The 134,369-nt window shown below is 39.3% G+C and overlaps 7 protein-coding genes across 10 annotated transcripts in view; 3 read left to right on the forward strand and 4 right to left on the reverse strand.

Annotated features, from left to right (window-relative positions):
- The first annotated feature begins 1,285 nt into the window (after positions 1 to 1,285).
- mark4 (microtubule affinity regulating kinase 4) lies at positions 1,286 to 60,995 on the forward strand. Of its 2 annotated transcripts, XM_036561302.1 has the most exons (18): positions 1,286 to 2,335; positions 18,037 to 18,234; positions 19,881 to 19,934; positions 34,964 to 35,012; positions 35,949 to 36,014; positions 38,762 to 38,832; positions 39,043 to 39,099; positions 40,290 to 40,526; positions 40,994 to 41,113; positions 42,052 to 42,151; positions 42,431 to 42,540; positions 42,635 to 42,818; positions 44,133 to 44,344; positions 45,497 to 45,600; positions 50,179 to 50,454; positions 51,908 to 51,990; positions 54,748 to 54,784; positions 57,065 to 60,995. In XM_036561302.1, exons 1-18 carry the CDS (start codon positions 2,285 to 2,287, stop codon positions 57,396 to 57,398), a joined length of 2,343 nt encoding a protein of 780 aa, XP_036417195.1. In that variant the 5' UTR covers positions 1,286 to 2,284; the 3' UTR covers positions 57,399 to 60,995. The 2 variants fall into 2 exon arrangements, with proteins under 2 accessions (XP_036417195.1, XP_036417192.1); XM_036561299.1 differs by lacking the exon at positions 51,908 to 51,990 and having other exon boundaries at positions 54,740 to 54,784.
- ckmb (creatine kinase, muscle b) lies at positions 60,811 to 64,369 on the reverse strand. The gene is made up of 7 exons (XM_036561311.1): positions 64,241 to 64,369; positions 62,875 to 63,084; positions 62,514 to 62,668; positions 62,291 to 62,423; positions 61,816 to 62,111; positions 61,436 to 61,625; positions 60,811 to 61,322 (listed from the first exon to the last, which is right to left on the reverse strand). The coding sequence occupies exons 2-7, from the start codon at positions 63,062 to 63,064 to the stop codon at positions 61,144 to 61,146; spliced, it is 1,143 nt and encodes a 380-aa protein (XP_036417204.1). The 5' UTR covers positions 63,065 to 63,084; positions 64,241 to 64,369; the 3' UTR covers positions 60,811 to 61,143.
- Positions 64,370 to 76,756: 12,387 nt separating this feature from the next.
- Positions 76,757 to 91,292, forward strand: klc3 (kinesin light chain 3). Of its 3 annotated transcripts, none has more exons than XM_036561329.1 (13): positions 76,757 to 77,032; positions 83,389 to 83,618; positions 84,419 to 84,649; positions 85,085 to 85,160; positions 86,191 to 86,416; positions 86,523 to 86,610; positions 86,712 to 86,813; positions 88,170 to 88,343; positions 88,492 to 88,591; positions 89,745 to 89,794; positions 89,874 to 90,004; positions 90,199 to 90,265; positions 91,159 to 91,292. In XM_036561329.1, exons 2-13 carry the CDS (start codon positions 83,409 to 83,411, stop codon positions 91,243 to 91,245), a joined length of 1,542 nt encoding a protein of 513 aa, XP_036417222.1. In that variant the 5' UTR covers positions 76,757 to 77,032; positions 83,389 to 83,408; the 3' UTR covers positions 91,246 to 91,292. The 3 variants fall into 3 exon arrangements, 2 of the variants coding, with proteins under 2 accessions (XP_036417222.1, XP_036417213.1); XM_036561320.1 differs by having other exon boundaries at positions 76,757 to 76,985; XR_005006471.1 differs by lacking the exons at positions 90,199 to 90,265; positions 91,159 to 91,292 and having other exon boundaries at positions 76,757 to 76,985; positions 89,712 to 89,794; positions 89,874 to 89,947.
- Positions 91,293 to 92,386: 1,094 nt separating this feature from the next.
- ercc2 (excision repair cross-complementation group 2) lies at positions 92,387 to 100,169 on the reverse strand. The gene is made up of 23 exons (XM_036561344.1): positions 99,984 to 100,169; positions 99,735 to 99,834; positions 99,051 to 99,128; positions 98,875 to 98,937; positions 98,684 to 98,797; positions 98,410 to 98,526; positions 98,094 to 98,210; positions 97,822 to 97,945; positions 97,621 to 97,717; positions 97,150 to 97,283; positions 96,864 to 97,032; positions 95,723 to 95,841; positions 95,542 to 95,611; positions 95,317 to 95,386; positions 94,763 to 94,864; positions 94,609 to 94,672; positions 94,370 to 94,491; positions 94,168 to 94,260; positions 93,674 to 93,746; positions 93,289 to 93,359; positions 93,029 to 93,172; positions 92,788 to 92,931; positions 92,387 to 92,613 (listed from the first exon to the last, which is right to left on the reverse strand). Exons 1-23 carry the CDS (start codon positions 99,986 to 99,988, stop codon positions 92,521 to 92,523), a joined length of 2,283 nt encoding a protein of 760 aa, XP_036417237.1. The 5' UTR covers positions 99,989 to 100,169; the 3' UTR covers positions 92,387 to 92,520.
- Positions 100,170 to 101,806: 1,637 nt separating this feature from the next.
- Positions 101,807 to 107,134, reverse strand: zgc:154093 (uncharacterized protein LOC777623 homolog). The gene is made up of 2 exons (XM_036561352.1): positions 106,935 to 107,134; positions 101,807 to 104,279 (listed from the first exon to the last, which is right to left on the reverse strand). The coding sequence occupies exon 2, from the start codon at positions 103,821 to 103,823 to the stop codon at positions 102,843 to 102,845; it is 981 nt and encodes a 326-aa protein (XP_036417245.1). The 5' UTR covers positions 103,824 to 104,279; positions 106,935 to 107,134; the 3' UTR covers positions 101,807 to 102,842.
- A 9,511-nt stretch (positions 107,135 to 116,645) lies between these two features.
- Positions 116,646 to 130,519, reverse strand: zc3h4 (zinc finger CCCH-type containing 4). The gene is made up of 14 exons (XM_036561357.1): positions 130,207 to 130,519; positions 126,148 to 126,379; positions 125,932 to 126,039; positions 125,560 to 125,803; positions 125,323 to 125,468; positions 125,095 to 125,191; positions 124,845 to 124,981; positions 124,359 to 124,469; positions 124,063 to 124,174; positions 123,772 to 123,881; positions 123,238 to 123,671; positions 122,809 to 123,104; positions 122,386 to 122,625; positions 116,646 to 119,503 (listed from the first exon to the last, which is right to left on the reverse strand). Exons 1-14 carry the CDS (start codon positions 130,284 to 130,286, stop codon positions 117,906 to 117,908), a joined length of 3,945 nt encoding a protein of 1,314 aa, XP_036417250.1. The 5' UTR covers positions 130,287 to 130,519; the 3' UTR covers positions 116,646 to 117,905.
- A 2,568-nt stretch (positions 130,520 to 133,087) lies between these two features.
- The window catches only part of sae1 (SUMO1 activating enzyme subunit 1), a 14,856-nt gene continuing 13,574 nt past the window's right edge, over positions 133,088 to 134,369 (forward strand). The window contains exon 1 of the mRNA XM_036561361.1: positions 133,088 to 133,318. Coding sequence (XP_036417254.1) covers positions 133,218 to 133,318 — 101 coding nt within the window. The 5' untranslated portion in view covers positions 133,088 to 133,217. The remainder of the gene's footprint in view (positions 133,319 to 134,369) is intronic.

Here is a 134,369-nt window from a genome sequence, read left to right on the forward strand (position 1 = left end):
GTGCTAAAGTTTTGGACTTTTAAAATCCATTTGTGGTGGAGAAGCACATGCGGGCCATCATATAGCAAATTATTATCCATTTACCATTGGGTTTACCATTGTTTTACCATTGTTTTACCATTGTCAACATAACATATAAAAACTCAAGTGTCGATGGTTTTGGATTAGTAAATAAAATGACTGTATTAATGTTGTAGGCATGGCAGGCCCTAGTTCCTATCACCACTACTGTAAAGAAATAAGAGTCAGTACATTTCTCTGAACTACTTCACATCAAAATACTCTGAATGACTTTGTTAACATCTCAATGATTGAATTATGTTGAAATTTGGAAAAATCTGTGGAATTCCTCTTTGTTGTCCTTTGTAGTCCTTGTCTGAGCCAGTAAACACTAATTCATACTCTAATATGCACTCTAATGTCTCTAATGTGGTGTACATAGTCTTTTAGAAAATGTTACTAAAATGTTTATATGTTTAGCATAGTACTAATGTCAAATGTGAGTAGAGCGAAGATGAAAATGGATGAAAAAAGTCTTCCTCTGGCCTTGCCTAAATCATACACAAGGCACAAAATGACTTGTTCTAGGGTTCAAAATGGTCTTGTTCAGTTGCAAGCATGCAGTTCAAGAACACTGTCCTCAAGATATTGTGTTAATCATAAGTAGTTTAACACATTCACCAATATCCTTCCCATACACTCTTACCAAAAGAAAATAAGTTAACACATCCTCTACAGAGAACAAAGTTAAATAAGGCATGAAGGCAATAAAACTGCTGCCAGTTTTAGTGCATAGTTTCTTTTTATTTGCTGAGTTTAACATATTGGGAAAAATATTAAATGTGCCATAATGTGTAGACTTAATATACAAACCACATTTTATGTTTTATTTTATTCCAATATGTAAATTCAGCAAATAAATAGTAATTGTACATAAACATAAAATGTCCATGAAGCGTGTTCCTCATAGAGAATGTTTACTTCTATTTATTACTTGGAAAATCAACAAACAACTCATTTGACCAGGGGCGCCCAAACTTTGCCACACAACAGTATCCCTCAGTTAGCTTCTGTTTAACCTCAGTTCCTATGCCCGATGGAGGCAGAAGCGCATGCGCACAAAAATCTGTTTTAAAAAAGTACGGAAGTGGAAAATAACTCGCTTTAGCTGCTGTCCCTGAACATGTGGCGCCTACTTGTGCTCAGAGCAGGCTCGCGCTGAATGAATGAATGGGGGGATTGTCTCTTTAAGGGAGAGGGAGGGGGAGGGCTCGAGGGCGGCCCCGCCCATCAATCTCTCCCTGACGGCCTTCCTTGATGCTCGTGTCACACGCTGCTCTCAGGGATGAAGGTTTTGGGAGAGCGGCTGAATTCAGTACTGTGAGAGGGGATGTTCGGACGGGCGTCTCTTCGACCTTGTAATTTTATATATATATATTTTTTTCTTTTTCTCTTTTTTTTTAATCCGCTTCGGCAGTAAGGGTGGGACACATCCGTTTGTGTTTTTGTAGTTCACACATTGTGGGCCAGCTGCTGCCGCTGCTTCTGGGGGCTTTTATTTATTTATTAATTTATTTTCCTGGAAATGTGCGCAGATGAGTCTTTGAAGGAGACTCTGTTAGCGAGGGAGTGGTTCGTTTCGGCCGAGAGACACCTATCAGCTGGAAGAAGAGAAGGGGCTCCTTGAAAAGGAGGCACATTAGCCCATTCGACTCCTCTTCTTTGTGTTTGTTTTGTTTTTCTCGTCTCGTCTGGTCTGACTCGAAGGTAGAAGAGGAAGAAAGAGTGGGCTGGTGGTGGGAAGACGTGCTGATACACATTCAGCCTGTGGACAGAATAATGGAAACACTGGACGGGACTTTTTATCGCCCGTCAACAGACAGAATGAGCTGTTGTTCCAGCCAGATTACCGCAAACACGAGCGCCGTGTAGACACAGACTTCAGCGCTGGACACCGTCTCCTCTTCCTCTCGTCAGCACAGGGCGGTGACACAACACAACACTGTAACTGGAAATGCGGATTGTTTGAGTTTATCACCCTTTTACGGCTTCTAGCAGGAGAAAATCACCCAGGCTAGCCTGTAGTCTGTCTGTCTGTCTGTCTGTCTGAGTGAGGGAGTGAGGGCAGTGGCTGCCTCGAGCCAGAGCTGAACAGGGGGTGTGAGACTGTGAGATGCAGGGGGGCAAATGACGGTAGATTTGCCTCCTCACTGGTACATTTTGTACATATATAAATAGAAGGAATACTTGGGAGTCGTCGTTGGGAGTGAAGAGCTCAGGGACAATGTCTTCTCGTGCAGCACTACAGCCTGGGAACGACAGAAATTCAGACCATGTAAGTAAAGTCTTCACAGCTCCACAGTTTCCACTCGCGAAAAGCGATCCGTCACTTTCAGGCAGGGAGTCGCATTACCGGTAAGTGTGGGCTTAGAGCAGACTGACCGGAGAGGCTGCGGAAGGCCAGACAGCTCCGGCCAGCACACTGTGAGAAGATGTCTGTTTAAACAGATGTGATGTAGTGTAGTTACAATGCAAGTTATGAACTCTCTCACACTGACCACAGTCCGTCCTGGAAGAGAAGAGCAGAAAGCGTTAAAATGAACAGCACGCTCCGTCCCGGCCTTCAAAATACGGGTGCACCGATACACATATTTACAGGCTCGGTGCGGTGGTCGATTCTTAGGTCAATACTCGCTTCGATTTTCGATATTTAATGTGCTGAAAATGTATTGATTCTGCTTAGCTTTGGTTGTATATTAAACAGACTAGACTGGCTCAAAAATGGTTATTTTTACTTCAAAACAAAGATTGTAAAGTAAGCGTGTTGTCAGGGCTGCCCTAAAAGAAGTCCCATCACCCTCCCCAGTAATGTTCTTTTGTATGCAGGAAGAGAAAAGCTGCTTATTTATTTATTTATTCATTTATTTATTTAACATCTTTGAACTGCCCTTTTCTACAAACATTATTGACTAATTAAAACCTACTTGTTCGGTGTGCCCCAGCTGGGTTGGGGGTCCTAAGCGTGTGTTTATACCACTTGTAGGTGCGACGTCTGTGCATTTTGTTTGTGTGAAATAGTGGCCTTATAAAACAGTGCAAATGAGCTATAAAGAATACGACACCTGAACTACCTCATATAAAACCTTCTGTATCGTATCTTTTTTTAAACCAACCCCACAGCCGAAATATCAGCATCAACTTGCCACAAATCACTATAAAATGTGCTAAATATTGACAGTAAGCATTAATTCCAGCATTAATTCCAGCAAAGTTAATTCTTTTGATTTTTTTCATCTTTTCTAATTTCCTTGAAAAAACGTCAAATGAGAGACAAAGGAACTGTTTGGTATATTGGCAGTACAGTTTTAAATTTCAATACACTGTTGCAAAACTGTCCGGCATAACGTTACAAAGCTCAGGCCTCCTGCAGAAAGCAGTCCCTTTTTGTGCTCTGTCTGAAAACGCTGGCATGATTCAGCAGCCAGCTAATGTCTATTGAAATGGTGTATTGAAAATAGGGAATTGCTATCACAAAGGGGTAAGCTAACTGGTATAAAGGCATGATATACATCAATTAGTTCTGTTAGAAAGTCCGTACTCATGTTGCTTCCCTACCTTTTATAGTGTCCCCTTTTATACCCTTAGTTTTTTCAGATAAATGCGTCTTGTAGGGTAAGCTGGAATCTTCTTGCAGTTATATATGGGGAGAAAAAAGAACATGCATTCAGCTAATGACTTTAGCATTTAGCATAACCTTTATTGGGCTGTTTGTCACTGTGCATAATTCTAACTGCTGTCATCAGCCTGTGCTGAGTCGGCCTGTGTCATCTTTAGTTATAATTTTACCCTCGACATTTATTTTGCAGTGCATTAAATCACAATTTTACATACATGTTCAGATACATATCTGTTATAATCGACCCAGTATTTAGTATGTAGGTGTAGTGATTGGACTCAGGGTTGGGCCGTCTCCCCTTTCCATCCTCTTGCATTAATGTCATTGGGTCACCTTGTATGTCTGCCACCAATATTTTAATTTCATCCATATTTGAGATTTATACACCAAGTTGCCATGGATGTACGAAATGTGCCCAAGCTCACAAAAACGTATTGTGCATTGGTCACAAACTGTTTAGATTTATATTCAGCTGCAGCTGATTATTTAAAATAGGTTCTAAAACCATATTACTTTTTTTATTGCTTATTAATGTCTAGGCAGTCTGTTCACAGTATAACATGATATTCCTATTCCTATTCCGGGTCCAGTTGTCTGCCTTAAACAGGTTTTTCCCAGGAGAAGGGTACATATTTGCACCTTTTCGTAACCCAATGTTTTGAAACAGAAAAATAAAATACAAAGGTTGGAGTCAAGACGAGGTGGAGTCAGTGCAACTTAAAAATATAATTACAATGGAATACGGTACAATTATGTTTCCTAACTAAAGGTACTGATGACATACCCTTGAGGGTACCACCCCAGTAACAGTTTTGTACCTTTTCTTCAAGAGTGTAGGACTTGTACCTTTTTACCTGTATTAGTTTCATTCACATTTAGATGTTTATTTCATGCCCACTCACTGATTCTTCTTAGTACAGAGTTGCTGATCATTTGCGTCCAGATTGTAATACATTTGGTAAAATAAGCTTAACTGTTAGCATGTGGACGTTGACCTCACGCCTCATTATTAACCAGTCATCTTCAGCCTTATTATGTGCAAGAGCTGGTCTTAGGAATGTAACTTCTTAAGACAAATTGGAACAGTGAGGCGCAGTGTAGTGCTCCGAATTAATTACATATATTCATTTAGCAGACACTTTTTATCCAGAGCAACTTAGAAAATGAGTGGAAGCCATACCAATACAAAGTACCCAGCGAATCTGCAAGGATTGTTCACCTATCAAGAGGCCTGTCATGGCTAAAAAAACAGCTCATTACCTTATTGCAGTCATGCGAATTAGCTAATGACTTGAATGCATTAAAGCAGACAAAATACTAACAAAATACTAAAATACTCCCTGCGGGCCAGGAGTTTGACACTTTTACTTTTTAAACACCTGGAGCTGCAGTATTAAGTGTGAGGGAGCAGCATTTAGTTAACTATCGTAACCAATTTATTATGATCTCTTAATGCTTTGTAAACATACAATTCTCCTCCCTCTGCCTCCACCCTAATGACATACTGCCACAGCTCCCAGTGGTTATAACAGCATGTGTAATTAAGATGAGGCAAGAGACTAGATCTAAATAAAAATCCCTCTTATTGCATTGGGATTTGTGTTGCAGAAAGAGGTCGGGCGCAGACGTCAGCCATTCATACTTTAATCATATGCTTAGGATGCTTGGAAACGTGCTTCAAGAAAGAATGAGGAAAACAATTAACAGGCAGCAACATCACGCACATTCTTACATAGCGAACTTGCATGCCACAGTATTTTGCAACTGTGGGTTCAGAGTTGACTTTGGAGTTCAGAGAGTGTTTCCCCCCAGGACTTTACTATTGTAACTTATGAATCTGGTCTGTTTGCTTGTATGTACCAGCAAGAATAATAACAACTTTTAACAACAAATTTTTGTGCAATGTCTGCTCACAAAATAAGATATGATGGAAAAATAATCTCACATAGGTTCACATGGGACACAGAACTAACCAACACAAGTGCTTTTAAAAACTATTATTCTGTTTTGGGATGTGCTGATAATGATTTTTTTTTGAGTTCTTTACAGCAAAACTGGCTGATGGATGAGTTTTACTGAACATTTTTTTAATCCAAAGCTCACATTGTGTGGTATAAATGAACACATAAAGCACGGACCAAACCAGCGTTTTAAAGTCATAAATGAAACATCAGTTGTCTACTTAAATAATGTCAGTCAAGAGACTGAGACGATAAGTAAGAGACGATTGGCTGTTTTGCACAATGACTCATGCATTATGATACCACAACATTTGGACTTGGACTGTTTTGTTGCATTTTTGAACTTAGTTAGTAGTCAGATTCCACATGTATACTCCAGAAAGACCTACAGCAAGACCCCTAACTGTATATTCTGTCAAAAGAAAACAATTATTGTTAATACTGCATTTTAAATCATAACTTTTCACACATTGTGCTGTTTTGTCTAATATTTGTTCTAATTTTTGTGAGACACGTTCATTAATACCTCCAGTAAAATAGCTTGTAATAGGAACCAAGGCTAAGTAGGCCTTTTAAAATAATATTTCTCAGTTTGTTTTGTTTTTTTGGAGTGCTATTGGTGTTTATGGCAAGGGTTTAAAATTCAGTGGAAAAGTAACTACAACATTTGACAATGATGACATTTAAAAAAACAGTTCAATTAAGTCATATACTTAGGTTGTTGCCGATGAATTTTGAGTATTATGACTATTTTATAAATTCAGCAATAATGAGTGTTTTAACACATTTGCTTTAATCTTTGAAGCCAGTATTATGGCTATATTAGCTTCAGATACTTGTGGTCATGAGAGCCTAAGTGCTCAACTGCAGTGGAAATTCATGACCTATTGCAACGTATCACTACCCTTAACATTCTAACAATGGCGAAGCAGTAAAATAGCCCTAGTCCAGTTAGAAGATTATATGTGTTCTGTTCTTTATCAGTCTGTACCATAAAATTGGCCAGGATTGAAATTGTCAGATTTTTGCTCGAAATGTCGTAGTACAATTATGCATGAGTCATTGTGCTGAATAGCTAGTCGGCTCTTTCTTTCAGTGTAGCACTTTATTTGATTCATGTTATGTAAGTAGGCAACTGATTTTTCATTTTCATTCACAAATTTTAAAATGCTGGTTTGGCCTGTGTTTCCTGTGTTCATTTAGCTCACACAGTGTAAGCTTTAGGTATGAAAAAAGACAGTAAAAATGTAAAGAAATTGGAATTGACCATAAAGAAGATCCTTATCGTTGCATCCCTGCAGGTAATAATAGTTAATGGGCCCTTATGTAATGGAAAACTGAATTCTCCTCTTTCTTGAACTAAAGGAGTTTAATTTAGTGTGCAAAAACTGTTAAAGTATCAAAAGTACCACTCTGTCCCCAATCCATACAGTCCATATACGGAAACTAAGCTGCAACACCTTGGTGTTTTGAATTCACTGTTTCTGTCATGGAAACAAGCAAATGTGTGTATATTCGTCTAGTTAGCCTACAGCAGTTTAGCCCCACCCATTCACACTGAAGTTATAAGGAGTGCTTCACCATAGACTGTTTTTAGAATGAGGCACAAAACAGGGCATCAGTACCGTAACCTAGCCTGTTTAATTCAAATGGATAAATAACGGTTGGAAAATTGTCATGCAAAAATGAATTAGGACAGTGTTTGATACACAAACCCATACAAATGTTATAATAGGACCTCAAAGAAAAATCTAATAAAAGACCTATCTAGTATACTGTCCCTTTAATAGGATTTGGTAAAAGCACTTGTGCTATTTGGTTCTATGTCCCATGTAAGTCTATAAGATCATTTTTGCACCATATCTTACGTTGGAGCACACAATTCACAAAAAAAAACACCAGGTCCTTTAAAAACACTCTGAAAACAGGAGAAATGTTTACTTTTCCTGTAATGGTGTTAGAGTATTGCCAAGAGAGTCTGAAACTAACACATCAGGGCCAGCAGAGCTCAGTGGAAGTAACTAGAGGCAGAGACATAGAAACTGATAGCACATAGCAAACACACTAGGAAGTGCATCAAGGGAGAGAAAGCAATCTGACAAATTATGCAAACATCCTTGTCTGACCACTAAGTAAGAGCTAAGTGTCAAAACAGAGAAGCCTGGGTGAATCTGCACAGGGCTTGTAGGTCAGAAGATGATCGAGTTATCTCTCTTGTGCAAATAGCCTATGACTTGTCTATAGTGAACAACCCAATAAAGCAGTCTAGACCTTTTGCCTTTATGTGGGCCATTTGTGTTGGTGGACACGAACTTATCTATTGAAATGAAACAGGTTTCGCTTGGTCAAGCTGGCAGCCATTTTGTGCTGGGCTTCACCAGCTAACTTAAAAACAAACTCTCTCTCTGTCTGCTTTGTGTCCGTTTTCATTTTTGATGTTTACAGAAGCTCAGTCGTCTGGGTTCTTTTGTTGATCAGCCGGTAAGAGTAGTAGGAAATTTAAAGAGAAGTTTGCAAGAAATTGTGTAATACTGCTTCATGTTACTTCACACTGTGGCATTGTTGCATAGGAAGCAGCTAACAGAAGCATTCTGGACATTTTTCTTTTTTGCCAAAGGTGCAGTTCCCACATTATAGCTGACTGCGTCCTTTGAGGGCAGTTTAGCAAGCTGGAAGTCTGAACGTTTTGAACTGTAAATACTAGGAAAGCAATGATGATGATTTTTTTTATGGCCAATTGAGATTCTGATTTCTTTACAGCCAAATTGGCCAAATTGAAGTAGCTGGCGATGGTGCGCTTGTCAACACTTTCACACCGACAGTAAGCCTGTTGTTAGCCCATATATATAATGTCCCCTCAAAAAACATCAGTTAAGCATGTAGATGTGTGTGGAGAACACACTACATGCAGGAAAAACAAACATTACCTGTGTCAAGAGAAAAAACTGTTCTGCTAGATAACAATAGTGCTTTGCAAGCTAGCTTGCTTTGCTTGTATCAGTTGTGCTCCGGATGTTAAAGGAGCAAAGGCTAGAGGAATTTGAGGGTGTACATCATTTTTTATACTAAGTCCAGTTTAAGAAAAAAAGATGTGATTATCTTCTTGGAGAAAAAAGGTGCCTGGAGCTTAATTTATAGAAAATTGCAATTGCAATATTGATCAGAAGAATCACAGTTAGCTATTTTGCAGGGGATTTCCAGCACCGAAAGTTTAACAAGTTGTTTCCAGATGTGTATTCTCATTACGAGGTCATGTCTGGCCCCATGAGGCTGTGCAGATGGGCCAAAATCAAAATGATAAATTGGCAGATTGCCAGTCACAATTTTGATTCTGCGTCCATAGTAAATATATATGCTATGGGAGGCCATTTTGTGCTGTTTTTCCCACCTGTTTGAACATTAAGAGAACATTATGATTGCAACATTGCAAATGACTTGCATTTTTCTTTCTCATAGTTCATTTCACTTTCAAAAACTCACTTGTCATGATCTACTGTGTATAACCTTAGAATGGAGTAACACATAAAAGAGAGGTAAAGCAACCTGAATAACAAGTGATGCCTGTATAAAAATTCTGAGTCATAATCACATATATGTGTGTGCGTGTGTGTGTGTAGAGAAGGGTCTTTTGTGTGTGATTTATCTTCACTTATTGAACCAGAAACAAGGAATCTGATCCTCCGGCTATTTAAAAAAAAATGGACATTTTATGTCCAGTACCCAACTGGCAGAAAAACACTAAGACACCATTTTTCCTCAGGGTTCCTCAGGAAAAGCCAGACAACCAGCCATTAGCTGCATACCTCAGCTAATCTAACACAGAGGTCAGACAGGCTGGGAAAGCACAGGCCCACTGGCTTGTTTCTTAGAAACCCCTGAAACCGTTAGAGCAATTTCTATTCTGTAAATAAGAAAGGCAGAAGGTGCTGATCTGTTGTGAACATGAGGACAAAAGTGCATTATTACTATCATATCAAAAGCATGCAACTCCATTTATTTATTTGTTCACACCATTTGACAACAGCTGTTGGCGGAATGAATCAACCAGTAGAAATGCTCCAGAATTACTTGGTTTAAAGTCTAGTTTCATTAGCACACATTTAAGTAAAGAATGTTTTTTTCATTCTCCTGTAAAGTTGCAGTTATGGAGAAACAAGGTTTTGTTATGACAGCTGCATTATGCAGAGCAGTGCATAAGCCTTTGGACAATGACCGTTTTTGGTGTATTGGCTCTTATTCTGTCCTCCAGCTTATTGTGTTTAATTTGGGTATTTGCATCAGTGTTGCATGAACCATATAGGAATCACAGTCCTATTTCAGGTGCTTCCAGACTACACTTTAATTGATTTATTGTAGGGATGGGCGATATGGCAAAAATATAACCTCACAATGCTTTGCAAAACATTATCATGATGCACAATATACGTCGCAATATTTAGTTTTTCCGAGGTTTGATAAGTTGGAACAGACAAAAAAGAGCCAGCAGTGCCACATTTATTGAAACACGATTAAAAACTATGAATACAATGATATTCATTCAATGTTTCACATACTGCACTGCACTTCAGTTAAACAGGTTTATTTATGCTTGCTTTGCAATGAAACATGCAATTTATGCAGTCAGCCAGTGTTTTTTAAGTACTGACGATATCCATGATATGTTCAGAAAGGCATGCTGTGATGCATTGTGATGTAATTTGTCACAATAATGATAAATATCCTCACTTTGCCCACCACTGATTATTGCCCAAATGATTATTAGTAACAGTGTAAAATATGTCACAATTGTCACAAAACAGGTAGTTTGCCGTATTCCTGTGATAGTTGCTGTATTAGTTGATATTTGTAAGCTTGATAAATGGGCTTTATTTGACACCAAACATTAGAACTCCTTCGTCCAACACAGAAGAAACATCTGCATGTTATCTAACCAAAGAAATTAAGAGTATCTAGTATTGTAACAGCGTTATGTGGTGCTTTTGGTTGTCCTGGGTTTGCATCATGATTTTGTTTGCCATGCTGATTGCGACGATTGACAGCTGATGCTGGTGGCGTCCCTTTGTGTATTGGGAGAGGAGAGGGGGATGGGCACTGTGCATTTACCAGATGGGTCTCAGCTTGAGCTTTTTGTTTGGCCCTCTCATCTGATGCCAAGGTGAGACTTCTCAAGCTGCCTGAGCGCTCTCTGTCACTGGCTGTTTGTCTGTCAGAGCCCTGTATTGCTTACCGCGGCTGCTGGGCCACGTTACCAAAGGAAAAGTCATGTGTGCCGTTTAGACTGGGGCATTATAGCCATAAAGCATGAGTCAGTACAGAAGCAAAGGCTTAGCAGGCTTTATGGGTCATCTGTTAAACAGAGGGAGATTGCAGCTTTGCACAAATGGAGAAACGTTCCCACCCTGAGAAAGACTTTAAATTATTCACGCCAAAATGAAACCGTGAGCTTGCTTTAAACAAGGTCCATCCTCTCAAGTGAATGACTGAAAGCACAGGGCAGGAAAATGTAGCATTAAATTGTCATGTCTAAATTTGGATCCAGTGTAGCTTTTCAAGGATCTCTTTCATGTGACCTTACATTACAGAGACGTTCCTGACTTATTGTCACTTATTGAGAGACTCAGGTTTTATATATGCATTGTTTAAAGACTAGTAGAAATGGATTACTACACCTAATTTATTAACAAAATCATGTTACAGTAATGTATATTAAACTTAAGAACTTTTTTTTTTCTCATTCTTCTTTAAAGTTACTGTTTTTGAGATGAAAGGTTTAAGATAAGGCAGTGGCAATATGCAGTGCAGTCCAAATATTTAGACTTTTTGGTTCTGCATTCTAGCAGACATTAACATTAGGTTATTCAAATTGCACTCTGGCCAAAATGAAGCCTGTAACATCTGTTGAAAACCTACTTGCCCACGTCCTACAGTGATGTCACAGTATTCTCTAAAGCAGCATATTCTGGTGTAAAGACATGGAAAACCCCCTTCTAATGAAACTTTTCAAAAACGAAAGTAGCTTTGGGGCAGATACTTGAGGACAAGCTGTTTTGAAATGTTTGCTTGTTATCTGCTGGCTGGTTAACACAGAAGAAAGCCAGATAGCCAACATTACTACGAGGAGGCCGAATATCATGTCTGCATTTATCAGTGGCAGTCAGGATTTCTTTATTGCTGCGGGGTGTGATTCTCAATGGTTGTATGATGTATTTGCATAATGCTTGCTGAGTATTATAGTGATGAACAAAAACATAAAAAGGATACAAAATCACGAATTTTGTCAAAGCAGTGATGCTGAGGGAGGTGATACTGTACTGCAGAACATTCCCTGGCATGACAATTATATATATATACATATGTACATGACATACATAAATGCTAGTTTTAGGCTGGTATGCCCCATAACGTGAGGGGATTTACATCAGTACTGATGGAAGTTGTGTTACAACAGCGATGTTATGACATCCTACAGCATGGCTGCTGTGAGCAATCAGGTTTGGTTGTTGTTGAGTCATCACTTTCAGGGAAATGGAGTTAGATGAGGTTAAAATGAGGAACTTGCTTGTGTTGGGTGTAACACTGTTTTGGAAAACAGTACATAGAGCTGACAGAGTGGAGGGAGAGCAGATGACTGATGTGGTGGAGCAGCCGGATGTGTGTGACTGAGCGAACAGACCCTGACCCGTCCCCTCAGCTGTACTCCTGTCCTACTCCAGGCAGGATGCTGCCCAAAGGGAAGGTCTATTGTCCAGAGTCAGGGCGGGGCTCCACAACCAGTGGACTTCAGTGAAGTGTTCAAAACAAAGTTAAACTTCAAGTCTAGAGAAGTTGCTTTCAGCCAATTTGAACTACTCTGGTTCCTCATTTGTACTGTGAAAAAAAACGTGATGCAGTTAAGACATCGAGTGTTCAACAGAAAGATGGTGAAAGGGGAATTCCACTGATTTTTCAAAAATTTGACAGTCATAAACAAAGTTTGATATGAAATGATTCATTGCAGAGAAAATGACTCACTTAATTTCTGTGGTGACAGGAACAAGGAGTCTCAATGTCTACAACACAAACATAGCCATTTTATTTACTTTCCAGTGAGCATACTCATGTCTTGTGAGTTTTTATATGTAATGGTAATAAAGGTAAAATGATGGTAAATCTGAAAAAAAAGTTTTCTTTGGGGTCTATTTTACTAACTTTCCCTTGCATGTGCATCTCTGCCACAAATGTGTTTTTAAAAAACATAAATTTTAGGCCAAAAGCTTATCTCTGCATGATCATAAAACAGTGTGTTACACATCAGGCGGCATATGCACAACCATTTCATGTAATAACATTCTGTGAGAGAGCTTTTAGAGGCATTAAACACTTCAGGTGTCTGGTTCCCATCACCACCACTGTGAACAATTCTGACTCTGTAAGTTTCTTTAGAACAAAGCATTTCACATCAAACCACTCTGAAAGACTTTGTGTACATCTTAACAATGTAATTACGCAGAAGTTTTGAAAAATCAGTGGAACTGCCCTTTAAGATTGAAAATAACAATGGCAATAGCATGGAGAGTCAACAGAGTACTACCATGGCATTCTGTGAAGTTTAATCAAAGTTAACAATGTATTAATATGGTAGAGGCTTCCACTGAGGCGCACAAAGTGACTTTATAAGGGAGTTAACGTCATCTGTTTCTGCTCCACCTAGCGCGCCTTTTGTTCCCACACAATCAGCTTACATCGTTTCCATTTAAAGCTGTGTATCCTCTCATTCGTAGACAGTTTTATGCCAGGGTGAGCTTTACGGACCAACTGAAAAGTGGCTGCCGGTTGTTTTTCTGGTTGTTCCTGCCTTCTTTGTAGATAGCACAATTCCTAGACTCTCCAAATGTAACAGAGATTGGAGTCTCTGGTGGACAGTTGACCTATTCATGCTCCACCCACAAATGCTTTCTTTCATTGTTACTGTTTGGACAAGCTTTATAGAACATTGTCAAAAATGCCATTCCTACTAATGAGAAACTGCAGTGCACTGCTGTGAACAACTGCATAAATTATTCACATTAGATCACAATAGTGTGCTCGTTTAGAGTTGCTACATAACATGGAGTTTTCAGTAGTTAGTTCATGCTACGTGACCAAGAGCTGCACTATGTTACTGTAGCTAGTCGAAACTAGGCGGACTGGAAATGACAGCAAAATAAAATTTGCCATCATGCTAATTAGCTCAATTACACAACGACAAACTTCACACAACCTAAAACATCAGTGTGATCTTTCGAACACATGCAAAATAAATGTCTTTTGAAATTGATAACAGACTAGTTGTGTGCCACAAATTCTCTGTTTGAACTGGATATTTTTTTCCAATGTTCTGTAAAGCTTTTCCAACTTTGCAGTAGTAACTATAAAGGAATGCATTTGTGGGAGGAGCCTGGATGGATCAATTGAAATGCATCATCTTGGCATCCTCTTGTTATTAGCAAGGTGTGACTTTGGGTGTGGAGAGATCTCCTCCCCCCGTCCTAAATTGCCTTTCTCTAAACCCGTCATGCCTGCAGTGAATGTCTACCCCCCACATCCATCTCCCCACCCCCACTCTCCCGAATAAATTGGTGTGGCAATCAGAGAGGGAGGCAGTGGGAGAATCAATGTGCTCTCCTTGAAAGGGAAAATATAAAAGGGGGGCAGTGGAAAGGACAGCCACAGACTGTAGTGCTGACTAGAAATGAGAAAAAGATAGCAGCATGAAATAAATGATGTGGTATAGTCAGAATATGTGTGTGTGTGTGTGTGTGTATATATGTGTGTGTGTGTGTGTGTGTGTGTGTGTGTGTTTGTGAAAGGTTGTGAAGGGCGATAGGACCTGACTAAGCATTTTTGTCTGTACTGTCACATGGAGGTCAGAGCTGGGCTCTAGATAATCGCCAGCCCAGGGGGACGGGAGGTCCAGCAGAGAGTGACGGAGCAGACAGGACATAGGAAAAGTTAAAGGGATAGTTTGGCAAGTTACATTTGAATGATTTCCCCTTATCGCACATGTGGTCAGTGTGAAGTTTGTGTCTTTAGATTTGCACTAGAGCTAGTGTAGCTAATAGTGTAGCTAATAAGAATTGCATTCTTAAATCATCATATGCATCAGACCAGATAGAGATGTCAAGTAATCTTAAACAGACCAGCTGATATGGTTTCTGACCTTGTATGAAAAGTAGAGCTGGGTGGTCTGGCAAAAATGCAGTATCTTGATGCTTCAAGATGTTTTCATGAAACACAATATATTGCAATATTTATTTTTCTGACATCTGATAAGTTGTAACAGACAAAATAGTGAAAAATACTGTCAAAAACTATGAATACAATGAGTTATATTTAACATTTCAAATACTACGCTGCAGTAAATCCAAATAAACAGAAGTATTTACACTATTTCTAATTAAACTTGCAGTTGGGAAGTGTTTGTAAATGCTAACTACATCCCCAATATCAGAAAAGCTTATTTGGTCTATTGGGTATTGAGTATTTTGGTAATGAAGTAATTTGGTTGGTGCATAAAAGTATTGCGTTTGAATACCCAGCCCTAGTAGTAGCCATTTGAATCTTGAATCCTGAGTGTTGGCCATAGTTTTGTTCATTTTTATAGATAACAGTGCCAGAAACCATATAAGCAAAGAACTGCTTGATACAGTTAAGCCAGTCTGATGATCTTATACATTGTTCACTAGTGGTCATAAGCTTACATTACTAGTGCCAGTGTAAAACTAAAGCAGCAAACGTCAGACACGAACATGTCTTGGCTGCCCAGTTATATTTGGAGTAATGGGGAAATTGTGCAAATTAGATTTTAAAGCCATTTTTACAATGCTCAGTTTTCAGTATGATGATAATGGTGTGCTCTCTGGGTATACAGGAGTCATGCTGGAGATCAATAGTATTAGTGAAAAGTGTGCTGCTTCGTTTTACTGCTGTGTTTCTGAAACAGTACAGTAAGCCTGAAAACACTTTATTTGAAGGCTACCTTCACAGGGACTGCATAACACATGCAAAGCTTTCAATAACATATTTATAAAACAGTACTTGAGAACTGATAGAAAAGCTTGTCTGTAATCGCAAGATAAAATGAGAATGAATGTATTGTATTGACATAAGGAGCCAGACATCTGTTCAGTTTAGAACACTGTTATGAAGCATCATGCAAAAATAGAACTAATGAAGCGAAGACCTTATATCGGTTCTGTATAGTTCTACTTGAGTTATAGAACAGAAGCGTCATAATTATTAAGGAGACGAATGTGACTGCAGACATAATCCGCTAACTGTTTTTCTTGTCTGCAGCCTCCTTAAGAGAAATAGGTCATCAGAATATGGCTTTTGATGCTGAACTATGTTCAAAAACGTTTGTACTTTTTATGCAGACAGGGATCTTCTGCTTTTACTAAAGTACTAAAAGATATTTCTATTTTCACTCAAGTACAGGATTTTTGTATGTATCTGTATATTCATACATGAGGGAAAATATATATGAAAATCGTGGCTACAGTTTAAGGCCATCAAAATCTTTCATAGAACTGTTATGTGGTGCTCTTAACTGGGCCTCTGTCGAATAGGTTCCATTACGTGGAAATGTTCTTCATAACAGTGTTACAAATGGAACAAATGTCCATTACTTTACTTTAAGACCCTTTATGTCAATAAAATTTCAATGACTACATAAAATATCTTATGTCATCTTGCACACTTCATTTAGCTAACTCTACATCTAAAAGGAATGAGCTACATAATGACAGAATCACGTAGAGCACTGGGCTAAACCAGGGAGATGCACTGAGGAGGAAAGAATGCTGTGGCGTCACTTAGCGTCACAGTGCGAAGGCTGTATAATGGCATAGCACATTCCAGAATAGATTAAATCTTAGATGCACAAGAGCTGCTGAGGTCCTCCAGTGCACCTTCTGTCCTGCCTTTCAAAACCTGGAAGAAAATGGAGATCAGGCATGTCAGTAGTGTGTAGTGTAAAGAGATCAGCTTGTCTTTCCAAGGCTCTAGAACTGTAACACCTGTGCACTAAAGTCTTAGCAGCCATAGCATTGTCTGTAATCCAATCAAAGAGTGTTTTCCAACAATTTACGCCCTGCTCAGCTGTGTGCAGTGCTAATCAATTAATCCAGAAAGCAAATCCTTCTTTAAATGTTGTCCTTGACGACTTCAGAAGCCGTGACATCCGGTCACTTTAATGTATGCCACATGACAGATGTATGAACATGTGCTGCTCATGCCACTTAATGTCTTTGTGATCAAGTGAGCATCGAGGGGTGGGTGATATGCCAAAAATACTACATCATGATACTTGAAGACATTTTCACAATGCATGATACAAATTAAAATATTTAGATTTTCTGTGCTTTGCCAATGGTAATGCTACATTTAAGCAAAGGCTAGACAGACTATGACTAAAGTGATTTTTTTTTAAGTATTATATATGCAAAAATGGAGTAAGCAGGAGGTAAAATATGAACGTAAGATAATGATATACTGGGCTGGTATCAAATTGGCTACTTGTTAATAGGTAGTTTAATGTCATTATTATGCAGTAGTGGTTGTTGTTTTCAAGCATTCTAAGACAACCTCTGCTCCCTCATTAGTATTGTGCTGTAGGGGGGAACTATTTCATTTACTAAATATCGGTAAAAATGCATGAATCAGTAAATTAATTCGGACACTTTTTCATCATCAACCTGTTACATGAACAAACCAACATTATTTCTTGAACGAGGCTGAAATTGGCTTTGTGTTTGTAGCTGTAGACATGTTTTGAAAAGTGCAGGATCCAAAAACCGGAGGAAAAAAAAAGAGCACAACTTGATTTTGTTAGTCTTTGACTGCAGTAATCTACTGCACTTGCTATTCAGTGGTTTTGAAATATGATGAGCAGCAGACAGGTTTTTGTTTTTAGCTGTGTAGAGCTGAATTTTTTTCACAGTGTTTCACCAGAAAGTCGAGAGAAGTCTTATAAGTTCCGGTTTTCAGTGGCTCAGTTACCACTGTTAATGTTGCCTAACGTTCCTCTGTCTATTGTGTCATAACAGGAGACTTACAATGCAATTTGTTATATGTTCGCTAAAATAGTCATCCACAGTGTTTACTAGAAATTACAAGAGGGAGATGGTAGTGCCCTCAAAAATCACTCTGGAATTTCATTTTATCGTTCGGACAGTAAATAACCAGCATTCATAATAGTGCCCTAAAACACAAATACAGGCCCATTTCAGTCACAGCCAAATTTTTTCATATGTTCACTGTTCTAGAAGTACTGATGGTGCATGTAATTACAATAATAAAAACATATCTTCATATTACCTCTAGATCAGGAGTAGTTTTGTAATGGGCCATGTTCTCAAGCTGTTTGTGTTCCCACCCCAGCATGCCTCGCTCTCTGCCAGTCGCTCAGAGAAGGGCTCAGCCTGGTCAAACCGCTCTCTGGGAGCTCGCTGCCGGAATTCCATCGCCTCCTGCTCAGATGAGCATCCCCACATCGGCAACTACCGGCTGCTCAAGACCATTGGCAAGGGCAACTTCGCCAAGGTCAAGCTGGCGCGCCACATCCTGACTGGCAGAGAGGTAAGAATTGCAGACTCTAGCACTTTGTTTTCTTTGTTCATTGTTCACTGGTTCGACACACTGACACAGATTCGTAGCAGGAGTGTCCAAATTCTTTCTTGAAGGGACTGATTTTCTTGCTCAAAAGAATAGTTTGGCAAAAACGGAATTTACACATTTATTCCCTGAGGTTTGCTTCTTTAGCTTTGTGCTAATGTAGCTAACATAATGCAGCTAATGCAGATGACAAATAATGGAAGTTATAATGCACAAATACTATATGCAAATGCAGGTCATCACATACTCAAGTGGTTAAGTAATCTCAGCTAAATTTGTTTATTTGGTCTCTGACACTGAATCACATTTTTCAAGATCTAGTTTGTCCATATAAAATGGACAAACTACATCTTGAAGCCTGAATTTAGCCTCCACTCCATTCTAATAGATAACATTTTTTACAGACATTTTTGTAGATGAAAATTAGGTTTTCTCTTGCTGAAGTTTCTGCATTTTTCAGATGTAAACAAAGTCATTCAGAGTGGTTTGATATGAAATGGTTAAAAGAAACCTACCGACCCTAGATTTTTTTTTTTTTTTTACAGTGGTAGTGATAGGAACCAGGGGTCACATTGTCTACACCACAGATAAATCTGTTTTATTATTTTTTTTATCCAAAATGACCAGTGATCCTACACTTGTCTTTTGAGTTTTTGCGATACTGTTCAAAAGTCGTACGCACCTAAGCACATTGTTTATCTCAGCAGCGAGTTTGTTTTTGCTTGGAAAAACATCATATATCATCAGAATACGTACAACTAAACATAAATACATTAAAAAATGGCAGAAGTTTATTTTTTGAAAAAAGTAGTTGATAAATTGTGAGCTAGTTTGAAGAACAAAGTTTGGTTCTAGATGTCACGTGGGCACCCCCAGCCATCACATGTATTTGTTAAATTCCATCACCAGCACACATGAAATAACATACTGACTTGATTAGCCAAGGAGAGGTTTGAAAAGGGTTAAACAAAGCCACTGACATATAAAATCACAGTGCATTAAACTAATATTAATTGTGATATTAGTGTTTTTCTGAGCAAATACATGTTTATTGCCCTGATAAATAGCTTTTTAAATCTATTGTTCACAATCTGATATGTATTTTTAACTGTTTTGCCTTGCAATGCCTTGCATGTAATGCCTTTCCACACTAATGGATTAAAATGACATTTTAAGTCGAAACCTTGTCTCAGAACCATCATCAAAAAATGCTTTAGGTGTCAGGCAACAAATTAGTGACTATTTTATGCAACACCTTTCAGTAAGAGACCTTAAATGTTTCTGGTTCCTGTCACCAACCTGGGGCCCTTTAAACTGTGTATTGTAGTGACTCTAGACTGAATAAGAACATCACTGACCTATAGGAATGGTATTATCTGTCTTTTGAAGTGGGGCAGACGAGGCTTACCTAAGAAATCTATAAAGATTCTAACCTACTTTTTCTAAAACTTTGACCAGGAAAAATCAAGCCATCAACTATATGGGGTGTGTTTAGTTACTGCAGCTTTTACAGCAAAGTGAAATGTGACCTTTTTATATGCAAGGTATATGTAAATACAGAGCATCAGGCCCTTTAAACCACTTACGACCTATGCTTATATATTTTTCAGGTTGCAATAAAGATTATTGATAAAACCCAACTGAACCCAACCAGCCTACAAAAGGTAAGACCCAGATTCTTATTGAAGCTCCTCTGAAGTTTTTCTTTTCTTTTGCTTATTTTAAAGTATGACTTACAGCTCGCAAAGAAACTCGTACCATACTTTTAAAGCAGCAGTGAACTATAAGACTCCTATAGGATAAGAACGTAAAGAATGTAAAATATACTGCTGTTCATGTTGCAATAGGCTTTCATGTTGAATCACAAGGTCTGGATCAGAAGCTTGTTTTTTTTTTTGAGACATTAGGTCGACACTGCCTGTAAAAACATGAACTTTGACCTAGTGTTGTGACTGGAAGCCCCTTGATTTTGATACAATGAGCTGATACAGTAGCTTTGATGACTGTTTTGAGACAGTGTTTTGTGATGCAGTGCTGTTTTATCCAGAGCTGTCAGAGTGCCGCATAGTTTGCATTGTTAATCATTCCAGTTTGCATGAAATCTGGATAACTCCAGTCCATTGTTGTGATCAATTTTACTGAAGCTAAATGGGGTAAATGTTAAACCCTGGGTAAATGTCAATACAGATAAAATGAGCGGTTTGATTAAAGACAGGCACATACGCTTTGTATGCGTTTATCTTCTTAGTTTAAGCTGCAGTAAACCCTAAGTATATTCCACTCCTGCACAATATTGACTGAATTTGTATAATAGGCATGTAGCTTACGCTGACAGGTTTCTATAGAGGGTTGGCGCAGGTGCAGCTTAGGGATTTAAATACACATTAGGATCTCTGCCTTGGCTGAATAACAGTTACAGAATACATGCATTTATGCAGTGTTAAATATTCCTCTGTACAGAACAGAAAGCTCTCATCACTGACTGCTAATGTCTGTCGCTGTTCCAGCCATTCAGCTAGCAACCGTTTCTTCCAGTGCATTAACCTGGGACATTTGTTCATGTTTGACTCCTTTAAACAAGTGTTTTCATTTGATCTGCATAACTGCAGTCTGACACTACAGCGTGGGCTGTGTGTACTATGATCAGGTCCTTGTGTGAGGGTGTGCGTGTGACTTTCACACGTCTGATGTGAGAATTGCTGTTAGTGGCACTAATCACTCATACGCTGTTCTGTTGCCAAGGGAGCATTTCTAACCTTGACTTTGCTGAGCCTGTTCTCATGACTAAGTGCATATTGCAATAAGGGATGTCTAATATAGGCCTGTCACAGTTATTACATAATCATGTGATTGCAATTATTTTTCACAGTTCTTGTCAGTTAACAGTAGTTAGCATATGTTTTCATAATCACATTTCATGTCCCAACAAATGGAATATCATTTCAAAGTCAGCTTGAGGCAAATGAAAACAGAAAACACATTGATCATGCAACAACAGGTTCTAGCTTCTGATTGCTGCTGTAACATGTTTAGAGGGTAACAGGAACAGTCATGACAGTTACAGACCTAGTCTAATATATGGACAGAAAAGAAGGCCACGATTAGTTACAATCGTATGCAATTTCTATAGAAATTTGCAGAAAATTAAAAGTGTACTTACTGTACAGGATGAGTACTTACTTTAATAAAAAAAATAAACAGAACATGTAATTTGACCAAAGGTGCCCAAACTTTTGCATATGACTTCATAGTCCTGTAGGACAACAGGCTGTAAATATTGTGGAGAAAGTCCCATTGCAGTATTTCATATTTTTGCAATAATTATTGAATTAGTGAATGATAATTCATCCAAAAATTGAATGGTGATATTTGAGTGAGACATTTGCCTATTTAAACTATTCTGAAATAGAGCTCATTATCATGCCAGCAATGGAAATGGCACATTTAAAAGGAAGTTTAGGTAGTGTAGTATTGTAGTCAGGGATGCATCATATAGACAAAACACAGTGCAGTTATCCTATATACAGCGATTCTATTATTTATGACAAAATTATTTATTTTTGTAAATGACTTGATTAGGGCTACACAAAGTTCTGTTGATTCTGCAAATCATTCAGTACTTTAAACACGTGCAACACGTTCTATTTATGATTAAGATGATTATATAATGCTATATAGACTATATTTGATTTGGAGCTCAGTTCAAGTGGTTGGTGTCCATTTTGTTGATTTTGCTAGATGGGATTTTTGGTATTAAGTTTTAGTTGTTTTCTTTCTGTTTTGTTTTGTCTCATTTATTTACATAATACATGATAAATAAGTTTATGAAGCAATTTATTCATACATGTATTTATGCATTTATAATTACTATGTTTATTGATCTCTGAGCTGCTATCACACACTTTAGCTTTTCAGAGAATTTTTTTGTTATTTTTCATGAGGGCATCCACTTCTAAACCGCAGATCTTGCCATAATTACACGATACAGACACAGCTATACTGGACCTGTTTGTGCATTCGGCATACATGTCTCTACCGTTTTTCTCTCTCTTCTTGCTCGCTCGTTGGCTGTTGCCTGAATCACTTGTCGAGTTACATCGCTGACTACCTCATACTACAGGCCCCCTATCACTCCAGAGCTTGTTCGCTTCAGAATGTGAAAATTTGTAGGAAGGGGCAAATCGGGGGTAAAATCAGGCTAAAAATTGTGTAGTGTGAGTCCAGCTTAAACTGAAAATGATTGTTCTCATTTAATCAAGAATCATGCAGCCTTAGCAGAGCGGATTATTGAGGGTGAGAGCTGTCATGTAAAAGTACTTTCAGGAACGTGTTTTATGAATTTAATGAGAGGGAGTGTTGGACTCGTATCCCCTTTATGCCGGCAACAGAGACCTGAAGGCCTTTCACACCAGTGGGAAATTCATTAGAGACTATTCTTCTCTTTTGGCCATTACAGTGACCTTGTGTGTGTTTTCTATATTGCTTGGGTGTTTGAGCCTAAACATGCATTTTTGAATGATCCAATTTTAAGAAATACTCTTTTGTTTTGGGTATGTTCAGCTGGCTGCTGGGACTTGTTTTTGCCCCAGGAAACGGGGGAGGGGTGAACTGGATGACGCAAGGCTGCACACCCGCCTATACAGACAGGAACTGTAACACTTTTCATCTCTTTGACTTGAATGGGCATGCACTCTTTTGTCTTACTTTATGTACAGTCTTTTACCTAACCTTGATTCATCCAACGCTGCAGTAACATCTATGATGGGTCAAGATTCTCACAGCGCACAATAAAACATTCAGTGATAGGCTAAAGAATAATTTGCATATTGGAGCCTTCTGTGGTATTACAGTTGCAAAGGCCAAAGATGTATATTGTGCAGCCGTGGCTGAAAAATATAAATGCTATTGTTATATCATATAGGATTAGTTTAGTAATGAATAGTACAGTATAGGTCCATAGTCTGTGTCTCATTATCAGTACCTTGTATTGATTAAAACAGGCATATTAAAAGTGATGAGATGGAGTTTAGTGTGTGGCTGTGGCTGGTGCAGGGTGGGGCTGAGATGGGGGGGTTGCGGTGAGCTCTGCAGAGGTGGAGTTCAGTGTTGCAGTGTTGCTGGCCGTTGTCTCGTCTCGTCAGCACTATCTCCCCTGAGCAGAACACACCAGGTGACACCTTCTGGCCTGCTGCTCCACTCTCTGTCTTCCTGCAGCTGATCACTCCTCCTGCTCTCTGCTCTCTACCTCACCACACTCATCTTTTCTTTCCTTTTTCTTCTTTTCTTTCTCTCTCATCATGAATTCTGATCCCTGTGTCCGTTGAGCGCTCTCTCTTTTCCTCTCGCTTTCTCAGTCTGGAAAGTTTGTTGCTGTCATAGAAGGTATTCGATGGCTGAACACAGGGTGATTATTATTAAAACCGCTCTATCGAACCACATCTGAAACACAAACCAACATTGATAGTGATGTCTGTACTGACTAGGGCCCAACTGATATAAAACATTTGTGACCAATACAGATTTTAAGGATCTAAAAATTCTAAAGATGCACCATGATATGAAAATCATATTTTGGTATCTGCATATATTTGCTATTGGCCAAACGCTAAGATTTGACCACTATTTTATAGCAGTATTTGATGATGTATGTTAAGATTCTGGGCTACTGTGCTACAATATCTGCATTTTAAGATTAAACATTCAAAATTGATTTATTGTCAGATTTATTCAGAATGCAGGGCTACAATGAAATTCTTGTACTACAGCCGCATGCTCCTACATACAAAAATATAAATATAAACAGAAGTACACAGCGGGCAATAGAGGAGGGTGGTTTTGCACATACACAAATGATTTTGCACATGCTAGACAAGTACACCAGACAAAAAAAAGACATGATAACAAACAGTACAGGTCGATGGCAGTTTGATTACAGTTGTAATCAAGATGGCAGTAATAACATTGAACTGAGAATATACAGTGTAGAAAGGTGCAGTACTATGTGCATAATAATGCAAGCTAAGAGAGTAATACAGTGTATTGCTGAAATATATATGATTCACCAGAATGTGGTGTAAAATATACATGAAATGCGATACATACAATTTCCTAGCTAGACTATGCCACAAAATATACTAGTGAGGTGAAAAAAGGTGCAAGATGCAATATATACAATGTAAAAGGGAGAAAGAGTCAGTATTGGCTGTTAAGAGCTCTGATGGCCTGGGGGAAGAAGCCGTTGCTGAGGTGGCTGGTGCTTGCTATGATGTTTTGGACGCATTTGCAAGAGGCATCTGGATGTGTAAATGTCCTGAAGCAGTTATGACCGTTCTTTTTAGGAGTCTGAGATCCTGAGCAGTCAGGATGTCAAGCCACAGTGTGATGCAACCAATCAGAACGCTCAATGGTGCAGCGCTAAAAGCAGTAGTTGAATTCATTTTTTTTTGTTTTATTTCTCTGTAATCGCAATTTCTACTTTTTGAGACATTTATATATTCGATTTTTCTATTGACACCTACTAACACTAATCACTTACACATGGCTTTTATAAAACGTCTTTACTCCAGAAGGGCATTAATCCATAATATATTTGATGTGTGCAGTGATATATGTGTATATGCTTTTAAAGCTGAAACTGTCCATTCTATAATTATCGATTTAGAGCTTATGAAGAGATGATAAAACACAGCTGTGTGTCGAGACAGAAGATAACAAAGAAGTTTGTAGAGAAGAAACAACAGTTTATTCTGTGTTTTGTCTATTTAGATGTCTTTGGTCTGTATTACGGTTATACTTCAAAAGAAGCGACCTCAGGGGATCTTGGTTCATCTATTTGGTGCGCACTAGAGTTTGCATGACAGCATTCTCGCTTGTAATTTACTGCACAAAAAAAAAATCAATTGCAAGGCTTAATTTTGATCAAGCCAAACCTTCCCTTACTGACCGATATGAGTGTCAGTTGCCATTGTAATCTTCATATTTGAGCCATTTCCTTATATTACAGCAGAATGTTAATTATATTACAAAACAAACCACTTGTTACTAGTGTTATATCAGCTTTTTTTGCCAGTACTAATAAATCCGTAACCTGATTTTATCGCACTGACAGCAAACTCCTGCGCACTCACCTCCGGCCCTGCGACCTAGAGCTGTTTAGCTAATGACTTATTCTAAACAACGCGTCTAACTCTACTGTGATCTACAGCCATGATTGTGCACTAATGTAAAATAAATAAATTAGGTAAAGGAACTAAGTAGGCACTTTGCTTTCAAGATTTATGCTTGAGCCATCCCTTACCCACGTGGTCGTGGCATTAGACAAAGCTCATCGTTGTCAATTAGTCGAGACTATGACAGCCCCACTGTAACTGGCCGGGCAGCAGCGCTTGGTGTAATCTTAGTGGTAGTATTATTCTGACACGACCACAGGGCTGGATGTGGGCCAGCAGCCTCATTCTGTCCCGTCTCTCTCTCCTTAGACCCTCACTTTAATCCCATTTAGGTGTGGAGGAGCCAAGCGCAATCAGCTGACTGTGGACTTTCCCAGCCGTTCTGCAAGGCTCTGGGAGACAACACTATTACACACAGGGCAGGCAGGGGGTGATGCTGGTTTTGATGGGCCCCATCATAAGAGCTCTGCTTTAATAAAGAGGAGTCTTTGCTAGGCCGCCAGGGTGAGGAGCGATAGGGGGGTAGGGTATCCCTCATTCAAGTTCCTGCAGCCAGGAGCAGTGTTCCAGACAGACGAACAATGGGGGCAGCCGGACCCGGGAGGGGGTGGGGAGAGACCTCCAAGGGGCCGTGACATAAGAACCGAATCCTGAGAAAGAAAGCTACAAAGATAGCCGCGTTCACATGATTTTCCTGTTCAGGTTCATGTGAGCTCTACTTTCTCATGATGAAAATAATGTTACTGACTTACTGGAAGTCATAAATACATCAAGCTTGTTTTGTCGTACAGCAATAACAAAATGCTGTGCCTTTTAAATGGGGAAAAACTGTCTTTAGGGTCAAATTTAAGCAAACAAGAAAAATGTGATTAATTGTAGTTAACTACACAATATAGTGCGATTTTATTATTTTATTGGACAGCCCTATTTATTCATTTATTCTCTGTCTGTATGTCTGTCTAAATAAAAAATATACTGACTGACATTATGATGGTAAAATGTGAGGGGGTTGGATTTATAACTATAACTATTGCTTGAACTATTGACTATTACTTGCAAAATAAAGCTTACACTTATTGCTGGCATATGTGGGTCATGCTACAGATTCATCGTAAGGATTTATTTCAGACCAGCTGGAAAATGTACATCATTTGCTACAGAAAGCCTAGTGATTTCTTTGAATGCAGCTGTTTCTCAGAATCTGGCTTGCTGTGTTTTGTTTGTTTGTTTGTTTTTTGTTTTGTTTTTTCCCCCTGTTTTTATGAGGTGAATCAAAACTTACGCATGCAAGAATATTTGGTGCTATAAAAGATTGTTGAGACAGATCATAATGCTTGACTAGATAGTTCAGACTGTGCACTAATTAGATTACATTGTTGCTGTTATAATAAAACCCTGGGCATCTGAAATGGTTACTTTATAAGTATGATTTTGTTTTTTAAATTAATTTTAGTGTATGTTGATGTGAAAGCATTTTTGAGTAATTGTGGATCATTTCTATTGGTCCATTTACTGTTTTTTTAATTGTGTGTGGGGGGTTTATGGCAATATCATGTTTGTTTTAGACTTTTGTGTAAGTAGTGGTTTATGAAAGAAGAACTATACTAGTAATATTCATTTATTTTGGTTTAATAAGTATCTAAAAAAGCACTATTTATAGCTCTACAGCACTGTAACCTCTGACTTCAATCAGAAGATGCTGTTGTGGCTGTGAGAGCGATCATTTCAGGTGCCAGTTGCTGTGTTGCCTTTCCTCCATGCAAAATACACCTCACCATTTGCCTACCTTAGGAATAGCGGGAGACAGTGGAGAAGGTGGAAAATGCAGGGTGGAGTTTTCATGTTCGGTGTCTCTGATAGGCTGGAGTCGTACTGATGCAGTCAGGCTTTAGTGCAGCACTGTAGATGATACATTTTCTCATTAATGAGGGGATCCCCTTCTGCATCACCCTCCTGAGCTTATAAACCATGACGTGTAGGGTTTTATGTCTGTAAGTTAATATGTAGTCATTACTTTAGCATGGAAATGTATCATAGTGCATGACACACATTCTTTCCATGCATGTCTGATACTGGGGGCTTATGTGTAGGCATACATGCCCATAAATGTCTCGATGGCCCTTGGTTGGGTCATCAAGGTGTTAAAATGCATTAGTTCATCACAACCCAGGTTCTCAATTTGATAGTTTCAATTTTAGAATGTCAGTCAGTGATAATTGGTTATAACATAATACTGTATATAACATAATATGTATGTATTTGATCAGTGTGCATGTATTTCTTTGGCCCAAATAATTTTGAGTCATGATCATGGAATCCACTGTTTGTTTTGATGATTAATTGACTCAAAAAGCATTTTTAACAAGGCCAAACAATAAAAATTAACTTAACAATTACAAACCATGCAGAGCCTTTTAATGATTCCAGATTAGGTGTTCGTTTTGGCAAGAAAACATACAAATGAGCTCAGTTTGGTACTGTAAGAGGGATTAGGAGGAGAGTTTTTAAAATGTGCATTATCATAATGCAGTTTGCCCACTAATCACTGCTGATTCATTGAGAAGGTGTACTTTTATTTTTTTGATCAAGTTCAATCAACTAATCGAGTTTAATCTAGTAATCAGCCCTAAATGTTTCCTAAAGAGTCATTGTTGAATCATTTTAAGATTGACAATTCAGACTGGACATCCAGCAGTGGCGCTGGATTAAGTGGTGGGAGGCATGAGAGGGGGTGTCAAGACAAAAGCACAGCCTCGTGCTGGACGAATACGTGTGTCCAGCGCCACCTGCGTGGACCCCCTCCGCCGACAATAGCAGTGAAAGAGAAAGAGAGAGCAAGACAACTTTATAAGCTGCTTTGTGTAAATCCCTCACGCTAGTGGGAGAAGTAGGGAAAACATAAGGGTGTTCAGCTCAGGGCTTGATTAGTACTGCCTGGCTGTGACCTGAGTTTAGGGAGTGTTGTCAGCCAAAGGAGAGAGAGAAAGAGGTACAGACAGGGGGCCTTGATGTCCTCTCCTGACCCCTGCTCTCCCTCAGTTAATGTAGTCTAATGACAGAGAGAGAGAGAGGCAGTGGCAGGTTTGCCAGCGGTCCCTGAGAGACAGCAGAGAGAGAGCCGAGACAAGGGCCAGCCTTAATACCAGGTGGCCATAGCAACCGTGACGTGGGGCCAGTGTCTGGAAAATAAAACCAGGAAGTTCTATCTTTGAGAGAAAGAGAGACAGAGAGAGAAAGAGAGGAAGGATGTGTAAGGAGTAGGGCTGTAAAAATATGTCTGGAGGTGGCAGTTTAGCTGATTGATATTGGAATATTGGAATCACTTCTTTAGGATGCTTGATGGGAATCATATCAGTATCAGCCCAAAATCACTTTCAGAATTTATTAACATCAGACAAATGTTTAGATTTGACCACTGTTTCAAACTGATAATTGATTGTGTTCATTGTACTCCAGAAGAGCCGAATGTTTGTGATGCTGGGCTGTGGTGCTAAAATATCTGCTTTTTATCATTATAACTGCATTTGTAACCCCACAGAAATAAATGTTTTATTTCTCTGCAGTGCTAGTACACATAGACAGATTTCTACATTATATAAATGTTTATGTATTGGTATCACTATCAACATGAAAAATATTAGAAATCAGCCCACAGTTCTGGAATTGGTCCACCTCTTTCAGTTCTGATTGATTATAATGATGTTAACTGATAAAATATGCACTTGTTTTTCTGTGTATAATAAAATACTCAGGCTCTTTTCAAATGTAGTCATTACAAAGGAAGCTTTGTGTATTGTTTTCTGTGTTCAACTGCTCTGTGGAACTGTAAGTAGCTATGTTAGATTTTTTTAGTTGTCATAAAAAATCTCATGTTAACATTAAAATTAAATTTTTTTCCTTCTCCTATAACATTACCATTTTGGAGGTACAAGGATGCAGCAGTGATTCATATGTTTAATAAGGAGGTACAATGATATCAGAATCATATTGGTATCAGTAGGAAAGTAGGTAGCTTATCAGCATCGGACAGGTTTGACGTATGTTTCAGTTGGATTGATATTCGATGACACATTTTTTTGTACTGCAGAACTACAAATGCATAAAATGAATAAAATGCAGATATTTTAGCATAGTAACCCAACAGAAATAAATTTTATATTTCTCTGTAATTTTAATCAAAGCAAATCTAGTCTCAGTTTGGCAGTATTGGCGTCAACAGATATGTACAAGAAAAATGTCAGATTTCTGCATTGGCCCATGATTACCAGGCTGGCACACCCCCAGTGTTTAGTGTGGTATTAAAATTCCACTTAATTCCAAATCAGACCACTGTAGACAGAATTGAATCCAATCATGATGATATTTGAGATTCATAATTCACTGAATTGATAAAACAGTCGTAATAAAATTGAACTGTTGTGAGTTTAGAGATTTGCACCTCTAGTAAGTCTGCTATGGCAGGATTGCTATCTTTAGAGTTCAGGTGAACAGCTGATGTGCTTTCCTCTGCAATTCAATTAGAGCCGATCCCAAGAGACTGTGTGTGCATGCACGAGTGTGTGTGGTTGTTGGGGGATGGAGTGTTTTTGGCGTCGTATATTCTCAGGTCATGTTGATGGCGATGCTTTGAGTTAGCATTAGCGTCACATGACGCAGACTAGAGGCATGGATGACTTGTACCTGTATGCTTATCAGGCACGCTGTATGGTTGTGTTTGGGTATGTTGTTTTCTTCATGTGTGTACGCGTCTTGCTGGCACTAATCCTCTCAACATTAACCGCCGTTATGTAATGTACCTGTCCCACAGTAATGTAGTGTGGGCCATACGGGTGTGACATAAACAGATTAGTGAACTGAACAGATGTTTTCTGTGAGTGTGCACAGTATATCCAGTGAAAGCCTTGACGCTGAAAGCTGGAAAAATCTGTGGAACGTTTTGGTTAAGATTCAAAAGTGCTTTAGTTTAGTCTCTGCAATATTGTAGCCTATACTTGATAAAAAAAAATTGGCAATATTAACAAGCAAAGCATATAAAAGACTTCAAAAGCAATTTGTTGGATTGGAACGTGGTTACTATTGTCGCCGTTTTGGTCTATTCACTTTATTTTTATATTACTGCCATATATTACCATTATCTAGACGCTTAGAAAAGATGGTTCTTCAAGGGTTCTTTAATAAAGGCAATGGTTCTATTTAGGTGGTTCTATCTATTTAGAACCATTGGTTCTATTTAAAGTTTCTATATATAAAGTAGAAACTATATAGAAATAGTGTTGTCACGATACCAAACTTATGACTTTCATTACGATACCTACCTAAATATCTCAATACCGATACTGAAACGATGTTTTATGCGTGTAAGAATATGTACATTTTGTAACATTAATATTTTGATTATTAAAACTAATTAAATTAGAAAGGTCACATCGTTATTACATTGTGTGCAGTGATCTGATGTCCTATGTATCCTTGAGTTTATGGAATTTCTTTGATAGTTAACTTTGTATTTGCAACCAGATCTCACTGATTAATCCGTTTAATAACACTCAATACACGTCTAGGGCAGTTGCCTTTTTTTAGCAATAGAAATGATTGACAAAAATGTACATGCCGTGATTACAATTACCAGTACAGCTGAGTTTAAAATGACCGTTTATAACTAGGCCTGTCACGATAACTGTTTTTAATGGACGATAAATTGTCCCAGGATTTATCGCGATAAACGATTTTATTGTATGTGTGCATGTGTGTACATATGCACATACATATTAAACACTGTTTTTAAATAAAGTTGACATACCAGCTCAATCATGTTAATGGGATCTCCTCACAAACTCAGTGATCAGAAAGGATCCTGGTTTTAGGGTCACGGATCGGATCATATTTACCATATAAAGATTAGGTTATGCTGATAGGGCCATTTGCTGTAGTGATGAACTGGGGGGATGAGTCTGATTCCTCACGAGGTTCATTCACATGGTCAACAGCAGCTCTGGTTGAGTTTGAGTCAGATAGGGTAAATAGCTGCCTGACTGACCACATTCAATCTGAGCGCGCTGCAAGTCCAGACGTGGCGTGTGTGAAGGTCTGGAACTTTCCTGCGCTGCCGCGTAGTACACACAGGAAAACTAAAGCGGTTTTGACTTGTGTTAAAACAGAAGTTACAGATGTCAGTGTATCCCTTGATTAAACTGTGTGAAAGCCTACAGTAAATCTGTACTCTCTCTCTCTCTGTGTGTGTGTGTGTGTGTTTGGCTACTCGCCTCAGAGCAGACGGGAGAACAGAACAGCGCGCCTGGTTAAAAGTATCTGCTTAAATACACGCAAATAAACACAGCGGCATTATCGAGGTCATCCAAAATTATCGACGTCATATTCATTTATCATACGATAAGTCGATAACGTAATTATCGCGACAGGCCTATTTATAACTGGTGCTGATCTGCTTGTGAACGCCTGATATTTAGCAGCATGGAAGTTAGTGTAAACATAATGTTACCAGTTCGCCACATTGGTAGTTATCAAAAAAGATAAAGTCAGTTAACTTGAACAGTTATCACTGCCCTAAACTGCCTCATGAAAAAGACTGACGCAAAAAGACTCCCACTCCTCTGACTTGAGCTTGATGTAATTGTTATAGCTATATCATATTCACTAACCTGACGATCTTTGAATTCTTTAAACAACTCTGCATGTCTGTCAGAAAGATGCTTTGCTAAGTTGGAGGTGTTGGCTCCTTTGGTCTGTACATGTTTAAAGCATCTTTTGCAGACCGGTTTTGATGTGTCCACGGGGTTGCCCTGTCAGATGTGTATGCAAAATAATTCAGTATTTCGCTTCGCACGTGTACTTTTTCTACAAGCCGAGGACGGTCTGCAAAATCGCTGGTATTAGCAGCCATGCTACGCGTTCTCTTCTGACTCTGAGGTAAGCGCTGGAGTGCTGCGCGCGCACACTGCCCCCTGTGGCACTTGTTGGAAATACCGCTCTTATTTTAAAACATGCTCATTCATTTAGTACCGGTACTAAATAAATGGGGCATTGTACCGTTTTTAATCACGAAGTATCGCGATACTTTTCAAGTATCGGTATACCGTGCAACACTATATAGAAATGGTTTCTGTATAGAGCTGTTTCATGCTTAAATGTTTTTTTTGCATGGAAATGATTCTTCTAAATTATACTGATAGTGTATTTTATATGGTTCTATATTGAACCTTATTGAAAATGGTTCTATACTGCACCAAAAAGAGTTCTTCTATTGTTAAGAACTTGACATTGTAACAATAGAAGAATGCTTTTTGTAGAAACAAGCTGAAACAAGCAGAGTGATCAGAGTGTCAAAAGTATATATTCTAAGCTGTCAATTAATACCACATTTAAATTCGTAAATAGAGGAGATACTTTATTATTATCTGAATTTGGTGCAGTTATTGTTGTGTGTACATTCACACTCAAAGAAAAATCATAATTCATATTTTTGCCATTTTTTTCATTGCTTAACATTAAAACAAAAGGTGTAATTGTGTGTAATTATGCACCTACACTTTAATAGGGCAATAAAGCGACTTCTAAACTCACTAGGTCAGTTAAGTCTTACAAGGCTTGCTAGCTCCATGGTAAAAGTGGGTAGTTCACTGTTAAAGTGAAACAGTGTCGCAGACCTTGATTTTAAACTGAGTAGATGATGATTGTGATCTTTTATCTCTCTGTGTTGTAAATAAAGAACAGACCCGCAGCGATACCGGTTTTGTCAGGTTAAAGCGTCTGGCAAAAGGAAAGAAGGAAAGTACGTATCCGAGACAGGGGATATGTCTTCAGTCAGCCAGCTTCTGGACAAAGACCTGCTATTTTGGGCCCAGTAAAAGCTTCATCATTTACTGGCCAATGGGGAATTGCCATTAACAGAGTAGCGTAATCCAGGACTGGGCTTTGTGTCTGGAAAACTAGATCTTTAGTGTTCAGAGAGAGTGCAGATGGAAGAGCAGTTAACTGGTGAAGTGGCACTGATCTTTGAAGTAATGTCAGTCGAACTCATGGGAAGTTGTCCTCCTTCATGCTTTCAGAAGACATGAAAACAACAGAGCCATGTGGGGCTTGAGCTAATAGGTTCTTGCTCATTCTTCTGAACAGTGTTTTCTTGCATCCTCCTATTTCTGCAAGAAACTAATAGAATATGATGCTTTGTGAGGCTATTTTTAGGGGGACGTCCTATTAATTTGTTTGTGAGTGACTGTCTGCTGTGTGATTTGAAACTTTTAATTTCTTGCTTCTGAATCTGGCACGTTCTTGTTAGCAGTGTTTTGGCCTTAAGGTGGAAACACTGTATTGTTTGTGAAAATGAATACTGACAGAACAAATCTGAACTCTCCAAACCAGAATGCTAACAGACCCACGCTAACAGAGCCACAGACAGACCCACACTAACAAACCCATGCTAACAGAGCCACAGACCCACACTAACAGACCCTCACTGACAAACCCACCACCCACACTGACAGACCCACACTGACAGACCCACATACTCTCATTAACAGACCCTCACTAACAAACCCACAGACCCTCACTGACAGACCCATACTGACAGACCCACACTAAAAGATCCACACTGACAGATACACACTAACAAACCCACAGACCCTCATTAACAGACCCTCACTAACAAACCCACAGACTCACGCTAACAAATCCACAGACCCTCATTAACAGACCCTCACTAACAAACCCACAGACTCACACTAACAAACCCACAGACCCTCACTAATAGACCTTGTACTGTCCATAGGCTGAAACACATCACCCGTGTCTTTGTAGCATTCTGTCCTCTCTCTCGTCTTATCCCTTTGGGAATGTGTACTCAGTCCTGTCCAGTTCCCTGAGGACCCCTGGACTGAGTGATTAATGAGCTGGGGATTGGGAGCAAGGGGTTGGTGGGCTGAGAGAGGGTTTGTCTATATGCTGATTAATCATTAGTACATGTCACTTCATGAATGGATGGATGTTCATTTACAATCACCACCTGGACTCTGCAACACTTTCTGCTCTGTTCTGGTTTTGAGTGGATTTTCCTGTGACTTGACCCTGTTAGTACTAGACAGTCTTTACCAGTATTCTAGTATTACTGCCACATCTCACTATTATTTTGTAATTTCAGAAAAAAAAAGTTCAAAATGCATAAAAACTGAATAGCAAGTTTCTTTTCTGGAGATCTGTTTTTTGTTTGGTTAAGAAAAACAGAACAAAATAGTCCAACCTAAACATGCCATGTCACATTTGTAAGTCTTTCTTATATACTGTAACAATGCATTTTTATCAGTATAGTCCAGCACTAGACCCTGATAGTCTAAAGCATCTAATGCATTGTCCATATAGGCAGATCGTCTTTTCAGTCTTCTGTCATTTTTGTGAGAAAAGCAGCAAGTGAATTACATTTTTTAAGTAATGTTTCTAATATATATCTATATTGATTGTTAAAAAATGTTGTTTTGAGAAATTTTGTGTTTTCTGATTTGTTTCTTCTGCAGCTCTTTCGAGAGGTACGGATAATGAAGGGCCTCAACCACCCAAACATAGGTGAGTGCTGTGTTTTAGGCAAATATTTACAGCTTCAATTACCATGAAACTCCCTCATTTTTCCATCCTCCAAGCTACAGTATTTACTCAAGCTCTATAGAGACTGCTACAATTTATTAAACCTACAGCCTCTAAAGTAGTGTCTCTGTGGGTGCCATTCTGTATTTTTCCTCAGCTCTCTCTCCCAGTTCTACATTGTTAGGTAAAAAGTGCTGTATGGTATTATGGTTTTAAAAGTCTACATTTTACTGTTTATGCACTACTACTGCAAAGTAAGAGCCAGCACTGTGAGTTCTTAGTTTGTGCTTACATTCATAGTTACTGTTCCCAACCCAGTAACTATGACTGTAAGTAAAAGACTGTGCTGAGACACATCTCAGGTTACAATGTCCAGCTCTGTATGTTATGCTTGGTGTGGTTCGCAGCCAAAAAGAGGGTCCATCAAATTAACTGACTGGCAACGTCAACAAACTGGCACGTTCCTCTAGTTCATCCATTATACTTTCTAGAGTAGACTTGGTGTACTGCAGTTTTTGGTTTCATTTGCATATTCCTCAGCTTTCTTTGCCAGACTGTAAATCAGACTTCAGCATGTGTAGTTAGTTATTTAGTGACATTCTATTTGTTTAGTCTGTAAAGTGCAGTCTTAGCCATTGTATACATTTTTGAACTAACCATAGATTAGAAGGATAGTGTGAAGGGAATGGCTTAAAAAAATGAAACAAGATATCACACGGCTACTGAAAGAAAGTGAAAGAGTGCTAATTTGAATAATAATGTAGCTTAAAGTGATCACAAAATTCAGTAATAATTAGTCGCCTAAGGCTACTAAATACACAATACCACAGTCCATGAATAGGCACTGCTGCCATAGTCCTGCTTTTCGGCATTAACTCTGAATCACCCTCTGATTTCTTTGTATTTTTGCTTCTACAGTTCAGCTTTTTGAAGTGATTGAAACAGAGAAGACGTTGTACCTTATAATGGAGTACGCCAGTGGCGGTAAGGAAATGTTCTGTCTGCACACTCTTAGTATTCAAATACATGCAAAATCAAGACCAACCCATACCTTTGGTCAGGTCAATCTCTTTATATACTTAGAAACATATCTCCTGCCTCAGATTTAACATTTACTTTTAGGTCAGTTGTGGAAAGCCCTCATTAGATCACTGTCCTTCCACTTTTATGTTGTGCCTGACATAAATGCACACTGGCAAGCCCTCACATTCACATGCACACAGAGAAGAAATGCAGCCTCCTTTTATTATCCGCATATGTCCCCTCCAGCTGTGGAACGTACATGCACAAACATGTATTCAGACTCAGTATCCCTTTCACTCAACGCATGCACGCAGGCATACACACGTTACATATAACTGTCACATCAGTCAGCTCCTGGACCCTGACAGCAGCTTTTAAGCCTGTTTCCGGCTCTTCTATCATTTGTCCACCTGCAGTATCACAGCACGCAGTGCCTTCACTGAGCCCAGCCACGACTCTTAAAGCAGCCTCCGCTCCTACCATTAAGGATATTCTTAGCTAAATGAAGCTTATTTTAACTCTACTGTGTCTCACCCACTCCTGTCTTCCATTCTTACTGCCGGCTTACGAGTCTGCTGCCAGCTTAGCAGCCCACACGCTCACGCTATAAGCCCAATCTGTCCTGGCTGAGACACGTGTGTGCATATGCTAACCACCTGCAACCTGTCCCTTCATCCGCTTTTAAACCACAGTTTATACTTGCTTGTGGTTTAACTCGCCCTTTCTCGCTAGTGTCCTAAGACCTATCTTGGCTATACGTTATGGCTGAAAGATTAATCGTTTTTATATGGAATCTCAACAGCTGTTTTTTTTGTTGTTTTTTTTTAATTCCAGCTTATATTATCAGCAGAGAAATAATAACATAGAAATTGGGACGTGCCTGTAGATGAGTTAGACCAGTTAGAAGCAAACACCCACATGACAAACAACAACTGACCAGTAGTCTGTTACACTACATACAGCACACAAGCTTCAAGACATAAAAATTGGTCTTTTTGCCAAAAATAAAAAAACACTCAGTTTCACTTTTTCACCCAAATGGTTGAGTCCTGCTACATGTTATATACATATATAAGAATGTTAAATAGTTTAGTTGGGTTATGATGTTATGGAACAACGAACAAGACAGGATTCCCACATGTCCAGGAAAACTTGGAAAATTAGAGACTAATTTTCCAGTCATGTAAACACTTGAGAAAATTGCTAAAATATGCTGGAAGTATTAGGAAGGTCCTTGAGAAGTATAAAGTTGAGTTATTAAGCCACTGAAATTGTATATTTTAGCCACTGTTGCCCTATTTATTGAAGGTGTGGTGTAGTGTCTTGTGGACAGATGAATGCTGTTTTCATAGAGCAAGGCTAGCATTGGGAGCTAACAAATCTCCAGTGAAACCGTAGCTTGTATGACTAAACTTCAGGGATTTCAAAGTATTCTAAAGTGCTCACAATAACGTTACCATGTGTTTTCCATACAGCAGTATTCCAAATTACTGAATACAGGCACATGTCTACTACCAGGAATGCATATGATCACATAACATTTGTTGTGTGAATGCTAAAGCATCTCGATGCATCCTAGACAGCGTTGAAGAACCACCTTAAACAGCTGTGTCATCCCAGCAGAGACGAAAACAGCTGCATAGTTTATTTTTCATCATCTCTCCTGTTTGTTTACAAGTTGAATTAAACTTGTAAACAAACAGCCCTTACATTTATGCCACAAATGCAGTGAGAGACTGACAGTACCTTTTGTCCAGTCACGAAATCCGATTACGTGTTCACTGGAGACTCATTCAAGACACATGGAAATGCCAGGTGCATGCGGCTATACAGTTTGCTGTCCGCTTATAATCGGATCACGCGAGACAGATGTTAATATCAAATGTGAACGAGGTCTGTGTTTCACTCAGCCAGTAAGAGGTCATTAAGGGATGTAATGTTGACTTTAATGTTAAAGATGTCTGCAGATAGAAGTCATTCTAATTTGTTCTCTATGAGAATCAGCTGTCATACATGTAAGTCTTGGAAAGTGATCTCCTAAAAAGAGTGGGAATGCTGCAAGAACATCTAAATATGTTCTGCTTTCTTTCTATATTAAAAGCCTTTTTTGTATCTACACCCACTGGACATTTAATCAGAAACACCTACCGTAAAGATGTGTATTATAAGTACATAATTACTTACTGTAGCCATGGAAACCAACCACCATAGGGCTCCTTCTGAGCAGATATTCTTTGGGTTGTGGGTCATTCTTGGCACAGCAGTGGCAATGGTATTAGCATGCTATTGTGTGTGATGTTGGTGGGAGTGTATCAGACACAGTGGTGTACACTTACCGAAGGCTTTATTAGTAGCCATTTTAATAATACCGAATCAGTGGTGGCCGTACAGTGGTCATTTTCCATTGATGGACGGGGTAGAGGGTCAGAAATTGTGCAAAAACAGATGCGCCATGAAGTGCGCCTATAAGATGGATGTTTCTAATCACCTCTATATAGCATTATATTGTGTGTTATACTGTATATTAAGCTGTAATTTGTGTGTATCTTGATGCATTTATTCATTTATTGAGTACTTATAGTAGTAGGCATACTTAGCTTTTTCCTCAAGGTTTTAAAAAGTCCTTTTATTTACCTGGTGTGTTGTACACAGATGAAGCCTAATGTGAATTCTATCTCTCTTTCTCTCTCGTCTTTCCTCTCTAACAGGTGAAGTGTTCGACTACCTCGTGGCCCATGGGAGAATGAAGGAAAAGGAGGCGCGAGCTAAATTTCGGCAGGTGAGAGACATTGCAGTCCCCAAGGCCTTGCTCAATGCTTCTGAGTTGTCTTCCTATGCAGCATGACTGTTTAAATATACATGATGTTTAGCACCAGGCATGCTGCTATTTGTAGTCATTTTAAAAGGTTTCAGTCATCCTTAACAAAAATTTCTGAGGTAATATAAATTTTAATGGTGATATTCTTCTGTGTTTGGATCTTTCTTTCAGATTGTATCTGCTGTTCACTACTGTCATCAGAAGAACATTGTTCACAGGGACCTGAAAGTTAGTTTTGTTAAACCAAGATTCTGTGGTTTAAGTACATTTATATATTTATAATTTATTTATTTAATTTATGTATGTTTTGTTATTTGTTTTCTTATTTCTTTCTTTTTTTTTTTTTTTTTTTACAACTGTAGATATTTCTGCAAATAGAAGTTTGCAGCATAAAGCTATGAGTCTCTGTTTAAGTATATTACTTTTAGGGTGCGTTTATGTTTGTAGTTTGTTTCCCTTCATCCGGACCGAAGCAGAAAACCCAGCATTCACACTAATATATTTAACATTGAGCCAAAAAATGTAAACAGAAGTCATACAAATAAAAAGTCAACACTAATTGGGCAGATTTTATGACATCCAGTGACATACATTAAACGGATTATAATGTCTACCGAACTTTCTGAATCATGCTGTTCTCTGTTCTGTCTGGCCTCGTTGGTTTTATTCATGTCTTGGTTCATCTAATCTGTCTTGTGATATTAGAGCAATAAGCCACAAGACTTCCTGCGTTAACGTGGTTTTACATGACGCAAAGCAGGGTGAAATCCCTGTAACAGCCTTGAGTGAGTGACTGCTTTTATGTAATGGAGACCCTTGGTTCCTTAATGCATAATATCGTTTACTTGTGCAGTCAAATGTTTCATTTTATAATGACTTCAAATGTGCCTCAGCTTCTTTTTAAAACCCCAACAATCCATTCTATAATTACAGGTTCAGAACTTATGAAGAGATGATAAAACATATGCACAACGGTTAATTCTGTCTTAGGTCTGTTTAGATGTCTGTATTGTGTTCATACTTCAAATGAACTGCAGCAGAGTTTGTTTTGAAGTGAACCAAGGCCGACCTTCTCAGGGTGTCTTGCTTATTTGGTGCCCATAGCAGTTCGGATGGCTGCGTTCTCACTTGCTGTAACAAACTACATTTAACAGAGCGATTCGCCAATGTTTGTTTTAATCAAACCAAACCAACCAATTCTGAATGGACCCAGTCGAAAAAATCAAGCCTTTCGGTTGACTGAGAAAGTATATAATTGGACCTAGCTCTTCTTTCACTTTAAACCGCGTTTCATACATTGTATTGTTATCATTATAATCATTGCTTTATTAAAAAAGTTAGACTTTATTAATTTCTCTATTTTTCTCTCCCGATTTATCCTCCTGTTCGTCTTCTCTCTGGTACCACCTTCTGCTCAGGCGGAGAACCTCCTGCTTGATTCAGAGTCCAACATCAAGATCGCAGACTTTGGCTTTAGTAACGAGTTCACGCTGGGCAATAAGTTGGACACATTCTGTGGCAGCCCCCCGTATGCCGCCCCTGAACTCTTTCAAGGAAAGAAATACGACGGCCCTGAGGTGGACATCTGGAGCCTGGGGGTCATTCTGTACACGCTGGTCAGCGGATCATTGCCCTTTGATGGGCAGAACCTCAAGGTAAACAAGTTTGGGTTTTTCAGTCTAATGCGGCTGGTGAAGTAGCTAGCTGTGATCATTTCCGTGTGAATTTGATCAAGTCATGAGTCGTTGTTTGCCTAGACAAGGCAAATGCTGTAGCCCATGGTTTATGTAGAGCTATTTGCCCACTTTGGGTTGTTTTTGCCAAAGCTAAAACCAGTGGTTGCTCAGATGGCTTGAACAGCATCTTCACTGCACTCCAGTGTATTTTCTATTTCTGGATTTTTTTTTAAGGCTATGCAAAGCATTTTTAAGGCATATGAAGACACAGCTTGTATGATCTGCATCGCTTTTGTCTGTTGTGTCAAACCTAATGTAGGTCAAGTGTGTTCTCTTTGTCTCTGTGAGCCTGAAGGACTTGTGCAGGCAGGCCTGGTAGGATGGGGTGTTGAATGGGCAGCCAGACTATATATATATATATATATATTTTTTTTCTCTTCCATTAGGAGTTGCGTGAGCGGGTGCTGAGAGGAAAGTATCGAGTGCCATTCTACATGTCCACTGACTGCGAGAGCATCCTGCGAAGGTTCTTGGTGCTCAACCCTACCAAACGTTGCTCCCTAGAGGTGAGGAGGACTCATTGCATCTCCAAACTACTAGTTTCATGCTCAGGATGCAAATATTTGACCTACAGTGGGGTCTAAAAGATAGAGACTACACTGAAAATCTGTGATTTTTTTTTTTTCATTCATACCTGGAAATAAACAACAAAGTTATAGATTTTTGTATGTTTTACAGAAAAAAAAACAGAAAAGTTATGAAAAGTAAAATAAGGAAGAAATATTCTGAGATTGTGCACTATTTATAGGTAACTGTGCATATTTGTGACATTGTCCTTTTTAAGGCCATGGCTTATTCCTTCCTGTAAAGCACGTGTTCAAATGACTCTCAGGTGGATTTGATCTACTCATCAGAGGTTTTTGCACAGACTTGTCCAGCTGGGGTGCACACTGTAATTAAAGGAGAAGGAGGACATACCAACTTCTAAGAAATTCTGAAATTCATGTTATAGATCAAGTGAAATTGAGTAAAAATTCTACTTTTCACTCAAGTTATGGTAATTTAATTGTACTATAATTTGTAATGGAAAAACAAAATTAGAAGGGAATGCAAAATATAAGCATTTTCATGAGTAGTCACAGACTGTATGATTAATTTTGAAAATGATTCAGTACATCACAAAATCTCAGATTTCACCACGATTCAATTAGATTGTTTTGTTAAGATTCACAATTAAAACACACACAGAATATACAAATATTAATAAATTAACTATTTAAACAATACTGGAATACACTGTCAGAAGAAAAGGTACTGTGCAGGTACATTTTTCATTCATCAAGGTACAAACTATTTGAACAATAACTAATCAAATATAATTGATTCCATAATCAGTGTGATGGAATCGTGGATGATGTTTCATCTTACTAAGTTTCAGTTGGATTGCTGTGAGCATTGCTGCATTTCTAGTGTAATTTATCCTTGTCTGTCGGCTCTTCCATAGCAAATCATGAAGGATAAGTGGATGAATGTTGGATATGAGGGTGATGAGCTGAAGCCGCATGTAGAGCCTTTGGAGGACTACAATGATCCAGAGCGGATAGGTAAGAGATATTGTTTTCCACAACCCTATCTTCTTTACTGCCTCTAGAGATCTAACACCCTGCAGAATTTTGATCCAAGCTTATTTGAACACACCTGAATTGTAATATATCTGCTGCTCAGGAGATTTTTGTTAGTGCACTCAGAGAAGTTACAGTAGTTCGAGCTGAACTATGATGATTTCTGGAGCTGGATTCCCACCATAATACTACTTCTTTACCATATTTTCCTCTGTGTTTCATTTCTGTTTTTCCATTTATTTTTCCTTCCTCTCCATGCAGAGGTAATGATAGGTATGGGTTACTCTCGTGAGGAGATCAGGGAAGCTCTGACCACTCAGAAGTATAATGAGATTACTGCCACCTACCTGCTGCTGGGCCGCAAGAGTGAGGTAAGAATCCTGGAATTCTTGAACCTGGAATCAGACCTACAGACTTTGTGTGTACAGCTCTTGCTCATATGCTCATACTACTTTCCTTATACAGGATGGCATTGAGTCGAGGTCGAGCAGTAGTCTGTCTCTGGTGCGAGTGCGGCCAAGTCCCATAACCAACGGTACCAGTAAACACTCTTCCACCTCCTCGTCTGGCTCTGCCTCGGCCTCCACCCACAGCAAAACCCAGCGCAGTGCCTCCACCTACCACCGTCAGAGGAGACACAGCGACTTCTGTGAGTCTATACACTTTCACTTCCTCTCAGTTCACCTCCTTCCTTGTTACCTGCCTCTAGTTCACTTGCATTGTAAGGCAAAGCTGAGATAGGCTTAATGGCTCAACAAGCATCATAATTGTTTAGCCTGAGATTATATGATTTAGATAAGCAGTTCTGCTAATGTTAGAGACATAATATTGGGCTGTAACACACAGTCACATTTAGCAGGCTGAATATTCTCCACAAGGGGGTGTTATTAGCGCTGATGTTTTGTGTGCATTACTGAAAGGGAGGAAACTTGTATGACCCACACCAGCAGGATGCACAAATGTTTAAATATATCATAAAGTAAAGCCCCAGAACACATCGACCCTTATTCATCGCAGTGATGTAATAAAGAACGCAGATTTGACCGCTTTTAATGACGTACGAACTACACTGCATCTGATTCCTGAAATCTTCATACAATGTGAAAACAAGCTGAAATTTGAGCGCAAATGATGAATCAGCTTCAGTTCGTACAATCAAGCACCAGCCTACAAGCACCTAATTTACATATCATTTACACGAAGCCATAAATCATGCAAATGTTCGGTAGGGAGTCATCTTGCGAGCCAATGGCTGTTGTTGTAGGCAGAGTTTGAGGTTGAGCAGTGAGCGCACTGCTCCTCCCACTCACCAAACTTTATAATGTTAAAATTACAAACACTGGAAATAATAAGTTGTTTTAAGAAGGTACAAATAGTACATCGGTGTTTGTACTGGATTGCTTTATGTATAAATTATTGGTATTATTTTTATTTTCTATTTTTATTTTTATTAGGTAATATAGTTGATACTGTTAATAGCTTTTAGTTAGTTATTCACAAATCAAGCATTTTTTTCAGGTTATTAAACATTTATGCTCAAATTTACACACACACTCCTAACAGATGTGAGTTTGATTGTACATATATGCCAAAGAAGAAGTTGGAAGAATCACAAAACAGTTCAACGGTCAGATTTGATCATACACAGCTATGGTGAATAAGGGCCATTGTATGTAAGAACATACATGCAGGGTACATTCGATGATGCTATAATTGTAATACTATAACGACTGTTTACTGATATGGAAAGAGTTCATGTTATCAGAGTAAAGATAACTGAGTTAAATTATAAAGATTAGCACAGGAAAAAATCACCAGGGTTGCTTTGGAAGAGTCATGTTACTTTTGTTTCACTCATTTGTATTCAGCTTGTACACAAGGGTAGAGCTGTCTGTATTACTTTACATCATTTTATAGTGAGTGTTCCTAGCTCTCTCATTTACATTTTGTCTTTGTCTCTCAGGTGGTCCTGCAGTGCCGACAGCCCACCCTAAACGCAGTCCCACAAGTGCAGGGGACTCCGATCTGAAAGAGGAGCGGCTGGCTACAAGGAAGGCCAGCTGCAGCGTGGTGGGCAGCCGTAGTATACCCCCCTCCAGCCCCATGGTCAGCACGGCCAACAACCCCAACAAAGCAGAGATCCCTGACCGCCGCAAAGACGTCACTGTCACCACGGTAAGGAAAACTCTTTAGCACTGCACATGGATCATTCTGCCGAATTGGTTAAAAGTCAGAGTTCATCCTTTGACCCTATGCCTTAATTATGTGTATTTTATTAAAACAGATGATTGAATTAAATATTCCATTTTGTCACTACCAGTACAAAAATATCGCCTATAAAACTTTACCAAATGTTTTGGTAATGACAGTTTTACCTAATTTTTAACAGAACTTAAAAACACTAGCCAGTACATGACTAGCAAACCCAGCTTTGAACAGTTGTATACATAAAAATCATAATATTTTTCATTAAAGCACAAAAAAAGTTTATTTAATTGCAGAAAATAGGTGTTTTTGTAGAGACTATTCTTAATGGTATGCATTCATTTTCAGAGTTTGGGATGCATTTGCTTCAAAACAATGGGATCTAACTGCTCACCATGTGGCAATGAGGGTCAGGGATGCTGTCTCAGTTACTGCTCAAAAATGAAGGGCCGTGGCTAAAATAAGGCTCCTCCCATTGGACTAAAACTCTTTGTTTTATATTTCACCACCGAACATGGGACAGCATTTTTTTAATTTATATAAGTTTCAAAAAGTTTATTTAAAAATTAAACTCATGATAAATTGCAATCTTTGTACTTCGAAAGAAGTCAAAAAGATGAAAAAAAATGCAAGTATTATTTTCACAAGTTGAAATTTAGGGGTTAGAGTTTGGGACAGACATCTCCCAATAGAAAGTACCCTATAAGTGATTTTAAATATATTTAGCTTATTACTATCTGACTATCTGATTACTGAGAGCATGTTCCATTTGTGTTGTTGACAAGACTGCATTATGGCAGGAGTTTTAAGTCTCTTGAACTCATAGCTAGTTCACTTTTTTATTATGTTTATTTTGATTCAAACACTCCTCAGCAAGGATATCTGGAGCTGTAGACTAGTGAATTACCTGACTCTGGGTATGTTAGGAAATGAAGCACAACAAAATGTCAACTAGTTTCAGATCCCTGAAGACTGGATTATGGTATGCAGCAGATGTTGCACATGTAGATGTATGCAGAAGTGTAAAGAATGGATTTCAGTTATGGCTGCGATTTACAGCTGTGTTTTCAGTTTTTCGTTGGTGAGCATATAAGCAAATCTGCTCTCTTTCCACTTTTTCAGAACAACATCCCAGCAAGTGCCATGACCCGCAGAAACACATATGTATGTACAGACCGCTCCAGCACTGATCGACACTCTTTACTGCAGAACGGCAAAGAGAACAGGTAAGAGTTTGTTTGCAGTTAAATGTTAACTAGTATCACAAGCCAGATGTCTGTCTGTCAATAGAAAGTCTGAAAGGCTTTGTTGCTCACTGTGGCCAAGAACTTCATTCTTCGACAGAAACGGGTTATTTGGCTGACCAGATGCAGAATGACCCAACCACAGACTGTTATTTTTGATAGGCAGCTGCTTTCTACAGATGACTAGCTAGCATTTAGTTTGATGAACAAAAGGTTGATTCGTGTCAGACTGATAAAAATGGCGCATGGGTGTGTTTGTGGATCAATTCTGCATCAGATGGTGAGAACCTGTTACCAACAGTTCAAATAAAAACTAGATGAATTCAATTTGAACTTAGAACAGTAAAGTGTTTTGTAACTGAACATGAAGTATGTTTTGGAGTGGTGTGATCAGCTGTGTAGATAAAGAGCCGCCTGTTTGAGGTTTGGTTTATGACGCTCTGTATTTCAGAGGTGGCAGATGGCGTCTATTTCACATTTGGTATTCTCTCACCCTCTCTCTCTTTCTCTTTCTCTCGCTCTCTTATTTCCTTCTGTCTCTCTCTCTCTCTGTCTGTGTCCGTCTCTTTCCATTTCTCTCTCGTTATGTCTCTGGGGCATAGCAGAAGGCAGTAGTCATGTGACCTTGAGAGAAAGAGAGGGCGTATGGACTGGTCGGGCTGCGGCTTATGAGGTTGGCTGTGCTGGCACAGAGCCAGTCTGACCCAGCACTTCCTCTACAGTGCTGTCAGTCTAGCACATGTCTCACCCACGTGCTCTTAGAGAAGTGGAGGCTATTAGCTTGGTTGAATTCAGGCTCTTCTAAACACGCGTCCTTGTACATTTGTTTGTGACATTGGCTTACATGATGTGCAGTTTTGTCCTTTGTGTTGTCTTTATGACCGTCCTTCAGTGGGTTTGAGAAATAAGCAAACATTTTTTAATTAGTTCCACTGTTGGTTAGTGTACTGTTAAATCAAGATAAAGGGATAATTGATAAAATCAAATGTAAGCCATCCTTGCAACAAACAGAGTCAACAGCCAGGATGTGTTTGGTATCATTAGTTTGCCTTTTTAGTTAATAGTATGTGTGGTAAGCTGGAAAATTGTGCAGCGTTGCCTTATTTGAACTTTTCGTTTAACGTAAATAATACAGTTGGTCGTGACATGTTTTCTTACAGAGCTGAAGAATATTCTGTAAGAAATGATGTAATGCACTCAGACATTTGTGTGCAAACATGCTCAGCTGCTCCTGAAAACGCTGCCCCAGGTTTGCAAAAAATGCCCGCACTGTGGGGGTCCAAAAAGAGTTAATATCCGAGGCTCCATTAGTGCCTATGTGTTTGTATGGAGGCGGCTCTATTAGCGCGGGGTTATTTAGAGCGTTAAGTGAAGTGGCCTTAGGCCAGTGGCGAGGCTGAGGCACCGTGTGAGATCTGTTAGCACAGCGCCAAAGCCAGCACTACTGAGGGGGGCAAAACAGGCCAGACGCTAGGAACTGCTCAACTGAGACCTAAACTGAACTAACCCAACCCAACTCGGCTGCCAAATCTCTCTCTCTTGCTGTCTCCCTCACCTGCTGCTTTCTCATGTATTTCTGTATTTTACTGAAGGGTGGCACAGTTTCTGGTTACTGGTTAAAATGTCCTCCAGTTATAATCATCAAGTTTCAGATTTTAATCACCTTCTAAAGCCATAATGGACATAAATCCATGGTGGACAATGCATGTTTACATGTGTAGATCTGAACAGCAAACGGTAGCAGTGCTGGTGATAGAAATTAGTTTAAGTAATGCCGGCAGCAAGAAAAAAAACCTGTGCTGTTCTGCGCAAGTTTCACCTGGTTCCTGCTGTCATAGCATACTGTTCTACTACAGCAGAACGTCAGTTTGCTGTAATCAATAAAATGTGAGATATGCATGAGTTTCATATTTTTCTTCATGTATTTATACTAAATAACAGCACTTTTCCTTATGTGAATTCAGTGCAAAAAAACACTACTACATTTTTCCATTTTTTTTTAATGATCTGAGACATTTTGCCGTCATGTTAAAGTTGTTGATATTGGTTTCCATGGTTATGGTATTATTTCCTTAAATTTTCTTTAGGAATTAGCTTCCTTAAACTACACTTCCCAACTGCATGTTTGATTAGAAAGAAAGCATGAAAGGTCCTTTAATTGGATTTTGTGCAGTGGAGTGCTTGAAATGCTGAATACAAATCGTTCTATTCGTAATTATTGATATTAATTTTTAAACGTGGCACTACTTTGTCTGTTCCAACTTATCAGATGTCAAAAACAAATACAAATCCTGACATATCGTATGTCATGAAAACTTATCCATATCTTCTTCTTTGCATTTATCTCAGTTCTCCACATCAATGCAGATTCCACAAAAGTTCTGTTTTTCTTTTTTTCACTTCGCCCCTCAGCGTTCTCCTCACTTGCACTCTGCTGATCAGCCATGTGTGCTTTCAGCTAAAGGCTCAGCTTTAATTTGGCCCAACTGGCTGTTTCTACGCTCAGAGAGAGAGAGAGAGATGGAAAAAGCAAGCGATAGAGAGAGGAATTGAAAGAGAGAGACAGGGAGAGTGAAATCTCATAGCTGGGTGACTCAGCATCCTGCGCTGTGTATTCATGCTTAACTGCACTCAGCCAGCGCTGGCTCACTGAGGGCCCCATCTGTCTGATCTGATAGCTGATCATATCGCCTCAGGCCTGTTATTGCACTCAGTATGTCATGTACCATTGATTAAATCATGGCCACCTCCAACATGGTAGACCCCATCGAGAAGCATGGAGATTGGCTTTGAGCAGCTGAGTCTCTTGTCAAGGGAAAGGTCTCCAGGCCTTCAGCACATGGAAACCTGTTGTCGTTGTCCTTGTTGCTGAACCTTTTTGTGTTTTAGTTGAATTGAATATACTTTGACTCTGATGGTGAATTAATTTTTCACTGACCATCACCAAAGCATTTTAACATTTAAATAAACACCCTTAAAATATTACCCTAAAAAATGAAGCTATCTGTTACATATAATCAGTCATACATGCATGATCTTTAATGTAATAAACATGTCAAAAAGGTTCTGTAAAAATTATGTGTTCAGATGTATCCAGATACTCTGTATGATTGATAAATGCAGATACCTGTTGAACTGCACACATACAGCTTGTATAATCTGTAGAGATGCAAATTTCTGCAAATTCTTTTGACCATTGACTAACTGGTAATTAATCATTAACTGGCAAGAATAATATCATAACAACTCCACTTCACAATGTCTGTTATCAACTGGATAGTTCTGGTTTTGAAATGTCTGAAGCCATTGCAAAATATTTGATATGTACACACATTCAGTACTGATAGGTGGGACCAGGCATATGTGTATATGAGGTAAACGGACTGAAAAATTATTAAACATAGCCCGTGTAAAAATGTTTACACCAAGGTGCTAAGAAATATAACATGCTCATGATTATAACCAAAAACGTAATAATAAAATGACTAGAAAATACAATGGTGGGCTAGTCAAAGTCCTGAACTTACATTTACCTCTCATTACTACCCTAAGTTCAAACAAACATAGATTTCATGACCGGTGCTAGCTCTGGCTCAGTGTACTTCTGTAGCTTTCAAAAGCCGCCACCGCCCACCACATCTTTCTCTATATATAAGCACACCCATGTGTGATTTCCTCACACTGCCATGCATCACAGTTTCTTTCAGAGAACATGGACAACATACCGTCATATGCAAACATTTTGGCACCCCTGGTCAAGTTTTGTTAATTTTCTAAGTGCTGGTACACATCCTCTCCAAAAGTTAGGACACATTTAAAATGTAATGTTTTATTTTTTCCATGTTCAACTAAATGGAACATGTGGTAAATAGAAATTGTGCACTACAATTTAAGAAACATTTAAGTTTGTTCTTTGTAGAGGAGGTCTTAACTAACTTTCATTTAGAAAATTAACAAAACTCTTTTTTTGTGGGGGGGGGCAATCTTTTGCATATGACTGAAATTGTCTATGTTTTAGCTGTAGTGCTATTATCCTTGAACATAAGAAAAGTGGTTCTGAACATCACTATTTATAGTTGCCTGCTTTTTTTAGTAGTCCTGTGTAACAGAAGCATTGCCTTTTGCGCCCTCATGCATGCAGTTCAAAAACACTCGTCAACTTGAATGATAGCCCACCTATTCAAATAGGAACCAATGTTTATAGGGAATGCAAAAAAAAAAGTTAACATTTAATAACCGATAGCTTTAGCTGAATGATTGTTTATTTGTTGGTCAGTTGGTTAATCATGTACAACCTTAATAATCTTTAGAAAAGCATTGCAAGTAGTATGAGACTCTGCAGCATCAACACAGGTCACCATGCCCAAATGCCATGCAGTGGCTACAAGGGTTTAAAGCTCCCTGACATTGGTCTGTGGAGCAGTGGAATAATAATTTATTTGTGTGATTTGTAGTGCGTTATAGTATTTCTTTATTGGAACAGTAAATTACACCAAAAGCACAGTAATAACATACAACATAAGTGATTAATACAGTGTAATTTTCATGTTCTCTCCACAGCTCACTCTCTCACCGTTTACCTCCGGCCTCCCCCTCCACCCACAGTATCGCCGGGGCGGGGGTTGCCACTTCCTCCTCGGCGGAGCGTTCCCGCCTGACCCGAGGCTCCACCGTCCGCAGCACCTTCCACGGGGGTCAGCTCCGAGAGCGCCGGACCCCTACCCATGCTCCGCCCACCTCCCCCACTCTTTCCCACGATGCTAGCCCCCTGCCCCATGTACGCAGCCGTGCCAGCTCCAACCTCTTCAGCAAACTCACCTCCAAGCTTACCCGCAGGTAAGAGGAGAGAACAGGCCGCATCCTGAACACAGACAGTTGGTATTCTCACAGTGTGCATAGTGGGAGTCTTCACTGTCACTTTGTTCTCATGAAGTATGAACAGTTCATCTGGAATATTTTCACTGCTTTGAGCAGCATAGCATTATGCCCATCTCGCCCCATTTATTCGACTGTCGAAAACACAGGCTCTTGGCAGTCTCTTTTAGGAGTTCCACTAATCGATGATCCAGTTTCCTTTCGCTTCTTTACCAATTGTTGAGTGAAACGTAAAAAAGTCAAATGAACAGAGTTAGAAATTTCTTAGATCTAAATTTTGAGACAGGCGTAGGCGAAATGTTCATTAGTGTGCAATGAGGAGTAATGCTCTGCTGGATCCATAATGAACTCATTAATGCTCTTTCCTGAGCACAAATGTACCAGAAAAATCATTTCAGATGTACACACTTATTATCGCTGTAATAAGAAAACCTTCCACCTGTTTCAAAACCAGCTTTAACATACCCTCATCCACTTGGCCTTGCCATTTCCCCTCGTGGGAATCCATTACTTTATTACTACAAGTGAAGTCTTAGATGAGTTTTCGGAGGAACGAGGGGCTGAGTGAACAAAAGTGTCAACCTTGGCAGCAGAACTTGCCCAGAAATCATTGCTACTTTTTGCTAGTTAGCAAGCCAAAGGCTACATGGCTAACAACAACAAAAGAAAGGCCATACACCTAAATCAAAACTTGCTTATTAAAGACATAAAAGTATTGAAATGGGACCTTTGTGTCTCCAAAACAGTGAATTTATGAAAAACGTTAAACATGTTCTTTAATGTTGATTTAACTTGGTATTTTATTTCCAGCGGTTCTTATGGGATGAAATGTAAATATAATAATATAATGTAACAGGCAGAAAAAGATTTTTTATGATCTCTTATGACCACAATAATCTGTATAGCCACAAGCTTGGTTCAGTGAGAGTAAAAGATACTGAGAATCATGTAAATTGATAAATATCTTTCCTAACTATCTTAACTTCATCATGTTTGACCAGTTAAATCTCAAGTTTGTTCTTTGAAAGATTTTTTTCTTAGGATTTGGTTAACCACAAATCGTTCACAGCACTCTTACCAAAGAGTTCAAATTCATTGCCATAGCTCAATTGACCTTATGATGCCTTTTCAGTGCAAAGTGCTTCAGATGAGCTCCTTTTTAGAAAGCCAACTGTGCATTACTCTGCATTAACTCTTCCTGCATTAACTCTAACCAACAGCTTCTAACCCCCAAATCCCCACATATCCCTCTCTTCTTTAGTCCTGGCTGAGGTTGGGTGCTCTATATCTTTTTTTTCCTTGCCAGTCTTCAGCTGCGGTCTTATTTCTCTGTCAATCTTCCTGCCTTTTTCTCTTTCTTTCTTTCTGTCTCTTTCTGTCACGCTGTCCTCTCTTTCCCCTCTCCATCTCCTAGGGTCAATCTTGACCCCTCTAAGCGTCAGAGCTCAAACAAGTCCGTCTCGGGCTGCCCTCTGCCACATGGATCGAAAACAGTTAGTAAGTCTTCTTTCCCATCTTTCCACCCTTTTTGTTTCCACCTTCTATCCACCTGGCCACCTTCACAGCCTGCCAGCATCCCATCTTCACTGCCTGTTCTCTTCTTGCACTACTGGAGCTGGGTAGAGCTCCCCCTTGTGGACATTACCAGAAGAGCTTTCAAACACAAAAGGAAGTGCAGTAGAAATGCATGTGACACCATCCGCTGCATTTTTAGAGGTCAAAATGTTCTCTGTGGCTTTCAGCTTGATGTAGATGGGTCGTAAGCCTAGTTGTGTTTGGATACCGAGGGGCACTCTATACCATAGCACCATGGACTGCATTCATCTGCTGTGTTTGTGTTTATTCTCCTCATTCTCCCTCACTCGCCACTCATTCACAGGAGAAATGCCAGACTTGACCCAGGTCATGTCATGATTCATCATGTGGCTTCCTTGTGAAAACCATAAAACTCTAAAGACATCCACCTAGTTAATGTCTTTTTGGTCAACCTTAGAGACTTTATACAACAGTTAGTGTCAGTAGCAGTCTGATTGGTTGAAGTGTTCTACCCTTGCTGTTGTTTGTGACAGCTGTGCCATACTGGTTGCTACGTATGACTCCATTTACGCTAAAGCTACTGTTACAGTTTCTACTTTAGCTAATACAAAAACAGAAAATGGACACATTAGATACCTTCTATTAGACAATATTTGACCTGCAGCTTGTTTGGTCAGGTTCTGAAGAAGGGTGGGACAGCAAGGCTACATCAAATTCCTACAGCATTGTTGCAAGATTTTACAAATTATCCTACCCATTGAGTGATATTACTGCGTATGTGCATATCATTAGTATCATATATTCACGCAGCTAACCAAGCTTTTCTAACGTTTTGTGGTTTTAATGTTAATTCAACCCACTTCAAGTGTATTATATAGACTCAGCACTATATTACTACTTACTCTCTGGTGAGAGGACTTGGGCAATCAATATAAACTGACCTACCTGAAGTTCTAATGGTGGTAGCATTTCTGTTGAGGTCATTTATCAAAATATCCTGCTTATAGTTTTATGTCGGGACCCACCTATAAATTCCGACAAGTTAGGACAGTTTGTCACTGGCCTCATTCATCCCATATTGGCTCATAGTGTTTAACATAGAATTGGGCTTCAAGGGCATTTTGATAGCTACAGTTTTATGTCCATTTCAGTAATGAAAAAGGCTACTATTTTTTTGGCAGTAGGAATTGCCAATGTTAAAGTCAAAGTCATTATAGGAAAATTTGCTTGACGGCCGTCTTGGAAACGCCACGGGGCTTGTATTTCCACTCATTAAAGACCAGGCTCCACTCTCTTTTAAAGGGGAGAGAGTTAAAACTGAAACCAAAAGCCATATTAATGTTTAAAATACACAATTGAAATAACGATAAAATCAGACCAAACCAGCATGAATATTTTGTTGCATTTGGCTAAAATGACACACACAAAAACAATTTTTCAGCTTTTTTCTGGCTACTGCACTTGCACAGATCTCCACAATAAAGGGTGGCTTTTCCTGCTTGCAGCTTAAACAACAAGCTGATTGGCTCATTTTATTGAAGGATGGGACTTGTAAACAAACTCCATGTTAAGCATTACAAGCTTTCCCATTCATATTTCAACCACTGACCTGTCTCCTCCTTTATAATGTCTCTGTTGAAGCCCATCTGATACAATGCTCATGGCTTTTTGCCCTGCTTTTTTATTTATTGTGCTGTTGTATAAAATCAATAGAACACAAGCAGTTGTGTGTTATCGCAAATAACATCAGGCGAGTACAGTAGATCCCCACAGCCATGATGTTATTCACATAATACACGACCTTGAGTGTGCTATTGCAGATGGACTTCCGCCTCTGTATGGTGTCGTGCCACCACACGAGTGCTAAGTTTGGTGTACTTTGACAAGAGCGAAGACTAGCCGGTGTCCAGTGTCCAGTCTAAATCTGGATTAGTTGTGTAACCAGCTTTCCGTCTTCGTTAGAATCCCATTCACAGCTTCAGGCTAATCGTGGTGGCCAGGCACATCTGCTTCCTCTGCATACAGCAATGACCAGAGAGCTTATGAACGTCTCTCTAGAGTTAGTCTGTCCAGAGTCCAGAGAACAAGGGCATGTAGAGACTTTTGCTGTGTCATGTTTGCTGAATGCTCATAAACGTTGCTTTGAGCACTGCCGCCCCTAAGTGGCAGCAAGTAAAACTGCATGCGTGCAGCTGTACACTTATGTTTTCACTCTGTAACATGCAAATGCTAATGAAGCAAATACACTTCAGTTCAGTTTTGTTAAAAGTATTGAAGGTTATATTAATATAGACTTGACTGATTCATTTAGGAGTGTGTTCAGCTTTCATACCCAAAAGCCCTAAAAAACTAAACATAAGCAGATTATAGCATCACTATACATGCATTTACTGTTAATATTTTTAAGTAGATTGCTGTTGGTTCATACTATTGTTCTGTTGGCATCTGTGTACTGTGATGATGTGAAATGCATGTGAATCTTCCCAGATACACTGACTCATGACCCAATGTCAGTTGGTATTTCGCAATTTTTAATGTTGTATAGTGGTGATGTGTTTGGTTTGCTGTTGTAGGGATGTCACTGTGGCCCTGATGCTTTTTAGCTGTATACTTCTTGATTGGTCGGTTTAGTGAAGAGGGCAGGGTGAGAGATGCTTGTTTTGCTGCCTGTCAGCTGATTCCTAACACGAAACTTTGTCTTCTTCTTGAGGGTCACAGACGAACCTGAGAGAGTCTGCAGATCTCCGGTCACAAGGTGAGTGTCACATTTTACCTTTTTCATTCATATCAGACAAAATTATGCCGTAGCACTTATAACCTAGATTTCTTAATATATTGAATTTATTTTTTAATTCAGAACTTTAAGATCAATGCTGACATCAATATAACTTTTTTTTTTTTACCACAATATTGAGCCTTTCCTTTATTTTAAGGGCCAGTTTTCTGAGCACAGTTTAAATGTTTAAATGGATTTCTATTGACGGTGTAACATTCAGACTAGCTGATACCTGTGTGTGCAAAACTGGCTCTAACTATTCAAACTGATTCTCTCCACTCCCTTTCCAAAGCCCCAGAAGCAAAAAATCAGGTTAAAAACAACAGGTAACTTCTAACACGTGCTTGGTCCCCGTGTAGTTCAGATATATACATATATATATACATAAAAGCTCCCCAGGCAACAAAATTAGTCACATGCATAATTTCTTTTCCAATATTTTGCTAAGCATCCAGTTGCCATAATGACAGCACCAATCAGGTAAGGGTTGTACCAGTCTCTCTCTTTTTGGCCATTCTTCCACTAACTTTCAGCTTCATATCTGAGCAGAATACAACATTGACACTCCCATATTCCATGTAGGGGGACTGTCTCAATAGACTAGTGTAATCCTTACCTGACAGGATTCATGCTGTCATTAAGGCAAGGGGACATGCGACTAATTTTCTGTCTGGCGAGACTGTGTACACGTTATGTGGTGTGCACTAACTATTAAATATTTTAGAATAGACTCCCTCCCCTCATCTGTCCTGCCCCTTTTAACCTGTAACAGTGTTCGATTCACAGAGCAGTATCCTCTGCTTTTGGATATTGCTTGAAGTGTGAACCCCATAAATGAAACATTCATCGGAAAACCCATTTAGAAAATCATTACCATTAACCTGGAATGGTTTGAAGGACATGCTGTGCACTGGAATTTAATGAATGATGTTCATCTGTAGTACGTTGCAACATGCCTGTTGTTATTGTACTGTATTGTGTGACTGAGAACATGAGTCCATGATGCTGATGAAGGTAATTGTGTCCATACTTGAAATTGAGCATTTTGTTGAAGTGTGAGTATTCAGGTCTTTCAGAAGGTAAAGCATTCATAATGCATGTGCAACAGGGGTTTAGCATATAATGCAGAGACATTGACTAAAAAAAAAAAATCATAGTTTTCAATAACGAGAGGATGTATGTGTATATTTAGGCATATATACTGTAACTGGCTAATACTTAAAGCTACACCAAGTTATTTTTTTGTTGTTAAAATTGAAAGGAGTAGCATTATTGAGTCAGAAGAAAATAAACACACTAAAATTTGATGGTCATGCACTGCTGTAAGTCTCCCTGTATAGCCTGAATTAATAATTTAAAAGTTAGAGGTGTCGGGTCTGATTTTGTAGGAGTTTTTTGGACCATGTCATATGTCTTTACATATTAACTTTACATGCACACACTAAAAAAGAAGGTCTGGCTCAATGTCTAGGCTAAGTCTCAAAAGCAAAATCAACATTATACTCATGAAGATATGATCACAACAGTAGTTCATTTACTTACATTCTCACAAGACATATCCTTCTTTCAGAACTCTTTGAGTTCATCCGCCCAGGGAAGAAGTCTGAAGCAGAACCGATGTTACAAAATGTTTTTTTGCAGATTGTGTTCAATTTCCACCAGAGAGAAAAAACTGTGTAGGTTTGGGGGTCTCCAAATCCCCAAAACCTACATAGAGGAGTTTTAAAACATGCAAGAAGTACATGTAATCTTTTGTCATCATACATGTTTGAAACATCATGTTGCTGTACTGTAGTAGCCTTTTAGTGTTTTATTATATCCTAATGTAAGTCAGGATACGTTAAGTAGTTGCAAACATGTAGTGACATCAGCATCTTCTGAAGAACTCCTAATTCTACTGAAAGGTAAAACGTATATTATTGTTGGTATAAGGTATTACTATTTCTGACATTTTATAACTTGATTGGAGAAAAAAAACCTTCAGTGCATGTTTCTGAATTAATATTTCATGTTTGGACTATTTCATTATTCTATTGATCCATTCATTGTGAAGTATTCACTCAAGACAACTGGCATATTTAAAAAATGATTTAGTTCAGAACAGACTGCATTGTTTTGTCATGCATCTTTCTAATCTATTTCTCTCTCCCCTCCCCTCTCTTTCACTCACTTACCCACATGCACATCACCTCACCCCTTTATCTCCATTATTCCACTTCCATTGCCCATCCACGCTTCAAATCCCCCACTTCCTTGCAGTCGCCATCTATCTGGGCATCAAAAAGCGGCAGAGCCCCGGACCCCCCGATGCGGCTGGGATGTGAGGGTGCGGAGCCCGCGGGACCCTGCGGAGGTGGTGTCGGCGCTGCGGGAGGCGGCGCAGGGCTGCGGTTGTCAGGTGCACCAGGCCGGACCCTTCCTGCTGTCCTGCACGCACGGCGCCGCCGGCTCAAGAGTGGCCTTCGAGGCTGAGGTGTGTCAGCTGCCCGCCGGCCCCAACGAGACCAGCGGCGTCCGCTTCAGACGCCTGTGGGGGGCGCCGCTTGCCTTCCGGGACATCGCCACCAAAGTGTCCAAAGAGCTGGAACTCTAAGGGCCACAGAGGGGGTGGAAGGGAGGGGACGGGCGAGAGCATGGGACGGAATGAGCGGTGGGAGGCAGAGAAACCAGGGGTGTAAATCTGTGACCTTGTGGGCTGGGTAATGATTCTTTAGGAAACCATTCTCAATTTAATTTAATTCAGTTATTTCGGTACGATTCAGAATTCTGTTTAAACATTAAATTTAAAAGCTTAATGTGAATGGAGAAACTATTTACACAGCAGTGAAGAAAAAACATTCATCGGATGCTTATAGTACTATAAAATATATAGGAATACTAATATATAATGGCCGGTTAATGTATTAGTATTCCTAATTTTTATTGTGTATTCATTGTATTATAATTAATAATTGTCACAATTAATATTACAATATATGGAAATATTGTTATAATTAATTGTAATGAATTATATCATTCTAAAATCGGTGCAGTTGAATCGCCCCCTTCAGATGCATTTTTACACCCTTAGGAGGAACCTCCCACTCCACAAAGCCGAAGCCCACCCCCACCTCCTCGCAGCTCAAACAGACTCTGATATGGACTCTGAAATACACCCAAATGCGGAGAGCCTTGTGCCTGCCACACACACACGTCCTGCTGAGAGAACACCCTTCTTTCCCCGCTGACTTTTACTGGGTGTTTTAGCCAAGTTGTTTTCTATTCCAGTTTTTTCCAGAAATACCACAGTGTCTCTGCCTTTCACATTATTTCCTTTGAACAGCTGCTATTTAGTTTATTTTTCATTTACTTGCATCTAGCAAGAGGGTCAGTTGCAAAATTCCATTTTTTCCTTTTCATATGAAACTCACATCTTCGGTTCTAAAACAGATGTCCTGAAGAACTGCGGACTGTGGGTTCTCTTACATCTTTTGTATTAACGTTTTTCCACGTGAAAAGCTGCCTAATTACAGGTGTTAGAGCTGTCTAACGGGAATAAAAGCTGTCTAGAGCTGTTTCAGAGATTAGCGACGGCTGCTTTTCTGAGCCACTAACATTGTAGCCTTTTGTGGATTTTTTTTTTCTTTCCTGCGTTTCAGCAGTTTTTTTCTGTTATACATGCTCCATTATCATACAGTAGCACTTTAGGTTTGAGTGAGCACCACTTCTTTTGAGCTGTAATTTCCCCTTAAATGGTACAGCGCACTCGTCGAGCCAAGTCAAAAATACAACACTCCTGTAAGTATTTAGCTGGTAAAAAGCCTGTCACATGGCCAAAAGAGGACCCTGCTCAATGGACATAAGACTGCTGTTTACCACTGATTTGATATAGCAAATGACCTTAAAGAAGAAAACATCTCTCTAGCAGAGCTCCCTGCACTGTGCGAAATTAATTAGTACAGCGTTTGTATGAAACCCTGGAATGTGCAAGTCTAGTCATAGCCTTGATGTCATCTAGCAGTTGTTGAAGTACTATTTTTGGTAATGTGACAAGAAGTGTTGGGGTGCTAACATTTGTCTGCCAAATTATCCTGTGATATGTTCTCAGTACTGTTTATTGTAAATGACTTTGTTTGTACTTTTAGCCCGAAAGGCCCCTTTAAAAAGAGTCATAATTACTGTTTGTAATGGATCACTTTAGTAATGCTAGGGTGTTGTAGAGATGGACAAACCACAGGTATCCTTCATTAAGGATAACTATAGCTATACTGTTCCTATCAGCACCGTTCTGGGTTTGCTAAGGCACAAGGGCTATCTGTAGAGATGTGTGGGCCAAGATTTGATTGAGCGATTTGCAAAATATTGAAAATGTAATTGTTTTTGTTATGAGCCACGACCGTGTCACCTGGAAGAGATCCAAAATTCTTCTGAATTGTACATAAACGAGCTATTACTGTGTCAAATTCCGCATCCCAGTTTTTGTTGTTTGAAAAAAAGACACTAAAGCCAATTCTGTCTTTCTGATATAAACGTGACTGTAAAATCTAGATTTGCTTCGCTTGCTGTTCACTGGTGATCTATAATAGTGATATTGAATTGAATTGAATTGAATTGAAATGCATATAGTCAATTGACCTGAACCATTGCAGCTGTATGTGCCATGCTCAGAGGTCTGTGAGAAAATCACTTAATGCAAGGTGCAGGATCTGTAAACTGGGTACATTGCAGAATATACCAAGTTTCATACTATTCACCCTGTCTACTACTTTAGTGACTTGGCACATTGCTGACTTCATATGGCAGTGTGAACTATTCACAGTCGTATAAACATTGCGTCACCAATGGCTTCTGCAACTAGGTCAGCATATTCATGTTATTTTTGAAACTGTGCGACCCAAAATAACTAATAGATGTTCTGATTAAAACCTTGCTGTAGTTCCTGATTGTGAGGAAATACCAGCAGAGTTTGATTACTGGTTCAAAGGAATTTTCCAGGGCAAATATAGTCAAGTTAAAAGCCTACTATTTGAACAAGGTTTGGAATTATATGCGTGACTTTTAACAATCACAGTCAGGATTTGAAAAAAAGTCATTCTGATAAAGCAGAAAGTGTGTTTGTGGAGAGAGTCAGTGGGTGAATGGCGTCATTCATAGGGCAAAAGGCAAGTTATGCATTTTTGAGAAAAAAAAGTTTTGGATTGTTGTTGGTATGTAAATGTTAGGTAGTCTTTGAAACAGTCAAAAAAAGATGTTAGTGTTTTGGAAAAAATTTAATTCTTTGCTGGCAAATGGCATGTATTGACACCAGATTAAGAAGTTGCCTTAGTCATCCTGACCAAGAAAGAGGCATTTTTTTTCTGGTCCACAGTTTACCCTTTAACAACAAGCGACATTTCAAGCCCACTATTTTGCTTAATGTTTATGCAGGTTCTCAGTGTCTACGGTTTGGACTAGCAATCATGTTCTCCCGAGATAAATCACCATATACCGTCTCTTCTGCTCCTGCAAAGCTAACTGACTACTTCAAAATGTATAATTGTGTAGAAAAAAAAAGTTAAATTATGACTGAATTTAGTTTTGTTCTTTTGAAAGTTCTAGATTTTTTTTTGCCTTTAAATGTACGGAAAGGGGGACGTCTGAAGTGACAGAAGAATAAACTCACTGAGTTTAAAACTTATTTGCACTCTTTGTGTTTTCCGCTAAAAGTGGAACCTTTTAGTGAATTCGTTTATGTGCTGATTGTAAAACACTGTAAAACAGTGGTCACCAACGCTGGTTCTGGAGATCTACCTTCTGTGGACTGTAGTTCGAACCACAATCTGCCACACCTGTTCCAGTTTAGTAACTTCTTTGGCTGGATCAGGTCCTTTACTGTAGGTATGAGGAGCAGGTTAGATGCAGGTTGGAACTAAAATTTGCAGAAAAGTAGATCTCCAATATGTAAGTTGGTGACCGCTGCTGTAAACAAAGTTACATCCATCTATCCAGTTGGCATGAGCTAAAAGCATGAAGCAGAACACATGAAGTTGATTGTTACATGGGGCTTTTTATTTACTCAATTTGTACAACCAAAAAATGTTTAGGTGAAGACAGCATAGTCAGAGTTCCCAAGCTATGCGGCGATTTGATCCCAAGATGTTACAGAAAGAACGGGAAAGATGGTAAGGGTGACAGTAAAAAGGAGGGCAAAAGAAAAAAGTTGAAGGCAACAGGATAGAGAGAAAGGATTAAAAAGGAAGAAGGAGAGGGAGCAGGGAGGAGAGTCTCTTGGAAAAGTCAGACGAGAGCATTTTTCCTGCATGATGACAAGGTTTCTCATAAGAATGAATACAAAACAAAAACAAAGAACTATTTCCACTTTACTTCTGGGCAGGGATCATGCCGTCAATGGACTCGCCCTTCTCCAGCTTCTTCTCCATCTCAATCATGAGCTTCACACCATCAACCACAAGCTGCACCTGCTCCACTTCGGAGGAACCCAGACGGTCAGCGTTGGAGATGTCAAACACACCACCGACGGAGGCAGTGTCCACACCACCTGTACAGAGCAAGCAAAGAAGGAAGGTCAAACAGATAATCCATCGATGTGAGGACAAATAGTGTTGAGTTGAGAATCAGATTAGCATTGAACTTGGCTGGTTTTAAGTGTACCTGTGCCACGCTTCTGCAGACGGAGTCTGGTCAGAATCTCCTCAAATTTAGGGTGTGTGCTGAGCTTGGGCAGCTTGACGTGCACACCACCACGCAGGCCAGTACCCAGGTTAGATGGGCAGGTCAGGATGAAACCAAGATGCTCGTTCCACATGAATCCATGGTTGTGCTTCTTGAAGATTTCCTCAATCTGTATCAAAGTGAAGGACATCAATTTCAGGGACATGTTTTTATAGTGTGCTAGCAAACATGATTATGTAGTAAGGGCCATTTTTCCAGACTGTATAACTAGAATAAATGTGATTTTTAATGGAGTAAGACAGTTGACACTGAAGTTTATTCCAAGACTAGGTGTAATCCAAGTCCACAAAAGTTCTTACCTTCTGCAGACCAACGCAGAACCTCCTGAAGACCTCCTTCATGTTGCCACCCTTCTGCATGGAGATGACACGGAGATGGTCCTCCTCGTTCACCCAGACCAGGAAGGTCTTGTTGTCGTTGTGCCAGATTCCTCTTGCATCAGGCCAGTCGCGGGCCATGCCAGCAGCCAGCAGCAGGGGAGAGACAGGCTTGTCAAACAGGAAGTGGTCAGCGATCAGCTGCTCCTGCTCCTTCTCGGTCATGTCCTTCAGGGGGTAGTACTTGCCCTTGAACTCACCGTCCAGGCTGGTCAGAGCTGTGAGGGGTAAAAAGACCAAAGCAAGGTTGGCGAGGCTCAGAGCTTCTGCTTATGAGTGGAAATGTCTTTAGTTTACTGTGGATTATTTAGTAGGTACTATGAAACTAATATATAAGTAATATAGTTATGCGACTGAAGAACTGAAGTGTCCTTCAAGTTCAGTGACCAAGACTAACCCTCAATGGACAGCTTCTCCACAGCTCTGCGCTCGCCGCGGCTGTTGTGGGGGGGCAGGGTGAATCCCTTGATGCTGCGGCCAGTACGCACACGGCTGCTCTGAACATAGTTGGGGTCAAGATCATCACCACCCTGCACAAGGGAAGAAGGTTATTCCTAAGCTGTCTAAGGTTTTCTCCTCCTCTGATTCAAACAAGAAATGATTATGGAATTTTTCCATACCTTCAGGTTTTCCCAGTTCAGATCAGTTCTGTGCTTGTCAGTGGGCTTGTAGCCACCATGACGGTCGGAGATGACGGGGTCAAGGAGATCCTTGAAGACCTCATAGGACTCTTCGTCACCGGCAACGCAGCCGACAGTCATGATAAAGGGGTGGCCTGGAAACAGTGAGGAAAATGTGGATGTGTAAGTCACGAAACATGCTGTTGAAATGGACTTGGCTTGAGCTCTGTGTCTTTTTTTTCCCCTGGGATTTAATCAAAGTACTTTCCAGTAACCCAAACCACTATGAATGACAGTAATTTTATAGCAAAGTTCCTCATTGCTAAAATGTTTTCTTGCTTTTTTTTGTAGGCCTTCTTACCAGGGTTGTCCACACCGGTCTGAATGACATCATCCAGAGTGAAGCCACTTGGGGTAGACTTGCTCCTCAGCTTGTTGTAGATGTCCTTGGTCAGTGCCTTGGCCATGTGGTTGTTGTGCTGAGAGAGGTCAGGGTACTCCTCCTCCAGAGAGAACTTCATTTTGTAGTCGTTGTGGCAGTTCTTAGCCATGATTGCACTTTTTAGATGATCTGTTGAAATATAAAATTAAGAGACGGTGTAGCTGTTATGTTTTGTCCCTCTGTAACCCAGCTAACATCTGAAAGCTCTTCTGCACTCTGAGAAAAAACCTTACTACTTTCAGCAGAAAGGACATGCTAAGATTGTTAGAGCGAGAGCGGAATGCTAATAGCAGTTCAGGGCTATTCCTAGCTGTCACAAGTGAAATATTTTGTATCCTCTGTGAACCTTGGTCTCATAGTAACTAGGTGACTGGCTAACTGTAACCACAGCTTCATATTTCTGCATAAAGTGGTGGGGGGGCATGGCTTGCATACTTATATGTATCGGACTTCACAAGATATTTTTAGCATGTCTGCCAAACTCTCACTCCAGATAGCCCATGCACTTCTCTTATTTCCATGGGGGGTGGCGTGTATGCATGTCCACACCAAAGTTAGAACTTGTTCATGTGAGAGAGATTCTTCTACCTGTACTCACAATGGTAATGGCAACATTTCATTAAAAGTCAATTTAGTACTGTTAGTTTAGTTAACTGTAACCTAAGCATATTACTACATGCAGAATTCCACAGAATTTAAAACTAAGGCTTTGAAACCACCAAGTCTCATCTGTTATCTATGCAACACTTGCAACACTTATTATGTTTCAAAAGAAGATCCTCTCATTGCCTTTAAACCAAACTCTAAATCAGTCCGATTGTGCCCTTTTGCCACAACAGCTGACCTTGTGCAACAGGTGTTCCTCACAGTTAATGTAGCCTAAGACAAAGACCTCTACATGCAGATCTCAGATGTTTGTGTAGTATGAAACCCATTTATAATCAATTTCAGTGCCCCTAAATCCTTGCAACCATTACATATTATCCACTGCATGAGTAGTATCGGCACCAGCGGTGCACAATTGACCTTGTTTTTTTAAAACTTCACAACAGGAGCTCCAGAAAAACTGCAGATGCCTCCAAATAATTGCATCCTGAGAGTACAAACTACTGGTGAGATTTTGGCCAATTTTTTGTTCCTGAAAACTGCTGACTACCTTTAAGGCAACACTACTTAAAAATGTAAAAAATCTTTCCTTTAACTGTGCCTTTTTTTTCCAGGAACTTTTCATTTTTGTTCCCCATTTCCCACCCGTTTTGATCTGTAGAGCCACAGTTATGATTACCTGCACGTGAGAAAGAGGTAACAGTCCTTGGGATCAGATCCTGTCCACCAAAGCCAATGTAGGGGTTGCCCAACTTTGCAAGATGTCAGACCTTGGTTTATATACCCAGATGCTTAATGCCTATTGGTTGCTCTGTGCCCGCATGCTCTCACCCTATTGGAGGGTAGTGCTCCCTGATAGCAGGTTTAGGTTCTAAAAGGAAAGAACCTACATTACAACACCCGAGAAGGGGGGACAGCTGTCCCCACCCCCAACAGTGGCCTGTCCCCATCTGCTCAGTGGTTAAGAGACTTATGTGAGAGAGAAATAAGCTCTGAGACAATCATTCAGAGCGCAAAACTCACTTCCTGTCTAAAAGATTTCAGAAGTGTTTAGGCATCCTTATAACTCATGAATATTCTGGTGGATTGTACTTTTAATTGTACAATTTTGGGTTATTCCACACCAGCTATGCCTAGCAGCCCATGTCATAATAATAATACAAAAAAACTGCTACTCAAACTTCTATTCATACAACCATGTAAACATTTTAAGCTGTGTTTCAAAGAGTTTATCAGTTATGCATTTTTGAAGTTTTCCCTGTCGGTTTCTAAATCTTAAATACCGAGTTGAACACCTTCATACAACACTAAGAATGATATTTCATTTTAGTAATTTCAAACAAGTCTTTGAAATGTAATCTTTTGATCACTTTTCAGATTTATTTACATAAGGTTTTAGTTTATGTATTGTTCTCACATTTCTATTGACTGTGGATCTATAATTAAATCAGCTGTTTCTGCATGCAATATTTGAAGCTACACTTCAAAATGACTTAACAACTGAAAACCCATTTAAGTGTATCTTAAGAGAGATTAATTCTTTTCCTTCAAACCAGTTACATTTTATTGACATATTAAAAACTCAGATTTGCTATGACTCTTCTGTGGTTTAAATGGACATTAAATTTTAACATTGCTGCATAATTCAACATGTAACAAATGTAAACAAAGTAGCCTGGAGTGTTTTGATGTGAAATGGTGTTTTGATCACATTTTTTCTCCAGAGCTTGCAATGTAAATATAGTCATTCATTATCCAAAATACCCAGTGAACATATTCAGGTCATTTAAGTTTTAATGTAAAATAGTGGTAAAATAGGAAAAAATATGTTTTCTTGTTATTTTTGCATTGCAATACCCTACTCTTACCACTCTGCCTTGAATGTATTTAAAATATGTTTAGGTCAAAACCCCATGACAATACTATTGTAAAACAATGTCTCAGACATCAGGCAACCTATTTGTAGCTATTTCAAACTGTGAGAGACCTTTTAGAGGCATTAAACCTATCACTACTGTTATGGACAGACTCTGACTTTCTCATCAAACCACTAAAGACGACTTTGTTTTAATGATTGAATTATATAAACATTTGGAAAAATCTGTGGAATTCCTCTTTAAGAATTTTTTGAACATAAGGTATTTGACATTTGACTAATAAACTCCATCAGGCATAACATTATGACCACCTCCTTGTTTCTATGCTCATTGTCCATTTTATCAGCTCCACTTACTATATAGGTGCACTTTGTAGTTCTACAATTACAGACTGTAGTCCATCTGTTTCTCTGCATACTTTGTTAGGCCCCTTTTGCCTTGTTCTTCAGTGGTCAGGACCCCCATGGACCCTCACAGAACAGGTACTATTTGGGTGGTGGATCATTCTTAGCACTGCAGTAACACTGACGTGGTGGTGGTGTGTTATTGTGTGTTGTGTGTTGTGCTGGTGCGAGTGGATCAGACACAGCAGTGCCCTTGGGGTTTTTAAACACCTCAGTGTCACGGCTGGACTGAGAATAGTCCACCAACCAAAAATATCCAGCCAACTGCGTCCTGTGGGCAGCGTCCTGTGACCACTGATGAAGGTCTAGAGGATGACCTGACTTTACATCTACAAGGCAAGGTAGGGGTCTCTAATAGAGTGAACAATAAGTGGACACAGTGTTTAAAAACTACAGTCTGTAATTGTAGAACTACAAAGTGCACCTGTATAATAAGTGGAGCTGATAAAATGGACAATGAACATAGAAACAAGGAGTATATATTACAATGTAACTGTGTCTATGGAAGTGAAAGGACGACAGTGCCAATTAAAGGAAAAGTAGAAGAAGAAAAGCATACTAGAGACAATTTTGGTAAGTCATTATGTGCTAGCTGATACCTAAAGATATCACATGATGATACAGAAAAAGGAGCTGAGCACTGGTCGAGTGGCTAACTTTCATTAGGATAAACTGAAGCACAAAGGTCTCACTGCTCAAACTGCAATATCCAAGCCATAAACAAAGTTAAGTGGCTTAAGTAACGCAGTCAAAATGAAAATGTAACTTCGGCCAGTTTTCTACTGCATACTTTCTCACTGCTCGTAATTGTCCTAATTAATTATAGGGTGCTAAGTTACATGAAGTCTATTTAATATCTGTCAGTAATTGCATTACAGACTTTAAATGCATTTAAAATACCATGAGACATTCATAATCTCAGATTCCTCCAAACACAAACACACAACAGAAATTAAAAGCCAGAAATGGCAATTAGCATTCTCTACTAACTGTCCGATCCAATGATGTTGTGTTAGCAGCAGTTCAAAAAAAAAATATGTGGTGGCATCTCAGCAGAAGCACATGCTAGCCCTCACCCTCACCCTGGTAGCAGTGTGATTAAAGGAGACTTATCCAGTGGGTGGATTTGGGAAAGACTAAATCGGGGAGAAAATTGAGTAGAAGTTCAAAAAAACAAAGTTGTTGCAAAAATAAGCTACCCCAGGTAATCTCTGAATAGCTGAGTCATCCAACCATGGCAGAAGAAGACTGTCCATTGCAGAGTTTGGGGAAAGTTAATTAGTTCTTTACATTGGGACAAAGACACTAAAGTAGTGAGACTTTACAAAAGCTATACAATCATGCTTAGATGTCAGATGAGGACAGTGAGAGCTCTAAGTTGGTGTGCAAGTGTCTAGTTCTGAATCAAGGTGCAGAGATGGTGTGGAGCTGAGCCTTCTAAAGCTTGGAATATGAGAACCAAAGCTTTGTATCTGTCTTGGTTACACAGGGAGCCAGTGAAGTGACTACAGTGAAGAAGTCATAAGGGAGAAGTTTGAGAGGTTATGGACCAGAAGGAGAAATGGAGTATAAGAGAAGGTCCACATAGAATTCATTGTAATAGTTGAGCTGCGTGTGTAAATGACTAAAGCTTGAACAAGACGTTAAGCTGCATCTGCAGTCAGGAAGTCATGAAATAGGAATTATCAGGATCTGTTGTTTATTGATCCCCTAAGACATGGTGACATGGTGATTAATTTTTAATAAAGTGTGGACACTAATTAATATATTGAGGCTAAGAAGTTAAGTTTCTCCTGACCACTCAATATATTCATTTGTGGCTGGAATATATTCATTTGAGGCCATGTGAAACTTATCTTGGGGCCTCACTATATTCGTGGCCACGATTAGTCACCATGTCACTTTAGGGGCTCCGTAGTTGTTAAAGGTTATATGAATGGAGAAATTAAATCAAACATCACCCAAAGGTTTTTTGCTATGCGCAACGGATGGTGAAAGAGTCAATGGTGATAGGAAGGTCCTGTGTAGGGGATTGTTTGCAGGTAGGTTGTTCAGTCCTGTATTGTCAAGATTCAGTTTTGGATGATGAGCCACCACACAGAAAGAGGTATCAGAAAGACAGCCTGGCATCATCATCAGCACAGCAGTGGTGACAGAAAGTATGTGAACTTATCACTTATCAGAGTGATTTAACTTACAACCAGAACAAAAGTGGACCAACAACTGAACCTTGGGGAACTCCAGTAACAGGACTGAGAGAAAACCATTCCAGGAGAAGTATTTGATTGGTACTTCTTGCTTTAGCATGTAAACACATAATGACAAGCTCCAAACCCCTGAACGCTGTAAGTGGAAAGAACAAGTTAAAGGTGCATTGGCTTTTTGCTAAAGTAGATCGGAAGAATTGGATCATGCATTTTGGTTGAAATTTGGTCAGTTATAACCGAATTTACTGGTGCCTTTTAGGAAAACAACAGTTGCCATCAACTTTATGCAAGGATGCATGATTTCAGGTGTATAGTAATTATAATTGGCAGGGGGCATATGGTGCTATTTTGAGACTTGTTTGGAGGAATCTGAGATTGCAGATGTCTCATGGTATTTTAAATGCATTTGAAGTCTGTAATGCAATTACTGACAGATATTAAATAGACTTCATGTAACTTAGCACCCTATAATTAATTAGGACAATTACAAGCAGTGAGAAAGTATGCAGTAGAAAACTGGCTGAAGTTGCATTTTCATTTTGACTGCATTACTCAAGCCACTTAACTTTGTTTATGGCTTGGATATTGCTGTTTGAGCAGTGAGACCTCTGCACTTCAGTTTATCCTAATGAAAGTTAGCCACTCAACTAGTGCTCAGCTCCTTTTTCTGTATCACATGATATCTTTAGGTTCAGCTAGCACATAATGACTTACCAAAATTGTCTCTAGTATGCTTTTCTTCTTCTACTTTTCCTTTAATTGGCACTGTCGTCCTTTCACTTCCATAGACACGGTTACATTTTTATATGTGTGTGTATATATATATATATATATATATATATATATATATATATATACACACGCATATTATATATATAAACATCTATGCAAAAATTTAACACAGTAGAATCCTTAAAACTGCAGACTCATTATTTAGTTATTCATCTTACGACTTATTGTTTATTAGCTACTATGAATGTTTGGAAAATACTGTAAAACCAGTATACATAAATTAGGTAGTGTGGGAAACTTTGCAGTTTAAGGGGTTACTAAAAGGTGGCTAACATAAAATTCTAGATGGCTGTTTATTGGATTCTTGCACCGTTGGTTTCAGAGTGAGGTGTGAAAACTTTAGGCCTCAGTAGAGAAAAGGGAGAGAGGGTGAAAGGAAGCTAGAGCAGTCATCTAGTCCAGTGCTTGCCTCCAAAATTAGCATCCAATAGGCTCTAGCTGCCTGGCACTGAGAGAGGACAGTTACATAAGAACTGTTACGTTGAAGGTTGGAGGGAGCAGGGTGCTTGATTGTTTGGGGGTCCCCGTTACTGGAGAAACCCCCTTTCAGCTCACAACTCTCAGCAGCTTGGGAGGAAAATGATGGGAGCAGATCTTCACTGCTTGTCAAAAAAGCTCAGTGTGTTAAACGTATTGTACCTCTCTGTACAGTTAGATGCAGCCTCTGCATTTCTTGCATAATTCTAAGCATGTGGAATGGGATACTACATGTGACCTTTTGAGTTCAGGTCAGAGGTTGAGATGTACACCACTTTGCATTTCTCAAGTCTGAGGCATCTGAGAAAATGATATGTAAAGTCATTTATCTGTGCAGTAAGAGTTTATTTGTTCAAAAATGCTCAATTTAAAATAAATGCAAATAAACAAGACATTGTGATTTGATGTGTGTCAGTGTTTTGGCTTAACCATTTCCAAACCTTTCCTCAAGGAAGCCCAGTACTTACAGCTGCCATCCAATCCAAGTTAATTAATCCTTCATTTAATTAAATCAGATGCTGATGGAATTTGAAGGGCCCATATCCTACATTTTTCTTGAGTTTTTTCCATTGTTATTAATTTTTACATGACTGTAATCCAATCTCTGTCTATGCCTTATTATTATACAGGTTGTTTTTGTTACTGTGCCTTTAAGACTCATATATGCAAATGACCTCTGTTCTAATTGGCTGCCCTGTATTGTGCCCCCTTCAGAAAGCAGTTCAGGGTGAAACACTTCTTATATCTTCAATTTGAATGGGCAGAGCTTAGGGCTAAGTAGGTGGATGTATGTAAATATGTTTGTTTTCATGAAATTGCTTACATTTAAAACAGGCTGTTTTTGCCATTTAGTTTCAATATATGGACTGTATGGACTGAGGAGAGAGACTTTAACAGTGTTTATCTACTACATCAAACTCTTTCATTCCAAAAAAAAAGTGAGGAAAATTCAGTTTTGCATGACATGAGTCCATTAAGGCTTCAGTATGTAATTTTGATGTAATTCAGTATGATTTTTTTGTTATCATTGAAAGAAGTAGCATTACTGAGACAGGAGAAAAAAACATGCTAAAATATGGTGTGCCTGCTGTAACTGGTATGGCGCCCTGTAAAGCCTGAAATAGTCATTTAAAAGTCAAAGGTGTGGGGTTGGATTTCACCAGAGTTTTGAACCACATCATAACCATCACATGCACATGCTCAAAAAGAACGTCCAGCTCGATGTTTAAGTCTCAAATGAAAAAATCAATATTATACTGATGAAGATATGATTTCAATAGATCATTCACTTACATCCTCATGGGTTCTCTTTAAATACTTCTTTAATGCACTTGAAATCATCACATTCATCTTTTCAGGGAAAAGGGCCGCAGCACAACTGATGTTACAAAATGTTCTTTTGCATGTTGTGTGTAATTACACATATCTACCAGAGAGGTCTCCAAATCCCCGAAACTTACATAGTGTGGCTTCAATACACCCATGTAATGGCAGGACGTCAGAACTTGTTCTTTTTAAAAGAATGTGTTCTTTTAACTATATTATTCTAAGACTCTTATATAAAAACAAGAAATTATTCTAATGTTATACAGAGTTTTTACTGCCAAAAACACATTTACTGACCAGATAAACAGTTTTAAACAACTTTATCTGCCTAAATCCCTTGCATAGTACTGTTCCTTAGAACTCAGAAACTGCCGACTATTTTTCCAAAGCAAATCTTGTAAACCTAAACTATCTTATTATAACATACAGCACATAAATAAACTGGATAAATACATTTTTTTTGCAGTTCAGAAGTATTTTCAAGTTTAGCTCATGAGACTATCCAAAGAATTCCCTAATCTATGTTCAGAAATGCATGTTGGCCTTTTAGCATGAGCTCCAAGGTTGTCTGTCTGTTGTGGTTCCTGCTTGGAATTCAGATATTCACAAATGCAGAAACACTAGCTGAAAAAATGTGTTTTGTATGTTATTTAAGCCAAACACTCCAAACTATTTATGTGATTTATTTTAGCAGATTTTACCAGTAGTTTCAATAATGTTTTTAACATTACTGTGGCTTTCGGTTTGGGTTTGCAGGTCTCTCTCTATTCAGAGAGATAGGAATTGGTCATGTTTGAATGGAAATAACTCATCGAGGGTGTTACCAAGGTGGCCGCCCAGTGGACAGACTTTGTCGAAACCCAACAGGTTAGAAATGTCAAAGAATTGGCTAGCATGATAACATTAGCTTGATTCCGTGCCAAAAAACTACACCAGATCCATTTTAACACTGTGATCTTTCACATACATACAAAATATCATTTGAAATTATTTGAAATTCATAACGCACCATAAATTCCAGTATTTTTCCAAAAAAACATAATTTTGTGCTACGGTTTCCCCGTAGGTTTAAAAGGATTTTTGTTAACATTCTGTACAGCTAAACCAACAACAGCAACAAAATACCAACTAGCTACAAAAAAAAATAACTCAGCTCAAATTTAGCATGGGCTCCAAGGTTGTCTCAGTCTGTTGGGGTTCCTCTTTGGAATTCATGCACAGGATTTGACCTCTTCATGCTATGTCTTCACTGCCCATATAAAAAGTGTAAAACACAGAAGAAAGAACCTATCAGTGTCAACATACTGCCTGTAACATTTCTGGGACGTTTAGAGAATGTAATTATTATCATTTGGCATGCATTGACATTTAATTTTTTTTCTTTCTGCTGTTGCTCTCACTCTATCCTCTCCTGGATCTTCACCCTGTTCATACATTTCTTGAAAGCTCAGGTCACTAAACGACTACTTCACATGATGCTGCCGGTTATATGATAGCTCTTCGGTTTGTGGATCATTTTGTACACTGTACATACATCTAGTGCACATGCAATACTTATACATGCAGTACGTCCTGGGCCAGTCTCAGAACATTGGCAGCAGCGTCTGTCAACTCGGCATCCAATTTAGCAACTACTGACAAGCCTATCGTCCAAATGGCAGGAGTAACCAGATCCATGAGTTTCAGCCTGCATTCAGCTGGCGGCCATCTTTATTTCACTCCATATTGCATAAGACGATGGAGTTACATGCGTCACATGATGTAAAGAAGGGGTGTCAGCACTGCAGTATTGCAAAACATTGAACTCACCCAATTCAGCTCCCCAGCTAATCGCACAGACTGTTGTTAGTTTTATTCAGCATGTTATGAGAGGGGAATATCTCTCCAGGACCTGAATATGAAATACCTGAAACCTCTGAAAGTAACAGGAGTTGTACAAAAGTACAGACGTCATCAAGCAAAGCCTTATAAAACAGACTTGACATAAAAACCCTTCCACTCTTTTATAACACAGTTGTATGTACACTGCATGTCTCTGCATGAATATGAAGGCATTTTGGTTTTGGGAGCCTTGTCCATTGAAACTGGAGCTTTCCCCCCACCTTGTGCTCACAGTGCTATGTTTAGTTGCAAGGTTGTCAGTTTCCTCATGCCAGCTTGCCAGATTGAATTGCATTGACTCAGCTCAGGGTCTGTCCACCCATCGAACCATCGACCCTTCCAGTGACCTTTGGCCGTGGAATTCAGAGTGACTAGAGTGGCAGGACAGTAGTCATGTAGACAGTGCAATGACCGAAGTTACCTGCATCTGACTGATCTTCAGGAGGCCAACCAACAGAGTAATGGCTCTGTCTCATGCTCATGTGTGGACTACAGAGACTGATATAAAATAATAACGTTATGGAGAATCCTGTCCTTTCCATGCTCAACCCACCAATGCATTCTTTCCTAGCAATTGGATAAACTTTACAAAACATTCACAAAAATCTGATTTGATCTAATGAGAAAGTGAGCGACTTTGTATTTACTTTGTATTTGAGTTGCTTTGCAAAGTTTCCTGTTTAAAACACTACTATGCTACTGAGCTGGACTGTGTTGTGTAGATAAACCAGAGAGACAGAGAGAGTTCACTGTTTGGAAAATGAATGGGAAACCTGGTGACGTTCAATGTCGTGTCTGTTTATGAAGAAGGTGCCACTCTTCAATGAAATGCGCAAGCGCCGAAGCTAGAACATGCTGAAAAAAACATGCTCTTTGTGTGTTTTTTGTGTGTCAAAAAACAAAATATTATTTGGAATGATTAAAGATTTATAACGTGCTATCAATTCCTGTATTTTTACAAATAACCGAGTTGTATACTACAGTTTCCCAAAGGTTGACTGGGATTGTTGACAATGTTCTGTACAGCTTGGCCAGATAAAAATGGCAACAAATCAGCAAGTAGCAACAAACTAGCAGCTAGCAATGAACTAAAAACTCAAATTTTATCCAAATGCTGTCAAATTTTTGTCCATATGCAAATATAGAGGGGGTTTTTAATTTGAAATTATATTTATCTTGTATACATGTAAACAGTCACACTGTTAGTTTTTTGAAGAAAGTAGCGATACTGGAAACACTGTGACTGTCTGTAGTGACTCTACAAATAAAGTTCACTATTGTCTCTTAATTTCTCCTTAGGTTGAGTGAGCATTTTTGCTGTATAGCTTGTCCAACTTGGTACAAAAGAACGTTCACAGCCATGTAAAATGACGCTACGCTATGCTCCGCCATGCTGGCTACTTTGTGTTTAAAGATCATATTTATAGGTGCTAAGGTGTCACATGTGTTTCCCTTGTATATATGCCTCTGATTACGTGTGCTGCACACAGACTGTACAGTCATGCTATGGGCCACACATTCAGCGCATACACTGTACACTCACTTGATCTCTGGTGAAGGTGGCCACCATGTACACTAACAGCTGTGTGTTGCAGTCACCTGGCACAGAGAGGCTTGACGCAGATGCATTGATTGCATTCTGCATGCTTAACACCTCTCCCTCCTCCCATCCACTCACACATAGGCCTCATTGCCTCCAGTGCGCTATGGAAAATAATGGCTCTTCCCCCAGCTATTCTGTCTTCTCCTACATGAAACGTAATACTGAAGTTAGTTAGATGTAACATCACCTAAACCAGAAAAGCTGGTGTGCTCTCAATGCACTTAAGCCCACTGGCAATTAGTCACCACAGTTTTATACCCTTCTTTTCTCTTTTACAAAAGTCTAGTCAACTTTTTAAAGAGTCATACACAAGAGAATTATAATGTACAAAGGAGTTGTTCAGTACTCTGCAAAAGTTCGCTTATTTAATTTCCAGTCAAAACACCCATTAGATACAACTTATTCATTTTTCAGCATCAGAAAAAGCATGAAATATACACAACCTTTCATACCCATAGTGTTGAGTTGTCTTCTCACAGTGGACGGATGGACAGAAGATTGTTTCAGATCTAAAGTAAGAGTGAAGCTTGATTTTTTCCTCTCTCTCAGAGATGAAAGCTTTAAATACTGTTTATCTGATGGTGACAGTTTTGGTGGTCTGTCTAGGACATAGGAGTCCTATTTCCTCCATTTCTTTTAATAACTTTTTAATAGTTTTGGAATTTCTTGTTTTTCCACTTATTTCCCTTTGAGTTGAACTATCTAACTCCTCAGAAATATTGCCTAAAATGGATAACTTGCATTTAATGACTGTTTTTAACTGACATTAAATAAATTAAGGGTAGTCTTTGACTTTACTGTAGTAAAATCCAACATGACAGCATAAATTCAACTGATAAAATGATAACAAAACAACCTCTTTGTGTTTAATCCTTGATTGTTTAGCCACTGTGCCATTTTGCCTATTGTCTGCAGAATTGCCATTTCAGAAATGGAGTGATCCTTCACTATGGATTGTGTTGTACGTGTATCAATGTAGGCCGCATCCGAATGTGGGAGAGAGCTGGTGGCTCTTTTAGCTGCGACTCCCCTCTGTGGGAGGTTTTGCCCTCTCTGGAGCTGCGCTGGTCCGTCCCCCAGCCAGGCTGCCTTATATGGCATGAGTCTGCCTCCCACAGCCCCCTGCCTAGCAGCTGAACCATCAATCAGCCCTGCCTCGTATATCTGCCTGGCTACAGTTGCTGCTCTGCCAACACCTTCTCCCTCTGAGCACTCACGCATACACATATAAAGAGCTTCAGTGCAGCCAAACCCTTCAACATGCGCTATTCACTCTTCTTATTCTCTGAAAAAGTCCTCTCTCTCTCTCTATCTCTCTCTCTCTCTTCTCACTCCTGACCCCTGTTGCCTTTTGTCAAACTGCAAAATGCCCAGCAAGATTTAGACTCTTACAGCCAAGTGTAAGCTGCAAATCTCCACTTGCCTGCCTGTAAAAACATCAGTGTTGATGTTAGCAGCCGTGTGTCCTGACTGGTGTAGCTGCGGCTTGTCAAGCTAAGCAAGTCTGACGGGGCCAGACTAATGCCACTTATTTTACTCATCCAGAGAAACCTCACCCCTCCCTGCCCTTCCTAAGCCGCTTTGTTGAAAATGTGCCAGAGAGACGTCATTGAAAGGCTCCTCCCCCATCGTCTACCAACACACAGCAAAACACACAGCCCACTTTGTTCTGTCACCAGACTGTTAGCAGTGACAGACAGAAACAGAACGTGGAAATGTAGGCCTCTGCATTTATGGCAGAAAAATAAAACACCTATCTCACAGATAATGAGAAAATGAGCCTGATTACTCATTTAGTACATTACACATATTCTAGGAGCCCTTTTGTTAAAACTACTCTTGTTGTTTTAACTCAAAAGGTATGTAATCTATCACAGATTGTAACAATGTGATTCACTAGAGTGATATAAATGAGACAAGTAAATCTTAAAAAGTTAACGTCTCTGAATGAAATAGAAATCATAAACTGACAAAACTCTAATTTATTTATTACAGTGCGCAAAGTCTCAAATCCTATTATATATGGTTTTCATGGTTTTAACATATTTTAAAATTAATTTATATAAAAGTTGAATTGTGATTTTTCATGTAAATCGCTCATTCAAATGTAGTCAGCTATATGTAGAAACTTCTATTATGTAGAGATTGTAATTAATTAAAACTCACTACAATTAACTCACATGGAAAAAATACATGGACATGTTTTTTATGGGTAAGATACATTTGATAAATATACTTTGCATGTGTTTCTTTTCCTCTTAGGAAGTCAGTAATATTAAAAGTCGCATTGTTTTGTAGTGAATAATAATAAAATATTTCATAGAACTCAATAAAATATAGACAGCTTTATTGAATACTACATCATTTATAGGTTTTAGTAAATAATTGATAGAATATTAATGAAAGCCATAAAAGGTCAGTCATGTCATGCATCTAATTATAGTTTTTAATTAATAAATAGTATTTTATTTTAAGTATTTTTAAAAATCTTAAAGATTTTAAATAATAATTGTTATAATATATATATTAATCCACTGTAAGATGGAGTTGATGTGTGTTGAAGGTGTGGAGTGGGCGGAGCTTCTGCACTCGTCCATCACGGCGCTGTGCATGCTGGTCAGGACCAGATCAGGTGAGAGAGTGAGAGACTGAGTGAGTGGTAGTGAGAGAGGCAGGAGCAGGTCAATGATGACCACACCTGTTTACACCAACATACTTACACCGTTTCATCCCCGACACGCCTGGAGGAGGTGGAGATGTGAGGACTGCGCCGGAGAGCTGTAGTTCGGTTTGAGCGCCGTGTTGTTCGGTTGTCTCTCGGGACTCGTCGCCATCACTAACTCAGTGTGTTCGGCAGGTAACTCGATATCCACCTCGCTCTGTGAACACGAGCTTCGTTTACAGGTTAAAGTCTTTCACTTTGTCTCTCTGCAGTGTGTCTGTGGGTTTTAGTCTGTCTGTAGCTCGTCTCTGTCTCAGCTCACTGTGTCAGACTCGGAGGGAGCAGCTAGTCTGAGCGTTTGTTATTATCAGAGTGCCTTTAATCTGGGTTTAGGTGACTGTCTAGTGCTGTTCACGGCTGAACTAGGGTTGGGTGAACGTGCCTTTCGATTTAGTCATTGTTATGGCCGATAAGTTTACTCTGCTTTTTGTCTTGTTTTGTAGTTTTATTGAAATGGGAGATTTTAAGCTGCTGCACTGAGAGATGGTCATTTGACCTCCCATAGGTCAGGAGAGGGTCTAATGGCTACCAGTTGTGTTTGTAGAGCAGACAGAGCAAAGATGACTGATGTATTCATACATGCCTTACTCTTGTATTTTAGATATTTTAGTATTTGAAAAGTTCAAATGTAAGCATGGAGACAGAATGATGGATTAAAGTCTAGGCAACAAAGACTAATTGTCTACTATTCATTAGTTTATTACACACCAATTACAATTATTAATTAAATAGCTCATTTATTATTATCTCTATTGTGTCTGTTTAGGCCATGTCTTGTTCTGTTTGAATCAAAATATAGAAGTTTTACTTTTAATATGGCTGCTGTAACTTAAAAGTCCAAAATTTTATTCCATGCTTCTGTAACTTAAGAGTGGCAGCCAGTTTGCACTGTAGTCCATGTAGTTACTGACTAGTAAGCCTTGGGTGTAGTAAGCCTGTGATTTTAAGGGGTTATATTTCTCAGAACGTTAGTTCCAGAAACACTATCTTAGGAAAAGGCAGGTACATATACAGGGTTTTATTGAGACATTAAACATGAGCTTTAAGGAACTGCATCAAAACACCTAAACAACACCATGAAAAACTGGTTCAATACACTGTCAAATGTGTTTAGAATCCTGTAGCTTCCCCTGAGGTCCATTTATTACATTTGTGTGGTTTTATGTACTGAAAACAGTCCTCTTTAATTTTTACATGACCAACATCTTTATCACTTAGAATTGAACTGTTTAGTTGCTGTGCCTTTAAGCCTGATACATGTAAATAAGCTCTGTTCTGATTGGCTGTTCTCTGTTATGCTTGGTGAAAAGCAGTTCAAGCTGAACTTTAACTGCAGCTTGAATAGACGGGCTAAACTGCCGTAGGCTGATATATGAACATGTGCTGGTTTTCATGACATCATGAAAACGGTGAAAACCGTACAGGTTTCTACAGCATAGTTTCTATATATATTGTTGCTGTCCAAAGAAAACCATGTATCTCCGTTTTTGCTGATTTTTATTTTTCTACATCATTTCAGCACACCAGTTGTCCTTTATGGTGTGTAAAAATTTCATGATGATTGGACAAGTAGAAATGCTCCAAAATCACTTAGAGTAAAACCTGTACATTAACATTAACTTACATTTAAAGTTAAGAGCGTTATTACATTAACTGTACATTAACTTACATTAAAAGTTAAGAGCGTTTTTAACCTCTCCTGTAAACTTAGTATTTTGGAGGTACTTGCTTTTCTTTGGACAGCAATGATATATACTGTATAGACTGGAGAGTAAACAGTATGTTTTGAAACATTAACAGTGTTTACTGTTTCTACATGAAGCTATTTCCAAAAAAGTGAGAAATTTCAGTTTTCCATGATTCAGGCCATTTAATGGTTTTTGAAGTGTGAGGTGTTTACCCATCTACAAATGCTATAAAGCTTTATTCATTTTAGTGGCCCTTTCCCACCACCTATCCCCTGTTCTGTGGGGATATTTAAACAGTATATTTACAAAAGGCCGTCTCTGTAAAGACCTTTCTGAAGATGAAGTGTAAGTGGAGACCATGGGGCCTCGTTAGACCTTTGTAATTGAAGGCTCAGTTGGGACGCTTTGGAATTAGATTCTTTTCTGGCTCTTCCAGTCTCCTTTTTCATGGTTGTTTAGCAAGCTGACAAAATAAATAGTGAAAGCAATTTCAGAAGCAATGCCATCCTAATGGATGGATGGATGTTGTTATTGTTTACAGCGGTGTCACTACTCGTACCTAGACAGGGGCCCTATATCCTACAATTTTTTTTTTTGTTTTATCTTTTCCCTTGGGGTCCCCTTATAACATTTGTGTTATGTACCAAATGGTCAGAATTCATTTTAACATTGATCATTTTTGATCATCATGTTCACTTTATACTTAAGAATTAATAAGGATGTTTTTATTACTGTGCCTTTAAGACTGATTTATGTAAATAAGGTCTGTTCTGATTGGCTGTCCTGTGTTGTGCCTCGTTCAAAAATCATTCAGAGCTGAAACACTCTTTAGAACCTCAGTGTGAGTGGGAGGAGCTAAACTGCTGTGGGCTGAATATACATATATATATATATATATACATATATATATATATATATATATATATATATATAAATTATACAGGACAGCCATCTCATACACGCACACACACGTGTATATATATATATATATGCACACATGTATATGTAAAAGTATATATGTGTTCTTTACAGAAACAATGAATTTTCATGATGCTGCATTGTTTCCATATATGGACTATATGGACTGGGTAGTGAATGGCATGTTTTGAAACTTTGACAATGTTAACATGTTACTTCAGACTCTTTTATTTCAGAAAGGTTAGGGAAGTTTGTTTTTCTGTAACATGGGCCCTTTAATAATTTGATGCTCATTTTTTGCTGTTTTTTTTGCTATATATTTGTTTCATTTGTTGGCATTTGTTTTAAATAGGCATATCATAATGATAATATTTGCACAATGAATATTTGCATTGTGCACTATTTGAGCTTGTATGTGTGTGTGTGTGTATATATATATACATGTATACACCATCTTCACAAAGCCTTATTGGTCATTAACCCATACTTTAGTCCTTTTGTCTAGTAGGCTTCTGTCACTCAGCATTTAGTAAAACATCAGCTGTTGCTGGTCTGCTCTTTGTTGGGTTAGGAAAGAACTTAGCAGAAACTCTTCTTTTCATATTGTCTTTTATTCAACACTGAATAAGTGTCATTTCACGCTCTTATGTTTTTCATAGATGACTCAACTGCCAACTCATTTTTAAGATTTAAGACTTTTTCATTTTTATTATTCACAAATTTATTAAAAGAAAAAAATACTGTTATTCTAGTGTAGCTAAGTTCCCTAGTCTTATATACTTGTTATTGAATTCTGTATTTCCATGAGGGCTGGCTTTGCATTCTTTATGTGTCTTGTTGCAGACCGAGGAGCACATTCATTATGTTGTGGTTAAGAGATTAGGACTGTTCCCTGTGTACTTTCAGTGTCAGCTTTTACCTGTGCTTTCCTTCCTCGTCTCCATTATGATGATGTATCAACAGTCAGTCTACCACAGTGCTCCCTGTGGCATAAGATCATACTTCACATAACACCTTAAAGCTTAACCCCTTAATCTATAGGCTTATTATGCCTTATTTACTTTTAAGACTTGTTCCATCAACTGTTCAGTAACTACTATTAAATTAATACATTAACATTTAAAGGTTTTCTTTTTTCAATAATTTAAACAAGATACAACTCTGTTTCTAAAAAAATTGGGACGCTGTGCAAAATGTAAATAAAAACAATATGCAATGATGTGCAAATCATTTAAACCCTATATTTAATTGAAAATAGTACAAAGACAACATAGAAAAAGTTGAAAGTGAGAAATTGTATTGTTTTTTGAAAAATATATGTCCATTTTGAACTTGATGCCAGCAACACTTCTCAAAAAACTTGGGATGGAGGCAACGAAAGTATGGAAGCATATCAGTATCAAAATTAAAATAAAAAATGTAACATGCAAAATGGCAAAGTTTGAATTTAAATTTTCATTTATATGTGAAAGTTTGAGCTCAGGATGAAAATTCAAATTGTAATTCACATTTGCCATTTGGTCCACTAGTATTGACATTTCATTTATACAGAGATTTATATGCTTTATGAGAAACTTTATTTAAAGTTAAATGTATTTCCATAACTGCATATTCATGCCTTATTATGCGATAATGATGTAAAAATGATGATTAAAATATAATTTAATTGCATTAATTGCATCTCTATAATAATGTTTTGGAAATTGCATTTTTAAAGAAAATGCCATGCTAGAAAGGGAAACAGCGCCATACTGCACTCATTCTGTGTCAAAATGTAGTTAAAAATGCATTCGACCAGATTGCATTTTCCTTTTTTACAGTTTTCAGAACCCGTCAATCATCCCATCAGGGCAGGGCCAACAGCACACACCACGGAAGGTTTTATCTGGACCATCTCTGGGCCCAAGCTCATTTAAAATGGACTAAGGTGAAGTGAAAGTGTCCTGTGGTCCGGCAAATCAAAATTTTAAATTATTTTTGGAAATCATGGACACTGTGTCCTCCAGGAGGAGAGGTACCGTCCGACTTATCCTGATGGTATAGGAGTTCATTATTGCAAATGGAAATGGGTGACTTGCACATCTGTGAAGGCACCATTAATGCTGAAGGATATGTACAGGTTTTGGAGCAACATATGACACCATACAATGTCTTTTTCAGGGAAGGCCTTGTTATTTCAGCAAGACAAGGCCAAACCACATTCTGCATGTATTACAACAGCGTGGCTTCATAGTAAAAGAGTCCGGGTGCTAAACTGGCCTGCCTGCAGTCCAGACCTATCACCACTGAAAACATTTGCCACATTATGAAATGAAAAATATGACAAAGGAGACCCGGAACTGTCGAAATCAAATATGAAGCAAGAATAGGGAAAAATTCCACAACTACAGCAATTGGTCTCCTCAGTTCTTTACAGAGTGTTGTTAAAAGAAGACGTGATGCAACACAGTAGTAAACATGCCCCTGTCTGAACTTTTTTGGACCGTGTTGTTGGCATCAAATTCAAAATGGGCATATATTTTTCAAAAAACAATAAAGTTTCTCAGTTTCAGCATTTGATATGTTGTCTTTGTATATCGGGTTTAAATTGTTTTGAACATATTGCATTCTGTTTTTTTTTTTTAATACAATTTGCACAGTGTCCAAACCTTTTTGGAAACGGGGTTGTACATGTTGAACATACATTTACAAAATTTACAAAAGGATTCCATAATATTTTGCAAAATGTTGAGAATGACGTTATAATAAAATTAACATCCAGAATGTTTTTACAAGAGGAATGATGGTCTTGAAACAGATAACTTACCAAGGGTTGACTATATATAGATAATTACTGTGTATTATATACTTTTTATGTTCCCGAAACACATATAAAAATTTTATAGAACATCTTAAAATACCTTCTGGTGTCTAGCTGATAATACTTCAGTCTAGAGCTGAAAGATTAATCTTTTTTATATCAAAATTGCAAATTGAAAGAATGCAGTTTTCAAATTGCAAGAGCTACATTTTTAATCATAGCCATCATTATCTACAATGTTCTCAGCTTTAAGCGGAAAAATTCTGCTTGTATATGTGTTTGTGTAATCAAAAGCAAGCAAACACCCAATACAACTATGCCTGTCACCATAATGAAATTTAGGTGACAGTTAAGTTCCATAAAAATAATAGTAATTAACAATTGATCTGTTTTGCTTATTGGATGTAACTATTAAATTACAAGACTGACCTGGCCAGATTGGCTGATTAGCAATTTTTAGCCAACCGTTGATACTTTTAGTAGCTCCCAACTGATGACAGAAGCACCTCAAATAAACAAACATTACTCTCCACTGCAATCTAATGGTGATATAGCACCAGTCAGAAGTTGTTTTCATAGGACTTAATAAGTGTGTTTTCTGCTTTCTTTTATTTACATGTATTTTCCTCAACACAATGGATGAAAACACACCCAATTCATGTTCTGTTTGTTATGATGTAAATGGTCATGATATGATTGTAAAAGCTAACAACTGTGGAAAATAGTTGTGGTCAGATAGAATAATTGCAAACAGCCCAAATAATACTGATCATGCGGTTATGCAATAATTGTGACAGGCCTAAATACAACCAGATCTACTTGGCAGTAACTGCCAACATTCAAACCCCAAGCCAAAAAAAGTGGATATGCTGGAGTATATCCATGATGTTGGTCTGAAAAAGTCATAATGTTGAAAAAAGAGCAATATTGATTCGAAAGAATTGCACTCAGATATTTGCCCAAATCATTCAGCCCTGCTTCAGTCTACACTGTGCAGCTTTTTACTGTATAAAATAAAAGTAATTATTAATATGACTCATGATTCCAAACTTTGGAATAGTAGTGGGCCCTTATGGTTAAAGGGGTTAATTGATGTGAAGCACTGAGTGGTAGATGTCTGTTTCCTTCGCAGGGCTGAGGGCTGTAGGAGCTATGCTGTCAGCAGAGGAGATATTATGCAGCACTCGGCAGGTGATCGCAGGGCTGGAGGCTCTGCGGGCAGAGAATCGCACGCTGCTGGACAGCCTGCAGGAACAGCTACAGAGCCGGCCGGCAAGTGAGAGCGGCAGCTTGGAGCAGGAGAAGACTGGTATCGTCTTACAGTCTCTGGAGAAGATCGAGCTGGGCCTGGGTGAGGCACAGGTGAGTTTCATGAGAAATTAAAAATTTCTATAACACTAAAATAATTGTTCCACAAATGTTGTAGATCAGCCAATACATGTTAGGTATCTAAAGTTTGCTTCTTTAGTTTTGGAGCTTTGAGGCTTATGTAGCTAACAAGTAAAGACAGCATATACTCACCAATTAGCATCATGAAATCTGCGTGTCTAAATTATACACTTGTTACACACTTGCCTCAAACCATGTTTTCTTGTTAAGTAGGTTTAAATAGACATGTTTATGTGGCTCTGAGATGTCACTAGCATTCTGGGATTTTCCATACTTTAGTCCCATTTTAATGTCTAAACAGTCTAAACATGAATGTAAGCTTATAGCCACCAATTAGCATCATGCAAACTGTGTGCCTACATTGTCACGCATTTGCTTTAAACCGAGTTGTTAAGTTCCCTCAAACAGATATCCTTAAGCATGACCCACTCTGTTCTATAAAATGGGTCAAAATGCAGACAAATTTCAGGCTAACAATTTGTTGTGGTGTCAGAAACAATATAAGCATCCATTTGAGATAACAGCTCAACATTGTTTGAGCCAAATTTGAGATGATTTAGGCATGTTGTTTACATGATGCTAATTGGTGAATATAAGCTTCCTTTACTTGTTAGCTAGATAGTCCAAAATTAAAGAAGCAAATTTTGGAATCAGAAATGTTTTGGCTGATTGACTACATATGTGGTAAAGGGAAAAAACGTGTAAATTCAATTTGTGGTCAAACCATTACTTTAAGGAAAAAGACCATATTTTCTGTTGCCTCCTAAACCCAGATGATGATGGCTCTCTCAGCACACCTGGGCTCACTGGAGGCGGAGAAGCAGAAGCTGCGTGCTCAGGTACGGCGGCTTTGCCAGGAGAACCAGTGGCTGCGGGATGAGCTGTCTGCGGCCCAGCAGAAGCTGCAGGAGAGAGAACAGGAAGTGGTTACACTGGAGGAGCAAAATAAACACCTACAGTTTATGAGCAGTATCCGCAAGTACGACCAGGACGAGCCACCAGTGGTGAGCATTAGTACTGAAATGCCCAACACAAACATACCATGATGGGAAAAGTCCAGTGTTTGCAGTTATAGTGAGACATTATAGTGTTTAAATGGTTTTGAATGGGCATTCTTTTGGGTTCTAGAAGTTAATTATTTCTAGTTTTTGGTTTAAGGCCAGAGAACACAGACTGGACAAACAGAAACATTCTAATGTTTGTAGTTGTCTTTAGAATGTTTGGAAAAAGAGCTTAAAAAACAAATGAACCAGAGTGAATGAGAACATTTTAGAATCGTTCAACAAACATGGGTATAGCACATTAACCAAACTTTTGTTTGTGCGTGTCCAGCTGGTACTCTGGTCTATGTGGAATTGAATAGAATGGAATAGCGTTCGTTTGATTGTCTGAAGACTTGTGTAAGAACACAGGATGGTCATTTTCTGTATTTTGAACAGGAGGACAAAGACAACTCCTCAGCCAAGGAGTCCCTCGATGATCTCTTTCCTACTGATGAAGAGGAGCAAACACAAAGCAAGTTTCTCTCAGAATCTGCATGCTCTGTACTGCACAATAATACAGTATTGTGATTATACTGTTATATATTGCGATTACAGTATACCTTGGAATATATTAAAATTTATATGTGACTCAGTAATGGGACATGTTTAAAGATTTTGGCCAAAATTATTTAATGTTACGTGGAGTACTTTGAACACCCACAGAAACACTCATCTGGAACTATTATTAGTCACGATGCTCAAACAGTGACAAACTTTGTGATTATTTAGAGGTCTCATTTGCATATTGTGGCTATCTGCGATATCAGCATTGCTAATACCAATATCGTAGAATTTATTAACAAATTATATATTGCGCTGCCCTACTCTGTACTGTAGGTCAGAGGCCTTGTTCACTGTGAAAAGGCACTTTCCACCACCATAATCGCATGCTCTCCATGGTTGGATAGGTTTGAAAACGTTGTCATCCTGTGATTGGCCCTTGATTGTCACATGATCCCAGCTCGCATCCCTCCAGAATGGAGGATGAGTTAATTTAAATGTTGTTGTCAGTGCTATGTCGTGACTACTCTTTTAGAGCTGAACATAGCTGGGTAGTGTACAACATGCACGTGGCGTTCTTGTGTGCAAGACAAGGCACATTGTATTCACTATTGTGTGACAGACCTCTGTGTGCTCAATGCCTTAACTGACTTGGTTTTGTTGTTAGCCATCTCTGCTGATGTGCAGCACAAGAAACAGTTTGGCAGAAATTGTGTAATTGTGTGTGTCAGACAATATCTGCATACCAATATAGCCATTTTCTGTCATATCTTCCTACAGTGTGGACAACTTTCTGAAAACATTATAAAAATGGGAAACTGTTGATTTTGAATGTATCCATATTAGTTTGAAAAAGGCCTGAGTCTGTTATCCTTATTTGTGTTTTCTTAGACTCAGTTATACACTTATTTTTTTACCCTTAGATTACTTTTGCCCCCCCAAATGTTTTGAAGCTGCTTCATTACATTTTCTCAGTAGCATTGACCATTTTGTCTTCACAGTGTCTCAGCCCCACAGCAGTGGTGTCGCTGCAGCCCAGCAGGGAGGCTATGAGATCCCTGCCAGGCTAAGAACGCTCCACAACCTGGTGATCCAGTACGCCTCTCAGGGCCGCTATGAGGTGGCTGTGCCTCTCTGCAAGCAAGCTCTGGAGGACCTGGAGAAATCTTCTGGACATACCCACCCAGACGTAGCCACCATGCTCAACATCTTGGCACTAGTATACAGGTAGTTAAAAGACTGTAAAACGAGTGTCTTTAGTACCTAGACTTTGCTCTTATCTCATCTGTCACTCCATTTAATATTGGATTTTTGTTATTTTTACTCTACACAGGGACCAGAACAAATACAAAGAAGCTGCCAGCCTCCTGAATGATGCACTGGCAATACGTGAGAAGACACTTGGCATGGACCACCCTGCAGTATGTTTTTTTCTGTTCATCACACTGTTTTTAGTGAGTGTTTTTAGAAAATATGATTGGCAGCATCAGAGTTGTATTTGTCTTAATGTACATTTGTACAGGTGGCAGCTACTCTCAATAACCTGGCTGTACTCTATGGCAAAAGAGGGAAGTACAAAGAGGCAGAGCCCCTTTGCAAGAGAGCACTGGAGATCAGGGAAAAGGTACGGTAGTCATAAATTATTAATTTATAAAGCTGTTAATGCATTGTCTTTGTTTGACTATTCACACCATCTGGGTTCCACACTAAAGCCCAGCTGCGCACCTGCTGTTTATTGCTTTAACTCATTGACTGTATTCCTGTCACTCAAACAGTTTCTAAATGGCAACTTCCATTGACGTCTCTCTTAACAAAATCAAAGTTATGTCCAGCTACTGATATGCCATGAATTTGTTTATCTCCGATGAATATAGTCTGAAGTGTCATTTACAAGCAAAACACAAAGGTGATGTGGCAATATCAGTAATTTAGTAGACTGTGCTCAACAGTACATGGGAGCCAAGGATAAATCAACAGTTGGCTAATTAACAAAAGCAACAGCAAAGTGGAAAGCTCCAGTTCCCGTCAAAACAGAAAACAAGACGTACGAATCAGTATGAGAGCAAGAGCCTACAATCACGGAGGAGCTGGAACGATTGGCTGTATATATGACACAGATGTATGCAAAAGCTTGAAGCCCCCGGTCAAATTGATTTTCTAAGTTAAAACATAAGTGAAAATGTAATTTAACACATCCTCAATAGAGAATAAACTTAAATTTCATTGCACATTTTAATGCAGAATTTCTGTTTATTTGACTTGAACATATTGCAAAAAACATTACATCACAACATTTGTACAGGCCACATTTTATATTTATTTTTCCTATTAGGTTAAATTCAGCAAATGAACAGTAATTGTGCATTAAAGTGTGCAGAAGTGTGTTCTCTGTAGAGGATGTGTTAACTTATATTCACAAAACACAATTTGACCAGGGGTGCCCAAACTTTTGCAGATAACTGTATATATGATATATACAATCATTGGTTGGATACAGTCTTTCTGTATGCTGGTCATAAAAATTGGAAACTATGTTCATTCTGTGGAAATCACATGATCTTCACTTTCAGGTTTATGTGAACAGTGTTCTCACAATGAAAATAAAGTAACTGAATTAATGAAAGTAATAAATACAGTCTGAGGAAGCTCATTTTGTCCACTCATGCAGCTATAATAAAGGGTAAAATTTGGGCAAGTAAGACAAATGCAAGTAATTCCTGTTGACCGACACAAAAGGATACAGTTAATTGTGATTATTTTAATCGTTTGACAGCCCTAATAAAAATGATTTTAGACAGTTAGAATTGATTATAATAACATTCAATAAAGTGTGTTCTGTTTTTAAATGTAAAAAGCCGTTGTGTATTGCTTTGTCTATATTCCTTCACGTTGTGTACTCATTGTTCTCATTTGTATAAAACAATCAAATCCAGTTTTACTCAATGCAACCAAAAGATAATCCCTGCCCTTTTTTCTGCAGGTGCTGGGGACTGACCACCCTGATGTGGCCAAGCAGCTCAATAACCTGGCTCTGCTGTGCCAGAACCAGGGCAAATATCAAGAGGTGGAGGAGTACTATGAGAGAGCGCTGCACATTTACCAGAGTCGGCTGGGTCCAGATGACGCCAATGTGGCCAAAACCAAAAATAACCTGGTGAGAGATGACCTTTTGTTTTCTGGTTATGGTATTTTATTTGGGGCTGTTTGTCACATGCATAATTTTGAACTACAAAGGCTTGGAGGTTGGGGTGTGTCTGTGAGGTAGGTGTTCACAGAATATGCTGTGTGTGTTTGATTAACAGGCCTCTTGCTACCTCAAGCAGGGGAAGTACAGACAAGCTGAAGCTCTGTATAAAGAGATCTTGACTCGTGCTCATGAGAAGGAGTTTGGATCAGTGGAAGGTAAACTCCCATCAGCTCTTTAAGATCTCAACACAGCAAAACTATTATTCTTCAGATTACACACATAGGCACTGGCGCTAAATCAGAGGAGTTCTTTGAAATTGCCCAAGATCATTTTGTCCAGTTATTGAAAAAAGTACTTTGACTTGTTCCATAAAATCTGCCGCACCAGTGACATCACATTGTCATTGCTCGCTAAAACAGACTGGTGATGAGTGGATACAGGTACCATGCGCATGCTCAGTTTTGGTTAAAAAAGTCCCTGACAGTGTAAATCAGAGTTTAACCAAGTGGGATGTCCTAACTTCACTACCTTTAAGTTGGATCAGCGTTTGCATTGGAGCATTAGCTTCTGAACAAATATCTGCCATCTGAAGCAGACCCTTCAGTTACCTTACACAAATACGTATGTCATATTGCTTTGTTCAGAATGGCTGACTTGCAAAAGAGTTGGCAGTTTTTATTTGTAATTATTCCTAAACCAACTAAAACTCTAGTTAAATACAAAAACAGAATGTCATTTCATCTAGTTATAATCAGTTACAGCAAAGAGAAAGAAGTACTAACCTGCCCCACCTGTATGTTACAAATGCACTTTTCATTTTCTATACTGTCTTTATTTGTTGATTTAGGCCATAACAGTTAGCAATGGTCCTTCTTATGTCTGCTTAATTATCATCACACCTATCACTTTTGAGGCATTGCGCAAAAATATTTATAGCAACATTCAAATCTAAGATTTTCAGTGACACAACAGAAAGAACAAACTGCCATTGCAATAGGAAATAAAATTCAGTCTCTACACTGAATGTGTCTGAAAATACATGACATTATTATTCCAGTTAATAAAATTTTTGTGTTATAGACATAAAAAAGCGTTAGTCATCATGACAACCTCATGTTACCTCTAACTATAGGTTGATTTAGTTTTACGTTTACATTGCTGTATATTGACCATCACGTCCTGATGTTGGTTTTACAATTTGTCAGACCAAATCTGCACCCCTGTATGTAGGAGACATGAGGCAGTCTGTCAATTACAAACTGCATGGTGTGTGCAGTGACCAAAATCAATTCAGAAATTTTGTTTGTATCACATCAGCTCTATTTATCGTCCTAGCTGTCCTGCACTCCCTCTCTCTCTGACTTTCAGGAGATGGACGGCCAGTTTGGGTACACACTGACGAGGGGAGCTCTAGACAAGTATGTAAACACTGAAAGTAATTTCTGCAGCTCTTCTAGAGCGCAGGAATTAAACCATGTCTTCTCTCTGTGGCTGTAGGACAGTCTCGGTAGTCTCAAGCGCAGTGGATCTTTCACAAAGCTTCGGGAGTCCATAAGGCGGAGCAGCGAGAAGCTGGTTAGGAAGCTGAAAGGGGTCGGAACACCAGAAACGGCCCCTCGCGCTCCTGGGTAATTGTATCTACCGTTAAACTGATCTGTAGGTTTTACTGGGTCATGGCGTATATTCATTATGTGCAAGTTTTAGAGGTGGGACACTGAGGGAGGGGTTATGAGGAAAGTAGCCCTGTTGTCTCTGGAGGAGGTACCCTAAGTCTGAACTAAGCAGTCTATTTTGCCAGCTCATGATGTTTTCTTTGCAACAGAATGAAAAGGGCCAATTCCCTCAATGTGTTGAATGTGGGAGTGAGGGAGAGTCAAGAGACTGCAAAGGTAAGAACTGAGCTTTCTGCTATTAGGGCTTTCACTTTCTTTCACTATAAAAAGGACATGTCCTTACGCCCATCACAAATATTACATGATCACCTGATCAGTTATTTGACCTCACAGCTTTTATTTTCCACAGTTAGCTCTCACAGCCATGTGCTTTTGCTGCAACAAGCAGAATATGACTTGAGTATGTTTTCATCACTTGGGTTGAGTTTACTGAGACACGTCAAGGGTCTTACAAGAACAGACTTTCTGACTGACTAATACCTTTAGAGGGTAGCAATGAGTGTTTGTTTATTTGAGCTTGAGCTGTGTCTGACATCAGTTTGGGGCTACTAAGTATCAACAGTCTAGAAGGCAAGATAGCTAATTAGCCATTTTAGGTTTTACTTTAACAGTTACATAAAATTAACAAAAAAAGACAAATTGTTAAATACTATTATTTGTATGGCAATTAATTGTCAGCTAAAATACATGAAGAGGTAACTCACAAGTTTCATGTTACGTTCACTTTCCATGATTAATTTATGACCGTGTTGTTGATAATAAGGGCACAATTAAAATGGCAACTCCAGCAATTTGAAAACTGCACTCTTTAGCCACTTTGGGCCTGTACTTTAATAGTTAATAATATGCAATGAATAAAAAAATACAATGTTAATTGCACTGATGTCCATTAATCGTCAGCTAAAATTTCATATTAGTGACAGGCCTAAACATCCTCATTAATAGTGCTCTAATCTTTGTTGTTTGCTTTCTTTGGTTTATTATTTAGTGATAAAATGTATGTAACAAGTCTCCTGTTGTCCATATGTCAGTTTAGTTTGTTTTGTTGACAGCCTAAAAAAACAGGCACAGTGATTTGAAATTTTCCTAAATGTGTTTTTTCCTTCCAGAATCTTAACAGGCTGACAGATAGTCGCACTCTCAGTTCCAGCACACAGAGTCTGGCCCGACGCAGCTCTTTAAGTGGAGAGGGTTAACCTTGCCTACCAGTTTTCCCTGCACTGCATAAATGCTCCTGGTCCAGTCTTCATATGGACCCTTTAAAAGCAATGAAGCGACACACTTCTTTTTTTTTTTACTTTTTTGGTGGGTTTGGTTTGTGGACCAGCTTGCACTGCAGAAATCTAAGGGAACTTTTCACAAAGATCTCCCTTTTTAGAGCTAATGGAGCATACTGGGACCACACTTCAGGAACCAGTTTTCTCTTTCTGATCTTAAGGGCTGTTGCACTATAAAATCTTAACTTAGCCCACTAGGATCTGAAATTTCCTTTGCACTTAAAATGTTACAGGTTAGCATTAGAACGGAGAGTACACTGTTGCACTAGTTACTATATTTCTATATAGAGGGCACCAATGACAAATGTTTGTTATCTATGTTACTTTAAAACTGAAATGTAGCTCTCTACTTGTGCCTGTGAAAGAAGGGACTTGATTTTTCAATTTCGTACGCAGATTTTAATTTAGTTTGGTGATATAGTGTAGTTTATTTAATTTTGTTTTATTCCTCCTTATCCTGAAAGTCAGGATGTGATTTTCTATGTTGTGTGTGAAATGCCAGAAAGATCTAGAAATACTACCTAAATGTAATGTATAATGCAAGGCTACTTTGTTAGCTTTCTGTCAGAAGGTACAAACAGAGTACCTAAACAACAAGATGGTTTTACAATCTACAGTTGAATCTATTAATGAAATTGTTTAATGTATAGCCTCAGTGCAGTAATGCTGAAGAACCAAATAAAACTGCTCTGTCTGTCTTTCACAATAGTCTACAGAGTGGATTAAAAGTTAAAAGGCCTCAGAGTTCACCTCATCAAACCCAACAAATAGTATGGTTTTACACCCTCTTCAGAGGAACATGTCCCTTGTATTTTTCCCCTTTATGCAAGAGGATGAAATGGCTGCATGCTACTATCCAAACAACTCAGTGCAGTAACATAACAGAAGGAAAGAAATGTTCTTAAGATCAGTTTTGTTACCTAAAAAATGAAAATTTACATTTGAAACCTCCTGTTGGTCATTTTAGCATGAAATATTCAGGTTTTTATATGACACATAGGCTAATGTGTCTTACTAATAGCTGACAAAAGGGGTTTATGCATTACAATCAACACTTGTTTTATAGAAATAATCAGTATTTATTCCTGCCTTTGTGTTGGAAGATGAACATACAGTATCAAACTATTTAAAAAAAAAGATATGTACAGACATGTAAGTTCAGATGATGAGCATGTTACATCTCCACAAGAAGCATTAGACCTGCTGAGCAATTTGAGAGATTTTCTGCAGCATTTCTTCTGACTGTAGCTGTTCCAGGGTCAGCAAGGATAGACCCAACTGATCCTCCTGCAAAGCAGACAAAGACACTGTAAGAAAATGGCAGTGAAGTTTGAAGGACCACAAAAAAATAGCATTCAAATGACTCCATCCCACCAAATGTTGACAAACTTTTTTTTTTTAACCCTGATATATTTAAGTAATGGCTTGTGCTGGCCTTATAGCTGCACTAAGCGTCCTTACCCGTCTGAACGGTTGGGCCATCTGCCTCAGGAAGTGCTTGGACAGCTGCACTGTCTCATCGATGGTCAGGTTCAGGCTGCCATCTGTGATGTGCTCCTGGATCCAACGGGGCAGCTTTCCTCGCTTGTCTGCTCGGGCGTAACGCTAAGAGGAAGAACCAGGGTGATTAAATATCTGATACAATGCACCTAACCTACATCAACCAGACCAGATCAGAGTAATCCAGAGCTAACCAGTTTACCTTGTCTGCAAAGATCATAAGGCCGTAGTCAGTTTTGCCTCGGATGGCTCTGCCTACACACTGGGCCGCATGTCGCATGGCATCAAAGGTCAGAAAGTCGTTCTCACGGATCTGAAACTGGTCTCGGAGATACTCCAGTCGAGCCTGATGCAGACAGGAAAAGAGTGAGTGTATTAATTGATGGTATATCCAGTTTATAGTACAAAAAAAGTTATACAAATATAGTAGAAATTACGACAACAGAGAATGACTGGGCAGACCTTGAGGATTCGGCTCTGGGTATACACGTAAGGCACTCCAAACATAATCACAGCTCGGCCAAAGTGATGAACTGTGAGTCAATCAGATGCAAAATTTGATTAGCTTCGTCTTCTTATGTATAAAGAACTGTACATCAAATCTTTAAAATTCTCTGTCAGTTAAACTCATTATTAGATGGCACAATACCACTTTTTTTCCCAATACTTCCACAGATAATGAAATCTTGAGTATAAAGCTCAAAGATATACTAATGTGATATTTGTTTCTTTAAAAGTTACTTTAAATTGACCTATTTTTAATTAAAACAACTGATTATGGATTGCTGCCATCTCTGCAAGTCATCAAACAGAAACGCAAACAGTATATGTTTTTCAGTACGCTTACCAAAGTCAATCCCCTCAGACACTTTGCCTCTGGCCACAGACAACAAGATGGCCCCTCTGCCATTTTCGCAGGCCTGGAACAACAGGTCAACAGTAAAAGGTCTTTAATTTATTGCAACACAGTCTTTGAAGTACCATAGCTTTACTAATAAATACTGTTGTATCTCCTCTAACATTACTTCAGTCATGGGCTGGAGGTTAGGGAACCAGCCCTGTGACCAGAAGGTTGCTGGTTCGATCCCCTGAGCCGATAGTATGACTGAAGTGCCCTTGAGCAAGGCACCTAACCCCCAACTGCTGCCCACTGTTCCAGGCAAGTGTGCTCACTGCCCCCTAGTGTGTGTGCATTTACTAGTGTGTATGTGGTGTTTCACAGCACGGATGGGTCAAATACAGAGGTGAAATTTCCCCGTTGTGGGGCTAATAAGGGTCATTTGATCTTAATTACTAAATGGCAACAGGATTTAAAGACGGAATTCAAGAAGGCCTTCTCACCTCCTGGTACTTCTCCAGAGCCATGCTGGTCTCTGCTGCATCTTGAGTCTCGATGAAGATGAGCTTGTTCCTCTGGATATTTTCTAGAATTCCCTACAGACCCCATAGCCAGAGAATAAAACGGAGACTTATTACAGTTTCTCAAAACGCACATTTTCTAATCAACACTCCAATAAAATAAAATCATTTTTTACTTCCATACCTGCTCATACCATGAAGCTACAATGTTTTCCATGTAAACATAGCTTGTGAAAAATGCGACAATCCCATCAGGTACAATGGCAGACATTTCCAGAAGCAGGTTCCCGTAGTTTCGGATCACAGCTGTGGATTGCAGTGCATACATCTCTTTAAATTATCAGACTCCTTAAAAACACAAATATTCTATAACAGTGGTATCAATACAGCTTAAATCGTATAATAAACCACAATACAGCTTACCAAAATCTTCCCTGGTCTCAAATTTTGAGCTCATTGCCACTTGGTCATTCCCTCGCCCAACAATCTAAAAAAAATGTGTAATGTTCAGCTATAGGACTTAGTACTTCACTGAAGTTTGAAGCGAAATGTGATGAATGTTCTACAGAACACTTACCAAGGGGCAAAGGCAGGTTCGTGCCAGTGTCATGGTGAAGGAGGCCATTGTGACAGGGCGAAAGTCCAGGATTCGGGGATAGATGTCCAGTGGGGAGAGAGTCTATGAAGAGAAACAATGCAGCACCATATCAAACACAAGTCTAGGACATTAATTTACAGATATCAGATCTGAGTTTCCTGATAATTAACAGGCTTGTACAGTATGATTTGATAATAGTTGATAACTACAAGTCATATAAGTAGTCAATTATTTCTAGTATAGTTGTGACTAACATTCAGGCAACAAAATATTTTGGATTCTCCAACATGATTTATTTACGAGAACATAAATCTGGACAAGGAAAATATAGGATTATGGCAAATTAATTATATGCAGATGGGTTAAACTGTGTTTAACTCGTTTATTAGAGAGACTGTCCACCACAGATGGCGTGAGACACTCAGAGAGTGGATTATAATCTCAGATTAGAAAACAAGCCATACGTAATCTAATAATCAAATGCATGAAGGAGGGTGCTGAGAGAAGAGGTTGTTATGGAGAAGGCTGTTTACCCCTGAGGTGATGATGACCGACTGAAACCTCTCAAACACCGGTTTTATGGCGATGGAGGGGTCCATACAGCTGCAGAACAAACAGATAAGCCAGTCAGAACCAGAGAAAACTATTTTTAACTGGCATTACCCTTCACTGAGCACTGATGCACATCAAGTCTTGCATCCACTGTCTTTCATTCATTTTTCAGAAGAACTTCAGAATTACAAGTCATTTTTACCAACCTGAAGTGAAGGACTGGATTCGCTATTGTTGGTGTTTTGTCTTCAAAAGGCTCAATAATAATAGTGAAGCCTGAAAAAGAGAATTTTTTATGTATGTATTTTACATGCAAACAAGCTGAAGACTGCCAATAAATACACTTGGTGTTTGTGGTGGAATCAGAAGAGATCACCGCTTCTTTACCTTTGCTGTAGGTGCTGACGAGAGTAGCAAAGTTGGAGATCAGAGTAACGGCAGAAAAGTCAGCGATGTCTGCAATCTCCAGAGTTCTCAGCAATGAGCGAAGCCTCTCAGCACAGAATCTATGGGGAACAATAAGCAGAGCTCAGCTCATATACAGCTCATATACGATGGAGCACGCTTAAATTACAACACAGAAACAACCCATCAAAAATATTTGTGTGATCTAGCACTTTATTAATTCACTATTTGATTCAAAACAATACAGTGTTGTCTTAATTCAATACATTTCTCGATACAGCAAAATCGAGAAATGGCTGAAAATGAGCCTTACATTAATGTGTTAATGTTACATTTTCAACTGATTAGAGCTTTAAACAACATACAAGTACAACATACAAGTACAAAGGCTAACATGTAATTTTTCATGCTAATCATGGAAAAAACTATACATTATCGTTATAATAAACTGCGATATATTTCAATATGTTGAAATATTGTAAAATATTGTACATATTGTTACTGCCCTACAAATAATGTGTCAACATTGTTACTCAAAATCAAAATTTCCATAATGTACACAGTGCCCAACAAAACTTTGGGGATACTGTCTTTTTGATTCTTTGCTACTTTTCAGTTAAGTAAGAAGAAGACACCTGCATTCACCTGCATCACTGCTTGTGACTGTTATTTATTAATACTTGAGACACTCAGCTCCTTGATCATCAAAGTGTCTTCTTTAGTGTAAAGAGTAGGTTTTCTCTTCCAAACTACTGTTAAATGCCCAGCTTGAAATATCTCCCCCCGAAAGTTCAAGTGCCGATGAGTGCTGACATCACAACAGGACGAAACGAGAGGTTGGGGCTTTATAACCTTCGCGAGTTGTTCAAGTTTTGCAGTTTCACAAAGAAAAATGGCAAGATTTTCTGTTTTCACAAACTAACAAATGGAACATACTCATTTATTAAAAATCGTTTTGAAAAGCTACATGTCCCATATTTTTAAAATGCAGTATATATTTTTATGCTGTCCATTTCATTAAAAGAAGTCAAAGCAGCAGTCAATCAACATCAGAGGATGTCTAGAATGTATAAAACAACACAGACTCGCCACACAGGACACACAGCACAGAGACTTGACTCACCTGAGGGGCTTGCGGTCAATGCACACCTTCTCATAGATGTCTTTAAGAAACTGAGGAGAGCTCTCCTGCACAACGTGGTGGATACGCAGCCGAGCCTTCAGGTACTCCAGGAAGCGCTTCATGAATCCTACAAAGTGCTCTGCAGTGCGGATGCTGCCAGGAACAGCCTCTACAGTGAAGGGACCCGGTATAAAAGGAACATCATTTTTATGTTTATGTACTATGGTAGAAATGTTGCTTCTTAAACACTTCAGTTAATAACGGATTTTATAAAGATGCAACAGACCTTGGAGAATTTCATCTGGCAGCACTGGATTGGACAAGTAGATGTCAGTTTCTCGGGCAACATTGGCTTCTTTCAGTCCCTCCACTAGTCTTCTGTACTCCTCTCGGAGTTTAGCAGCATCAGTTTCCTTTATCCTTTAACAGAAGAATGAAGCCGCAGTTTATACATTTAAAAATGACTTTAAGAGTGTACATAAATTATTTATGAAGTACCAAATAACACAATTATATAACAATATTCCTCACTATGGCAAAGGAATTAAAATACATACACGTTTTACCTTGTAACTTTAAATAAAACTGCTCTAGACTAGTTTTTTTTATCATGGAAAACAGGAAAATAGGGGGTCATTAGGGGCTGTATTTTTTGATGACCCTCTGTGAGCAACTGGCATCATGTACGTCATGGAATTGTCCTAGATTTTGTCCTGCAAAATAATTTACTAGAACGACATGAAAAAGCACTCCTCACCTCTGAATGGTATTCTGAAGGGTTTCCACATTGGTCTGGCAACGGTCCAGTGTCCTCCTGGTGATGTTAACACTCATTGAGTCAATGCACACATTGTCTGGGCATAAAAAGAAAAAAATGAAAATAAAAACCACACGTTATTATCAATGCCACTTTTGAACCGATCAGGTGAGACAGAGCTGTTATTCAGATGAATCTTACCAATGTTGTGAGCTTCGTCAAATACAACAACAGATTTCTTTGCAAGCTCTTTTGAAACCAGGTCTGCGATTTTTGGGTCCAGGAGGTAATGATAACTGTAAACCACTATATTGGCATGAAGAATCTGAGGAAAAAAGTTGAAGGAGAGCGAGAATCAATAGGTTTTGTGTCTGCTGACATTCTTCAGTGCATTCAAACAGACAACTAGGCCTACAAATAATTTAAATAACACAATACTCTTTGGTAAAAATCTTTTTTTATGAAATACATACGGCGTAGCGCGCTAAGTAGTACGGGCACCAGCCTTTCTTACGCCCAAAGTCTTTAAGGTCATCTAGGTTGTAAATGCCAGAAGGAATGGGCACCTGCCTTCCCACTGCATCAAACTCCTGCACAGAGAGAAATAATAAGGAACAAAATCTTCTAAATAGATTGAAATTCTATTTGCGAGTAAAATCAGATGATAAAAGTCAACATCAGTAAATAAACAGCATATCAAACTGATTTTAAAATACTCAAATGCTAAACAAAAGCAACAGCACCCTTAATTTCAAAACACTACATCCTCTGTTTGCTACTGCCATTTACCTCATAGAAGCGGCAGACTGACTGGCTTGGGTTAGTGTGACGCTGGGCTCGAATGTATGATGCTGTCAGACTGTGACATTTTCCATCCACCTCTTTACCAAACCGCAGAGAGCTCACCTGTAAACAAGGCATTCAGGATCAGTCTGGACTAAATAACAATGTTAATGAGAAACTCTTCAATGAAAATCCACTTTAGGATTTGGCTTAAAACAGCCGTAAGTCTTAAAGACTGTCGGCTGTTTTAAATGTAACAACACTTTTAAATGACACTCACTTCAGGGTGAATGCACAGATTCTTTCTTGAAGACAGTGCTAGTGCAAGGAAGTTGTTTTTCTCCCCTGTTTCCTTGGTGTAAAATTCCATTAATTTCCTCAGTTCCTCTATCACCTGTAAAACAGAAAAATACAAAGCCACCAAACAGCCTTGAAGAAACAGGCAGACCGCATAGTCCGTCTGCAACTTACCTTCTCGATCTCAGGCACAGTACGAGAACAGTAGATCAACTTGGTCACCTCAAGAGGGTAGGCCTGCACAGAGTGGAAACCCAAAGAAAGATTTTTGCCACTTTGCACATTTCCAGACAAACTACTACTACTATTGCTGCCACTACTACTACTACAACAACACCACAGCTCCTCACCTTCTGATAAGCAACGATCAGGGACAGAAGCGAGATGGTCTTTCCGGTCCCTGAGGGCATCTCCAGAACTCCATGACCCTGAGGACAGAGAGTGTAACAGGTAAATTGTGTATTACGTATGGAAGAGGTGGGTTCAGTAACCTGAACCTATTCTCAAGAATTGTTATTTCTGTGAAATAATGAATGTAAAATCAGTTAACTAAAAAACAAGTAAAGAAAAAAATTAAAAGTAGCAGGTCAAAAATAACATGAGTAGGTGCACAAAAGTAGTTTAAAAAGTAGAAAAAGAAACTACAGAGCTCTTTGTGAAACGGCAGTGGAACGTATTAGAACATCCAACATCTATCAGCACAGAAAATTAAGTTTAGCACTATTATTTTATTTTTCGGTCTAAAATAAAATAATAAACCTCAAAAGTTAGACGTGTGATTAATAACAAAGCAGCATAGATGCTGTCACCAGCATAAAGGAATTAGCAACTAAAGTTTAATGATTAAAATGTGATTGAGGTAAAAGTAGAACACTTTCTTCACAAACATACTCGAGTGTAAGCAAAAAAACTATGAAATGAACATACTCAGGGTAGTGCAAACCCCTAAAACTGTTCTGAGTACATGTAACTGAGTACATGCAAATAGCTGTAAATCACCCACTTGTAACGACAACATGATGCATTAGACTCACCTTTGCGTCCAGAGTCCTCTTGAGCTCGAGCATGTAGGAGTACTGCTCTGGATAAATGTAGTCATATGGGAAATAGACTAACAACCCTTCGATGTTCAGCCTGGTGGACAAAGCAATATCAAAATGCGACGACAGTTAATGCACAGCAGACATACATGATTCTCGGTTTAATGTGATAACGTTAGCTGCAGGCACTGAGGGGCTTCTCTCTGCAGCACAGACAACAATGCTAACGTTGGAGTCACTCACTTCATCTTTGCTGGTGGCGGGACGCTGTGGCGCTGTGCCACCTCCTTTAACGTGTAAGCTACAACTCGGCAGCGGCTCGACACAATATTAAAACACTGTCAAGAGGATAACTTTTAAATAACTCAGATACATGTAAACTAACATAACGCTGTCTAAAGACACACCGTCGCGTCTAAAAAGCGTGTACTCCACTTCGCGACTAGGATTGGCTGAGCCGCTGTAGACGTTTCTTGAGCAGTGCTCTGATTGGACGATCTATTTGTCCATCAAAAATTCTACCGCAGTAAAACCCTCCTACCGACTGAGCCAGCCCGAGCTGTGGATCGGAGAATATAAAATAAAAGTCGGTAGTTCAACACCAACTTTTTGGTTTTCTCTCACATCAGTCCTCTTATGAGTGTATTCCGTAAAATGACTGTTTTACATTTTGTCTTTTATGCTATTTAAATAAAAGAAAAATGCATGGGCATGATTTTATTATTATTTTAAAGGCATAATATATATTTTCTCTTTAATGAGAGGGAAACAGTCTTCTTGGCTGTTATATTTGTACAGGCTTTTGTACAGACTTTCCTTCCTTGCTGAGCTATTTATGGGATTGGGAGGTGAAACACAGTATTATTGGTTAATATTATTTTCCCTGCCCGCTGGTGCATGGTGACGTAATCAAAAACTCAGAGCTCACACCTTTTAGAAGTAAGTCATCTCATTTTAAAGGAAGATTGCTGAAAAAATGTCTTTTAAATGTTTAATTGTTAAGCATGATGAATCATCCTTCACCATTAATCATGCTTAAAGGGGAATTCCACAGATCTTTCAGAATATCTGCATATCAGTGCTCGAGATGTAAACAAAGTCATTCAGACTGTTTTGGCGTGAAATGGTACATTATAGAGGAACTTGCAAACTCATGCAAATATAGCCATTTCATTTACTAAAACCACCAGTGAACCTACCCGTCCTCTGAGTTTTTATATTATTTAATGTTGAAATTGCTAAAATGGTAGTAAATCTGGAAAAATATGTTTTCTTTTGGGGACTATGTTGCCTAATATTACTCTACATGTCCCACTCCACCATGAATGTCTTTTAAAAGATACATTTCAGGCCAAAACCTTACCTCATAAATGCTGTAAGACTATGTCATAGGTATCAGGCAGGATATTCTTAGCCATTTCATGTAATAACTTTATGTGTGGGGGTTTTAGAGACATTAAATATTTCAAACATCTGGTTCCTTTCACCACCACTGTGAACAATTATGACTCATTTCTCTAGAACGGAGCATTTCACGTCAAACCACCGGGTGACTTTGTTTATGTCCTAATGATTTAATTATGTAGGAATTGCCCTTTAAAATGACCAGGAATATAAACAAAAAATGGTCAGTTTTGATTAGTTGACTCCACATAACACACTAGAATCAAAATCACTATATTAGTCAGGTACTCTTGCATGTATGAGGAAGTTGTATACTGTCTTTAAAATACAGAATACAAACAGTAAACAAATAATACAAATAAATACAATACACACAGTGTCCTGAACCAGTTACTGGAGGGTGTTCTCTGAAATAGGTGATGACTAGGGTGAGAAGGATCTGCAGTGATCTTCCCCACTTGCTCCTTTATCCGTTTACACAGGTCTTAGACGGACAACAGGTTACACCTGATGATCTTTTCAGATGAGTGGATAATGCGCTGCAGCTTGCCCTTGGACTGAGCAGATTGAGTGCCAAACCAGACAGTTATAGATAAGGACACAGCGGGTTTGATGATAATAAAGTCTGGGTATCGTAATCATTACAGACCAAAAAAGCAACAGAGGTTTATAACATTTTATTTACATAATCATTTTAAATCCATATCTCACATTATAATACATATCAGTGATGGAATTTATGGTTGTGATAATAATAATACCCCAAGATAAAAATGGGCCTCCCATAATAATGAGCTTTACTTTTGAATTTGTAGGTAACTTATTAATAGTGATCAAGATCTAGTTTCAACCATATATTGTGCTGAAAGTAACAAGCAAGCTGTCTGAATTTCACTTCTATGGATTTGGCTGGTTTTTGCTAGTGTACTCAAAATGACAACCTATATAAGGCAGCCAAAATCTCAGTCCCTTTACCTTCAATATGTTGTTTGTATTTTGAGTGTAATAAAGTACAAAACAAAGAATACATTAAATCTCTTAAATATTCTGCATTTCCAGTTCACATGGCCTGTAATACAGAAACAGATGTAGTTATAACTCTCATTTGTTCACTATCAATGAGTCATAATCTCTTGATTCATTGAAAAGAGAAACCATCTGTTTGCAAATGAGTTAGCTGGTGATGACGAGATCGCTGTTTCACCTCCTCTGAAATGTAAAGATTGTTCAAACCAGTTTTTACAGTGTCTCTGGAGAACTAGCACTCGACAAGTGCAAGGTCATGCAATGATGACCTCATTATATTTTCTAAGCAAAGCTCCAGTCCTGTAAGACCTCAGTCCAGCACAATTTGGTGGACTAAAGCCCATGTGTACATAGGCAACCTATGTAAATATGTCAAAATCTCAGTTCCTTTACCTCCAATATGCTGTTTGTATTTTATGTGTAATAAAGGACAAAACAAACAAACATAAAATCGAATCTCCAGTTCAGAGGTGTTGTAATACAGGAACAGATGCAGTCATAATTAATCTTTGTTTATGACCAATGACATGTCATAATCTCTGTGGTTCACTGAAACCATCTGTTTAAAAATGAGTCCACTTGCAGGGAAACTCCAGCCTTTATGGACCCCAGCCCTTCCGGACTGGAATTAAACACCTCTGGACATCCCTGGTCTAATAGCATTTTGCTGACTCACAGCTCACACCTCTCCTCCACGCTCTTGTAACGGTCCATGATCCTGAGAACGTCCTCCAGGATGGACGGTCCAAGGTCCAGGTCTAGGCCTGCAAGGGACTCAGAGCGGGACATGCTCGGAGAGAGTGCAGGCGATTCGCTGCGGTCACTTCGCAGGTCCTCGTTGCTCAGGCCGGCGTCAGAGTCCAGGCTCAGACCTCTGCTCGGGTCCAGCGGCCCGCAGCCCTCAGACATGGAGTCGTCTGAAGAGGCCTCAGAAAAAGAGCCATTGGATGGAACCAGGTGTCTGAGGATAGGGATAGAAGCTGAAAGAGCGAGGTCATTACAGGGTTCCCTGCAGCGGCCCATCACTTCCTCACATACGGACATGGAGCGCTGCTGATGATTGTGGTGGTTCTTGTGCTGCTCCTGCTGGTTGTGGTGGTTCATCTGCTGCTCCTGCTGGTTGTGGTGGTTCATCTGCTGCTCTTGCTGGTTGTGGTGGTTCTTCTGCTGCTCTTGCTGGTTGTGGTGGTTCTTCTGCTGCTCCTGCTGGTTGTGATGGTTCTGCTGCTCATGGGAGGAGTTCTCCTCTAAATGTAGACGAGGAGGTTTAGGAGGAGGCTGTTCAGGGGCAATGAAGACAGGCATTGAGATGGTGCTTTTGAGATGAGAAGTGTGATGGGAATTCCGATGGGTGTCATATGTGTGGTTTAGGCCTTTGGGGCTCACATCGAACACGTCGTCTAGGTGCCTGTCCATGCTGTTTGAGCGGTGGTGGGGTGGTCTGGCTAGAGGAGGCAACATATCCAGTTTGCCTTGCAGGAAGCCAACATCTCCAAACATGTCACCCTCACCCTCTGGACCAACGTGGGCGCTGTGGCGCACGTCCCCCAGTGGAGGGCTAATCATATCCCCAGACAGAACATCCCTCAGTTTTAACTTCTTGCCCCGCTTGGGTGTTGATGTCTTTAAGTACATGGGCGTCTTGGCTGGCATTCTGTTTCCCAGAATTCAGAGAGGAACACCAACTTCTGCTTTGATGATGTAGCTGTTAGGTCAAGGAGTTAGCATGAGTTGTTTTTTTGTCCAGGCATTGGTCAATTGTTACTTGGTCCTCTTTTGCCACACAAAACACTGATAGGTATATGGAATGCTAAAGTTTTTGTCTGTTCCTTTTGGTCCAACGTCCAATAAAATGCCCTTTTCGGTCCAATATCAAACGTTATACCACCACAGTTACAGCTCACAATGATGACGCAATGAAAATAATGACCATCAGCATTCTTTTGTAGAAAAAAGAGGCAGATGTTCCAATTCTTTGTTGTTCTTTGGTATTTTTGGCTGCTTGCTTGCACTTGAATCTTCTGGCTGCCTCTTGGTCTGCAGCTCCCTGGAGATCAGGAGCTCCTCAGCAGCTCATGAAATGTGTCGTCAGAATGCTACTGCCTGAGTCTGTAGAAAGAAAAAAATAGATTTACAACCAGGAAAAATTAGGCTGGGAAAGCAGAACTGAAAAAAATCACATAATAAAAGTGCATCTACTGAGAAATCAACTTGAAAGTGTAGAAAAAACAACCCTTTTCAGATTTTTACAATGGGTTACTGGCCCCAAATCATATGTCTGCAAACATTTCATGCATTCCTAAGAGTGTTGTTGCCATTTGTTTGGTTTTTGAAAGGGGTGGCACCAAAGACCTTGCTTGCGTAAATTATTATTTTTTTTTTTTATGTGCGTGCTCTGAACCCACCCTATGAGCACGTAGACTGGTCATCAGAAGAGTTTGTGGAAACATTAAGGAAGAGAGGGATGCAGTTGCAATATTTCATTTTTGGCCTTAGCTGACAGAGACTTATTAATGTCCTTTTCCTGTTCCAGAAAGACAGGACATTCTGATACAGCTAGATAAAAAAAATGCAGAACCATTTAAAGAAATAAGAACAAGTCTCCTAAACCTGCCTTTATTTAACTATTACCTTTGTACAATCATTCTAATCTATGGATGGCTCACAAATGTAAACAACAGAAAAGACTGCACTTAATTACAGGCTATACAAACAGAATATCCACTAATTAACTACACACACATATATTTTCAGTGCCACTTGGATTGATTATAACATAGATTTTCAGTCTGGCAAAGAACTGGGGAACGCATAAATGGAATAACAACAAAAAACTCTAGTACATGAGATCTATTTTAGGCAATACAGCCAGCTCAGTTGGTAATTATGTGGTAATTATATTACCATCAGGGAAAATGCTGATATTGCTGATCGTGATAATTCTGCAGAAGATAATCGTTTGTCCAAATTTACATCATCGTCCAAGCTTACACCCAGATTATTCTCCAACTACTGGTCCAAAACTCACAGATGTTTTCTGTACAATGCAGACATATGCTGTTGGCCATCATCTCCCACACCACCTTTCATACTTCACCGAACAGATGCCATCCATTTGGTCCTTGATGTGTTACTTCATATTAGTTTGTAAGCTATGCTTGCAGATCGGTCACAAACGGGGCATTTAGTCTTTTTAGGCTATAAAGTGTCAGGTCCACACTCAACAGAGCTCAAAAAAAATTGGAATGAAGACTGAGTTACTGTAGTGTTGCTATTGCAGTGTAGACACAGTGGTGGCACAGCCAGACTGATAAACTAGACCATTATAGTAACCCTCTTTAACTGGAGCCTCGTTTGGCTGTGGAAAAGCAGCCTGCTGCTGGTAGAGAAGCAGGAGGCCAATTTGTGGCCACCAAGAAGGCCAGACACACCCCAAGGTTGTTGCTAAACTGAATCTTGTTTTAAAATGCTCTTGTCTCTGGCAAGAGAACAAAGGCTACTTTTTATCTCTCTGTTTCTCTCTGGAAACCATATGTTTTTGCAATCTGAGTGTTCACGATCTGTTAATGTGATGTACTCACCTAAGGCAACCCTGGAAAAATGTTTCAGGATTTAATTTTACAATTAAAATGAAAATTTTATGAACTAAGTAAACCACTTACATCCAAACACGGACAAAGTAGGTTGGAAAAAGAATCACAAGCTACATCCAGTACTGCGTAAAAATCTTAGGCCAAAAAAAATATGTAAAGATATTTATCTGGACAGTAAGCATAGATTTGTTAGAAAAAAACTAAAGTTAAAATAAATACAAGTAAACAACCTTTTGTGATTTGATGTGTCAGTGTGTGAGTTTAACTATTTCTAAAGCTCTCCTCTAGGAAGCCCAGTATTGCCAAATACCATCCAGTCTGGCTAGTCAATCCTTTAGTTTAACAAACCTATACAGTGGCTGGAGTGCATTGACTGAAAAGTCAGGAACCAAAGTTGTGTTTTTCTAACTGTATTCTTCTATCCAACTTTAAAAACAACTTTACTTTTTACTGGATTTCTGTTTATTTGCCTTTATTCTAATGTTATTCTGTTTTTACAGAAAAAAAAAACACAATGGTGTTGATTTTGCTCGATACTGTATGTGCTATTGAACTGAGGTCTGAAAGGGGGCTCTGCGTTTAAATTGGGTTTTGAGAAGGATTTGACTGCAGGCTGACCTTCAGGACATGCCCTGGTCCAGCCCGTTCCCTCTCTCTCACTCACACGGGCCTTATGTAATCACTAAACACAGTTAGTCCCGGAGATCATCCAATTCCCGGATTTCCCCAGTTAGGCACTAGGTGCCATCGCTTAGAACTGAGAAACCCCACACCCAGCCTGGGCTCTCTCACCATCACATCAGTCAGACCTCGGGGATTCTTCTCATAGCAAGTCTGTACACACACGCTGAAGCAGTTTCTCTCTCTATTTAGCCATCAGAGTAAGTTAGTCCATTTTTTCTCACGCACACAGAGCGTCATATTCAATTCACTAGGGTAACTGATGAAGGTTAATGATCTACAATTAAAGTACATAGCGACACATTTTATTACGATTTAAAGAAAAAAAGTGGGCTAACGTTACATCTGACAGTCATTTTACTGAAGACAGCAACGTTTTAATAATCTGATCTAATAGCAAACCGTTACTGGCATTAGCACAGCCTTTACTCCACTTCAGACAATCCCTATTAAGTCTTAAACGCCAAAGTTTAGTAAAGCAGGTACTTGCCCTTTGTTGAACGGTGTTGTTTCAGTCGTTAAGCGCTCAGCGGGGCAGGTAAACCGCTCCTGTGCTCAACAGGGCAGGTAAACCGCTTACTGCCCTGAGACCTGAGGAGAGGAGAGAGAACAGCGCGAGAAAGGAGAAGTAAAGCCTGGAGGCTGAGAGAGTCATTATTTTTTTTTCCCACCCGTACTCCGACAAGCCCCGCCTCCCTCACCGTGGTTAGTAGTTCATTCTCACCAGAGCCGTATATATACCTCTATACGGCTCTGATTCTCACAAGCCGTTCTCCGTCTGATATTTGCATATTGCGCTAGGATTGGCTAGTGCTACCCGCCTCTTGCGCTGCGATTGGCTAGCACTTCATATTCGCCAACCGGTCGGTCCCCCTCGTCCCGTAAAGCGGCGAAACGGTCACGTGACCAAGTGCGTTCGGGTGATCATGAATTCCACAATTAAAACATGGAAGCGTTCATAAATAAATGCTTTAATACATCGCTGATTATTTATTATTAATATAAGCCTACTGTATTCACACATATTTGTTTGTTTCTTTAAGGATAGACTTTATGAGTTTGGAATTAATTTGATACTTTAATATATTGTGTTGTTTTATTTACAATAATAACTTGTTTTTTAAAATATAAAATGTGATTTTTAAAATTTTATTTACTAGACTCAGAAAGGTATTTTATATGTTTTATTCAACATTTCAAGGGTTTGAGGATTATTATATGCTTATCTATTTACAATATTAACATATTTTATTTGTATTTACCTCAAGATTTGATCACCACTTTTTAAATATGAGCTATTCTGGATGTTAGTTTGATCATAAGTCTACTGTTTTCTCAGTCATATCAGTCACAGCTCTGTAGATCATTTTGGGCACATCTAAATCTGCAGCTGTTTAAAGCTTCATAGATTTCTTCTAATTTTCTAATTTCAAAGCTATAACATTGCACAGGAAGAGCATACTGAAATAATTTTGCACACTGGTCTGAAACCAAATTGGTTTTATGTTGCTTCCAAACATTTGACCAGTATATTGAGGGATGTAGACATGATGCTAGATTCATTTGTTAACATGGCCCTCTGCAGCTTTATATACATAGGCTGGAATGTGAAGAAGCAGGAACCGTAAGATTTCCACTTAAAACATTTTGGCAGCGTTGTTTGTTGTTGTTAGCAGTGTGCAAAAGAGAAATAGCCTACACACATATTAACTGTTAAAACTATTATTTGCACACATATAATAGAGAAATGTAGAGAAGTGTACTATATGGATACAAACAGCCTTAATATTTCAGTACCTTACCTTTCCTGTGTTTGAATTAGAGGTGAACGTATCAGTTTTTACGACCCTGGCATTTCTTTCTATGAATCTATCCTCTTGTCATGAAAATATCAATACAGATAAACCAGTTTATTTGGCAGTTTATGTTGTTCTACATGATAAACATGATAAACTAAAAGAAATCTTTACAAAAAGACCTTTGAAGCTGTGCCGTGATTCTGTAATCAGCATCATGCCCATATTAGGAATTCTGGGTCTAAGTGGATTTCTCCATGGGGAAAAAAATGGCATTTTCAAAAATCGGTGCTATGGTGTCCTGTGGTAAACAAAAATGTGCCAGAACCAATACGTTTTGCCTTATGTACACTTTTCCTCTGAATGTCACTGGATCCTCTGAATTATGAGGTTGTTAAGTCAAGTCAAAATATGCAACACTGCAAGCTAACACTGCTGTGCATTAATTTGACATTATAAGAGTGGCAACCTCACCAATATATCCCACACAAACAAGCAAGCTTAGTCAAATGTGGTGGCTTAGTTGCTCGGACAGCAGTAGCCTCTGTTTTGAGTGACTGGTGTTATTACATAAGTTTAATAATCATTTTACTTTCATGCAACATCATCTCAGCTGTTCAGGAGTGTTAGCTTATTTGTAGCATGGATGTAACATTATTCATATTTTAACAACTAAATAACCTCATAATACAGTGGATCAAAGGGAAAATATACACAGAACAAATTGTATCCCGTTTGGAACATGTATGTTTAATACATTTTTGATGTATGTGCAGCTATACAATCTGGGCTTTGTCTTTCTCTCTGTGTCTCTTGTGCAGATTCATCAATAAAAGGCATCAGTATAGAGCTGCCCTTAGCTAGTCTATCTGTTAATGCTGTACAATGTATTGTTTGGTAATCAGCATCGCAGTCTTGGGCTTTGTAATTCTAATACTGCAGAAGGAGCCTCTTACAAAGCACTGTTTTTTGCACTGTGTCATAACATGTTGACCAACCTCTGACGTTCTAGATGAGTGTTTCTGTGGATGTTTTGATAAACTATGACATTCACATAATAAGTTTGCCCACAATAACACAGGCTAATCTTTAATCATGTTACATTTAGGGATCACCCGTGTGTTTTAAATTTATCACAAAGCATCATACTTTTTCCAAATGTAGCAGTATAATCACAATATGGTATTTTGTCCACAGCAAGCAGTACTACTCCCTAGTGTACGTGCGCAATGAATCCTGAGGGTAATTAATATAATTTCAGACTGCTGAGCAGTAGCACGGCAAGTGCTTGCTTGTTTGTTTTTCCCTTGTTCAGCATTGTTTTAATTCTCATTTGGCAGACCACCGTACTCTGCTGTAGGTCTTTCCACTGAATATATATCTCAAAGTGATGCTTTTTACTACAAGCCCATAACACATTATAGGCATTACAGCTAGACTTTTAATATGAAATACAGACAAAAAGGTTTATTTATGTAAAAAAGAAATCTGTGGCAGCCGAAGCCATGGATATTGTCATTCCAATTTGGGACAATAAAAACCTCTTGTGGTAAATTACAAGAAATTACAAAGACGAGAAAGCGCAGACGTGTGTGCTTTAGAGCCGCAGCACACACAGCCACTGACAGGCCGTTTCAGTCCCCAAGCAATTGTGCTTTTTCTAAATTAGAAACATTTGTTTCACACGCAGCTCTTGCAGAAATTTTGCCAGGGGATTAACTTCAGGCACAAAATGAGCATAAACAGCATCAACAAGTTACAGAACAGGCCTGAATCCAGGCTACTGGGTGTAAAGATCATCTCAAAAGTTGGGTTACCATGAATATTCAAATAAGCTCTTTGCATTTGAGAATGTTACTTGACACCAGCTTCAAAATATCAGCCCCAAAATATTAGCCCACAACCTTATCTCAAAACTATTGGGCAACATATTAATAAGCATTTCACGTAATAATTTTCTAAGGGTGAGCTTTTAGAGGCATTACACGCTTCAGTCGTCTGATTCCCATCACGACCAGTATGAATAATCCTTACTCTGTAAGTTTCTCTGAAAAGGAGTATCTCACATCAAACCACTCTGAATCACAGAGTTCCCCTCTAAGGTGTCGTAGCTACTCATGAGCATAAAATTGCACAAGTGGTGATACATGGGGTCCAAAAAAGGGCTCCACTGCCGGTCGTTACACTACACTATTGGTAAACCATTCCAGATTCAATACAGTATAACATTACGGCCAATAAACAAAATATTCTTCATAGTATTCAAGACAAAGACTCTCTCCCAGTAGCCTTTTGTGACAACGATTAAAGCTGAAGGCCTTCTGAGGGTCTCCATTTCCTGCTCTGATAGAATCTGCAGGTCAGATCTAAAAGTCAGGGGTCCCAGAGTGGGTTCAGCTGCTGGTCGGCTCTGACGCAACACAACAGCTCATTGCACGAGACCCTTCACTGGTCAGCCAACACCCCTCCCTGTAGAATAATGCCATACCGTAAATCCCACAAAAAGCCATTGTAGATTTGCCTGTGTGGACATGCTTTGGGCACAGAACGCTCAACTGGAGAAACTAAGGAGGACAACTGACCATGCAGAAAGAGAGTGACCTCACCAGGAGGAATTCTGGGAATCTGTGGGATGTGAGCATGTGGTTCACATTAGGCCTGGGGTTCTGTTTTTGTGGAGCTTTACCCACAAAGCTGAGACGCTGCATGCCTGGAGGATGCCACACTGGCCAGAGGTGGAAAATCAAGGCTGTAAATTCATTTTTTGGCTCGCCATTAACACCCACAGTGATCACACAGTCATGACTCCCTGCTGAAGCATAGCATCCTTTCGCTTTCCTCTATCCAGATGCTTTAAGTCCCTTGTGTAAAAGGGAACTGATTATTCATGCATTCATACATGTAGTTTGAGACAATATGCTTAAGTATGTTTAATCACATTTGCTCCACCATAAAGATTACTCCAATGTCTTTCAAGACATAGAATGTTTATTCAGCAATGTTTATTCAGAAATAGTTGTGAAGTTTATGACCTCCAAGTTGGAAAAATCCATTTGAACATCCTGCACTCAAGCTAATTCCCATTCATAAATTCTGAGTTTCTCAAGAGCTCTGACTTTCCCAAGTTGCTAATCTCTGATGTCATTTCAACACACTGACGCTCATAGAACAATAAGTCATAGCTTGTTGTAAGTGTATTGAACAGACTGTTTAGTTTCTGTTTGTGTATGACAAGATATTTATGTATGATGTCAATAAATGCAGAGAGATACTTGAATAATTGTAAGTTTAAGCTTCTGTGTGCAAGATTTCTTATCAATCTGTGTGCCTTTGTCTCATTTCTCAGCACCACATTAATAGTGAATTGCCATAGCTTTCATCCAATTTTAAAGTGTATTAAGCACTAAGCAGACAGCTCTTTAATCCAAATGTAAACTTTTTATACACACTCACACCAGCCAAACAAGTTTGAGTGTCTATTATTTTTTGACCTCAAACAGTTAAATTGCATGAACGCTTTTGAGAGAGAAGTACTCTGATAGACAAACCAACATAAACAGTCACCAGCAAAAACAGCATTTGTTGTGTTTTGGATGCTGGTATGCTGGTCAACCAGCAAGATCATGATGGGTGACCAGCTAAACCCAGTAATAAACCAGCATAAACCCTGTTTTTCAGCAGGGTAGAACCAAAATCATATTATTCATTTCAAATTGTTTTTTTCCATGCATGGAAACAATCACACTGTTAGGATAGTTCAGATGTAATTTTTTGTCATATAACTGAGACATAAGCATGGTGGCAAATTCATCATTGTTTCCAGCCTGCATAGTTTCAATCAGCTACAGCATAATCTAGAGTAAACTGTGAACTTCATGTAGAGATTCTAAACAAAAATGACTACAATTTCTTGATAGCCTGAACAGGATTTTTGCCAATGTTCTGCAAAGCTTGTCCAACTTGGCAACTGTTGCCATGAAAAAGTGTGCAGATTTGTGTGCAGAGCATGGAAAGGTCAATAAGTTTTCATAATCATAACATCATTGATGATGCAGAGGCTGTGAGCATTATAAATTTGTTGGTGGAGGGTTATTTTAAAAGCGTCAGCCCTTGACAAACAGGCTCAGGATCCCTAAACAGACTGTAGACTGATTCAGAAATAGTTTGTTTCTGGGAATTTGTCCGATATTTGTCCTGCAAGGCGTCCTGCACGTTTCCTCTCCGTGCCAGTCTCGCCCTTGCCCTGCACAAATAGAAAGTAGAAACAGAGTGTAGGGCACGGGATATGAGTACAATGCAAAACACACATGAAAATAGAGCAACACAATGAGGAGGGAGTGTTAATATGATATTTTAAGTCCAGTCCCCTAACAGATCACATCAGTGGGTCAAATATCGGAAATAAGAGGGAACTTGGTCCCTGAAGGTGTGGGTGAAGGCTCACAGTAGTTAGGCAATGAAAGAGGGGCTGGGAAAAGCCACAGCTCAGCGGGAAAAGAAACAAACACAGCTCACGGTCCATTTAAAGCAGATAGCTCCCAGAAGGCCAAGGGGGAAGGCGAGTTTATCTAGAGATACTATATTGTGAGAAAAGAGGGGACTCATTATAAAGCAGGCAATGTGCTGGTAAGAATAGGCTTTTCTGTATGTAAAGCTATGCAGACTATGCTACTTACAGTTTAGCGCGTATTATTATTTGCAGCATATGGTTTTAAACATAGAGAAGCTTTTTTGACATAGTGAAAATCTTAATGTCAAACATTCTGCCATTTAAAAAGACAAACACATGGAAAAAACTGAGACAAGAAAGTGAAATCTACAAAATCTAGCATTAAACGCTGAGCTTTTGGAAAAACTTGACATACAGCAGTCTTCTTTCCGTACTATTTTTATCCTCTTTCAACCATAACATTAAATTACATAACAAACCATTTTCATCTGTTTTGTTCTATTTATTCACGTCATCTTGTGTCCGAAAAAGGAAAAGGAGAACAGTTTGTGAGCGGAAAGGAAGGCCTTGCTCAGTGAGTGAGGTTTTTTCCACCAAAGGAAGCAACGGTTTTGTTTTCAAGTCTCCTGAACAGACTTTGAGTCTCTGTTCCATTGCCTGCTGCAGAAAGTGGTCTTCCCAGGAACAAAAATGCGCATGGGGTGGAATTCCTAAAAGAAGGAGGGGGTGGGGGCAGGAAACGGGATGAGGAGGTCCAAGGGAGGCTCAAAGCTCAGATCGCATGGGAATTGCAAACAGGACGGTTAAAGACATTTGGCAAGATGCAGCAGGGTATGGTTTTGGAGGCACAGATACTACCTAGCCTTAGATCTAATTACATTGTGGATGAGCCTTTCTTTGGGAACTGTTTTCAACTAAACCAGTCCTGCAGTGGCAACCATATGAGTTTTGATTGACCAGATTTGGCATTGTACCAGATGGTGCGCCAAAACTATATATATGTGGTTTAATTTTGGCTGCAGGATGTATCAAATATGTAGTGCAGGGATGGAGAACTGAGGGCGTCCACCAGAGTCTGGTGATTAGCCCTACTTTAACAAACCACCTAAACCTGCACCTGTTGAATTAGGTGTGTTAGAGCATAAAAATTAATTGTGCACGAATCTGGCCCTCTAGGACTGGAGTTCATCATTTCTGATGCAGTGGATCAACCCTCACAGTGAACCCACAACCAATGAGGAAAAATTGTTAATCACTTGTTTGATTTTTCTTTTTTTGTGGTCAAAATCATGCAGCCCTTAACAGCAGTGGACCTGAAGAGGTTCCACAAGAAGGGTGATGGAGTCATTTGTACAAAAATGAATAAAGTGTGCACATTGAATTTTGTGGTCATGTGACCAAATTGTTTAGCATGAATATAAGCATCTAATGTGTCTATACCTCTTGCACCTTCTATAACAGATATCCAAAACATCAACAATAACAGTGTCAACAGTGCATAAAAAAAGCACCCAACGACTACAGCTACCACCTGTTTCAACATTGTTTTCACATGCCCTCATGAACTTGGCTTTGTCATTTTTCCTCAGGGGAAATCACTGATACCTCAAGGGAAGTTTATTACTGGAGGACCAACTGAAGTGTCAACTTCAAAAGAACTTGCCCGAAAGTCACTGCACTGCTGAAAAAAACTGTATGGATTTGCATGCAGTGTCAAAACACAACATATGCAGGTTTTGGTGGTGATCAGTTTATCAACTTCCACTGCCGATGACCAGCATACCAGCATCCAAAACGTACGTTGATTTTGCTGGTGACCAGCATGCTGGTCTATGCTGTGTTTTCTAGCAGCGATCTGACATGTTTCCTTTTTCAACCAACCAAACCAAACAAAAAAAACAGCGATAGCAATAAAACCCTTAAAAATGTCTCATATTTCAAAAACTACATTAAATTTGATTCTATGTTCATACGGGGTTTAGGGTAATAAACTACCTGTTATCTGCTAATAACGGCCGATACAGCTTCATTAGCTAGCTGCTTTACTGCTAGCTTGCTAGCAGAGTAAAGCTGAAAGGCCACACAGCTATACAGTTACCAACCACTAAAATAAAGGCAGCACACCGCGGTTTTAAATCAAAGTCTACAGACAGACACAGTATTCACAAAATGTTTGTACGTTATATTCAGACTTGTCAAAAAACGTTCTGCATTACTAAGTTTACATGGCTAACTAGGTTAATTAGCTCAGAAGCTAACCTAGCTGAGGACGAGTGTGTTCCGACTGAAATATCCCTTCTCCACTTTCCCCTCCTCGCCTTGTTCTGTGAGAGGCCATCTGAGAAACATACGTATGAGTCAAACTTGACAGGCACGTTTTTTTTGGTTTTTTTTGTTTTGTTTAAAAAGCATTCAGGAGTCACTCGTTCATTAGCAGCCAGAGATGGGTATAACAGCTTAAAACAGGCACAAGCAAAAGTGTAGTTAATTTGGTGAAATAATGACTTGAATAAAAGTAATTTTCCTTTTGTAGATGTAACAACAAACTGAGAAACCTAGATTCCATGAAACCCTTAGTACATCCATCACTCATCAGCATAGAAACTAAAGTTGGTCAGACTCTTTTCTATGAACTCTTCGTCTGAAGTAAAATGATTAAGTTCCGAAGTGAGAGACAGGACCAGTTATAAAGCAGTATTGATGCTGTCACCAACATGACATTAATTACGAAATTAAACTCAAAAAGCAACTATGTATGTATTTATTTATAAATAAATTACGTATTTATATAACTTATATAATTTGTGTAAGTTTATGTAAACTATAATTTATATAAATGAGTTAAACAGATTCCTCACATAGATAGAACTAAAATTACCACTTGAAAGTCCTCAGGAAAATACAAACCTATCAAAATTCTACTTGAGTGAGTTAAACTAGTTGCTTTAACAATAGTGTGGCTCTGCTACACAACTAGAGCCTACAAAACTAACTCATCTAGCTAAAGAAGGTTGTCCTCTACTACAGTGGAAAAAAGAGGCAAAAGGCAGGCTGATTCCCAAGTACTACCAGCGTAAGAAGAGACACCTCTGAATGACCCATTTCAACTGTAAGAAGATCAAGAATGCTATATATACTCGAGCCTTCCCTCCATACAATGTTGCCTTAAGAGGATTACAGGTAAAAATAAACAACGTTGAATTCTCGCAAAGGCTCTGCTCTAAGTGTCTTTAAATCAGTAACGAAGAGGCAAGACTGACAAGCAGACAGGCTGATTCACAGAAAGGCTTTGCATGCTTGACAATTACAGTGCTGAAGTTTTAAACAAAGGAAAACTAAAGTAGCCACAATAGTGCTTTATAGGTTCATAAACCAAATTTAGCTGATATTTTATTCCAGGCCAGCTCCCCCTGCTTAGAGTTATTGCTGCCTCATAAAAACCTGGTGGTGCCAAATTTAAAACGTGGTACTGGGTGGGGGAAAAACTTTGAATTTATGACTGTTTGTGAAGCACTACATTAAAAAAACAAGTCAAAAATCTTTTCTCATTACTTCCGTTTACTATGAGAAGCCACAATTTGCTTCCAGGTAAATTGAAACCAACAATGTTATTAAGACTCTAAACATTAAACATTTGGCAGATGTTTCACTGAAACCAAAAGCATTCTCTTTCTTGGTACACATCCATCAATTTCCATGCTTTTCACTTGAAGTGATTTGTTTGGGAATTTTCATTTCCAAAGAGATCAGTCATTAATTGTCCTTGGTTTGCAGACTAATGCTGGGATTTTTGTGACAGGCATGAATGGAGTGATGACTTATTCATAATGGAGGAGGGTGTGTACATGGCTGGGAAAAGGGGAAATGACTCATGAGGTTGAGAGACAGCAAATCATATCAATAACAATGACACAAGATTTTTTCTCCCTACTTAGTGAACTCTTTCAGACCCACATCACGTTCAATCTGGTATTGCCTTTATTAAATACTTCACAACCTTACCTACATTGAATGGTTACAAAATGTTACCTCTTGTCGAATATGGACACTTTTCAATATACAAAGCAGTCTTTTGCCAGGGCAAACCCAAACAAAACACAAACAAAAGAAAAAAGCTGATGCTCTTATGCAGTCCTCATGAAAAATCGTGTTTCAGGGCAAGATGGAAACAACTGGGTTCAAGACAAAGCATTACATAATCTTCTGTGCCCCTTTCGCTGTCACACATCTCAAATCCATTTACAACGCAATGGGAAAATATATATATTTATATACTGTACACATATGTATATATAATGATTAGATTCTACTGCAACGTGACAAAGAAAAAAAGAGCAGATTTCTCATAAGTATAAAAAATAAATTAAAACAACTTCACATGTGACAAACACTTTTAACAGATGTAGGTTTCAGTTATGCAGTTTTGTTACTCGGCGTGGGAGGCTGAGAGCCCCAAGCATAAGGAAGGTGCCCATAAACAGACATTAAAAAAAAAAAAGAAAAAAACTAAGTAGAAAAACAAAACGAGGGCCTAAACTAGACTAAACTGAGTGCAGACAAGGGGATAGCTAAAACAGAGCTAAAAGAATTTAAATCACCCACAGGCGACGAGAAGCAGGAACACAAGGCTGCTGACATTGTCCAGTTAAAGCAAGGGAGTGGCAGTAAATATTCACATGGATTTGTCCTGGTGCAAAACTGACAGTATGAGGAGAAGGGGATCCTGACCTGCCCGTGCCCTCCTCTCAAAGATAAGATTCTCCAGGCTACACCATTTGGGGTCTGTCAGAGTGAAGGGGCTGACAGACAAGGAGTTTACAATGGCAGGGTGCTCGGGTCTTCCTCCAACTAAATCGTCTAAATCAGAGCCTATAGACTGTAGACCGCACACTAATGAAAATATGTCTCCTTTCAAAAGCCCAAATTTATTCTTCCACTTTGAGAAGGATTTAAAATGAATACATCTTACATGTTTTCTCATTTGGTTTTAAAATAGACATATATTTATATTTTTCTTCTTTCCTGGTCATATAAGCTCGACATATTCCCTCCCAACCGAAACCCTGGTTCATAGAAATTTCTCTGTCAATACTGTGGCAAAATGCATGACATGGCAGGGGGTGCTCTCCTTGCACACAGGGCAACACCAAAGCCAAATGCTCCTTAAAGTCTTACAGTTTCACGCTGCCCCGGTGTTGGAGCTGTGGGTACGAGTTCACTGACAGAAAGGTGAGGCTGTGGGGTCAAAGCCTTTAAAAACGTCTTTAAGAGAGGCATTGTCCTGCTCCGCAGTGTCTGGCTGTGCGGGGCTGTTACCTCCAAAAGGGCTGCCAGAGCCACTGGGCTTACTTGCCTGCTTCACCATGCTGAAGAGCGTGGACACAGGCAGGTTGTGGACTCCTGCTGGCTGCTCTGCAGCTCCAGTCGGACCCTGTCCAGTTTGGTTGGGCCCCCCAGCTGCAGGGGCTCCACCCGTGGCTCCCGCACTAGGGGAGGGTGCAGGTTTGGGCCGCGGTCGGTTATAGCTATTGTAACGGTCAGTGGTTGGCTCCCCGCTATTTTTCTCTGGTTCTGGCTGGTCCAGAGCAGACTTGCGGACAAACAGCGGCTCTTTGGCCTTTGGCTTAGCTGAAGCAGCTGTACTGTCACTGGGTTTGGATTCAGGGGCGGGGGCAGGGGCAGCGGCTTCTGAACTCTCGGATTTGTCTGAACTCTGTGTCCGTGGATCATACAGACTGATGCTGCTCAGGACGCTGCTGCCAGCACCTGAATTGCCTGATCCAACTCCTCTGCCTGCACCTCCTGCTGACAACAGGCGTGGGTCGTAGGGCGCTATTGTGGGGGTTGGGGAAGTTGGAGCAGAAGGGCCAGATGATGCAGAGACCTGTGGGACTGGAGGTTCTGAGGGCTGCTTCAGGGCAGATTTTTGTGGCTGGAGGCGAGGGTCAGCGACAGCCTTGCGTGCCATACGAGGGTCTACAGGCTTCTCGGCAGGAACTGATACAGGGGCCATGGGCGGCACGACTTGAGAAGGGCCAGAAGAGGTGGCATTTACAGTCTTAAGGATACGAGACAGCAGCTTAAAGTCTGGGAGGGAGGATGAAGACTGACCAGGCTGCTCAGCAGGGGGCACTGAACTAGGCAGGGAAGTAGGTGGAGCTGTGTGGAGCTGTTGCTGGGCACGGGACAGACGAGGGTCCATGGCAGAGACCGGGGGGATGCCAGGAGGCAACGGGAGGAAGTCCTGCTTAGGCATGGGGATTGGGATGAGGTCCTCAGGACTCCACAACACTGCCTTAGCGAAAGAAGGCTTATTCAGTACTAGATCTTTCTTGATGTGGCTAAACTGCTGAAGTTGGGAACGGGGGTCTCGTAGAGCCATACCCATTAAAGGATCCAGAGGGATGGGGACAGGCTTGTCTCTTAGGACCCTCTCTGCCTCCTCCTCCTCAGTAGCAGCAGGGACCAGGGGTGGGGGTTTATACACAAGCGGAGGCTCTGATTTAGTGGTGGCCTGGCGGGCGAGGCGGGGGTCTGCAGGTGCAGAGGAAGATGGAGAGGAGGAGGGATTGTGCTCTGGGGTTTGAGAGGAGTCAGTGTTGCGGCATAAGCGAGGGTCACGTGTGAGCCTGGGATCTGCTGGTCGGCTGGAGGCCTGCGCAGCATGGGCCTTCTGCAGCCGGGGGTCAGTGGGAGCCCCCTCAGGCTTTGGCGGACCCTGGGCTTGGCTTTGCTGTCGTAAGGTTTTCAAAATCGATGTGACACTTCCGCCTCCATCTTCATCTTCACTAGAATACCAATTGGCTGAATCTCCTGGAATAAAAAGAGCCAATAGCATTAGCACAAGCTTAACAGAAATGAGTCCCTCCATCTACATTACATCTAGTCTACATCTTACTTCTAGTCCAGTTGGGCCACAGGACATGCACTCTAGAACTTACCTGCTTTACAAAAAATTGATTTTGCCATTCATGTGTTCAGTATGTTACAGCAACAATAAAAACACTAAATTGCTCAGTGCCATGGTTTTCCAGAACTACCCAACACCTTGTTGTTTGTCCTTGCACAGGTAAGTCTCCTTTACATCATTCCATTCACATTTTTGTGGATGACCAATAGTGCCCTCTAGTGAAAAGACGCTAAAGTGTCTTTAATGAGACTGCTAATTCAAGAACAGAGGATGTTTACAGTCTTAAGAGTTCCTGGATAGCATCACGCAGAGAACTGTCCTCCATGTTTCCTTCCCAACCAGCCTCTAATCTAAATTACCCTGGAAAGGTTTGTAATTGATCATAGTGACTCCGATTTTTCTTTCGATTTTTTTGTACCAGAAAAAAATGTTTTGTTTGATTTTAAGTATGTTTACAAAGATAAAGTAAAACAGCAGCATATTATGAATTATAATATTAGCAAGATCACTAGGAGTCTTTATGCAACTGTACCCCCTATAGGTGGTGGGCCAGATTTCACTATCTGCTTTAGTTTTTTAACTTAGCGATCCCTGGCTCAGAGCTGAGTAAAAACTCACTATTCCATACTTCACTTTTTAGTAGGGATGCACCGATATCAATTCTGGTGCCCGGTATCAGGCTGACAGCATGCTCATTTCTCATTCACTGATAGCAACACTGTGATACCCGCTGATACCGTGTGACACAAGCAGAGCGTAGCTGCCGCGCTAATAAACAAACGCAGTGAAGGAGGCTCTGCTCACACAGAGGAGTGTTATTGACTTTGTGACATTCGTATACAAGGCCGTCAGTCACTTTAAACATTCGACCTTAGTATACTCCCACCAGACTTACACCGTGTGACTTTAGCCTGTTTTAAACACAATCACAACTGCTTTCCCAATATAGGTAGAGACACGTTGACCAGTTAAATAGAGGCAAAAGAGACATTTGCTACCTATGTCTGCATATGCCGACTTTACTCTGCTTGATTGAATTACGAAGCATAAACGCTAATAGGGTGATTTTTTTTGGAAAATAGGATGTAGAGAGACCATATTGTCCTACCGTGTACATTACTGCCTGGTTCAGCTTCAGTGTTCAGTGCACAGTGCGTTCGCTCAGTACTCTGCATGCAGCATGTTATTTTGAATGAAACAGGTTTATTTTAAATTGTCCACAGAGACAGAGCTGTCTGTAGGGGCTGTGGTTCATATTAGCACGGACCGTACACTGTGAGTATATAAATCGTAGGCTTTATCCATACATGACAGTCTGCTCAAACGTTCAAACAGTGAGCGTCATCAAAGAACAACATTTCTAAAACCAGTGTATGTCTGGCTTTCAACTAGACAGGACATTTAACTACAGCTCAGTGAGCCAAGACTCAGAGAAGACATAAAACTCGGATGCATTAGCCTCATCTGCAGCAGCCTTAGACTGATTCCTGCTGTCACTGTGCTACGTACAAGAACAATGTTTGTATTTTATCAATTCATTACACTACAGGGGTTGGAACCAGTCAAGATGAGTAACATGAGAAAAGTAGGTCACAGATGTGTTCAGAAGACATTAAATATGTATTGACAGACATTTTTGACACTTAAATCAATACTTCGGTATTTTTTATACAAAATATATGCTCTTATATATTTTGTATTCTTCTTCTTGCAATTCATGGAAATCAAAGATAAATACAATTTTGGCATAAAAGGTGCTTTTGCAGCAATCTGCTGCGTTCCATGTGTAATCATGTTTAGGCTCTGGTTTTGTCCCGCCTCGACAACTAATATGATTGGCCTGCTTCCTTCTGACGTATCATAGATGAGCCTGTATTTCTCTGTATAGCTGTCCTGGCATTTTGCCTGTACGTAATGCAAGTTTAACTTTATTTTTAGACAAACTTGCAAAATCTTTATTGGCAACATTTTTCCCCTGTAAAGAGTTCAGATGTATATTCAAAAAAGAATGTATTTCCTCGCCAGGGATAGATATAATGAAAGTTTTCAAGGCTGAGCTCACAGCCTACTACATGTATTTTTGTTTTGTTTGTGATGTTCAAGTCTGTGCTTGAGATGTTTCAAACAATAATCTCATCACAGTAAATCAGTAATTATATATATATATATATATATATATATATATATACATATATATATATATATATATATATATATATATATATATATATATATATATGAGACCATTTAAAGACTTGCAAAAACTGACTGTAAGCCAACCTCTTATTTTACAACACGATAAACAGCCTTAAGTTATCAAATGAATCATTACAAAAATAAGAGTAAAGGTATTTATCAAATAAGGTGGCAGTAATGGGAATGAATAACATTGTGCATCAGTAACACGTAAAGGCTACAGTATGCCTGTGCTAAGAAGCACACAACTTTTACATTAACATTTACCAAGGCTTTTAATGCTAAATTGTTAAGTACTGTTATATCTGATTATTATCTATATAACTATCTATATAACATGACAGTATGACCATTTTTGAAAAGTACTGACAAATCAACCGAACAGGCGTTTTAAAAAGATTTTTACAAAGTACTGCACCATCTTTTCTTTAGCACGTTTTGGTACAATTTCTGTCAGTCACATTCATAGGGCAATTGTGTAATTTCTGTGCTATTTGATGACGTGATGCTCAAAGCAGTTTTATCACATTTGGATAATCTCTTATGTAAATTGCTATGGCTGAGTGTGTAAGTGTGCAATCACCTGTACCTTCATTGTCTCTTTCAACCCCTCCTTCAGCTAGTCTCCTGGCCCTTTCCTCCTCTTCCTGCTGCTTCTGTTGGATCCTCATGAAGAGCACACGCTGTGCTGGAGGCAGGAAGTCTGGAACAGTCAACGTGGACTGATTAGCTGATCCTCCATTGGCTGCACCCTCCATGTTCCCAGAGTTCTGATTCCCTGGGGACTGGTCACTGAAGTTTCCACCAGCTGCTCCCTGGTAGCTGTCACCTGCAGCAGATGGCAGAAAGTAAACACGGTGTACTCGAAAATAAATCGTACGACACATCAACTGAACTTATCAATTTATACAATTTAACTTTTTAAAAATATACTGGTTTTAGACTTAGTTATGATCTATTTCTCTGGTCAATGATAACTAGTCATCATTTGTAGCAGAAAACATCAGCTCACCCTCTTCTTCTTCCCCTTCTATTCCCATGCTTTGCTGCTGCTGGTAGAAATTGTCATAAAAACTGCGACCCCCAGGGGGCATCATGGCCTGGTTTGGAGGTCCTTCTCCTGCACCAAAGTTCGGCATCATTGGGGGACCTTGGCTCATGTTTGGTGGGCCCATGGGTGGCATTTCATGAGGCCCATTTGGTCCCACATGTCCTGGTGGTGGTGGACCAGGAAAACGAGGTGGAGGTCCTGCAGGGGGGCCCTGAGGTCCTGCAGTGCCTGCTGTAGCAGTGCCAGGATTTGGGCCTCTGCAAAGACATTTTCAGTGGTGGGTGATTTTTGAACTTGTCAACAGGGAGAAATTCCTAAATTCACTTTTCGTACATTCTGGGGGAATCTACATCTCAAGAGCAGCTATAAGGAAAAAAAGAAATGACAAACCTGACACCCAGTTTCTGCGCCAGCTGCCCAGTGGGTTTCACCACGATTTCAAACAAGGATGGGATTTTCTTCCCCGCGTTACCTCCACAAGGAGGTGGCGGACCCATGGGTGGCTGAGGTGGAACACTGGAGGTTGGTGATCCTGGAAAAGATGCTCCATCTGGACAAGGGGGAGGGGGACCAGGGCATGGCCCAGCTACAGGCCCAGAGCCAGGTCCAGGGCATGGAGGACCATTAGGGGGCACATTGCCTTGTATTGGCCCAGGCATCCCAAAGTCTCCTGGAGCAGAAGCATCGTTTGGGCCAGGCCTTGGGGGTGTAGGGAGGAGGCCGACACCAGGAGGGGGTTTAGGAAGGGGATTGATGCCTTGCTTTTTCAGCTCCTCCACTTCCTTCTCATCCTCAGCACCAGCCTCAGCATCCTCAGCCAGCATCTGTAATAACAGTAAACCTTTCAGACTGAGCAATGCAGGAGCAAGAAATAAGAACAGAGGGTATGTATCTTCTCTATCAGTGGCACATAAAGAGGCTCACCTTGTCCAGGAGTTCTTGTGTGTCCTCTGTCAGAGGTTCGTGAGAGAACATACAGTCATCTCCATTCACACAATTGCCTGTAGTGTGAAACAGCTTACAGGGGAAGTCACGTTACTCAGAGTCAAGGAATAATCTGCAGATCTGAGCATACTACTTTCCTGCTACACAGTCTTTAAAGTGAGACCAGAACCACAAGGGAAACTTACTTATCACAAAAAAGTTTGAGTTTGCTGGCGTAAATGACAAGTTTGATTGATTAGGTCACATAATTAAACAAATTGTAAAGGATATCATGCATGTAGGGACAATTTTCAGCCCGAGCACAGTAGCCAGTGATGTAGAACTTGCAAAGCTCTTTCTTCTTAGGCAACTCAATGTCATGACTGAAGTTGCAGTGCTCCCCCTGTTGGTCACATAAAAAGAATATGCACAGTAGTTATTTTCACCACTGGAGAGTAAACATATTTACATTGTGATCTAATACATTTAACTACGCTTAGTACTAGTAACTGCTTAAATGTTTCAACATTTAAAGACTGATAAAATAATACTAAAATATCCTGCCTCCCAAGTGCTTCTGTTCTTACCCAGGTGCAACGACCCTCAATGTAGTATTTGCAGATGGTCTTGGCCTTCCATTCCTTCCCCTCCTTCCCTTGCTTGTCCTGGTCATGCTTCCTTGGGCCACCTCCTCCATCCTACAGGACACAGGATGCTCTTAAGCAAAAAGGCTAGGGACTCTCAGTTTCCACGGTCAATATTATAAAAAGTTCATGGCCTAGACCAGTGGCTCCCCATCTCCAGGCTAGACCACCCACATTTACTATATTCCAGTTCTCAAAACATGCAGGTCAGGTAATGAGTATGAGACTAACTGACTTGGATGTGCTTGAGCTGAACAAGGGCAATAATGTCTTAACTGGCTGGGGTTATGGCTGTAATTAACACAGAATCTTTGATATTCCAATGATTCTATGAACGTTTAATAGCTGGATCAGCTGTGTTAGAACTGAAACTGTACTCTGTGTGAGAAACACCTCTGATTTACAGAACTATGTGCAGACTTTTCTTACCCCCATGTCCATATCTCCATCGTTGTCTTCATCGTATCCTTGATCTCCTCCGCGGCCCCTCCCTCGATTTCTACCTCTGCCCCGGTTCATGCCTCGTCCCCCTTTACCCCTCCCACGACCTCGCAAACCTTTACAACCTGGGGAAAAAACCCACAATCTTTAGTAACAAAGAAAAAATGCTTTCATCAGAAGTCTCTTAACAGTTTAACTCTAATAAAAGGTGAACTACTGTCAGTGTTTAAAAACTCACCACGCCCTCTGTCCTTGGATTTCCTGTACTGGTTCAGTTCTTTTGAGTAATCATCATAATCATCATCCCCCATGTTATCATAGTCATCGTCGCCATACTATAAGATGCAATTGCAAAAATATCAGTAAGTGTGTAGACTTGTTAAAGCTATGAACAGAGTCTGCAAATACAAAAAATGAAACAAAAAAACACTGATTAATCATAAATAATTTGTACATTGGAATTTACCTCCATATCATCTCCGTACATGCCATCCCCGTCATCATTCTCTCCCATCTTGCCTCGTCCTCTTCCTCGGCTTCCTCCTCTGCCCCCACGACCCCTCATCCCTCCTCTGCCACGGCCTCTCATATTCTTTATCCGGCCTTTACCACCTGTGAAAATAATGTTTTATTAAAATGAAAGATGTGCAAAATAAATTGGCATATAGAGGTTTTCCAGGGTATATTTCTTCTCTAGAGGTACCTCTTCCACGCTGGTTGCCCAATCCACCTCCACCCTCTTTGGCCTTGCGGTACTGATTAAGCTCCTTGGTGAAATCATCATAGTCATCATCACCCATGTCCTCATCCTCCTCGCCTTCATAGTTCTCATCATCATACTCATCGTAGCCACCATAGCCCTGTTTGTCCCTGCTTGACATGTAGCTGCCTTTCTTTCCCATGGGTCCTCCATGACCCGAAGGAGAAGGAGGGTAGCCTCCATGAGACTGGAACACAGATTACAAATAATCCATGAGGCAAACAGGCATGCAGATACAGTTCGTCCACATCTGCACAATTGCAAAATTACAATTAGTGAGATGATATTATTGGAGAAATAAAGCATTCCACTCACCGTGGGTGGGTACTGAGGGCTGTATTCCCGATACTTTCGCTTCTCACTGGGACTGTAGTCAGAATCATCACTGTAGTCTGAGTGATCATCACTGGAGGAGGCATGACGCTACACAACACAGATCAGCACAAATGAGTGATCATATCTGTGATGGTCCTGACAAACTCTTAAGAAATACCTTCAAACAAAAGATATCACACGCAAACACACACTTACCTTGTGTTTCGATTTCCGTTTCTTTTTGGACCTCCTCTTCTCCTTCTCTCGCTCTCTCTCCCTTTTTCTCTTCTTCTTGCGGCGGTGGGCCTTCTCGTCATCTGAGTCACTGCCATGGCGCTCCTTGCTGCGTCGGGGCTTCTCTTCGTGCTCCAGTCCCTCAGCACTGGGCACCTCCACCTCTCCTCCATCATCCTCAAGCTCTCCCTCCTCCAGCTCTCCATCCTCTCGCCTGTTACACACACAGAACTGGGGAATCACTAGACTGAAACATCAACCTAAAGCTTCTAGAACAAGAAGAGCAGTGGTTAAGTGAAATATTGTCTTCACTGAGTGGAAATGCTGTATGTAGGACAAGTGTGCCCAATCGTATCCCGTGCTAAAGAAGCAAGAGCACACCATCCACGTATTCAATCAAGAGGCCTTCGTCTTCAAACAGTGGATCAAGTGTGCTCTTGCTTGGTTGGAACGAAAACATGCAGCCACACTAGCCCCTTTCGGATAAGATTGGGCAGCCCTGATGTAGCAGATCAAGTCTCTGAAAAATGTATTTTGAAGAAAAGCAAACTGGTAACTGTTAGACTTTATTTCCAAGTAAACATTTCACATACGGTTATGCTCAAATGGTTTGCAATCTTTATCACATATTGTCATTTACAGACTTTGGGATTAACTGGATGTTTTCAGGGTACTGACTTTGCACTGCTAAGCAGTGATTATGTTGTACAGAGCAGGATCTGCCTTGAAGAAAACATTTACCACAGTCATAATCATTACACTAGTTATCTAACGCTCATTTCTGTGTCAGGCCAATGAATTTAAAATAAGGCCCATACACAGTGTAAGAAGTCACAAAGTAGCCTCTTTCCACAGTCTAATTCGAAGAAGGAAAGCCCACGAGAGTGCAACAAAAGGCAACGTAATGTTGCACTGACAAGGGCAGGCTTAACATTCCCGACCTCAGAAATGACAATCGCACTCTTGCATTCAGTATAAAATACTGCAAAAAAAAATAAAAATACAATTAACTTTCAGAAAAGCTTTGTTTCAGTTTACAGGCTAGCACCAGACCAACACAGGGTGTATTCAAAAGGGCAAGAGATCTATTTAACCAAAAGACCTGCTTATCTACTGATACGCTGGGTGATGCAATGCTGCAGTGCAGTTGTGTTAGATCAGTGGCCCACATTGTTCTACACAATATTTTGTGGAACTGTATATATACGGATTACCCTTTAATACAAGTGTACTTAAATGAAATACAATGACAAATGCATACAGAATACATTTAATACAGCTTAGCCCTTCTACTTGAACAACTAAAACTTCCTAATCAATAGCAATTTGGTGTGAACAACCCAGACGCAAATGTGAATGTTTGTCATTAGATACAAAGGTAAACAGCCATGTTTCAGCACTGAAATCATGTAGGTCTATGGCTTAACCACATTATGTCCACTTTGCAAATCACCTAACGTTTAACTCACAGTTGATAAGGCACTCTGTGATCAGCTACCATGTAGCTGCAGTTCATAAAAACATGCTGAGTAATGCGCTGTCTTGTAGGCCCTGAAAGCCTGTCAAATACTAATGATGACCCAATATGGTTTTCTTAATTACTTGCTAACAACTACCCCTAAACAACAAACCCATACTATGAAAAACAACTGGCTCAACACTTACTTTGGCAGCATGGACAATCCTAACAAAGTAATTTACTTCCAAATAATTCACTCCCACTAACCAGCTACCTCTCTGTTCCCTTTAGTAGAGTATAACTCATTTAATGACAAGCTGTGCACAACCAATGTTTTTAGTATTCTCTTAAAACTTAAACTTTGGAGGCTTAGCTAAGTTCTAAAAATCTGAGTCCTGATACTTTTAAAATCTGTGAAAACACATAACAGTTTACATCTATATATGATATATAAAAATACTGAACTATGTACTACAACTGCATTTAAATATTACAAATATCTCTTTTAACACAAGCAAATAAAAAAAAATCCAGCTCTCCCTATAATAACAAAACTTGTTCTGCTGGACGTCTCCTTGTACTGTTTGCCTCACAGTAAGTGCAAAAAGTCTCTCATGACCTAAACTTCAATTTCAGTCATATGACTCGTCACTTGCAAGATGACCAGTATCTCAAAAGAAATACTAAAATCAGACCCCCCAAAATCATGGTATACAGTTTGAATATACTGACATGCAATACAAATGAGCCACTACAGTATTAATGTAAGATATACAAAGACAACTGGCCTCATCTGACCATGCTTTTAACAGTGAGTGACAAGACAGCTGAGGAATCAGGTCATGCTCCCAAAAAAGCTATGAGGAATCTATTCAGGGCATCAGGAGGTACATAATAACTTTTTAAAACCACATTATCATACAGTAATACAAGCCATACTCCAACTAAAGACAAATACTGTCAGAACCACTTACTGATCCTACAGCCTGTAGAATCCTAGGAATTGAACATACTCCATATCACTGCTCAAAAGCAGCAGAAAGTAATGTTTTTCTGGAATTTATCCTAGCTACAAAAGGGGTGACAAGTCCTGCACTGTGTGTAAGAACTTACTAGTTTTGGGAATCTGTGAAATTGTGAAACTGGTGTTTTAATTCACTTTTAGGACCTTGAATGCTTCTGAGACTTTGGGAAAGTGCTGAACCAAAAGGGTGTTTGTGAAAATACATGCTCCTTCTAAAGCCAGACTAAAAACAGTCTAACCTAATGGGAGCAAAAACATAACACAATAATCTTTTAAATTTGAATTTAAAAGGCTATTCCAAACTAGTCCAAATTCATAGTCTTTTCCAAAGTACCTTTGATACCTTTGGATCACTTCATTACTTGGAAACAGTTTGTGTCTACAATATTTTTCATGACTTTATGACCACTAGCTTGAATTGAGTGATTTATAAAGATGGAATCTGTTATACTTCTAACAGTATAATGTAACGTTAACTGCTAACCATTGAGGTTAATAATATAATAATACTAATAGTAATAACTATATCTAGGTTACGATTAATACGCAAAACAAACATGAACGTTACTTATACGAACTGATATAATCCAACATCGTATTAAGGCCTTAATAAAAAATAAAAAAAAATACTGTGCGCAACTCGTGAGCCAGGCAAGTTAACTCGTGAAAAAGTTATTCAGCAATAGCTATGTACATTATCTACTTTATAGCTATGTAAATTATCTAGTTAGCTGCTTGGCTCAAACATTAAGAGCTAACCGATTATTGTAGCATTAGCTAAAGTTGGCCAGCTTCCACGAGAAAACAAAGCACATGCGACCTAATTATAAACAAGTTAGCCATCACGCAGGCCTAAAATCAGTATAATCGTTAACACGCTTATTAGATCGATGCTTGAATAAGTGTAGTCATTCACTTATGAAAGTGGCTAAGATAGGTACAGCTATCGCCTGTGAGACTCCGTCACGTTTTGTATTTGATAACTCATCAGCTAACGTTAGCTCACACCGACAGGGCCTTAGCTGCACCATGCTAACTCGGGCTAGCATACGTAGCTAGCTACTTAGCAAAAACGGTGACTCTTTACGGTTTTGTGCTCTATTGTTTCAGTCGCGCGGGTGTAACGTTACTCACAAGCAGCAAATAAAGAAAAAACGTAAATAAAAATAATAACTATCCAGCGAGCACTGACGGACTGTTCACTCTGGTCCTTTGGTTTTGTACTGAGGAAAGACTGAATTTCATGAGCCATGTTCTTTGCCTAGTGGCCACTGAATCCTTCGATGATGAAAAGCGCTTCGAGCAGTGACTGGTTTTCTGAACTCTGGCGAGATTTCGGACCGTATCCCTGATTTTCGGCTAAATGAACTTCCAGGCTGCGGTCTGTAGGTTAACGATTCAAGATGGCGTTCGTTCGTTACCTCTGTACTTGTTTCCCAGAAAAGTCGACTTTAATCCCCTTGAAAGAAAAAAAAAGCAAAAGAGTACCCATGCTTTTTTGTGTTTAAAAAAGCAAAGGATAAATAAATAGTTGGATAGAAATATGATATTACTCGACCTTTCGTCAGTGAGAAGGCTGTTGTGTTCGTGGTTGGCTGTTGGGGAGTTTGGATGGACAGTCATGCTTTCCACAGCCATTTCCTCTAACGTACTACATTCAGTGCAAAAAATCGACTCAGGATTCAACTGGCTTATGCGTTACTTCACATTGATCTACTGGTTGATTGGTTTAAGGAAGAGTTTCAGTTCATAGCAGTTAATTCCCATGAACAGTTTAAAAGAGAAACATGCTGAAACGTTCCTGAAGTTCTCTCCGTCCTTACAGTTGCGTGGTGAAATGAAACTCATTCACTTAAAATGGCGACGCTTCTTCTCCGCCGAGAAGAGGCGGAGTTAACCGAGTGACGTTGCCACGGTAATTGCCGAAAATCCACGAACTGAAGGCGGCGAGGGCGGAGTCTTCAAGTGGAGGTTTACTGTGTAAAAGGGTACAAAACGGTTACAGACACACAGGTTATTCATTACGTTAGTTACTTCTGAGATGAACAGCACCGATAAGTGAATAATACAATGACAAAAGTTTGACGTTGTTCTCACATTTTGACATTAAATATAATTTAATATAAACTTTGCATAGACCTGTCCTGATAATACGGGTCCTTCAAGGCTAAAAATGGAGATTACTACGCTCTAAAGAAAGATGGTTCTTCCAGGGTTCTATTTAGAGCCATGCTTGCTCTTTAGAACCGTTCCATGCTCAAATGGTTCTTTGCATGGTGAAATTTTTCTTCACAGAGAATGTGTTGCATATGGTTCTATATAGAGCTTTTTGAAAATGGTTTTATATGGCTATGCTAAATATGCAATAAAAATTTTCAAAAAACCACATTCTCCAATCTGAAGAACCATTTCACCATGCAAAGAACCATTTAAGCCAAATAGAACTCATGATTGCAACTAGAACCTTTCCCTTTACTAAAGAGCCCTTGTGGAACCATCATTTTAAGAGTGTAGGATATTTCTAGCAAACTGGGTAAGAGAAGTCAAAATGAAAGACTCAAATACAGAGGCTTGTCTGCGTTACATGAGTTTACCAGTAAATGAAAGTTGTTGAAGTGTTGGATACTCACGCACAAATAATTAGAAACTGAATAAGAGATCTATGAAATTACACATTTAGAATATATTTAAATTGGATTATGTCAAAAAATGAGTTTGCCTGTTCTCCCATGTCTGCTTGGGTTTTCTATGGGAACTCCGGTTTCCTCCCACAGTCCAAAGACATGAAGTCAGGTGAACTGGAGAAGCTAAATTGCCCCTAGGTGTGAGTGTGTGTGTGATTGTATATCTCTGTGTCAGTACAACATTCATATATTTTATTACATTTATTTTTCTAACACAAACTGAGCATGACACAGTACATTTACTAAGTTTCTTGGATTTTGTTTCTTTTCATGTATTCTAAATATCTAAAGATGTCAATGTGTAGACAGATGGTGTTGCTTTCCTATGCCTTACTTTATGTATACAACAAAGTAAATGTAAAATAACATTTACAACTTTTTCAGAATTCTTGTATTGGATGATAATCTCTATATGTGATATTAGACTACTTAAAATCACAAACACCAAAAAACTTAATTTAAGCAATAGTAAGTGAAAAACAAACTGTAGAGTATTTAAATAGAAATAAATTGCTCTACAAAAAACCCAAGTATCTGAAGTATCTATAAGTTTTTATTTTTCTTCAGCTCAGCAACTGCCCTTTACATTGTGTTCATCTCATGATGAATGGACCAATAGAAATGCTTCAAACATGCTTGAAATAAAAACTCTTTACATTGACTTACATTAAAAGTTAAGAACATTTTGTCCTCTCCTGTTAAGGTACCATTTTGGAGACTTTGTTTTTCTTTGTACAGCGACGACAAACATTCATAACATGCAATCTGTGTTAATCATTGAAAAGGAGGCAGTGAATGAATGTTTAGGCTGACAGCAGAAATGAGTTAGTGTAAAAGCAATGAGTAGTGTAAGTCTTTATGAAAAGAAGAGTGTGAAATAAAAATGGTGAAACATGAGACAGTTATCCACAAGCCAGTCAGAGGAAATGGCAAAAGCAAGTGAGGCAATTTATTATTAAAATGATAAATCTGTGAATTAGAGACCTATATACATACAGTGTATATTGATCAAGACATATTTTTTGTCAACGTCTGAGTGAAAAGCCGGTAAAGCCAGAAAAGCTCATTTTTGCAAATGAGCAGTTGGTCAATGACCTTACAGAGGACCTTACAGAGGATCATACAGAGAAAAAATCAATTCAGAATAATTGATCTTTTTTCAACTTCAATTATTGTTTGAATAGTGAAAGACATTGCAAGCCAGTTTAGCTTTTAATCCAAAGACGCTGGTTCAGTTTGACGTGACTCAAAAATTTTCAGTCCCTATCTGACACATTAGAGAAACTCCTTGATCCAGAGCCAGTTACAGCTGTGTTATAAGACCCTGTGTTGAGCTGTCAAATGATCAGTATTTGATCACATTCAGCTTGTTTATTCAAAGACAATATATTTGTATGTGCTTATTTAAATAAATAAATACATTAATAAAAATTCTTCTTTTTTGTATTAACCTATTTTTTAGACAAAAAAACAATACGAGTTGAAAAAGGAAACTAAATTAAAGTAAACAGTGTATAGGCCTACTAGTAAAAAATAAAAGTTTGCACACAACAGTTTAATTTTTACTAGTAGTGATTATATTTATATAGTTAAATTTCACGTTTTTTTTTTAGTATAAATAACATTTATTTGTTCAAACTGAAATGATGAAATGATGATATCATGACATTGAACACTGTAGATTTACAGCTACAACTGATTTTATGAAGAGGTTTTTTTTTCCACAGACGCTTTGCGTGTAACCGATACGTCATCAGTGTGCGCCCTTTTGAATGAGACTAAGCGGGACTTTTCCCATTGAATGGAGGAATATCGTCTCTGAAAGGAAGCGAGTTTATATCGAGCAGTTTCTGTTGTATTCCGGACCAGCGCGAAGTGATTTGAAATGATCGATATGATCGAAAAAGAAGACAACGTCATCAGCGAGGAGGAAGCGGCTCAGTATGACCGACAGATCCGGCTCTGGGGTCTGGAGGCACAAAAGAGGTCCGTGCTTAGCTCCGGTAGCTAACGAGCTAAAATAACACATAAACAAGAAATCGGCAAGCTAATAAACCTCTCCCTCGACGATTTGCAGATTGTAGTGGTCTTCGTACACGTTAAGAATTAACGCTTCAATAATTTACGTAACCAGATATTTTTCTAAAGCTTTTAACGGTAAAGGAGACTTCCACCGACTTTTCGAAATCTCTGCATAATTCAGCCATCAAGATGGAAATAAAAGTGGTTTGCTATGAAAGGGGCGAATTAATGCGTTGTAGAGCAACTTACTGACTCCGATTTCTTCACATTTGGGGTAATTGGAACCAGCAGTCCAGGAGTTTTATATGTAATGCTGATAACGTAAAATAATGGTACATCTGAAAAAAAAACAGTTTTCTTTGGGAACTGTTTTACCTTACTATGCCCTGTATGTACACTGCTCAAAAAAATAAAGGGAACACTTAAACAACACAATATAACTCCAAGTAAATCAAACTTCTGTGAAATCAAACTGTCCACTTAGGAAGCAACACTGATTGACAATCAATTTCACATGCTGTTGTGCAAATGGAATAGACAATGGAAATCATTGGCGATTAGCAAGACACACTCAATAAAGGAGTGGTTCTGCAGGTGGGGACTACAGACCACTTCTCAGTACCTATGCTTTCTGGCTGATGTTTTGGTCACTTTTGAATGTTGGTGGTGCTTTCACACTCGTGGTAGCATGAGACGGACTCTACGACCCACACAAGTGGCTCAGGTAGTGCGGCTCATCCAGGATGGCACATCAATGCGAGCTGTGGCAAGAAGGTTTGCTGTGTCTGTCAGCGTAGTGTCCAGAGCCTGTAGGCGCTACCAGGAGACAGGCCAGTACACCAGGAGACGTGGAGGAGGCCGTAGGAGGGCAACAACCCAGCAGCAGGACCGCTACCTCCGCCTTTGTGCAAGGAGGAACAGGAGGAGCACTGCCAGAGCCCTGCAAAATGATCTCCAGCAGGCCACAAATGTGCATGTGTCTACACAAACGGTTAGAAACCGACTCCATGAGGAT

Source organism: Colossoma macropomum, unplaced genomic scaffold (assembly GCF_904425465.1).
Source record: "Colossoma macropomum unplaced genomic scaffold, Colossoma_macropomum, whole genome shotgun sequence".
Classification (NCBI taxonomy): Eukaryota; Metazoa; Chordata; class Actinopteri; order Characiformes; family Serrasalmidae; genus Colossoma; species Colossoma macropomum.

What these genes read in the sequence shown, in the direction of transcription:
- mark4 (XM_036561302.1), top strand. Translation starts at nt 2,285, where the DNA reads ATGTCTTCTCGTGCAGCACTACAGCCTGGGAACGACAGAAATTCAGAC. An exon ending in ACCCAACCAGCCTACAAAAG is followed by an intron (nt 19,935 to 34,963) that starts GTAAGACCCAGA and finishes TTTCTTCTGCAG; the next exon opens with CTCTTTCGAGAGGTACGGAT. An exon ending in TTGATGGGCAGAACCTCAAG is followed by an intron (nt 40,527 to 40,993) that starts GTAAACAAGTTT and finishes CTCTTCCATTAG; the next exon opens with GAGTTGCGTGAGCGGGTGCT.
- ercc2 (XM_036561344.1), bottom strand. An exon ending in ATCTGTGCATTCACCCTGAA is followed by an intron (nt 98,527 to 98,683) that starts GTGAGTGTCATT and finishes CCTTGTTTACAG; the next exon opens with GTGAGCTCTCTGCGGTTTGG. An exon ending in GAACCTGCCTTTGCCCCTTG is followed by an intron (nt 94,673 to 94,762) that starts GTAAGTGTTCTG and finishes CATTTTTTTTAG; the next exon opens with ATTGTTGGGCGAGGGAATGA.
- ckmb (XM_036561311.1), bottom strand. Translation starts at nt 63,064, where the DNA reads ATGGCTAAGAACTGCCACAACGACTACAAAATGAAGTTCTCTCTGGAG. An exon ending in GGAGAAGCTGTCCATTGAGG is followed by an intron (nt 62,112 to 62,290) that starts GTTAGTCTTGGT and finishes TACCCCTCACAG; the next exon opens with CTCTGACCAGCCTGGACGGT. An exon ending in TCTGCAGAAGCGTGGCACAG is followed by an intron (nt 61,323 to 61,435) that starts GTACACTTAAAA and finishes TGCTCTGTACAG; the next exon opens with GTGGTGTGGACACTGCCTCC.
- zgc:154093 (XM_036561352.1), bottom strand. Translation starts at nt 103,823, where the DNA reads ATGCCAGCCAAGACGCCCATGTACTTAAAGACATCAACACCCAAGCGG.
- zc3h4 (XM_036561357.1), bottom strand. Translation starts at nt 130,286, where the DNA reads ATGGCTGTGGAAAGCATGACTGTCCATCCAAACTCCCCAACAGCCAAC. An exon ending in GCGCAGAAACTGGGTGTCAG is followed by an intron (nt 123,105 to 123,237) that starts GTTTGTCATTTC and finishes ATGTCTTTGCAG; the next exon opens with AGGCCCAAATCCTGGCACTG. An exon ending in AGAAGGGGAAGAAGAAGAGG is followed by an intron (nt 122,626 to 122,808) that starts GTGAGCTGATGT and finishes CATCTGCTGCAG; the next exon opens with GTGACAGCTACCAGGGAGCA.
- klc3 (XM_036561329.1), top strand. Translation starts at nt 83,409, where the DNA reads ATGCTGTCAGCAGAGGAGATATTATGCAGCACTCGGCAGGTGATCGCA. An exon ending in TGGGCCTGGGTGAGGCACAG is followed by an intron (nt 83,619 to 84,418) that starts GTGAGTTTCATG and finishes TCCTAAACCCAG; the next exon opens with ATGATGATGGCTCTCTCAGC. An exon ending in CACTGGAGATCAGGGAAAAG is followed by an intron (nt 86,814 to 88,169) that starts GTACGGTAGTCA and finishes TTTTTTCTGCAG; the next exon opens with GTGCTGGGGACTGACCACCC.